The 109,764-nt window shown below is 40.8% G+C and overlaps 11 protein-coding genes, 1 non-coding gene and 1 pseudogene across 15 annotated transcripts; 4 read left to right on the top strand and 9 right to left on the bottom strand.

Moving 5' to 3' along the window:
* Positions 1 to 2,035: 2,035 nt before the first annotated feature.
* TRNAD-GUC lies at positions 2,036 to 2,107 on the top strand. Its single transcript has one exon. It is a non-coding gene; the product is annotated as a tRNA-Asp (tRNA).
* A 392-nt stretch (positions 2,108 to 2,499) lies between these two features.
* Positions 2,500 to 5,604, bottom strand: LOC102705735 (UDP-arabinopyranose mutase 3). Its single transcript, XM_006657870.2, has 4 exons — positions 5,250 to 5,604; positions 3,485 to 3,735; positions 3,235 to 3,403; positions 2,500 to 3,099 (listed from the first exon to the last, which is right to left on the bottom strand). The coding sequence occupies exons 1-4, from the start codon at positions 5,568 to 5,570 to the stop codon at positions 2,755 to 2,757; spliced, it is 1,086 nt and encodes a 361-aa protein (XP_006657933.1). The 5' UTR covers positions 5,571 to 5,604; the 3' UTR covers positions 2,500 to 2,754.
* A 3,978-nt stretch (positions 5,605 to 9,582) lies between these two features.
* LOC102700818 lies at positions 9,583 to 10,645 on the bottom strand. Its single transcript, XM_006658723.3, has 3 exons — positions 10,619 to 10,645; positions 10,358 to 10,446; positions 9,583 to 9,962 (listed from the first exon to the last, which is right to left on the bottom strand). Exons 1-3 carry the CDS (start codon positions 10,640 to 10,642, stop codon positions 9,773 to 9,775), a joined length of 303 nt encoding a protein of 100 aa, XP_006658786.1. The 5' UTR covers positions 10,643 to 10,645; the 3' UTR covers positions 9,583 to 9,772.
* A 1,620-nt stretch (positions 10,646 to 12,265) lies between these two features.
* LOC102705450 lies at positions 12,266 to 13,292 on the bottom strand. The gene is made up of 3 exons (XM_006657869.2): positions 13,268 to 13,292; positions 13,046 to 13,134; positions 12,266 to 12,703 (listed from the first exon to the last, which is right to left on the bottom strand). Exons 1-3 carry the CDS (start codon positions 13,289 to 13,291, stop codon positions 12,529 to 12,531), a joined length of 288 nt encoding a protein of 95 aa, XP_006657932.1. The 5' UTR covers position 13,292; the 3' UTR covers positions 12,266 to 12,528.
* Positions 13,293 to 17,115: 3,823 nt separating this feature from the next.
* LOC102700543 (mitochondrial import inner membrane translocase subunit TIM17-2-like) lies at positions 17,116 to 21,022 on the top strand. The gene is made up of 2 exons (XM_040526144.1): positions 17,116 to 17,893; positions 20,656 to 21,022. Exon 1 carries the CDS (start codon positions 17,206 to 17,208, stop codon positions 17,875 to 17,877), a length of 672 nt encoding a protein of 223 aa, XP_040382078.1. The 5' UTR covers positions 17,116 to 17,205; the 3' UTR covers positions 17,878 to 17,893; positions 20,656 to 21,022.
* LOC102700258 lies at positions 17,903 to 18,904 on the top strand (annotated as a pseudogene).
* A 2,369-nt stretch (positions 21,023 to 23,391) lies between the features above and the next one.
* LOC102705175 (COBRA-like protein 6) lies at positions 23,392 to 25,761 on the top strand. Its single transcript, XM_040525928.1, has 6 exons — positions 23,392 to 23,579; positions 23,677 to 23,756; positions 23,881 to 24,337; positions 24,423 to 24,567; positions 24,660 to 24,979; positions 25,074 to 25,761. The coding sequence occupies exons 1-6, from the start codon at positions 23,519 to 23,521 to the stop codon at positions 25,358 to 25,360; spliced, it is 1,350 nt and encodes a 449-aa protein (XP_040381862.1). The 5' UTR covers positions 23,392 to 23,518; the 3' UTR covers positions 25,361 to 25,761.
* Positions 25,762 to 25,795: 34 nt separating this feature from the next.
* Positions 25,796 to 29,606, bottom strand: LOC102699977 (COBRA-like protein 1). Of its 2 annotated transcripts, XM_006658720.3 has the most exons (6): positions 29,241 to 29,606; positions 28,411 to 28,490; positions 27,017 to 27,473; positions 26,738 to 26,891; positions 26,386 to 26,663; positions 25,796 to 26,303 (listed from the first exon to the last, which is right to left on the bottom strand). In XM_006658720.3, exons 1-6 carry the CDS (start codon positions 29,323 to 29,325, stop codon positions 26,011 to 26,013), a joined length of 1,347 nt encoding a protein of 448 aa, XP_006658783.1. In that variant the 5' UTR covers positions 29,326 to 29,606; the 3' UTR covers positions 25,796 to 26,010. The 2 variants fall into 2 exon arrangements, with proteins under 2 accessions (XP_006658783.1, XP_015695253.1); XM_015839767.2 differs by lacking the exon at positions 29,241 to 29,606 and having other exon boundaries at positions 27,017 to 27,722; positions 28,411 to 28,705.
* Positions 29,607 to 35,575: 5,969 nt separating this feature from the next.
* Positions 35,576 to 40,875, bottom strand: LOC102704717 (probable 6-phosphogluconolactonase 2). 3 transcript variants are annotated; one of them, XM_015839892.2, is made up of 4 exons: positions 40,718 to 40,875; positions 38,082 to 38,320; positions 37,839 to 37,974; positions 35,576 to 36,399 (listed from the first exon to the last, which is right to left on the bottom strand). In XM_015839892.2, the coding sequence occupies exons 2-4, from the start codon at positions 38,264 to 38,266 to the stop codon at positions 35,875 to 35,877; spliced, it is 846 nt and encodes a 281-aa protein (XP_015695378.1). In that variant the 5' UTR covers positions 38,267 to 38,320; positions 40,718 to 40,875; the 3' UTR covers positions 35,576 to 35,874. The 3 variants fall into 3 exon arrangements, with proteins under 3 accessions (XP_015695378.1, XP_006657929.1, XP_006657930.1); XM_006657866.3 differs by lacking the exon at positions 40,718 to 40,875 and adding an exon at positions 40,362 to 40,551; XM_006657867.3 differs by lacking the exon at positions 40,718 to 40,875 and adding an exon at positions 39,026 to 39,430.
* Positions 40,876 to 44,432: 3,557 nt separating this feature from the next.
* Positions 44,433 to 53,883, bottom strand: LOC102722975 (pentatricopeptide repeat-containing protein PNM1, mitochondrial). Its single transcript, XM_015839230.2, has 2 exons — positions 52,389 to 53,883; positions 44,433 to 45,695 (listed from the first exon to the last, which is right to left on the bottom strand). Exon 1 carries the CDS (start codon positions 53,858 to 53,860, stop codon positions 52,400 to 52,402), a length of 1,461 nt encoding a protein of 486 aa, XP_015694716.2. The 5' UTR covers positions 53,861 to 53,883; the 3' UTR covers positions 44,433 to 45,695; positions 52,389 to 52,399.
* Positions 53,884 to 54,518: 635 nt separating this feature from the next.
* Positions 54,519 to 58,470, bottom strand: LOC102722694 (protein NRT1/ PTR FAMILY 8.3-like). The gene is made up of 5 exons (XM_015838993.2): positions 58,203 to 58,470; positions 57,196 to 57,301; positions 56,624 to 56,841; positions 55,954 to 56,492; positions 54,519 to 55,623 (listed from the first exon to the last, which is right to left on the bottom strand). The coding sequence occupies exons 1-5, from the start codon at positions 58,257 to 58,259 to the stop codon at positions 54,813 to 54,815; spliced, it is 1,731 nt and encodes a 576-aa protein (XP_015694479.1). The 5' UTR covers positions 58,260 to 58,470; the 3' UTR covers positions 54,519 to 54,812.
* A 5,345-nt stretch (positions 58,471 to 63,815) lies between these two features.
* On the bottom strand, positions 63,816 to 65,590 carry LOC102722413 (cytochrome P450 78A5-like). The gene is made up of 2 exons (XM_040526245.1): positions 64,551 to 65,590; positions 63,816 to 64,445 (listed from the first exon to the last, which is right to left on the bottom strand). Exons 1-2 carry the CDS (start codon positions 65,499 to 65,501, stop codon positions 63,843 to 63,845), a joined length of 1,554 nt encoding a protein of 517 aa, XP_040382179.1. The 5' UTR covers positions 65,502 to 65,590; the 3' UTR covers positions 63,816 to 63,842.
* Positions 65,591 to 75,246: 9,656 nt separating this feature from the next.
* LOC102722137 (putative methylesterase 11, chloroplastic) lies at positions 75,247 to 80,060 on the bottom strand. Its single transcript, XM_006658715.3, has 5 exons — positions 79,593 to 80,060; positions 77,419 to 77,655; positions 76,454 to 76,597; positions 76,205 to 76,336; positions 75,247 to 76,109 (listed from the first exon to the last, which is right to left on the bottom strand). Exons 1-5 carry the CDS (start codon positions 79,938 to 79,940, stop codon positions 75,822 to 75,824), a joined length of 1,149 nt encoding a protein of 382 aa, XP_006658778.2. The 5' UTR covers positions 79,941 to 80,060; the 3' UTR covers positions 75,247 to 75,821.
* Between the last annotated feature and the right edge of the window lie 29,704 nt (positions 80,061 to 109,764).

Below are 109,764 nucleotides of genomic sequence, written 5' to 3'. Positions count from 1 at the left end.
TGACGATCTCTATTTTGCTGGATATGATGATCCAACTTGACTGTTGGTTGGATGTATGTATATTTGTTTGGTTGGATGGAAAAGGGTGATTGAAACAATAATTACTAATACATGTCAAAATGTATTAATTAATACTAATTAACAACAACATAGACCAATTATCCCTAACCAACGCTATCTTAACATGATAATCACTAAATAATATCAAAACACACTAATTATCCCTAACTATTTACTAATAATTATCGTTAGTAATGGTGGATGACAACCGAATTAATCAGATCGATACATCCAACATATAGCAGGAATATTCTCCAAAAGACCTCTATACCCATCTCTCTCCCATCAAACAAAGGCTGCAAACACCCTAGCGACCATCAAAGCAAACACACTCCTAAGGCTAGTCTCAATGCATTTTTTATAGGGGTAAACTTGACAAGATTATTAAATAAGGAAGTTTTATGAGATGAGAGAGGAGTTTCATCTCCATAAAACTCATCTGGCTCGGTTACCTAGCTTACCGTATTGGTAACTATGCTATAAAATTATGAATTGAGACTGGCCTAGTAATTCCACTTCCTACTCCTGTATCACTGGCAAAAGGTAATTCCACTTCCTACTCCTGTATCACTGGCAAAAAGGATGATTGGTTCTTTCTTTCTTCTTCTGGGTTACTCACTGTTCACCATAGGATTCTGCAGTACCCTGCACATGATTCTGTAGTATGTGCCCAAGCTGTCCCTGTAAACGTTGGATTGACATGCAGGTGGTGTTTAGATGGAGAATTTTTTGGAAGAAGTGTCACGTCAAATGTTTGATCGGATGGCGGAAGGGGTTCTCGGACACGAATGAAAAAATGAATTTCACGGCTAGCCTAGAAACCGCGAGACGAATCTTTTGAGCCTAATTAATCCGTCATTAGCATATGTTGGTTACTGTAGCACTTATGGCTAATCATGGGTTAATTAGGCTCAAAAGATTCGTCTTAAGATTTCTTTCATAACTGTGTAATTAGTTTTTTTTGTTCATCTATATTTAATAATTTATTTAGGTATTCAAAAATTCGATGTGATGTTTCTGGAGAAAAATTTTAGGAACTAAACAAGGCCTGATTCTCCGCCCCTACCAGCTTGCACTTTTGTTCATCCAATCAATAAATGGAACACCTTTCAGTGGGCTCCTCTATTACCCTTTCTCCGTCCCAAAATAAGTTTATTTTTTAATTTTTGGATAATAACTTTTCGTCTTATTTAAAAAAATTTTCGATTAATATTTTATTGTTGCTAGATGATAAAACATGAATAGTACTTCATGCTTGACTAATTTCTTAAAGTTTTCCTATAAATTTTTCAAATAAAACGGATGGTGAAACGTTTGACCCAGAAGTCAAAAAATAAAGTTATTTTGGGGACGGATTTAGTAGTAAAATTTTACTGCAAAAACTATTTGTGTTATTTGGTTAAAAGCACAACAATGATAAATAGCTTTATCAAAACTAAAAGTTTATTCCCATGTGTGTACTACTGCATATGAACACAACATATACCAGCATAAATATTGTATGTGTCAATGATTTATGGGCCTAAAATACAATAGCATGAATATTGCATATGTGTATGACATGTCTGTCCAAACATGTGAGATAAATATTTCTTTTTACCAAAACGCCTAACTAGTTGTAGTAGACCTACAGCTATGACAAAATGGTTGCAGTTATATGAAATATACTCATCGAAAAAAACAAAACGATCAAGATAATTCGTGAGCAAAATTTGTATGTTTATATTTTTATCATTTTTAAAAATTATACTGGAAATTGTAATACAGTGAAAAAAAATTCTAAAATTAACTCTAGAGCCAACTTTTATATTTTATTTTTTTGGTTGTGGCCATTTCGGTCAGCAAGCAGTCAACAAAGAGCCTTCCAAGTCAGTAAGTAGAAATTTGAAGGGTCCATCCAATCCTTTTATTTTACAAAGAAATCTAGACAATAACTTGCATATAAGTATAACTGTTTTGCAAATAGAAACAAGAAGTCGTTGTAGTATAGTGGTGAGTATTCCCGCCTGTCACGCGGGTGACCCGGGTTCGATCCCCGGCAACGGCGTAATTGTTTTTTTTGCATTTTTTAGTTTTGAATTAGCCGACAATTGTTTGAGTTTGAAATGTAGTTTTGAATTAGCAGAAAATTGTTCAGATATGTAGTCTGAACGTCTGATCGACCAACATCCACTGAAACTTCAGAAATGCAGTCGTAGCTGAATACAGTTATCTTTGGAAATAGGGACAAGCACGTAGTAAATCCTCTCATTTCTATGATTAGGTGCAATTTGAGAGACAAAAGTAAGGAAAAGACAATTTAAATTGACACCAAATTGTGCATCCAGGGATGGTTTATGGCTTTTAATACAGGTTTTATCGAGGCGTAGCAAAAGGTAGCATAATTGCACAACAGCAACAACACATCTGACGCTGTGTAATTCCAGGGCAAAGATCAAGAACATAACCAATAACTTTATTCTAATTTGAAGGTGATTCGGTTCTGACATTACAATTCTTCCATCACACACACAAACACAAAATTGTAAACACCCTAGAACAGCCAGGACGGTTGTGCAGGGAGGTGACAAATTTAAGGTTACAACGAAGTGATCTCAGCTGCATCAGCACTAACAAAACCAACAGTATTCAGTATTCAGTATTTCAGTATATGATGTAGTTCACATGAACAAACAAGGTTTATACTACCACATCTCACTTGCTCTTGGCAGGGCCATTTGTGGTGGCAACGGCGCCCTTCGGCGGGTTCAGCTCATCCCAGGCCTCAATCCATGTGACCATGGAGTCGGCGAGCTTGTTGAAGTAGCCGTCTACCTTGCCGAGCTTCGCCCTCACTTGCTTGGCCAGCTCAAGGTAACACTTCTGGACAGTGGTGGCCTCCTTTGGGAGGGCTGCAGACTGGAAGAAGGGGATCAGCTCCTCCTGCCAGAAGATGCCATTGTATTCCTTCTTAAGGTTCACAAACGGGTTGCTTGCTTTGCTGTGCCAGATGTAGGGCAGGCCAGTCTTCACACCCAGACCCAAGTGATCTGTGATCACCTGTTTTACCAAATAGAAGGTATTAGCATGGATTGGATTGGATTGGTGAGAATAATTTAGCTTGCACAGTGCAGAATGCACTTCTGAAGGAGAATGAAAAGAACAAAAACTTCTGAAGGAGAGTAAAGAACAAACCTTGGTGCACCATCCTGCCCACATATCATCGTAACGACCAATAGGCTGGCCATCACCCATAAGACCGAAGTACATCGCAGGACCAATGAGCTCACGGTCGAAAGCAAGGTTCATTCCACACATCGGGAACAAAGTGCCCTTTGGAATTGTAAGAACAGCATCCACATACCTGATATCAATAGACAGAACATCAATTTGGCAAGAAGAGATCGATAAAGGATGAAAAGTGGCAAAAATGTACCATCAATACCTAGAGTTTCTCTCAAGGGGCTTGACAAGCTGGGTAGGGGCATCATAGTCAGGAATGTTGAGCCAAAGGCCATGAGAAACAGCAGTTGGGGCACCCTCACGAAGGCTGAAGGGGTACCCACGGACAAAATCAGCACCATCACGGTAAGGGTCATACAAAGTGTTGAAAAAAAATGGAGTGGAAGGGCTCAGAAGGTTCTTGATATGCTGCTCAAGTGCATTGATGTCCTTTCCCGATGGATCCTTCGCAACCTGAATTTTGCAAGGGAATAGGTCAGCAATGAGCCATCAGCAGCATTACCCAAAAAGTAACAACTGAGGACTAAAATAATGGCATCATATTCCAAGGTACAAACTTTATTGTGCATGGCATGTTCATGTGCCTATGTCAACTGTAAAATAACCTATAAAACTCGTACAAATCATCATTGAATGCAAGTAAGAACATGAAAGAGAAGATGGCATAACATTCTTTTACTGCAAACAACAGAGCCCCATTCATATAGTTAAGGATTTTTCTACAGTATATCCATACATCATAAGCCAGCCTAATGAATCATACAAATAAAATTATTTAGCAACCAGGTGGGACCCTTATGCTCATGTGCCTCATGTGAATACACATGCTATCTGCTTCTGGAGAAGAAACTGCAAAACAACCACTGAATGTGTCCAACTATGAAAACTGCCATGTGCCTTTATGTTAATTCTTACAAGAGTTTTGTTCCTGCTGCCTCTCAACTGATGACTAATAGTGCTTAATGATTTCATAATCTAGATGGATGGTTGCTCCTAACTTAAGATTGGCTTCATCCTAACGTTTTATGTTAAAGGCATCATTCCTAATTAAAAAAAAAATCCAGAAAACGATGTGTAGCCAATAACAAAGATAGGATGGCCCCAAACCAAAGTGCATATACTACGCAGTCCAAAGACACTACAGTATATAAGTTTACTTTTTTTCTTTCTTGTTTCTAACAAGAAAACATTGCTGTATTCTGTAGAAAAGATCAACAGACTACTGATCACGACCTCAAAGCACAAATAGAGTAATAAACGTACATATGCATTAACGCAACCGACAAAGCACGGCGGCAAGGCGATATATAGAAACATACTAAAACCCAGTGGGGCACCACAGATACATATCCTATTCCAGCTCATATCCCCTTCCAACCGCAAGCAATACAGGGCCAAGGAAATGTAGCTAGATCCAATGCTTGCTGCTTCTCGGCAGTGGGCTAAGTCAAAAACGTTCATTCCAAAGACCCAAACAAGCACTGTCAGATCTGACAAGCGCGACTACTTGCATGACTCCAAGGATCAAGGAGTTAGCTTTCAGCTAGGCAGATCAATCGTTCATCCGCAACACGTGAGAGTAACATTCAACCTACCCAGATCACAGCAGCAATTGACGATTTTTGCACTCTACTAAACTAAACGATCCTAACAAAAAAAAGGCTTTTTAAAAGGAGTAACAACACCAAAGAAATGGACTTTATACATTCCAAATCCTAAATCTCGCAAAACCTGACGCAAAACAGACATCACTCAACTGGGCAATGCCGACGAAGAAACAACCCAGAACTACACTACAAGGGCCAGATCCGATCCCCACCAGAGCAAGATCCCAAAATTCCCGCCCAAATCGCGCCATGGAAGGAGATGGACCGGACCAAATTAGAGTAAGATCCAGCGCGCCCGCATCAAAGCAGATCAAGATCTCAGCTCGTAGCGGAGGAGGAGGAAGGGGGGTAGTAGCTCACGAAGCAGTCGTCGTCGATGGTGAAGATGTACTTCTTCTTGGAGACCATGTAGCCGAAGCAGCGGCAGGCGGAGTCCTTGAAGGAGATGCAGGAGGCCTTGGGCCCGAGGATGCGGTTGATGTCGTCGCGGTTGTAGAGCTCGTAGTCGAAGCCCTCGGGGACCCGGATCGTCTTCTTGGGGTCGCCGTCCTGCACGATGATGAGGTGGTACGGCTGGAGGAAGGGCCTCCACATCTCGAGGAAGTCCAGGTTGCGGATCGTCGGGATCACGATGTCCAGCTCGTCCTTCAGCAGCGGCGTCGTCGACGGCGCGGCTGCCATTGCGTCCGGCGATGGAGGAGGAGGTCGGGGGACGCGGGGAGAGGGAGGGGAGGGAGAGGGAAACGGCGGCGGGTATAAAAAGGAGGGAGACGACGAGGTGGTGGTGTGGTGGGCCGCCGGTGGGCCGCCTTTTTCGTGGGCTTTGCTTGTGCAGGAAGGGAGCTGTGGTGGTGGTCCTTTGCTTCACTGTTTGGCCTGGATGGATAGGGTCCTGCCGCCGTCATCTTTTTTTGTTATGTTTCCGTTTATGTTTATGAATTAAATTTAAAATTTTTAACCTTTAATTTAGAGTAAATTTTAGGATTATTTATTGCAGTTTATTTTTCAGTCTTGTCTTCTACATCGTCAAAAACCCATATATAAAAGTTTTATTTATAAGTTATTCTTAATTTACAAATATGTCATTTATCTTTTTTCTTGAATAAACCAAATAATCATCAACTTTGAGTCATGGACATGGTGCCTACCAACAACAACAATGTTTGGGATGGTTGGCCCAAGAGGAAAGTTAAGGTAACTGGTAATGAAAACACGAATTTAACATGGGGAGGTTAAACATGATGTGTTTTTCGTAACAGTAGATGTGTTCTCTCGAGAAATTAATGTATCTCACATGACTAAAATAGTAGGACAACTGAAAATAGTGGACGTTGGTACTCTATGCTAGGCGATAAATGCTAAGGAAAAAAGTGGCAAAGACAAGGGCGGGGGAAATTAGGGCACAAGCCCTATGCTTAAGCTCAAAATCCCGATAAAAAGATGTAAGACAAATTACGAGGAAAAATGTCTAGAACTATTGAATAAGCCCTAGGTGTAGTCAGTTTTTAGCTTTGGCCATGTCTAGTGATGCTAAAAGAATTCAAACGCCTAACTTGATCATGCATCGATCATTATCAATATTGATCCATCCTAGTTTAACTAAATAAATAAAAGAAATGTAGAAAAAAAAGGATAGTTCATGTCCTCAGACAAAAGGCTACCACAACAAAAGTTGTGACTAGTCTTCCTCTTTTTTTTTTTTTTTGCATTTCTTTGATCATCTCATTTGCATGGACAAACAGTTTTAATAGGTTAAGATTCTCATAGGTAACTTCTCTCTAATATAATGACAGATTTATAGACCCCACTATATCTACCATCTTTTGTATAACTGATCACATTACGAGCATGGACAAGTAGTTCTACGTGCTCATCTTTTCGCTTCTGCTTATCCTTATATGTTAAAATTTTAATTTTTAAACTTAAATTTGAAGTTGATTTAGGTTTTTTCACCGAAGTTTATTTTCTAGCCTTGGTTTTTAAATCCCTAATAATATGTATATAAAAGTTTTATTCATAAATTATTTTTATTTACAAATATGGCTCTTTTTGGCTCCACCATCGGAGACGTGCTATAGGGGAAAAAACTGTCAGAAAAAAAAAACGTCTTTGAGTGAGAGCTGCGATTGCTTGAAGATTACACACTCCAGAAGTCCAGATACGCCTTTCCCCATCGTACGCCATATGTGGAACTATACAGGCACGTACACACCAGACTACTATGCTGCTGGTGCCTAGCTACCTGCAATATATATATATATATATATATATATATATATGCACGGTGTGATCATCTGTCAAGCTCGTACAAAAGAAAGGGTCGTAGGTTTTTTTTTCGGCCCTACGGTGGAGATTATTTCTCAGATTTTATGCATGTGTTTTTTGACCTACTAAATGTACGTTTTTTTAATAAAAAGTTTATCCCCTCGCATTTTCTAACGTAGATTTTCAGCTTTCTAGTCTTGTCTAAATTCATCAATTTATATATATATATATATATATATATATATATCGATTCATTAGCATTCATATGAATCTAGGTAATGCTAAAAAGTTTTACGTTGTGAAACGGAGGGATTAGTACTTATTTCTATCACTTATACCATTGAATTTTTAATAAAAAATCAAATAATCTTACGCCATTTAGTTCTCATCCATAAAGGAATACTGCCGAAGTAGGTTTCAGATTATACACGGATGGTCTCTCTCTCTCTCTCTCCATGTGAGATCCAGGGAAAACAAAACCGATCGAGATCACCTGTCAATGGCTGCCAGAAAATGATGGCCGCTCGAACGTAGGCACCAGTAAAGCAATAGCATACCCTTTTCTTTTTCAGAAAAAGACTAATAATACAGGCAGAGTACGTACTTAGCTTGATCAGATCCGTAAGTTTTTCAGTAGTTTTATATGGAGGGTGAGAAATACTGTGCGTCTTTCATTTCCAGCAGTAGCTGCCATTTCTTCATCCCAAGGGAAGGGAGTGAAAAACGTATCGATCTGGAGATGTAGTGTACTGTACTCAAGAGACTCTCTTTGTATATATATTCAGAATACAGTAATGAGATGAGCCCTAGACTTTGTACTTCTGTACATCTTCCTCGAAATGGTCGCTCATGGATTTGTTCATATCTTTGCCTGCCTTGCACGTCGGCCGGTGATCGCCGGGGTGCTTCTTCAATTCGCTTGGTACTTACGTACTCCAGTCTGTGTTTATATCGCTCGAAGATGGATGATGAAAAAAGTTTTGATTATGAAGTTAAGAAACTAATTTATAAAGATGATGAACTTATATATAGAAACTATTTATAAAGATATATAGTTTACCGGCTGAGGAAACATGATTATAAAAGTGGAAAAAGAGCTAGGAAGAAGGAACACAGCCTATTGGTAATTGTTCCATTTTTGCACAAAAGCTTTGCACTTTGATGTTAAGAGATGACTTTAATTCAAGTAGCCACTGATGCAGGGACAGGGAAGAAGGAATCGGCACGGTTAACTTGTGGTGCGCACGGACTGACCGAACTGCTTAATTACACGAAGGACCTGTCTGGAGTAATGACAATCATCTACGAACATAAGCTATGTTCTTCTATAAATGAAAAATGAGATGAAATATTTTTTATTTTTTTAGATATTTAATGACATATATGATAAAATTAACCACTAAAAAGTTAAAAAATCAATTTTAAAATATGAGATGATGAATTTATATATCGATTTTTATTAGAAAAACACAACACTTCGAAATAACAGTGCATTGTTTCGATTTTTATTAGAAAAACGCAACACTTCGAATCTATTACTACTTTTCCGTGCCAGGTAATTTAACTTACCCACCCCCACCCCTTACCTGAATGCGTCCTAACTCACAAACGTAATATTTATAATAATTAAGAGTCCTTTTTTATCATCCTCTAGATAGGACATTAAGATATCATATATTTTGGTAAAAACTCATGTCTCAATGTAGTGGTTATCGCAAGTACTTTTTTAATATATATATATATATATATATTATATACTTTCTCGAAAATACCGTAAAATTTCTCTAATTAAAATGTCATGTCTCCCAATCAAGCTAAGAAGGCTGATTGCTTTGATTTATTGAATTAAGTTGAACAAAGGGGAATTAAATTGCTCAATATACAGAAACCAGAGAATTAAGCTGTAACGCAAGGGGGTGATTTTGGCCTTTTTCGGATAAAAAGCTAAATGATATATTTGCACATAGAAATAATTTATGAATTATATATATATATATATATATATATATATATATATATATATATATATATATATATACACACACACACACTTAGTGATTTAAAGGCCAAGACTGAAGAAAAAAAGCCTCAAAATTTACTTAAAATTTAAAGTTAAATATTTAAATTTTGATTTATAAATATAAGTATATAGAAAAAAAAGATAAGTATGCAAGTTTGCTGCTGTATAGTTGTCATATTTTGACCCATTCAACGATTCTTTACAGACTGGAACAGCCAGGATATGGCGATAACCGTTACACGCTTTATTTGGCAGTTATCGCACAACTCACAATGTTTTCAAGAGTAGCTTTGGAATATTGTATCCCTAGCTCTGAAACCTGAATTCTGTACACAGATAAATTAACCGCTTGATTTTAACCGATTGAGTCGATCCACTACGTACAGATGACATAATAAAAAACACCAACTTAATTTATTTATTAATTCTTCAGAATACGATTTCATTCAGACACGTCTCAGATCGAGCCGGAATATATTCACACGTACATCAATCCATTAACCCGTAGAACGTACTAATTAATTAACTTCTCATGCATTTGGCTAGTATAGAGACTAAAATACAGCGCAGCAATTGAGCAATTAAACGCAGGTAATGATCAGTCGTCGCGGTCACTCGTCGTCGCTGCCGCCGCCGCCGCCGTCGCCGGGCCGGCGAAGAAGCGGTTGATCGCCGGGAAGACCTCCGGCCGCTGCGTGCCGAGGAATCGCCGGAACGCGTGCTGGCTATACTTCTCCCCCTCCTCCGCGTTCTCCGGCACCGCGCTCTGCCGGTTGTTCTTGTTCACCCTGCACCATCCACGTCGTTAAAAGTTTCGCTTCTAGGGTCTTTTCGATTTGAAGGAGTTTCATGTGAATTTTAGAGAAATTAACTAAACAATTCTCTTTAAAAACTATGTAAAATACATATGTTCCGAAGATGCTATCGTTGTTTGTTTTGTTTTTTATTTTGTAAAAATAATCATTGTTTTTATTGTTTATAAAGAAGCATGTGTACAGGGGCGGTGAAGGTAGGCCCCTTTGTCGGGGTTAGTTCTATATAATTTATTAACAAAATACTGATCATCTCTAAACATGATTATATTGTTTAATGGAGTTGACCCCGACGAAGCTTTTAGCTAGCTTCGCCACTGATGTGAAGCTGGAGCAGTGAAGGAGTTTGGAGGGATGCATGGGTAATTAACCTGACGTCCGGGTTCATGAAGACGTTCCTCGTCAGCGAGAAGACGCACATCCCTCCGACGAGCGACATGGCGGCGATCAGCGGGTAAACCTGCATGCCATCATCACCAACGCAGAGAACACACACACACAGCCACCACCACAAAAAGATCAAATTAATAACTCTGAATCTCTCACGCTAATTAATCTGCATGCATCACAAATCAAAATCATCTTTTTTTTTTCAAGAGGACTAAAAAAACCATGCATCATCGAGCACGTACGTCTGGCTTCACCCAGCGGCCCATATCGATCGACCCGACCCTAGCTCGCTCTTCCTGACGACGCAGCTGCAGCTGCTGCTCTGAAGAATCTCTGCAAGACTGCAACGAAATCCCTGAAACTGAAACTGAAAACAAAAGAGAAGAACCCTCTTCCTCTCCTCTCGATCGATCGTGTTGATGCTGGCAGTTAGCTGCTGCACAACGCCATGCAGATCGATCTCTGCCTGCGTGATATATATACTTCCTAATCACTCGACCTCATGAACGTCAAGAACGACACACACATGATTTTCTGTGGGGTGGGCAGGGCAGCTGACACACGCCATGCTTATTCGCTAGCTCGAGCTGTTGGAGAGCTCCAAAACCATGAGCCGCCTGCTGTTTTTCGCGGCCTGCGTCGCTGTCAAAAACCCTAGCTGTGCAGGTCAGGTCAACCCGGCTTCGCTTCTGACCGTCAGGCTGGGCCCCCCGTCGTCAGGTCAACGAACATGTTCTTAATTTGCAGATAGTGTGCTTGGTTTTTTTTTTTCTAATCTTTCTTTCTTTCTTGTATTGATCGATTGACTGAGATAGATGGTAATTAATTAAGATGATTTTTCTGAATCTGTGGGTGGGGAGTCCGGTTTTGAACATTCTGAAGAAGGATATGGAATGATTAAGCAGGTGGCTCATCGTGCCGCAGCTCATCCCCAGCTGCGATACGTCATACATGACAATAACAGCGAGGACACGTGCACGTTGTTACTGCTGCCTCCATTTTATAATATAATACAAGTTTTTAGTTGATCATTCGTCTTATTTAAAAATTTAGTATAAATATAAAAAATAATAAATTATGTCTAAAGTTCTTTTGATAATAAAGTAAGTCACAAGCAAAATAAATGATATTTCCATAATTTTTAATATGACGAATTGTCAAATATTACAAGCAAAAAATTCAAACATATTCTTTTAAAGTGACAAAAAAAGAGAGAGAACTTGGACCACATACTTCATCAAAGAAAATGTTTGTTTTTTCTTGTTTGTAGCTGCCTGCTTTAATTCCATGCATGCAAATTTCATGTGCAGGAGTAAGACATTTTATTATATGATGAATAAAAATACCGTGCATGTACTTATAATACTTACAGATAAAGAAGATGGGATATGGATACAAGATGGACGTGAGTGAGCGACAGACAGGCACTTCCAATTCGCTGCTCCAGTGTCCAACAAATCAAACAATGAGCTTGAAATTGCTTCCGGTACTAATTTAACACACTTATGAATGTTTCCCTTTTTTAAACAGGATTTCGTAGCAGGTTTAAAGCGGAGGAACTAATGGATAAACCTGAACCAAACAGGGTCTTAGGCTGAAATTGGCAGCACCTGGTGTAATTAATGTGAAGGATTAGGAACCAAAGGGCAAAGGCCCAATTCTGAAATGCCAAAACCATCTCGTCCGGCCCACCATATATTCTGGGCTACGTCTTGCTCGGACAAACACACGGCAATTTTAAACATGGAGCCTTTTTGCTGTTTGAGAATGTATACCAAAATTTCAGTAACTCTACATAAATAATACTTTGAGATATTAAAGTTTTAAGCTAGAATATATAATAACTAAAGTATTTTTAAGTATTATAAATTGCTATTAAATGGGCCAATATTCGATATCCTTTTCATCAGCAACTTAAAATCAGAGAGACGTAAGTAAGAGGATCTGTTTTTTTACCCCGCATACGCAACACTGAAATTATAACTTCTCATTGTTCTCCCGCTTTTTTTTTTCCGATTACATGATACAAACGCGCACATATATCACATTACATGATTATACATGAGACAATTAATACGTACGTATACGTTCGATCAGCTTCGTCGTCGTCGCCGTGGCTGCGCTGCCGGCGGATGATCGGGTTTGAATCTGATCAGTCGCGAGGGTCGCTTTTGGCCACCGTCGCCGGGCCGGCGAAGAAGCGGTTGGCCGCCGGGAAGACCTCCGGCCGCTGCGTGGCGAGGAACCGCCGGAACGCGTGCTGGCTGTACCTCTCCCCCTCCGTCGCGTTCTCCAGCACCGCGCTCTGACGGTTGTTCTTGTTCACCCTGCAGTGCACACCATCGTCAAACTTTTATATCCGTATCTTATGTTTATAAATTAAAATTTATATTTTAAACATTAAATTTAGAGTTGATTTTGAAGTTTCTTTTACCATATCTTATTTTTCAGCCTTTGTATTTCTGTATCACTAAGTACACATATATAAAGATTTATTCGTAAATTATTTTTTTCCTTCGCAAATATGTCGTCGACTTTTTAAAAAAAACAAAAGAAGGCAGTCTTAAAGTTATTTTACTGGCTCAGAAAAACATTTATCAAATCATATACTTTATATATAGAGAGAGACACACACAGAGAGAAATCTGTGGACAGGTATAGGTGATCACCTGACGTCAGGGTTCATGAACACGTTCCTTGTCAGCTGGAAGGTGCACAGCCCCGTCACGAACGACATGGCGGCGATCAGCGGGTAAACCTGCAGAGAGAGCAACAGAGCCAACTTATACACAGACATTAACTAACTAATTAACTCACAAACTACACGATTAAGCATAATCCTGAAAGCTATCTAGCGTATTGATCGATCGATCACCGGCTCCTCTACTTACATCTGGCTTCAACCAACGGCCCATCTCGATCACGATCGATCGATCGTCTTTCCTGCGTGTTCTGCGAAATGATCAAATATAGATATATGGACAGATCGATCGAGCTTCTGCAACACTGGAACTGAAACTGAAACTGAAAACTTCAGTGTCTCTTTCACTCTCGCGTTGATCTCGAGTTGCTAGCTGCACAATGCCATGCAGATCAGCCTGCGTGCGATATATATATATGGTGCCAGATGGATCACTTCCTGTGGGCTGAAAGGGTTTCCCCATTGCAGCATATGCATGCTTGTGTGTTCGACCTCCAAAACCATGAGCTGCCTGCTGTTTTCGCAGCTTCCGTTCCATCGTATCGATCGTTGTCAAAGTCTAGTTTTAGTTTTCCAGGTCAACTCCGGTTCTCTATATCCGAATTTAATGGACACTGACCACCAGCCCAGCCGGGTCAACCCTTTTAACACACGTAGGGTGTATCGTTTGATTTATTTAGAAAAAGAAACAAACAGTATATTTATAAATAAAAAAATATGTATGTGTTCTTAGCGATTTAAAATCTAACGCCGAAAAATAAGCTGCGATGCAACACCTTAAAAACTACCATAAATTTAAGGTTCAAAACTAAAATTTTAGAAATTTTAGCTTGTAAGAAGCGAAAAGATAAGATTAGTATATACGATGGCATAACTAGGATACGATGCTTCCATTAGGAGCGTGTTCGTGGGTTCAGATGATGCACGCTGATGACGTTTGGATCGTCTCAGAATTGTTGTTTTTTTGGACGCTACTTGTTCCTTTGGTTCCAGAGGCTTGACTTTGAATTTTCTATTGTTTGTTTCCTGGAGGAGATGGCTGTGAAGGTTATAGGTTTCTGAATCTGTGGGAGTGAATCCGGATTTGAAAAATTCTGAAACGGAGTGAGAAACTTGATAAGCTTGCTGATCATCCGATCCAGCTCGCCGTGATGGAATGAATGATCGATCGTCCATACCTGCGATACGTGACGATAGCGAACAACAACGAACATGTGCAAGGAAAAGGAAAAAAAACATGAACTTCAGACCACACACGTGCTTATCAGAATTCAGGTAATTAGGGTACGTTTAGATAGGGCTAAATTTTTAGCCCATGTCACTCGGATGGACACTTATTATACATATTAAATATAGACTAATTATAAAACTAATTATAGAAATGAGAGCTAATTCGCGCGACAAATTTTTTTGAGTCTAATTAATCCATAATTAGCACATATTTGCTGTAGCATCACATAGGCTAATCATGGATTGATTAGACTCAATAGATTCGTCTCGCGAATTAGTCTAAGATGATGAATGAGTTTTATTAATAGTCTATATTTACTATTTATAAATAATAAGTGTCCAAACATCCAATGTGACAAGAGACTAAAGTTTAATCCCTGGAAACAAAGACCCACTTATTTTCCTTGTACTATGCATGCAAAAATTCGTGTGCGAGAGTCAGACATATAGTTATAGGGTTACTAATATGATATAAAATATATTTCATATTGCAAGAAGTTGTAACATTTTTTTAAGATTCATCTATAAATCATGTACTAGTTTATATTTATATACATGTCCAGATTCACCGTCCATCGTTTGTACGAAATAAAGAAGAGTTAAATATTTTATAAGCGTGAGATGGAAATAATATATTGATAGAACATTACAGCAAGACATCTTAGATGTACGCCAGTGACAGGGTACTTCCAACCCAGCTGCTAGGACAGCCATGTGCATGAGTTAATTGAGCATGGCGGCGTCCAGACAAATTATAAGTCCAACAAACACGTCGTCTTTAGAAAATCCCCCTTTTAATTCAGAAATGAGACTGGCTAGTTATCCAGTAAAAATCAGTTATGTTTTTGTTATGCTGTAAACTATGGGTTTGTTTGGATTGAGGTCAATTCTTGAGCTGCCAATCATTTGGTAGTTTTGAGGAGGATTTGGTTCTACTTCCTTCATATTATTTTAGATGACATCGTTGATCTTTTGTCATATATTTGAATTTATTATTAAAATTAATTATAACCTATATTTTTTTTCATGTTCACATAATTTTTATTAAAAATAAGTTGAGCGGTCAAATATGTATGAAAAAGTCAACGATGTTATCTATTAAAATATTAAAAAAATATTTAGATTAAGATCAATTCATGCCAATTTAGTAGTTTATAAACAACACAACTCTTCCAAAATTTTAGTAGTGCCCAAGGCTTGTCATTACGAATTTTTTGGTAGGGTTTCGAACTAAACGTGCCATCCATGCATTACATGATTAAAAAAGGGACTAGCTATATTTATGGCGCCATACCTTCCAATAAAAACAAAACAATCAAACTTTGTGACATTGTAAATTATATATATTTATGACATAATTACACTTCATTTTTCTAGTACACACTATTGAAGTGAATTAATTAATGTGGATTAAAACAATTGATTGTCCACTCAAAACTGGCCCTATTCTTTTTTTTGAATGAATGGAATAATGGACCAACGCGCATGTTTACAGAGCTCCTAAATGGTGTTTTTGTTCAAAAAAATTGTATGTACTGAGTTCTTAGAAAAGCGTTTTAAATCAGTTTAACTTACGGTATGGTTTATTCATTTGTATGTACACCTAAACGGTATAACTTACGGCTGGACAAAAGCTCGAAACTTATGGATCGGATCAGCTGGTATGAAGCTCTCCTCGGATCGGTTCGAACTCATAGTTTTAATGAGTTAAGTCAAGCTGGGCTTTAGTGAGCTGCTCGTTTAGCCCATTCGTATGAAAGATCACTATATTTTTTTTTATATATTTAGAACTTATTAACCAGTGCTTAGTCCTATAATCTTATCTAAACCATTATATTTAGTATGCCATTTATTAGTTAGTATATATTCTTATATTAATATATGATAATATGATAAATATATCAATTATAGAGATATTTTAAATGAGATATAGCTAGTTAACAAGTGAGCTTAACGAGGCAATTCATGAGTCGAGCCGAGCTAGACTTTGAGCTTGTTAACGTTAACGAGCCGAATCGAACTAATTCGATAAGATAACGAGTACAAACAAACCAAGCTGGCTTGTTATCCGCCCCTACTCAAAATTGTTGGTGCAAATCATTTAGTTATTCAACTAAAAAGAGCATGGCAAATAGGAGATAATGAGAGAGGGGAAGGGATGGAGGGAGAGAGAAGAGAGAGATTTTTCCAAGTCCAAAATATGGCACCATCAACTCCCTCTTATCACTGAAATTAAGTACAACTAAAAAGCCTTATTAACAATTAGTAAATAATTTGTGGGTAGAATTTATATATATATATATATATATATATATATATTCTTAGCAATCTAAAAACATGCTAAAAACTAAAGAACAAGATCGACTCTAAACTTAAGTTTAAAAATTTAAAATTTAGCCTATATGCGTAAGCATGGTGAAAAGATGGGAACTATATCTCGAGCAAAGCTGTTTTAGAGATTTCCAACAGGCTTCAGCGGCGACCTTGCACGGCCTAGCGGGCTCGGGTTAATTTAGAGAAATTTGGGCCGAAACTGACGCTCTCACTCTGATTCTGGGCCGAAACGAATCACGCTCTGAGTTTGGGCTGAAATAGACGACCCACTCCGAATTTGGGCCGAACTCTTCCTCCTCGTTCCCCGAACGCGTCGCTCGCCGGAAAATATCTCCACCGTCCGCACCGCACCGCCTCCAGCCTCGCCCCGTTCCCCGAGCGCAGTCAATGACAGTGGGCCCCACAGACAGCGGGGCCCACCTGCAGTGAGTGAGCGAAGCGGCTTCCTCTGACACGAACCGAATAAAGACACGAGCACCGGGTGGAGGGAGGAAGCCTCCCCCCATTTCTCTCTTCTCCCCCAAGCTAGGGTTTGCGCCGCCGCCGCCGCCGCCGAGGAATCACATGGGGACGCCGGAGACGTCGAGGGAGCCGTGCCCGGACCGCATCCTGGACGACGTGGGCGGGGCGTTCGGGATGGGGGCGGTGGGGGGATCCGTCTTCCACTTCCTCAAGGGCACGTACAACTCCCCCAACGGCGAGCGCCTCGTCGGCGGCGCGCAGGCGGTGCGGATGAACGCGCCGCGGGTCGGGGGGAGCTTCGCTGTGTGGGGCGGCCTCTTCTCCACCTTCGACTGCACCATGGTGTTCTTGCGCCAGAAGGAGGACCCCTGGAACTCCATCATCGCCGGGGCCGCCACCGGCGGCTTCCTCTCCATGCGCCAGGGCCCCGGCGCCGCCGGCCGCTCCGCGCTCGTGGGCGGGATGCTCCTCGCGCTCATCGAGGGCGCGGGGCTCATGCTCAACCGCGTCCTCGCCACGCCGCCGCCGCTCCCCGCCGATGACCCCAGCCTGGCCGCCGCCATGGCCGGCGGCGGGATCCCGGGGATACCTCAGGCGTCCGTGGCGCCGCCGCTGCCCGAGGCCGCGAGCTCCAGCGGCGGAGGGGGATGGCTCGGGGGCCTCTTCGGCAAGAAGGAGGAGGAGAAGAAGCCGAGCCCCAGCGCCGGCAAATCGGAGATCTTGGAGAGCTTCGACACGCCCAGCGCTCCGATCCCCTCGTTCGAGTACAAGTGAGAAAAGAAAAAAAAAAGGTGCGATTTTTATCTGGTTTCCTGTTCAATCTGTGCCTGCCGTGGACAAAGTACAATCGAAAGTTTCAATTTATCCTTGCGTTGCTGTATGTTTCCTGTATTTTGTTCGGTTTGGTCCAGATTTAATTCTAGGAGCTTGTGTTCGTGCCGTGGAACTGATTTATTATCATACAACCAGATTTTCGTTAGTACTTCGTAGTTTACACCATGTCCAGCAAGAAGGTTCATACTTTGCTATCCGAGTAAGCAATATGGTCGCGCTATATACTTTCTCTTCTAGTGTTTCGGCACGTAGATTGAGCCTGAGGGAGTTCTTGTTGGCTCGCGATCTCCATTGCTCCTCCGTCCACGAGTCAACGTCCAAGCATAGAATCCTATGAGGGATCTACCCTCGTTAACTACAATGGAGCAGCCTCGTCCTTTTATGGAAAAAGGGATCCATGCCCAGACCGCATCCTCGATGATGATGGTGGGGGTTTTGGCATAGGTGCATTCGGAGGTTCCGCCTTTCACTTTGCCATGGGCTTCCGCAACTTGCCCAATGGTGCACGGATTGTTGGCGGCCTGCAGGCAGTCCGCATGAATGTGCCACGCATTGCTGGTGGCTGGGGTGTTTGGTGTACGCTCTTCTCAACCTGTGATTGTGCCATGGTGTTAGCATGTCAGAAGGAAGACCCCTATAATGCCATTATCGTTGGTGCGGCAACCAGTGGCATACTTGCCATTTGCCAGGGCCTTTGTTCGGTTCTTAGTGCATCCGTGCAAGGTGGAGTTCTCTTGGCCCTTGTTAGTGGCTTTGGGATCATGATGCACAAGTTACCTGAACGTGATATTGGATCAATGCCAGTTGACGATCCCACAGAAGAATCGCATGTTGGAGGATTGTTTGATGGATTATTGCAGGAGGAGGATGAACGGAAGAGCCACAACATCAGCAACTATACTGAAACTTTAGAGACTCTTGATATGCCAAGCATTCCTACCTCGTTTGAGTATAAGTAGAGATTTGTGAGGGGATCTCTCATCTGATGGGGTTTATTTTACTTCTTTTGATATTCCTCTGTTTAGGCGTATAACTTTTTTATTTATGTGCCTTTAGGCAATTGTTGTCGAATCTTGAAGTTAAGAACAAAGCTGCGCAGATGCAGACCAAACTGTCTATGTGGATGCTAGATGTTTGTTTGTGATCTACACAAGAATTAAGTGTCCACTTTTCACCTTTTCATATTTCTCCTGAGTTGTATGTACTTTTTAATGATGCATTCACTGTGATATTTGTTCAGGTCATTAGTTAATTGTTCCTTGCATTCTTTGTTTATATTTTTCATAGGCCTAGCTGCACAAGAACCATGAGGTCGAGTGAATTTAATGGCCCAAAGTTTTTGTTGAAACCTTGATAGTTATAAATGGAGCTTATGACTTGTGATTACACAAAAGCACAACTATTCATTTGCTTCTCTACGAATTTCTTTATCTTATGATTTTAAGGCGGACCCTTTTTCTGTCCTCAAAGGCTTCTAGCTATCACCGCTCTTTTGTCATCCCCGCAGCTCATCCTCTTGCTGTTTCTTCTCTGTCCCTCATTAGCTCCTCCGTTAGGCCATGTTGCCCTGCCGCTCCCAGTCATGGAGCTAAAGGCTGCAGTTGCCTCTCTATTGTCCTTTCTTTCTCCTGTTCTTGAAATGCTAGGTGGAAGGTGCCACCTTGCTTCCTCCCTAGCTTGTTAAATCCTATTCAAATATAGTGGTCAATCTATTTTCACATGAATGTGAAAGTACAAAGGTGTGATTGGTTTTCACTTTTCATCTGTTCCAAGTTTTACATTTACTTCATGTAATTAAGTATGAACTACAGATATGGCATACTGATTACCTGAATATTTTGGTTATTTTGGCCTAGTCGTTTTCAGTTCAGTAAGTATTCACTCTTCTTTATCCATGGTCCCTGTTTGTCAACTCTATATGTACCTTGGAAATATTCACCATAAAGAGTGAACCTGGTGCAAGTACAAGCCATAAATGGAGATACATAAATTTTAAACTTAGCTCTTTGCTATGCTTAGAAGCTATTCCCCTGTCCCAACATATAACTACTTTTGGATCTTGACATGGTTTTTGAGAGCTACTTTGACCTATGTTTATAAAATAAGTTATTTTAAATAAGAACAGTTCCATATTATGATAGTTTGTTTAATGGTAAATCTAGTAAGTAGTAACATCATTCTTACGCGATCGATCTTTTTAATTTTTTAGTTTTGATATAGCCAAAGTTTAAAATGTTTTGCTTTGCATTGTTATAAAAGTATTTATATTTTGGGATGGAGGTAGTAGGAATTTTGTTATGATCGTCCAATATACCAGCCGCCTAGACAATTATGGCAGAAATAACTGTTTGTTTGATTAATTACTGTTGCTGTTCTTCTCAGTGGGTGAGTCTATATTGCTTGTGAAGTCAAATGTGCCAGGCGTGACGTGAATTACAATCCGGTTGTAAAGCCTAGAATCTGAAATAGTCTGGCCAGCTTCTGTCTTAGATTTTGATAGCCACAAAGAGATGAATGACATCTCTATTTTGTATTGAGTGCTTTGTTAGACAAGATTGGACATATGGTTCATCTCTGTGCTGTCTGTCTGGTTATTGATGAAATCTTTTGCTTTTGGCCTCTTGCTGCAGTGATAATTCATACATTGTTCCTGTATGCTTCATCTTAAATTTCATACTTGCTATCCATTAGCCATGTGCTGATCTATGTCTGCTACACAGAATCACAGGTGGGTTGATGGCCACTGATGCTTAGGTGGACTGATCACTCGGGATGAGGTAGTCTGGAAAAACTAGCTATATTATCAGGGAGAGGTGGAATGCTTCTGGATGGAACTCATGCGAGCGCACAACTCGTTTCTAGGGCTAAGCCTCCCCACTCAGGAAGGTCTTGGGTGCTGGCTCTTATATGTATTAATAATAATGTTATAACGTATGTGAGGCTGTGAGCCGTTTTAACATGATGATGCTGTTGCTAGTAGTAGTAATACCTATACCATTTTTGTCGTGCAATGTAATGGGCGTTGAAAAAGCCTTCTTTAACTTGTGCCTTAGCCTGGCTTCTAAAGTTTTGACACTTTGAGTGAGGATGTTGCTATGCAACCTGTCTTCTCACTGATCCTATATTCTGGTGAGCTTCTAAAGATGTAGCAGGTGCAAAACAAGTGTTTCACGCAAGCTTATTGCTTGATTAAGATGCATTTCTGTTATCATTTGGTCTTGTTCGTGGTGTATACGAAGTTGTAGAGGTTTATCACTTATCAGGACATGAATATATTTTGTGTACCAGAGAGGCTTTTGTCAACAGCTAGCCTTGTAGCCGGTGTGTGCTGTCTGGTGCTGCTTACCGTCAGCTTTGTACAGGTGAGGTAGTCAGTTAGCTACGTAACATTGCAACTACTGGTTGATGTCTACATTTGTTAGTGGTCTTTCTGCTCAGATTATCAGTCGTGCCGTGTAAGCGAATGCTTGACTGCCCCAAAGTTTACAATGCAGCCTGATCAAGCTACAGCAAGTGTTCTAGAATATCTTAGCGGAATACGGAATGGCAGATTTGACATGACGACATAACAACAACAATACTAGGCTTTCTAGTAAGGGCGAAAACTCTTTCTGGAATTGAGAATATGAACCCAATTTAAGTAATTTTTTTAGGGAAAATTCGTTATTTATATAGCATAGGTAGGATCCTGAATTCAAAAATTGCCGTTCCATTCTATATCGCAGGTCACACCATTTTCTTTTATTTATGCCACAACCGTGAGCTGCTGTCATTTCTTCCGTCTAAGATAAGCAGGGCCAGCGACTTGATCTTGCAAAATGTCCACACTAGCCCGGCAAATAGCAGCAGATCTGATGCAACAACGACGAGCCTGTCGCCGCCGGTGATAGGAACACACATGGGATGGCTAGAATGATGGTGCTAATCACTGGGCGACAATGCAAGAGATCGACATCGTTGGAAAAGACGAGAAGCATGCTGATGGGTCCATGAGTAAGCAGCTGGATTAGATTTTCTCTCTGGTAATGATGCCGTAGCCAACAAGCTCTAGATGATGGATTGATGGCTTGAATAAATCAATAGCAAGGTAATTGAGTGCTCGGCTGTATGCACATGTGACCCAGATTTGTAGCAAGACAACGAGGATCAACGACTTCGTGAGTGGCGAGCTTGAGCTGACACGCAGCATGACGATTACTGAGAAGTCAGAACCTTGTGTAGCCTGATAAACTCATGAGACATGTATTTAGTGATTTTGGTCTGGTCGCGTTTGTAATTGGAAGATGAAGATCTGAAGGGTATTCTTGTCCAACGTAACACCGTGAGTAGGGAAAGTGATAGTTATGCTATAAACCAAACAAAAACACAACATACTGTGGTATAGGACAAAGTTAAAAATTTGTTGTGGTATGTTATGATTTTGAGCTTTAAGTCGTGCTATATATCAAATTTTCCTTTTTTTTAACCTGTTGTCAGAACTGAACCACGACACGTGCTGATCATACTGTGCATGTCTCACCCGATAAACCAAAGGTTTTTCTTAACCGAACGGGTACTAATTTATAAATATAACTTTTTATATATGCTACTTTTTAACCAAACGAATAATAATTTATAAATATAACTTTTATACCTTAGTGATACAGAAACTAAGATTTGAAAATAACCTGTGATGAAAAAAAAAATTCTAAAGTCAACCTGATATTGAAAATTTAAATTTTGGCCTACAATAAAAGGAGAAGAGATAGGGGATGGGGATGTGAAACAATTTTTAGCACACGGATATATGTACACCCGTCTGCTTGCATGCTATCTAAATAGTTATAAAAATATGAAAAAAAATTGACGAGATAGATTAATATAAATTATATCACTTCACAAATATGCAAGTTTAAATTTAACTTTTACAAGTTATACCAAAAAATAAATAAAATTGAAACTAAGTTGAATTTAAACTTACATGTTGGTAAATGATATAACTCATATTAAACTATCTTGTCAATTTTTTTATATTTTTTAATGACATATAAACAACGAGTACACTTACATCCGTGTGCTAAAAAACTGCTTTCGGATGGGGTTGCAAGATGAGAACCTGTGAATGAAACGACGAGTAAGAGGGTTTAAGTTCCAGATCAGGCTATCAGACTAACAAACAAACTCTTTACGTTTTTTGTGTGTAGTTCAAGAGAAGTTTTTTCATCTCAATTCTTTTCCCTCAAGACAGGGCAATCCAAGATTTACTTGCACAAATCGAAGCGGTGAAAGACACAGATCGACGGCGAGGCGTCCAGCCGTCGCGATCAGAGCCCAGCAACTCCCACTCACTCCCTCCCCAGGTGATCGCCACCAACTTAGCTTGCTTGAGCAGCGAGGAACTCTGCCGCAAGCAACACGCCGAGCCACGCGTACGTACATGTTGCGGTCGCGGCCGCCGTCGCCGGCACCGGTTGGTGAGGCTTTACCATCTCGACCGCCTCGCCGCCGGTGGCTGCCTGCAGATTAAAAAGCTCCGCGTCGCGAGTGAGTGCCTCCAGCTAGCTGCAGGTGTAGTTTCTAGCTTGGAAGCAAGAAGGCAGCAATGGCGGTGCACAGCTCCGTGCTGCCGCTCTTCCTCCTCGCCGCCACGCTCGCTGTCGCAGGTATCTTCTTCTTCCTCCTCCTCCCTCTTCCTTCTTCCAGCTCTTCATGCTGCCCACGTTCTTGATGATTCTGCTTGCGCGCGCATTGCCGCTGCAGTGGCTTACGATCCGCTCGATCCGAACGGCAACATCACCATCAAGTGGGACGTCATGTCGTGGACGCCTGACGGCTACGTCGTGAGTGAATTCGATCCTTCTCGCGATTCATTGACTGATTGATCATTTGATCATCGTCATCGTCGTCGCCGGCGGCGGCTGGCTAACTGGTGGGTCGATCGATCGATGCGCTGTGTGTGTGCAGGCGACGGTGACGATCAACAACTACCAGATGTACAGGCACATCATGGCGCCGGGGTGGACGGTGGGGTGGACGTGGGCGAGGCGGGAGGTGATCTGGTCCATGGTCGGGGCGCAGGCGACGGAGCAGGGCGACTGCTCGCGCTTCAAGGGGAACATCCCGCACTGCTGCAAGAGGACCCCCGCCGTCGTCGACCTCCTCCCCGGCGTCCCCTACAACCAGCAGATCGCCAACTGCTGCCGCGGCGGCGTCGTCCCCGCGTACGGCCAGGACCCCGCCGCCGCCGTCGCCGCCTTCCAGGTCAGCGTCGGCCAGGCCGGCACCACCAACCGCACCGTCAAGGTCCCCAAGAACTTCACCCTCCTCGGCCCCGGCCCAGGCTACACCTGCGGCCCCGCCAAGATCGTCCCCTCCACCGTCTTCCTCACCCCCGACCGCCGCCGCAAGACCCAAGCCCTCAGTAAGTAGAGACATACATCTTCTTCCTCCTCCTCGCCGGCTCACCGGCCGGCGGTGACGTGACGTGACCGTGGCCATGCATGCAGTGACGTGGAACGTGACGTGCACCTACTCGCAGCACCTGGCGTCCAAGTACCCGTCGTGCTGCGTCTCCTTCTCCTCCTTCTACAACGAGACCATCGTCCCCTGCGCCAAGTGCGCCTGCGGCTGCGAGCACAAGCCCTGCGTCCGGTACGTCCCCGTCACCACCCGTCGCCGTCGACGAGCACGACCACGACGACGGCGAACTCACTCGCTCACCGTGCACTTCTTTTTGCATGCAGGAGCGAGAGGGACACGAAGAGGCTGGCGGTGACGGGGAAGAAGCACGACGACCACGCGAACGGCCGAGCGCACGCCGGCGGCGCGTCGTCGTCGGCGGCGGCGCTGCTGCAGTGCACGACGCACATGTGCCCGGTGCGGGTGCACTGGCACGTGAAGCTCAACTACAAGGAGTACTGGCGCGCCAAGATCACCATCGCCAACTTCAACTACCGGATGAACTACACCGGCTGGACGCTCGTCGCCCAGCACCCCAACCTCGACAACATCACCGAGGTCTTCAGCTTCGACTACAAGCCCGTCGTCTCTTACGGCTCCATCAGTAAGCATCCATCCACATCTCTCTCCGTGCTCTCGCAGCTCGATGGCATCAATGGCGATCGATCGGATTGTGAACTCGGATCATATCAATGTAGATGACACGGCGATGTTCTACGGGCTCAAGTACTTCAACGACCAGCTGATGGAGGCCGGGCCGCACGGGAACGTGCAGTCGGAGGTGCTGATGAGGAAGGACGCGAGGACGTTCACCTTCAGCCAGGGGTGGGCGTTCCCGCGCAAGGTCTACTTCAACGGCGACGAGTGCCAGATGCCGCCACCGGACTCCTACCCCTACCTGCCCAACGCCGCCTCGCCGTCGCCGGCCGCCTCCGCGGCGGCGCTAGTCTCGTCGCTGGTGCTGTTCGTCATGGCTTGGGCATGATGACAAGGCTCGAGGGATCGATCGCCGTAGTGCTAGAACCTGCAGCAGATAGGATGTTTTGGTCTGAATGGTTGGGTTTGGTGTTCTGAACATACTGGAAAAAAATGTTTTTTTTTCTTCATAAAAAAATCTTTTTTTTTTTGTGGAAATGGGAAAAAGGTTTGTGTGAGTGGAGGGTATATGAGCATAATTTTGGGAAGCAAATCTGTACAACTTAATCAGGATGGAATGAAGCAGTAATGACGCTTTGCATATCACATTGACTGAAGTTATATCAGCAGCAACTTCTCTTGTTCGCTGAGTGCTGATGTTGCATCTGAAATCAGTTGCTAGTTTTTTTTTTTTTAATAAATATCCGATCATGGAACAAATCAAATGACTTCACTTGCATGGACATGCTTATCTGAAATCAATTGTGTGGAGATTCATATAAGCAGAGATGATAAAATTTTCTGAAGAAGTACAGTGTATGCATCTTTATCTTGTCTGAGATGAAATGTACAGGTAAGAGTATACAGAGATCAACGAAGGTTTGGTTAGATATCTGCACTGAATCTTCTATTCATGAAAAGATCATCTAAAACATTTCAGCAGGTAATGCACAACAAGGTCAAAACTTTGCCGAATACGTAACTAGCAATCTCCCTTCACTATGCATAAACCATCAGGAATGTCAATGCTGTCCAAACGGCAGTGAATGGAAGGAGAAGTGAAGACATGACTCTTGAGGAAGCATTTGGCAACCATGGATATGCATCCGGTGGTGGCATCACACAGTTGTCACCATTGAAGTATATGCGTCTTGGGAACGCCCACCCTTTCTGGAAGGTGAAAGTATTGGGGTCCTTCTTGAACAGAAGTTCAGACTGAACATTTCCATCAGGTCCTGCCGTCATGAGCAGGTCATTGTAGTACTTGATTCCCCACAACATGGCAGTATCATCTGAATAAAAAGGAAATGTAAACATCTGAAAAAATAAGTTAACAATAGGGTAGAGTTGTTTTCAGGGGATGAAAGTGCTTACTTATTACTCCATATGGGTTCAAAGATTTGTAGTTGAAGCTGAAAATAGTTGTCAGATTGTCAAAGCTGGGGTGCTGAGTCACCAGGTTCCACTGAGAGTAGTTCATTCTGTAATTGAAGTTTGTCACTGTGATCTTGACCCTCCAATACTCCCTGTAGTTAACTTTCACATGCCAATGAACTCTTATTGGGCACATATGAGAAGTACATTGGACTAGAGGTGCCAAACTATCCTTGTTATTGACATTCACAACAGAAGCCAAATAAGGAGAATTTCCCCTGTCAAATAGTACATACAACAGTCATGTTAATTGTACATAAAACTGATAATTTGTTATGTTAATGTAGCTTACTCTACGCAGCTTCCTGGTTTATTATCCTGGCAGCCACATGAGCATGTTGGGCAGTTAACTATGGTATCATTGTAGAACGACGAGAGCGAAACGCAGCATGTTGGAGATCTCTGTGCAACAATTTGGGAGTATGTGCATGTCACGTTCCATGTCACTGCACAAAGAAATCGAGCAGTCACCAATGCGCGAAAAGCAGTATAGCAACAAGAACATTTTGAATATATTGCAAGAGATTTGAAATTGTGCGACAAATACTAGATCATGGAGTCAAAATCTTACTGTGTGCCTGAGTTGTTCTCCTTCCATCCTGCGAAAAGAATTTAGTGGGTCTCACAAGCTTGGCACTCCCACAAGTGTACCCTGGACCTGGAGATTTCAGGGTGAAATTTCTCGGCACTCGCACCGTCTTGTTCGTAGTTCCTGCTTGACCAACACTAACTTGGAATGATGCCACAGCATTTGCAGGGTCCTGTGCCCATGAGTTGAGGACTCCTCCCTTGCAGCAGTTGGCAATCTGCATGTTGTAAGGAGTCCCAGGAAGCAGGTCCACAATCTCAGGGTTCTTCTTGCAGCAATGTGGGATGTTTGACTTAAATTTGGAGCAATCGCCTTGCTCAGTGGCTTGGCCACCGTTCATTGCCCAGATTATCTCCTTCTTTGCCCACACCCATCCGAGCTTCCAACCAGGTGATTGAATATGACGATACTGTTGATAGTTGTATAATGAAACAACGGCCTGGAGGAAAAGGATTTTTTTACATTATGTTAGCAATTGGCAGGTTTTGAATCCTGATAACTGGAAAATGATCTTTTGCGCAGGCTGTCATTTTCTGAATCGTGTAAATGGCATCAGTGGCAGCATAATAATTAGTGTAAATTAAAATTTTGCGTTGTACTTCGCCTCCCCAACTGGTGAACTGGGGGTCTATGTCTGATCTTGTCACCAAACCTTATTTTCTCTCTTATAATTGAAAAGGCAGACCTCCTGCGTATTCAAGAAAATACAATTTTACAGTCCTTAAGTAGGTACTGAGATGTACCAAAATTTTAGTATAATATTTGGTACATATTTGGTACCTTCCAGTACCTAGGTACCAAGAGGTACCAAAATTTTACACTGAAATTTTGGTACCTCCTGGTATCTTCTCAAATACCGTAAAATTACTCTCAAGAAAAAGATAGAGATAGTGCAAATATTTGGTCTTGAATACTAGTTTAAAATGCAGTAAAGAGAGTTGATGTAAGAATTGTGTAATGGCTTCTGAATATTGATGTTAATTCATACTTCAGAGCTATTAACATATAAAATAAAAAAAAATGCAAAGAAAGTTAGATTTGTGTTGTGTTGTGTTGTCATGTCCTTGAACACGCCAGTTGTATGTTTATCAAGAAAGTCAAAAAGATCAAGAAGTGGCAGGTATTGAAATATAGCTAAAGGCCACTAGACTTTCAGTGTTTCAGTTGCAAAAGAGTGACAGTGAAGTAACACTCTGCCAATAAGACTCAGTACCAATGTGCAAAGATTGGAGTAAACTAAACTTCTAGTAAAATGTTGTTTTTGCTTTTGTAAGATTGATGAAAGTAGATGTGGACTTATGTGACAATAGTGACATGCACAATGTAAGGATAATGGTCAGAAAGTAGTTACAAACACACGGTAATGGTTTACTCACAACATATCCATCTGGAGTCCATTGCAGCACATCCCACTTGATCGTTATGTTCCCATTTGGATCAAGCGGATCGTATGCCTCTGCATAATACCAAGAAAAAAAAAATCAGAAATCATGATATCTCCAAATTGAAGGTCGTTTTGGTAGGACACAAGTTTGATGGTGAAAATCATGCATGTGAAGATCAATATATCGAACTTCATCTTGTGCTTGCTCATGGTGACAGTCCAGATGATGAGATCACATACATGGAGCACAATATGACACTATGACTTGTGATTATATTTGGAACAAATTGAACTGAAACAACCAGCACTAGCCAGAAGTTTCAGCAATTACAATATTTGTGTAAACAACATACGTACCAAGAAAAGATCACGACTTTAGCATGATACTACACATAAGGCTGATTCTTCGCTCTGAACCAACTTTCTGCTAAGTTTGTTTTGACATGATTTGAAACAAACAAATATGAGCAAAACACACCACACATGACACATTAAAAGAAGAAAATCCGTATATCAAGCGCTAAATGGATGCCCCGTTTTGGGGAGTTCATAAATACCACCATAAACACCAAATTAAACCCCTTTTAATGACATAAATGAAGGTCATCAAAGAGGAAAATTTCTCGAAATTACACAAAATCCGTGCGTCCTGACAAAAATCCTACACCACACTCCAAAAGACGCAAACTTTTTTTTTTTGCGACGAATCAAAGAAAAACCCTCCTCGGATCGAAGAACCCGACCACGATAGTAATCGCAGGACCACCAAATCCTGCAAGAACCAATGGAGGAAATGCAGAGAGGGGCGAGGCAGGCACCGACCTGAAGAAGCCACCAGAGAGAAGGCGACGACGACGAGCAGCGCGAGCGCGTCGGGCAGCAGGAGCGGCGGCGGCCTCCTCGCCATGGCTCAGAAAAGCTCAGAGCTCGAGACACCGGCCCGCGGATCACTCCTCGCGCCGAGGAAGACGGCAGCAGCCAACAAGAACCCAGACAAGCGGCCAAAGAAAGAGGAGAAGAGATTTCTTGCGCGTTGTTTGGCAGCCCCGTGTGTGACCGGGGATACAGACATGCAGATGCACGCAGGCAGAGAGAGGTTTGAGCGATTCTTGTGGGAGAGGGAACACTGTATCCTTTTCTTTCCTTTCCAAGGGGGAGTGCAGAAACTGCAAGCCACCAACAAAAAAAGAGCTCCTAGATGATATCACTGGCAGTGCCAGCCGTGCACGCTGCACCGTTTTGTTTTAACTGCTTGTGCTGTTTCCGTTTCTCGTTTCTTTGCTCTCGGTTTCAGAATGTCATCTAGGAGTTTTCTCGCAAACGCCACTGAACAAAATCTCACCCCTGTGTGGCACTGCTTCATTAAGGCTGTCTTTTTGTGTTGATGATTGATAAAAATTAACTACCGCCAAGTTCAAAATCAACTAAAAATGGCGATAGAAAGATATGCACCGTCTAGTTAAATTTATCGTTTACAATATTAAGTCATTATTAAAATATTCAGATAATTCTTTATATTTCATCATTTATCTATAAAAAACACAGGGTTCATGACTAAAAGAACGCTATCCAAAGTTATGAAGACCAACTTCGCCGGCTTTATTAAATATATATCAAAAATGTTATGGTTCTGGCACGATGTTTAGTAACAGAAGTTTAACCATAATCTAAATGCCGATGCATTGATTATCCCCGATTCAACATAATTAAGGCATGTTGTTAGTGCCCATTATCGACTTTTATCACGTTAGCAACTAGAACCTATTTTATAATGATACGTACAAAGTTAGGTAGAGTCAATTATGATTTCTTCATTAATGCAATAACATATTATTTATTATGTTAGTTTTCTTTTTATCCATCCTTACGTAAGAAAGTTTTCTTTAATAAATGCTAAGAGTCAACTTTAAGTCATTATCATACATGGCAACGGTTGTTTTCCCTCGTTTTCTATCTTTCCTACATATCACCAAATTTACTTACATGTTAATTAAATTAACAGTCAGATAATAAACAACCATTAGACGTGCCAGGTAATATCAACTACCCTTTTAGCCGCAATGCCGCTAGTCAATTATTTCCTCTATGATGTACCACAAATCTGTTTCTTTCCTAAACACCTTTACAACTCTAAATCATATTTGTATCTAATTTTTTACATATATTTAATACAAACTCTAGCAATATTTATCATGAGTGGAGTGACAACAAGAAACACAAAAGAGGTGTAGCTTGAAACAAAGAGTAGTTTCGAGATGGCATATAAAGAAACTTGAGAAGTTTCGATGGTTATTAGTAGTCTAATCTTTTCGCTTCTGCTTATATTTATAAAACAAAATTTAAATTTTTAATTTTAAATTTAAAGTTAATTTTAGGGTTTTCATTGAAATTTATTTTTCAAACTTAACTTTTAGATCACAAATAATACATATATAATTTTTTGTTTATATTTATTTTTTATTTATAAATATGTGTAATCTGTTTCATAAAATAACCATGACTTTTATACGCCACTATCTGTTTGGTTGGTCCTCACTACACCGGTGCTCACACTCCACTACAAGCTACACTGTATCACCTCCCATACGATCGAACTAGTGGGTTTCTCTTTGCCTCTCGTCTAATGTTTACGTCTATAAATCAAAATCAAAATTTAAAACATAAATTTAGATTTAATTTTGTGGTTTTCATTCTAGTTTATTTCTTAATCTTTACTTTTAAATAAAACACACATATATATAATTTACCAATAAATAATCTTATAATTGTTAATGAACCGTTAAAAGGCAACAAGATGACCACCTCTGTTGACAACACAAGAGAAAAGAGCAAATAAAAGTGACCTTTTTGTGCTCGATGCGCGCAATCATTTAAAGAGAAAGAGGAAAGAAAATATCACTAGTGAACGGCCGTCACACGCGTCACTCGAATATTGTACGAACTGCGTTACTGTGTGGATGGATGCGCTTCTCGCCACACGACGGCAGAGCCATCTCTGAGCTGAGCAAGGTCTTTTCTGCAAAAAAAAACTTCCGGAGACGGCACGGGGCGTCGGGTTGTACTTGCCCACTGGACTAAAGAAGCCGATAATCTATGTGGATGGATGCGCTTGGAAGCAGTGCAGTGCAGTGTGTGTTTATCGCCGACGTGTCTCTGACGGCACGCGGTAGCTGGCCACTATGTACGGTGTGTAGAATACGTGGCGCGTACATACGAAGCTTTGCCTATTAGTATTACTGTGTAGAATGGGTATGCAGTGCATGTCCCATGGAAGAGGACAGCAAGGATCCAGCAGTAGAGGTCCAGTGGTGCTATCAATTCACGCGTACGTACGGGATAAAAGTGAGTTTTTCGCATCATTATTTTTATATTTTATAGTAGTTATTTTTAGCGACGTGAACAAATAAATTAAAAGTAAATTTCTCAAGACTAGTGTACCATACTATTCTGTCACATGCTATCCATTATCCCGAATGTTACCTAACATTTTGAAAACTTAATGGCAGAAGCATTGAAAATACGAAAATTCATTAGGGAAGTCGTGATTGTTTGAAATTTTTATATAAAAAATAAATGTTATATGTATAAATAAAAAATAATATATGAATAAATTTTATATATGTGTATTGGGCAAAGAAAAAGCCGCCACGGACAAAACGAACATCCGGTTGCTTCGTTAGAGAGGATCGATAAAAATCAAGCAGGCGCTTGTATATCTTGTGTGACGACCATAGAATGGTTTTGGACCGGCTGGCCGCATCGGCCACAAGCTGGCTGTTCACAGCTGGAAACTGGTGTGATGTGAGATGGAGTATGCCACGCGGTGACGCAACTATCTCCGCAACTCACACATCTCTTGCACACGGGGCGGAAACCGCGATGAGCCTGCCTAAGGGCTCAAATCAATTTTTTTATTTTTATTTTAACTGTTTATAAATTTAACTTTTTTCTAAAATTTATAGAGAATTTATATGAAGTTTGGATCTTAGTCAGAGTTCGAGCCCTCGCTACCTTAGGACTTAGGACTAGGCGCCGGGAGTATAAAAAAGAAAACCAAATTAAGCCGCTAGACTTCTTTGTTCATCAGCACCATTCCGAGTTGTTTCACACGAAGCATTAAGAGGATGATCGAAATATGCTTAAAAAAATCCGTTCCTAAAATTCTGTTTTGGAGATTCCTAATGAAATTACAAAGTGTAAATGAATTAAGATATTAAAAAATTAGCTCATAATAATCAAAAGTAGGTCTATCGCAGACTAGAAATAAAACGTAATGTCTCGTTTCTTCTCTGCACAATCTCTTCTGCGTGAAGACGAAAGCCTCATGTAGGTAGGGAGCAGATAGCCGTGCCCCTGACATAGAGTGAGAAATACGGAGGTAGGGATTCTAGTTTGTATAGGGAACTGTTAGAGCTGTTTTTTCAAGAAAAAACACTAAAAAATGTTTAACGAGTTTTATTTTGAGATTCTGTTAGTCATGTTGTACAATCAGTTTAGCAAGTTTTTCTTTTTTGCGTTTGTTCTTACACAAGTGTCAAAGAAATCTATATGTATTTTATCTGTTACGTGTCTTTGCTTTATAAGTCCTTATGAATGAACATCTTAAGTTTTACTGTGCAATTACATGGTTCCAACCTTTCATCGCACCCATGCAAAGAAAATAGTGGTCGAGGAGGAGAATGGATTGATGTAGGCCGTTGGATGAAAGGATGATAAAGGTAGATGGATGATACGTTGAAGTTTATGTTAAATATGACTACACAGCTAGTTAAAGTTTAGTACTTAAGGAGGTACAAGTAAGTGTATGGGTTAGAGTCTGACTCTATCTTAGGATTTCTATTAAATGAAAAGGCAGGCTTGTTATTACTGTATGCCTATTTAGAATGGATAACTTGATTTTAACCATGTAATTGTACAGTTCAAGACTCCCTTCACACCATGTAAGGAGAGAGGAGAAATAAAACCCAACACAACGAGGAAAAATTATAAAGATACCATTATTATTTTGCGAAATCGTAGATATGCCATTCTGGCCCATGTGTCATTGATTTATGTGGGTTCTATATGTCATTAAGATACCAATGACATATTTCTAACTTTTCAAAATTATAATAACACGGTTATAAATTTTCCCAACAATGGCTGAGAAGGGAAATTTATTGATGTAGGCTCTCGTTTTGAACAAAGAGAGGGTAAAGACCGATGGCTGTGTTGGAAACTGATGGTCACCAAAGCCAATTAGCCGCACGGAAAAGGATAAACATAATTAGCACATGATTAATTAAGTATTATTTATTAAAAATTTGAAAAATATTGATCTTTTGAAACAATTTTTATATAGAAAACTTTTGCACGATATACATAATTTAGTAGTTTGAAAAACGTGCTAACGAAAACCGAAGAAGAGTTTAGCCTAACAAGTTGAAATGAACGCAGCCGATGAATGATAAAATTGGTTATAGGGATGAACAGGGCTCGGAAAATTTCTCACTAATTCAGGAGTTAAGACCTTCACAACAACATCAACTTTTCTTTTTTTTTTTGCCACTAACACGATGCCAAGTTTATTGGATCCTCATCATGGAGATCCCCTTACGGTAGTAAAAGTGACGAAAAAGTGACGACACATCGATTAAGGATGAAGAAAGCTCATCCCTCTTTTCGATATATTGTCATTTAGGTTAGATGAAGTGAAAAAGTGCAGCAACATTCAGAATTAGATTCGCCGCAGTATTCAGACGCTACCTCCCGGCCATCACGCAGGCACTTGGCTTGGCATCTCTCCGTCGTGCACCTGTTCATCTCTGTGCACACCGTCTTGGCCTGATCATCTGTGTGACAAATTGGTTAAGTTGGTCAGGTTAATTTTGACGATAATTAAAACGAGAAGAAGAACACCTCGATGTGCAGGGTACCAGAAAAAATGGATTAATTACGTGCGTAGCAAACAGTTGGAGAGAGCAGGGTTGCAATCAGCACGAGAGTCACTAGGAACGAAGCCCTTGAAACATTGCACCTCAGAATTGCCATGGAAGTTGATTTCTATCGATGTTTCCTACTAGCTAAGTAAGTATGGTTGCAGTTATCGATCATCCTTTGCTTAAATAGAGGATGAGCATACAAACTGTTGAATAATAATTACATAGTTGTCCACATTAAATATATCAATTAATGAAGCGAATATATGTTTCTTTGAGCCATATAGTACACATTAGATATATCATCATACCGTGCATAAATTCTCAATTTGCTATGAGGCAAGCATTTATTTCCGAACCATATAGAACGCGTTACATTTAATTCTCAATATACTATGTGTTACAATATTTATGTCTTTTGAACCATATGGTACACATTAAATGCATTTTTGTGTGAGGAAGTTATATATCTTATGTGTTGAATAAATGCTCCATTTGCGATGAATCAAACATTTAATTTTTAAGCCTATATTAGACAAGGAAAACCAGAATTGTGTGTGCATATAAATTATACTCCCTCCTTTTTTACATCCAATGTCGTATATTTACACATGGAGAGTGAAATGCATTTGACTTACCCTTATATTTTTGCTTTCTATTTATACTTATAACTCAATTTGAATTTTCAACCTTAATTTTGGAGTTATTTTTAGAGTTTTTTTAACATACTTTATTTTTTATATTTACTTTTAGATCGCTAAAAACATGTATAAAAAATTTATTCATAAAACATTTTTCATTTATAAATATGCTGTTTAGGAAAATGTCAAACGTCATATTTGCAAATAAAAAACAATTTATGAATAAAACTTTATATGTGTTTTTAGCAATTTAAAAGTCAAGACTAAAAATGAAATACGATTAAAAACCCCTAAAATACACTCTAAATTTAAACTAAAATTTCACATTTTGGTTTCCAGGTGTAAGCAAAAGTGAAAAAAGAGTTTACCGATTTTGTGTAAATGAATACGAGTTGTTGGACCAAAAACTGACAGATTTGACCATACGTGTTCTGTCCAATTCCACTTAGCCACCCACATAAGCAGTGCCAAAAGATAAATTAAACTGGCATTTGGTAAGGCTTTGGTATCTCCAGGATTTGGTACAGCAAAAAGGGTGCTATGCATGATATGAAATAATACCGAATTTAATATAAACTTAATTTTGAACTAAATATAATGCAACAAATAATATCATACCACCACTAATCAAATTTGGTGTTTTCAGTTTAGGTTCTCAACACCAGACACACATCCTCTTCGCTCTAAAACCATCTCCAATTTGCCAAAAAGGAACAAAACACACCTCAATGCTCTCCCTGAACGAACCCTCCACAAAAACTAAATGCCACAAGCATTCTGCTAAACGGGAAGGCAAACACCATGAACTTCTTAATCATACCAAACCCAGCCTACTTACACACGCACACACCTTTCTTCATCCACAGGAAAAAAGGAATGCTCTTTCGATGATTGGTGTTAGTACTCACGATGATGCTGCCCAAAGGCATCATCGTTGCCAGCCTCCAGGGAAGACGCAGCTGCCTTGTCCAAGAACCACACCAGCTTGCCGTCTGTTGGCTGAACCATTCTTGCCGGCAGCGATGAGGGGGTGTCTGAAGCATCAGCATTGTCAGAGATGGCCAAGTGGACGGCCTCCGATCTGTCGTCGCCGGTAGCGACTATCACGATGTTCGAAGCCGAGTTTATCACCGGGAGAGTGAAGGTGATCCGCTCAGGTGGAGGCTGGGGAGAGTCAGTGATGTAGGTGACCCAGTCGTCTTTCAGCTCAAGGGCTGGGTGATTGGGGAACAGTGAGGCAACATGTCCATCAGAGCCCATGACAAGGAGAATCAGGTCGAACTTGGGGCAATCGTTGCTCTCTGAAACTCCAATCGTGCGGATCTTGACCAGCTGCCTGATGACGAATTCGTAATCAGTTGCTGCGTCCTCCACCGTGGCGTTGTCGTTTATAGAGTAGACATGGCCATTGAGAATAGGTACCTATAATAAAGAACCATGCAAATGAAACAAATCATTATCTTAGCAAAACAAGTGAATGAGTTATCTGAAGTCTGAACCATAATACAGTGATGTTAAAGAATTCTTTCAGCGTCCTCATGGACCAACCTATAACAAACAACAATTACCACATGCTATTTGCTTATATGGTGCAAGTTAAATCAAGCATGGAGATTTCGGTAGTATGAAATGGCAATGGCATATAGGCATACAGTACGACATATTCTATAACCAAAAGCACAAAGCAATAATATCATGCAACATTAATGCTAGCAGCAAGAGGAAATTTACTAACTTAAATAAAGCTTTTAGATGCTTCTAAAATCACCATCCTTTTGAAAACTAGCTGGATATCCAGAACTTTCCGTAAATTACTTGGGTTCTTAGCCAAGTTAATATAGAGCAATGGAAGAGAATGCTACATAAATCATGTAATTGCTTGATTGTGACCACTTAATAAAGGTGCCCCTCGTAGCCTATCATCCTGTTCCACTAAAGTCGCAGTTTGGATAAGTCATTTACTCTGACAAAATTAGCCAGGGGTGATCCTGACAAGATATGAAAAGGAGTGAATGGTGGGAGCTTCAAGAGTAGTTGGAACAATAAAAGCAGTAGTTAGGCAGCCTTAATCTGTTCCCGCAGTTGGCAAAGGATAATGCAGAGTCTGAACATAATGGTCAGCAACTCAGCATGCTGATCTATTTCAGAAAAAAGGTACTGCAAGAAGACAAATTAGCCTCCTTGATGCAGCACCTATCCAGATCGACAGTCAGTGCCTAAGGTGTAAAAGGCACCTCAAAGGTACATTCCAACTGACCCCATTTTTCTTTGAACAGGCCCATGACCCAGGATTGAAGAACTAGATCAAACGACTTGCTATCTTGTGTTAATATCAGAGGTATCAAGGAAAGTAAAATGGATAAGTCGCACTAAATAAAGATCTGAGTTTGGGTGTCAGCAATACAATTCTGAGCAAAGCCAAATTATATCCTAAATTCTCAACCTGACCTTGTAAAAGGGGTCATTGGTTAAAATTGAAACATGCTGGTTGGTCTGTTTAACTATCCTGAAATGAAACTATAATTCTTGAGGATCCTAGGCTTGAAATAAATCAAGCAAGGAAACAAGATGCGTGACAGAACAGTAACCGGATACGAGTCCATCCTACAAACAAGTACAGAATCCAAGGTTTTTAATTATCCTGAGATATGTACAGCTTGCAAAATCAAATCACTTCACCAAACAAATATTGATGAAAAAGCACAAAGATGCATAAGTACACCAGCATGGTGGATATCATGCAAGGTATATTTCCCATCTGATCAATACTCTCTACATTCAAATAATAAATAAACACATAAGTAAAATCAGTTTAATTTGAACAAAACAATACTTGCAATAAATTTCCTAAATTCACATACCTTGGACAGGAACCCTTCTTTTGTTAACTTATAATTACTTTCTGCATGATTCTTTGCTACAGCGCGCTCATCAGACCAGAAGATGTACCATTTAGACCAATCCAGGGTCTTGTTGTATGGCGCTTCACAAAGTTTCCTTTTTACAATTAAAAAGAGTAAAAGTTCAGATAAAAATGAGCACTGTATTGAACTTTTTGCAAAGAAAGCATGTTACATGGTTATACTATGAGGAAACAACATTACCCCAAAAGGCTGACAAGGGGACCTCCAGAGAGGGCAATAGCAAAGAATCCCCTTTCTTTGACAGAAATTTCTGAAACTTGCGAGATATACTCAGCCAGATCTGTTGACATCTCATCTGAACTCTCAAAAATCCTAATTTCATTGTTTCTTTTTGGTTCATATAAGGTAGAAATTTCCCTCTCCATTGTTTTCTTTGGCCCAGAACTCTATATTAAGTTTACTAATCCACCAAAATACTCCTGCACAGAAAAGAAGAGATACATTACCAAAGGCAGATTCAGAAGAAATGATACAATTCATCAGCAGGACATAAGAACTTCAAATTTTAAACATATATCCTACTCTAAGAAAAGAACATTTTTACTCTCTCTCTCTCTCTCTCTCTCTCTCTCTCTCTTGCTATGAATGCAATGAAATTTGGTAGAGCAGAAATAATCTATCCTGTGCACTGTATGATTACCTAATCTCATCCAACCTCTTATCTTATATTCCATGATTCCATCATAGGCGAGCTTTCCCATTATTGAGAAATAACTATTGCAAGTCACTAGAACTGGTTATTGCAGAGTCTTTTACTAATATTTTTTCTTGAATATTAAACATTTGAAAAACAGAACTATAACTCCAAAATAGCAAAGTTATCCTGAAGTAGAGTATTACAGAAAGGTGTTCCTTTCTAGAACGCAAGTGGTACTCAAGAAACTTGAAAGATGACATTCTTCTAGAAAACTGGTATGCTGTTTTTTTTATTATATATTTAATGTGATATCCAACTACAAGCTATTTTCAGACTTCCAGCTATTATTAGCATAACCAATTAAATGCTAACTTGATGGCAATCGCTATAAAAACAATGCCATTAAAATTTGACCAAAAGAAATGAAAATTGAAGAAACACATTTTCACTCAACATGAAAGAAATTAGGAATGAAGCGAACACATACTTCACGTTAATATGTGGACGCATAGACTGGTGTACAATACGATGTGACAGCAACCTAGTTGAATTTGATAATCCAGGAGGGAGGTTGGATCTATCATTGCTTTCATTAATTCTTGGTTTGACATCTAGTACGAATTTCAGGGAAAAGAATTCACCAGTTGCACGTTAATAGTTGGAAACCACTGATGGAAGAGCAAAACAGACTTCCCAAAGGACTAAAACAGACTACTTGACAAATCAGCTCATAAACATCTAAGAACACAATAGTGCAAAACAACTATCCTGACATTGAGATGCAAATAGCCACTTACGAACCATGGGAGACCCGACAGGGGCCAAGCTTCCAAAGGTGATTGCAAAAAACAGTGAACTCATGATTAATACTGCTTAAGTCCAAAGCAACAGAAATTTAAGCCTAATCTTCTCTTCTGAATCCAAATATCTTAAATTAAAGGTAAACAAGAAAGCATGGCAGAAAGAAAATGAACTCGGCATTACAAATAATTACAAACAGTTAACAAAATTATTTTTCCAGAGAGTTAACAAGACTAGCTGAAAGAACATGAAGGATCAAATAAAGAAAACAGACCGCCTTTCTTGTTTTTACTACTATGGACCAGAACTGGGGAACCAAAAATAAGGAAGAGGGCAGTTGTAACCGCAAGCTCTATCAACCATCATTTGAGGTGAGACCAGTTCAAAGATTCCAACCTTTTTTTTCGTTTTAGAATTCACAGATAAAAGCACTCAAAAAAAAACTATTTTACTGCCAATGGAAGGTAAACACAGCAGGAGACAATCCATTGCAGATGCTGAGAACTGAAAAGCTGCTAGCTTTGGCCCCATTCCTCGCACACCTTTTTTTTTCTCCCTAGAGGAAAGAAACTGAAAAGGAGCTCGGGTAAGGCGATGGCGGCCACGCCATGGCTCCCCAGATGGATCAAGAACGCGGTACCACACACAATCCCCACAATTCCGCCCCCCCCCCCCCCCCAAAAAAAAAAAAACGAATCTTTGATGCACGAACACATGCAACTGACCGCATTATCTCAAGAAGACTAAACCCCCACCTCCCATGGCGACAATCTCAGTTCGCCGCCACACAAATCAGCAAACCAATCTTCCGCATTAATCAACAACTCCAGGGCACGACTAATCTCCACGACGAGGAGGAGAATTGCAGCCCATGGCGGCGGTTTCCGCATAATCTCCTCATCTCCCCCAAACCAAACCAAACCAAACCAAGAACTGGGCCAAGATCGCATCGCAGGAGCACAGCCAAAAATCAAAGAAGATGCAGGCCGGCCGGCCGGCCGGCCGGGATCCGATGAACTCACCGGAGCGGCGCCGAGCATTTGCCCTCCTCCTCCTCTGTTGCCAAGCCGGAAGCGAACAAGGGAAGGGTATAAAAGAAGCCAGAAGACGCAGGAGGCTAAACACACACTGACACACCTATATACATACACGCACAGCACATGCTGCTACATGCATATGATTTTCTTTTTAAAAAAATTGCAACTGTACTTGTAAGTTTGTTATTAAATAAGGAAATTTTCCTTCTTTATCTCAACTGTACTTGAGAAATTTGTTTGTTAATTAAAGGAACTAAATTAAGAGGGGAATAATTAAAGAAGATGGTGGACTTCTGCATCTGAAAGACGAGGAGGGGTAACTGAGAAGGGAAAAAAAACACCTTGTTTTGATCTGAATTCTCCGTGGACTGAATATGCTGCTGCTGCTGTTTCTTCTTCTTTCTTTTATATTGCCTTTATTTATTCTGTTTTTCTTCAAGGTCTCTTAACTTAACTATCTTCTAATCCTCTTCAAATGCCTTTATTTTTTGTTTGTTGCGTCCGTTTGTCCAGAGCTGAAATGCACGTGAGGATGTCCTCGCCTCATCCTTATCGCAACTCCGGCTTCTCCTCCGCTCCCTCCGTCTTAAAACAAATCAACTTTTCAGTTTTTAAATAAAATGTTTAACTCTTCGTCTTATTAAAAAAATTTTACGATTAATAATTTTATTTTTATTAGATAATAAAACATAAATAGTATATATTTTTTTAAAAAAATTTAATTTTTTTTAAATAAGATGGATGGCCAAACGATTGATACAGAAACCAAAAAGTTGTTTTTTACGAAGAAAGTACCTTCCTCACCGCGAGACAAAGGGCTCGTTTAAATATAATCACGGTTGACTTTAAAATCCATCTCTTTTTCATCTTCCCAAACTATTAAATGATGTATTTTTTGCTAAAAAAGTTTATACTAAAGTTGTTTTAAAAAATCATATTAATCTATTTTTTAAGTTTATAATAACTAATACTTAATTAATCACATGCTAATGACTATTCTTGATTTGCGTACGCTGATTGGACTGTTTTGAACTCCTCCATGCTAATGACTATTCTTAATTAATCTCATCTCCTATTTATTTGCTTGTTTAATCTTAATCGAAATTTGAATTTTAAAACTTAATTTTAAAGTTGATACTAAGATTTTTCATTGTTGTCAATTTTTCAGCATTGTTCAAATACAAATTATATAGAATATGTTTTTTATGTATAAATTATTTTTGGTTGTTCGCCCACCTTTGACCTTACTAGAGTTTGATGTTTCTAAAAAAATGGTTATTCACATATTGATGAAACCAATGAAATATGTGACAGAAGGATGCCATCTAACTTAGTTGTGGCAAACGTGTAATTTTCTCGTCATATTCTCTTATTATGGTACTTTCTCCATCTAAAATAAGTTTATTTTTCAGTTTAGACTTTTCGTCTTATTTAATTTTTTTTATGATTAATTTTTTTTATTATTAGTAGTACTTTACACGTGATTATTTTTTAAAATTTTTTCTAGAATTTTTGTAAATAAGACAGATGGTTAAACGTTGGACATAGAAATCGAAAAATAAAGTTTTTTAGGGGCGGGATAGTATTATGGTTCAACTTTAAAATATAAGCATTTAAATAGTTATGCATTTTTTTACATATAGATGTTTACATGAATGATCATAAATGGCTTGTTTTTAGAACCCGTACTTCATACTCCGTATGCCATTTTGTTATGTTTTTTCCTTTGCTTTTAGAGCCGATTTTTAGTTTCTTTTCTTGGGGTGATTATTGTTTGGCTTTTAATGAAAAAAAGACAAACGGCATATTTATAAATAAAAAATAATTTATAAATAAAACTTTTATATATGTATTCTTAGCGATCTAAAAGTTAAGGTTGGTGCATAAACTTCGATGAAAAACACTAAATCAACTTCAAATTAAGATAAAAATTTAAATTTTAGCTTATTATTATAAGCATAAGCAAAAATGGGGCTTAAGATTTTGCTATGGCATCCGAAAGAGGTTGAAGAATTTTGTCAGCTGCCGTGTTGTTGCTGGTACAAGTTGCAAGGGCGCTTGCGGTCCTCCTCATCTTTTTTCAGAAAACGATGGAGCTCCTGTCTGCATTTGCAAACGACAGAGGGGATGCATGACAAGCAATTGTATTAAGCATGGAGGGTCCATGGTCCATGCTGTTGACACCCTAAAATCCATTTGTTTTTCTCCTCACCTTTTTTCCCATCCACAATTGGTGTAGCCTGTGTTATGTTGCTCAGTGTTCCTGATCACAAAAGTACAATTCCATGCATACCATTCTTATCCTGCTTCAGATTCTTTTGAAAATAATATGGAATACAAATCCTACTTATTTTACTAGCAAACAAGATGAATTATGAGGCATGAGCTACATGAGGATAGAGATGCATCTGTTGGACTACAGACAATTTTCATTTTGGCAACATATCAATTGAAAAACACAAATACAGAGAAATCATGAGACCTTTTCAGTTAGGCCATTAAATGAGCATGAATTTTTTTTCCAGAGCAACATGAAAAGTTATCAAGAAAACGTTTCTGATGCACTTCATTGCTTATTCGTGTACGATTCCCAAACCAGATTCCAATCTATTCTAATAGTATTATAGAAATGTTCCAAAATCAAATCTAATCTGTGAGGGACAAAGATGAAAATTTTAGTTCGTTAGTCCTATCTGAGAATCAAAACAAAATTGATTGTGCCACATTTGCATACCACAAAATAATGTCTTCTCATGAAGGTTGCCTGAGACTTTAACATTTGGTCAAACAAAATTCATGTTTCCAAGGTTCCTGAAACAAGCTATTATCCTGTCATTTCCAGTGTGATCAGTAGTCAATTCACGGAAAAGTTTGGTTCACTTGCACCAAATTTTCATCCAAATTTGCATAGTTTTTTTTTAAAAGGAACTAGACAAAACTGTAGGAATGTGCCCCCGAATAGAATTACAACTTCTTTTGCTTGCTTTGGTAAGTTTCACTCCTGCTTCAAATTACCTATTATTATAAATGTTGGTCCTACTATCTGACTAGATCTACTACTTGTTCATGCAAACAAACATTTTTTTTTAATTTCAGATGATAGTGGTATATGAAGCATGCCAATTGCCTGCAGTCTTGTATGTTTGCAGAGTTCTTTTCTTCCACGTTTCGTCACAATTTAATATTATGTGATTCTTATATTTTTCATCTAGGAAGCTTACCATGTCAAACAATCCATAAATGCTGAAACATTTTCTCAAAATTTTGATCACAGTTAAGCTGTTCTTACCTTGAAGCAGACATACTCAGCACTTCTCAACTCAAATATATCATACTAATTCTTCTAGACACAGAGATAATCCATTTCACCCTTCTTACCTGGATACAGACACGTACGTTTACAAGTTGGATTTGGTATACTTTGATAAATCATTTCATTAAGCCACTGGATAACTTGCTTAAATTTTCATGGATTCTTTTACATTTGCAGCCATACAAGCTTTGAGATGATGACATGGACAGACATGTCATTCTCAAGCTTACGTGCCTCCGCGGCTTAAGTTCAGAGATGGAATGATTGCTGCATCAAAATATAGGCAACTGAATCACATCCTCCTCCTCTCCAGCTGATTTGATTGGGGTAAATGCAGAGCTTCTTGAGAACCATTTGGTTGGCTTATTGGTAAGCACCATGGTAAGATGGCAATTTTCTAGCATGTCCCAGCAGCATTCAAGTGCCAAGAGGCCCCCAGTTTTGGAAGCTCAACAACCAAACATTTGCTGGGTGCATATAAAAATCCTTTTTTGATGAGAGAGACTGCTTTTTAGGGATGTGAGCTTTTGTTTCCTCAATTATTTAAGGGCCAAATCAATCCCTATCAACATACTGTTTGTCCTACTGTGCAGAAAAAATATGCTCATATTGGGATAGAGAAAGTGCCCTGGGGAAACAATGGGCAGGGTCCAAGGTTGGTGAGCTGTCAATCCATAAATTAGGACAAACCAAGAACTCATCATGCCTTCCCCAAGACTTGCGCATAAGTAAATAGGGTTCCCCACTTTATCATCTTTCTTTGCAGTAATGCAGTTGAACTAGTATACCACAAGGGTGAAAAGAAATTTACATGGATTAATTACTGCTGTAATTTGGTTGGAAATGCTAAAGCCCAGCCTCCGAAAGGCCATCATACATTCAGCAGGAAATCCCCCGTTTTTGAGAGGGAATAGTTCAATTTCCCTAAGACTTGGATAAAAAAATTTATAGGCTGCAAAAATGGTCTTAAAGTTGATGCTTGAACCACGTAAAGCAGACAACAATGAATTCTTACCTCAGATTACCCAGCAGAATTTATTTGTTTACTTAGAAGCTAACAATTCAGATCAAAACCCCTTTTTGATTTGCCTGTATTTTGCCTTCTTCTTTTCCAGTTGCCTCTCATCAAAGCACTTGTTGGTGCATCAAACTATGCCAATGAGGACAAAGGGAGCAACAGCAAGGGTCCCAGAAGCCCATTGTTTTTGCTATCTCCAAGCAAAGTGATAGTCCCTTGTATCATGATGTGGATGGTATCACTTGATCCAAGATTGGCCTGTGAGATTACAGCTTTTTCTCCAGCAGAAAAAGAAGAACCAGTGCACGCAAAACAAGTGCCCCAGCTCCTGGAACAAAAGCAAGCAGAGATGGATGAATGGCATTTGCCTGCCTGATGGAAATCTGAGAAAAGGAAGCCAAATGTGCACCGGTGATCTCCTCAACTGTTTCAGCTCATCCGGGCAGAACCCAATCGCCGAGACCTAAATTCTGACGTGACTCAGCATCAATCAATCAATCGGCAGCAGATAAGTAGAAGGTCCCACAGCAATATGCCATTTTCCAGCTGAGTGGAGTTGGAATTGTTGATCAGAGCTCATGCATTCAAGCTCTTCTGTGAGCACATTCTCACACAGGTGAAAGGATCGAGTTGGTAGTTTCGGCAGGATGATGTATAAAACATTGCTCAAACGATATCAACAACGGATCTGCAACAAGTTTGCCTCATCGTACCCTAGAGGTTTCCTCTCAACAATGTGGTGAACATAAATTTAAGTGAAATGATACATTCATTATTTGTGTTAATGAAACACAAGGCGTTGTGCAGAACATAACAAAGTGTCAGCAATTGAAGAGATAGAAACCACACGAGGCCTTCCGATCAGAAAAATGTTGTTTTCGGTTAGCCACTCATAATGGCGGCAAAAATGAAGGACGCCAAATTTCTGCTCTTCAAAATCATAAATGGCCTCTTTCTGGTTCTCCCTTTCCATGATCATCCGCTCCAACTGAACAGTTAGGTAATTAGAACAGTCATTAGTAATATATCAGAAAACTGTGCACCACGGTAAGAACTAATCTAATTTAACTACACCAAGCTTTATTGTTTTGTTTGAGTAATGAAATAAATTTGGAGTGGAAATATGCAGATGACAAGGTAGCAAGCATGCAAAATTGCATACAAGAAGAGAGTGATAACATAACAAATTCAGAAAACACCTAGATGGTCCCGTAGGAGCAACTGTACATCCAGTCATCCATGCTGCACTTGTGTGCAGAACTATTGCATAAAAAGCCAAAATAAGGTTTCAGGTACGAATGTTTATTCACTATCTTGCAGCATAAACACGGAAGGCAGATAGCAGTAGTGCAGGACACGTCAATTTTGACCACATGATTATAGCATTGCTCCTACACTGACTAACAACCTGATTAGGTAACAAAAGGGCAAGGAAGGGTCAATAGATTAAGACACATAAATTTTGTAGCAGCAATTTGGTCCATGGTACTACTGCCTCCATCGAGCATAGTCATACTACATAAGCTTTGAGCATTTGCAACTTAACAATGAGAATGGTGTTTGAAGTTAAATTCCCACAAAGTGTAGTCACTGTTAATTAAGGAATAATAATGACAGAACAAGTTTAAGAACAAGAAGCACTAGTTTGGACTGTGGGAAGCAAAGTTTGAAAGGGTAATCTCATGATACAACACAACACAGAACATAATGCTAGTGTTTTTTCCACTACATGTGTGCAATAGCTAGTAACTTTTCCTCGATACTTAGTAATATATGCTTGTAACCACTGTTTCAATGCACCGAAGAAATAACGGCTAGTGCTTCTATACTCTATTAATCTTTTGAAGCATATACTCTTTTGTTAGAAATGTAGTATTGTAAGTAGACAAGTAGTCGGTGGTTGCAAATCAGGCCATTAGTGATTCCATGTGCTTTAATTTTTATAGTTTCCACTGCAAGGATAGCATCAAAACCCCTCAGTGTCACGAGCTCCGGCGTAAGAACGAATAGGGTAACGATGGGAGATCGGGGGCCTCGGCCTTGGCAGCCCGGTTGGCTGCCGTCCCGTGGCTGACGACGTGAAGAAGATGAGAGAACAGAGAACAAGATGAGAGAAATAGAGATAAATTCGTCGCTGCTTTATTGTCTAATCTGTGCCCCTTTAAATAGGCTTACATCTTTACGTATCGCTAACAAACTCTGGATATTAATGGAAATTTAACTAAACTAACTTGTAATCTAATCCTAACAAACTCTGCTAATTCGAGTTGGACTCCACAAGGAGTCCGACCTGGACTCCCTCATGCGCCCTCAAGGAGTCTGATCTGGACTCCTCCTGTGCCTCCTCCTGCTATACGTGATGCCAACCATGACATCTCTCCCGTCCTTCCGAAATAGCTTGTCCTCGAGCTGGAGCTGGGGAAAGCAGCGTCGAATGTCTTCCTCTGACTCCCACGTGGCATCCGCTGGTGGTTTGCCGTCCCACTGAATAAGAACTTCGTGAATCCCACGCGCTAGTCGACCGTGAATGGCTTTTACCGGTATCGGCAAAACGCGACCATGTTCCAATGGCGGCAGAGCAGGTACCTGTTTTGGCGGCGAACCATGGTATGGTTTAAGAACCCCGACATGGAAGACGTCGTGAATGCGAGCCGACGCCGGGAGCTGCAGACGGTAGGCCACGTCTCCGATGCGTGCCGTGATCTTGTAGGGGCCGTAGAACCTTGGTGACAGTTTACCCCGGCTGAAGCCTGGGAGCGACGCAGCTTGCCGATGAAGTAGACGCACCCACACCCAGTCGTCGATGCCAAATGCCACATCGCGGTGGTTGTCGTCATAATACAGTTTGGCATAGTCTTGAGCCTGGAGTAGTCGTTCCCTGATCTCAATGAGGAATGCATCCCTGTCGCGCAGAGCTTGCTCCACAGCGGGAACACGCATAGATCCCCGGTCAAAGGCACGGAGTGCAGGGGGTGCACGACCATAAACCACTTCGAACGGCGTCGACTTGAGGGAGCTCTGGAAAGCCATGTTGAAGCAATATTCGGCCCAAGGGAGCCACCGCAGCCACTGTCACTCTGTTGGCGGCTTCCGACTGTCCATCACTTTGGGGGTGGAAAGCCGAACTTAGATTGAGCTTCACGCCGAATAATCGAAACAGCTCGGTCCAAAAGGCGCTGGTGAACACTGTGTCACGGTCACTGACAATAGAGCAAGGGATACCGTGGAGGCGCATGATGTCATTGAAGAACGCCTGAGCTACCGACGTTGCTGTGTATGGGTGCCCCAAGGGAATGAAATGGGCGTACTTGGACAGCCTGTCAATGACAGTGAGGATGACAGACTTGCCATGGACGCAGGGCAGGCCTTCGATGAAGTCCATGGAGATATCTTCCCACACGCGGACCGGCACAGGAAGGGGTTGGAGCAGGCCAGCTGGGTGCAAATGTTCCGTCTTGTTGCACTGACATACAGGGCATGTGCGGACAAATTCCTGCACCACTTGTTTTGCTCCGGGAACAGCAAAGTCGGCACGAAGTCGATGTAGAGTACGCTCCACCCCTTCGTGTCCAGTGTGGGCAACGTCGAGTAGTACCGGTAACGTGGGCGAGGTTGCTGACACGAACACCCTGTCCTTCTTGATGATGAGACCGTCCTTGAAGGACCATGATGGGCCGTGCTCGCTGGCCACCACCTTGTCACGAAGAGACGACAGCTCCGGTGTTGCCGCGATTTCGGCGCGTAGGTCATCGAACACCTTGAAGACGGGTCCCGTGATGGCGAGTAAGGCGGTTGGCGCGTCGTCCTCGCGACGCGAGAGTGCATCGGCCACCACATTGGTGCGGCCTGGTTGAAACTCGACGGTGAAGTCGAACCCCATGAGCTTGCTTACCCATCGATGTTGTGGGATGGTGGACAAGCGTTGGTCCAGCAAGAATTTCAAGCTATAGTGGTCCGTGCGCAAGAGGAACGGTCTGCCCCACAGGTATGCGCGCCAGTGCCGAATCACCTAGACCAAGCCGATGAGTTCACGCTCGTAGGCCGCGAGGCCGGCATGGCGTGGAGCGAGCGGTCGGCTGAAGAATGCTAGGGGGCCAGCGCCTTGGTGTAGAACAGTGCCGATACCAGACCCAGATGCGTCGCATTCCACCGTGAAGGGCTTGGTGAAGTCTGGCAGCTGGAGCACCAGTGCCGAGGATAGTGCTGTCTTGAGGGCGGCAAACGCCGCATCAGCCTCGAGCATCCACCGAAAAGCTTCGTGTTTGAGCAACGCCGTGAGCGGAGCAGCGATGGCACCATAGTTGCGGATGAACTTGCGGTAGTAGCCGGCCAGCCCGAGGAAGCCGCGTACTTGGCGAACCGAGCGGGTTGTCGGCCAATCCCACACTGTGTGTACCTTCTGTTCGTCCATCGCAATGCCGTTGGCGGAGACCACATGTCCCAAGTAGTGCACTTGGCGTTCGCCGAAGTGGCACTTGGAACGCTTGAGGACGAGATTGTTGGTTCGGATCGTGCTCAAGACGGCGCGGACATGCTGTAGGTGCTCAGACCATGTGCAACTGTAAATCAGGATGTCATCGAAAAAAACAAGCACGAAACGACGAAGAAATGGCGTGAGGATGGTGTTCATGAGTGCTTGGAACGTTGCCGGGGCATTGGTGAGACCAAACGGCATGACGAGGAACTCGAAGTGCCCTTGGTGTGTGCGGAATGCAGTCTTGTATATGTCATCTTTGTGCATCCGAACTTGATGGTAGCCGGATCGCAGGTCCAACTTGGAGAAGAAGCGTGCACCACGGAGTTCATCGAGGAGTTCGTCGACGATGGGGATCGGAAATTTATCCTTGGCTGTGGTTGTGTTGAGTGCCCGGCAATCGACGCAGAAGCGCCATGACCCGTCCTGTTTGCGCACCAGGAGTACCGATGACGAAAAAGGTGAAGTACTTGGCCGAATAATGCCTTGATGAATCATTGCGGCGCACTGTCGTTCCAGCTCGTCCTTCTGTAGCTGTGGGTATCGATATGGTCGAACAGCGATGGGTGCAATGTCCAGCTTGAGGTGTATGCGGTGGTCAATTGATCGAGCCGGGGGCAGGCCGCTAGGCTCGGTGAAAAGACCATCAAATTCCGCCAAGAGGTGTGTCATGAAGTCGTTGGTGTCGATCGCAGCGCATCGGGGTGCCCCACTGTTGGCGAGGCCATAGAACGTCACCTCGGGCGTGTCGCGCCAGATCACCATGTGCATGTTCTGGAAATCCCAGAGCACCGGTCCCAGCGACTGCAGCCACTCCGTGCCAAGGATGAGATCCACGGCGCACAGGTCGAGTGCGAAGCAGTTGATACGAAAGCTTTCACCATCAATCGATAAAGGCAGATTGCGGCAACTCCCTAGGCTGGCTATGCGGTCGCCATTTGCGACCACCTCGCGCACTGGTTCTATGGGAAGGTTCAAACGGTGCGCTAGCTCAGAGTGGATGAAGTTGTGGGTGGAGCCGGAATCAACCAGCGCGACGACGCGGATGCCATTAATGGTAACCGACAAGTGCATGGTACTACCGCCACCAACGCCTAAGAGTGCGTGAAGGGACACACATGGGTCGTCGTCGTTGGTGGTGTCGCCGACCGCGTCATCGTCAGATACCGAGTCATCATATTCGATGTAAAATAGGCGCGCGCACTTGTGGCCCCGTACGAACTTCTCGTCGCAATTGTAGCATAATCCTTGGCGACGACGTTCTGCCAATTCCGCAGGTGACAAGCGACGAAATTGACGCTGACCATTGTCGCTGGGCGGATCCGGTGTCGGAGTTGCTGTAGCTGGTGTAGACATGTTGGTTGTGCCGCCCCAGAAATACGCGCGGCCCGCCGCCTTGGTTGTGCCGCTAGTTCGAGCTGCTTTGCGCTCGTAGGTGCGAGCAAGGCTCATGGTTTCTTGTAAATCCTCTGGTTTGTTGAGCTCGACGTCGATCGCTAAGTCCTCACGTAAGCCGGCCGTGAAGAGCTGTACAAGCTGGTTCTCGGATAAAAGTTCTGTGGTGCGGCTGGTCAATGTGAGGAATTTAGCTTGATAGGCCACCACCGTTGACGTCTGTGTGAGTCGTTTAATTTCACCGAGGGGATTACTTCGGATGGGTGGAACAAACTGAATGTGGCATAATTCCTTAAAGCGTCCCAATCAGGGGCCCCTGATGTTTCTCATAGTGAAAATACCAATCATGAGCTTCGCCCGTGAGATGGTAAGTTGCCAGCCATACGCGATCGCCAGCATCAGTTTTCTGCCCTCTGAAGAACTGTTCACAGTGATTGAGCCAATTGAGGGGGTCCTCCTTGCCATCGAATTTAGGAAATTCGAGTTTGTAGAAACGGGGGATGCCTCCTCCTCCTGTTATCGGACCTGTGGAGTCATGCTATTGTCCAGCACCCTGCTGCCGAAGCGCAGCTATTGGCTGGGATCCCAGAATTCCGCTTCCGCCGAGGCGTGGAGCTGCGCCCGACGTTCCTGATGACGATGAGGCCAGCTGTTCGAGCGATGTAATGCGTGAGGTAGCCACCGCAACAGAGCGGCTGAGGTCTGCCAAGTCTGATTTGGATGCCAATCGCGAGATGCCATTGAGGACATCCGCCATGGTCTCCTGCAGCTTGGCGAGTGGATCGGTCGGCTCCAGGAGCGATTGAATATTTGCTGTGTTATCTGCCATGAGCTCTGATACCAAGTTGTCACGAGCTCCGGCGTAAGAACGAATAGGGTAACGATGGGAGATCGGGGGCCTCGGCCTTGGCAGCCCGGTTGGCTGCCGTCCCGTGGCTGACGACGTGAAGAAGATGAGAGAACAGAGAACAAGATGAGAGAAATAGAGATAAATTCGTCACTGCTTTATTGTCTAATCTGTGCCCCTTTAAATAGGCTTACATCTCTACGTATCGCTAACAAACTCTGGATATTAATGGAAATTTAACTAAACTAACTTGTAATCTAATCCTAACAAACTCTGCTAATTCGAGTTGGACTCCACAAGGAGTCCGACCTGGACTCCCTCATGCGCCCTCAAGGAGTCTGATCTGGACTCCTCCTGTGCCTCCTCCTGCTATACGTGATGCCAACCATGACACTCAGACAACAAAATAGCACAAAAGAAGAAAAACCATGATTTCCCAATATCTATCAGTGTGATTCCAAATCATTTATCAGCTGTGAGAATCCATGGTTAATATACTGAAGTACTGATTAATGGCATTACTAATTTTGGTTTGAAATGAGCAATACTACTCAGCTGTAATAACCTGCCTTGTTAGTTAGTCCTTACCAAAACTCCTCGTTCCAAAACTTCTTATACACCTAGATGAAAGTGCAATTTATCAACTTAAAGCCTAACAGCCTATTCAGCAATGTAATGTTCCTTACTACACTCCACCTCATTTTCTATACATTTGTGAGGACATTTAATGTTTAACACATCTTAAGTGGGATGGAATGGAGAACTCAGCTCTAAGCAAAGTCCTATCTCTGTGCATCAGCTCCCTTGAAACAAGTCAGTTTTCAGAATACTTCTGTCTGTTAAGACATTAAAACAAAATGACGGACTAATCTCCAGCAAAACCACAGGACCATCCCAGAGCAAATACTGAATCAAATAAAGTATTGTTTGAACCGGAAAGAAAAAGGAAAGAGTATGAAAATTACCCAAGGCCTGCTCAACCCCGGAGCATTCGACGCCTAGGCTTCTTAACAAAGCTCATTCTAAGCTTGTACAACCTCTTGCTCTTCAATCTCATCTTCTCTGGTAAAGTCGGCCTCTTCTTCAACTTCTTCTCCTTCTTTACCTTCACATATTTCTTATCAATCTTATAGACACCCGGGGTCACAGTCACACCCCGTGCCACTGCTTCCCTGAACAGTGCATTTGCACGATCTCCTAAGTTATGCCTAGCCAACTTCTCGATCAGCAAGCTATATGACTTTGTCCCAGGTGCATGCCCATATCCTTTCATCATCCTGAACACCTTGACAGCATGCTCAACCCTTTCAATCCCACATAAAATCTTGATAAACCCATAATATGCCTTTCTATCGAGCTTATCACCAAACCCTGCAGACCGCATCCATGTCATCATCTCATCACCTTCAGAAATCCGGGCAGCCTGGTACAAGCTTTTCACAAGCACCAAGTAGGTGTCGGCATCTGGTGAGCATCCCCACTCACCCATTCGCCGGAACAGATTCATTGCATCCTCAGTCTTGCGAATCTTGCAAAGATTGGTGATCAGCACCCGGAAGGTACCTGCATTGCGGGGAATGCCATTGGCCTCCATGTCAACTAAGAACTTCTCTGCCTCCGCAGGCATCCTCAATGGGTCCTTCTTGCGACAGAGCCGGCAGATACAATCAAGAACCGCATTGTAGGCATCCAGTCCTGGCTGAAACCCACCACGGCGAGTCTCACCAATCAACCTTAGAGCATGGTCAAGCTTCCCAGCATTGGCATAGCCGGATACCAAGAAAGTGCAGATATTGTCATCAGGGAAGATCTCATTAGCGACCTTCTTGACAGCACGCTCCGCATGCGAGGGCCAGCCCTCGGCCGAGAGGGCGGAGACGAGAGAAGTGAGCGCCTCGCGCGTGCGAAGCTGCTGGGGTAATTCGTCGAACACCTTGAGCGCATCCGTGGGGCGGCCGGCGCTGGCGAGGCGGAGGAGGTAGGCGTCGAGCGTGGCGGGCCCGAGCGCGGAGGGGAACTCCTGCACGAGCGACCGCACCGCGGGGAAGTCGTGGCGGCGGGCGAGGTGGCGGACGACGAGCGCGAGTGCCGAGTCGGAGGGGTGGAGCGAGCGGCGGAGGACGAGGAACCGGAAGAGGTCCGCGGCGGCCCGCGACGTGGCCGGCGGGGAGAGGGCGAGCGTCTCGGCGAGCAGCGCGTTGGTGGGGCGGACGTCGGAGAAGTGGAGGGTGAAGTAGGCGTCCGGGGATGTGGCCGGGGGCGGGGTGGAGGAGAGCGTGGCGAGCGCCCCCGCGAGGGAGGATGCGAGCGACGCCGTCGGGCTGGGGCCCGCGGCGGTGGATAGGCGGCGGATCACGGGCAAGGGGGAGGTAGTTGCGGCGGCGGCGGCGGTGGCCGGAGACGGCAGGAGGCGGCGGAGGAGGTGGCGGCGCCACATTTTGGAGCGGAGGGAGGAGATCGCGAGGGTTTTGGGCCTAGCGTGGTAGCAAGGCCTAAACGGCGAAGAGGGGCAGTTTCGATCGTCGGATTTAGATCGGACGGTCAGGATGGAGTAGTCAAGAGCTACGGTTCAGTGCAATCTCTCTCTCTCTCTTCCCTTCTTTCTGGTTTTTGAGATGAATTCATCCTATTTCAATGTACTTTTGTACCTCCCATGCTGCTAAAAACTCAATTGTTAAAGAAATACATGACCACATAAAAGCTCAGAATTCTATATAATTCAATGGTAGTGTGGCGATGAACCTTTCAACCACGTCTACTCCTATTATAGATTTTACATTTTACCTCTTGAACTTGTTATATAACAACTAAATCTAAAAATATAGCCCATCTAAAATTAATGTGATTTTTTCCTATAGCAAAAATGTGCCTATGTCAAAAAATGCTTTTATTTATTTTAGCAATATTATGCTTTATCTGCAACAAAGAACAGGCATTTAGCTAGTAACTGTAAGTGCAAGTTAATGGGAATGTCTATCAAACTTTTTTTAGATTTTTTGTTCAAAGAAGACATGTCAAATTGGTGATTTTCTAATCGACTATTGCAAGGCAGACCAGATTCATAATGCAATACAAATCTTCTAAACACGGCAGAGTTAAAAGAATAAATACGCAATATTTTCCATTTCAAACTCACTTCCATGCACGGATGCACCAGTACAACATCATTCTGAAATTACGGAGTAGAACATTACCGAGACAGAATTTTTTTTCCATAATGGAATCAAGTACATTGCCAATACGGATAGCATCCTCAGATCAACCTGATACTTTTTTTTGGAGAGAATGGTCCTTCTAAAACCTAAATTGAAGTTATTTGCATTGAATATACTATATATAATCTATACTCGTGCATAAACACTGCTTCATTGGTAGCTTTACAAAGAGCTTCAGACTTGGATGACAGCCTTCTTTAACCTGTATTTGCTGGCAAAATAGACGTAAACGATGAAATTTACAGATGAGATGACAGCAAGGCACCAGTAGTAGTAGTCAAGGTGCCCTTCATTCAGATCATCTGGTATCCATCCGGGGCCATGCCATGTCCTGGTCACCCTGGCAATGAAGGTGATGATGGCCGAGCTCAGGTAGTTGCCAAGGGCAGTGGTGAGCAATGCAAATGCTGTCAGCATGCTCTTCATGGAGTCCGGCGCCTGGCTGTGGAAGAACTCCAGCTGGGTGATGATGGTGAAGCACTCGGCCCCGGCTATGACAAAGTATTGTGGAAGCTGCCAGGCGATGCTCAGCGGCTCGCCCTCCTCCCGGACGCTCTCCAGCCTCTTCGTTTCCAGAAACGCAGCCATTGCCATGGCGAATATCATCAGGAATCGCCCGACGCCGATCCTCTGCAGCTGTGTCATTTCTGCACCATTTGCAAGGCATGTTCTGGTTGCTGGTATAATGGCTTTGTTCATGATAAAAACCCAAAGCGTCACACATATAACTTCGAACGAATACAGGGAAGCTGGTGGAATGGAAAGCGGGCCAATCGTGGTGTTCATCACAGTTCCCTGCTGAATTAAGGTGGTGTGCATTTGAGAGATTGCAGCACAGAAGAATATCCCAGTTGCCCATACTGGAAGTAAACGGATTAGTATTTTCAATTCCTCGACTTGAGTTATAGTACAGATCTTCCATGGACTTGTACAGCTGCCTTGGTCCAAGTTCAGATCAGACATTATGGCAGCCTTGTCTAAGAATCTGAGACAATGAACTGGGATTAGCAAGTTTTTTTATCTAAGCAGTTATACCTTATATGAAAGTAAAGGATGGAAAGGGAACACTCGTAAATTACATTCAATCATGAACAAATAATTACTATTGTATATTGTTTTTCAGGCTTTAAACATTTTATGTTTTTATCTTCATTTCATAAGCTGCATGAGCTACACAACCTGAGGATTGATCACCACTGAGTAATTAACAACTGAGCAAACATGGACATGATAAAATCAACTGACATGATTAAAAAAAAAGGGGGAAATGCCATATGTTTCTCAGAATCAACTATACATAAAGAAACAGAAGTACCTGAAATCATCAGTGTGAGCCAGTCTTGGTTCACTCTTGCTCCTGATCTCATAGAGAAGAGAGCTATCAGCAGGAAGCTCCAAGGATATGTTCCTAAAAGAGGCAACAATGACCTGGCAAACACTCTTTACTGGGGAGCCATGGGGCTCATTTCGCCGGAATAATGGTGTTCCCACCAAGAAGCCTATCAGAGCAAGAGCTATGCATGAAGTGGCAATACCATATCCTATCGCCCAGTTCACATTTTCTTGAATCCAAACCACGATGGTACCAGAAGTAATCACACCAAAGATGACACAAATGTAGAAAAAACTGAAGAAATTCCTTCTCTTTTGCATATCTAAACTGCTACCGCTGTTGAATTGATCTGCACCAAGTGGAAGCAATGCAGACCTTACTCCTCCACAACCAATGGCAGTGAGATACAGACCTGAGAAATATACCAGATGTTTAATCTCATTTGTTGACGAACATGATTCTGTGTTGCACAAGGCAGGAGCAGAGGGCATCAAAGATCCAACTGTAATAAGTATCGTACCCTGCAATATGCATAAGTATTTCACTATGACCTTTTTGAGTAGTTCTAATATTTGAAAATATTTTACTAACATAACAAAGAAGACCAAAATGTTAATAAGATTGAGGAGCTGTGAAGGCACCCTGATCTTACAAGTAAATACATGATAAAGGAGATTAAGACAGTCTTATAATTTCCCCAGTAGGTGTCTGCGATGGTTGCTCCAAGTATAGGCACAAAGAAACTAGTCCCGTACCAAAGGGAAGAAGTTGAAGCACTGGAAGCAATGCTACCATGGAGAACTGAGCGGATATACACAACTAGATTCGTGGCGATGCCGTTGAATGCCATGCTTTCCAAGCATTCAAGTCCTGCATGATTTGTTACTGTGTTAGTGCCATCGAACAGAGCTTCTACACGGGGACACGGCACTTGTTTACTATTTAAATAGAAATTATTACATAGCTATCTTGTTTATCTCCATAGCCAGTAGCCACACAACAAATAGGAATACGAGACTGTCACCTGGGAAGATAATTAGATAACATCGGAAAGATCAAACGGACTTGTGATATATAAAGAACGCATGAAGGCTTGAAAAGCCGTCTTTATACCAGGAGCCAGAAAGGAAAATTCAAAATTGAGTAGGAAGTTGCTTTGTTCTATAGAATAGTATATAAAAACAAAAAGGTGGATTGATGGTATGCTTATACAACAAGACTCACCCAGAATGATTGGCGGTGCTCTCCAGTCGGATTGTTTAGTTTTAAGCTGTGACTCCCGTGCTTCCAATAGACTTTGTGATTCATCGCCAGAGCATGATGCATCGTTCTGCTAGAAGGCCACATATCAGCATAAGCACCGCAATGTGAGTGTGACTGAGTAAATCCCAAGCTGCTTATTTGATGGCATTCCACAACAAATTACAATCATCTGAAACTCAATATTCTTTTAACAAATACGCCAGACGAATTAAACATGTGCTTAATACCTTCGGGGTTTTATAAAATTTATCAATATCAAGATCCATCTCGAAGTCATCATAGTTTTCAATTTCAGATCGGCCATTTGCTTATTGATGCTACTGATGGAACAAGTCGAATGCACTTTATGTCTTTACGTATTCCCTCCGTTCCACGTTATAAGACTTTCTAGCCTTGTCTAGATTTATTTGTGTGCTAATAAATGTAGACAAATATAAAAAACATATACATTAATACATAGATGAATCTAGACAATTCTAGAAAGTCTTATAATATGAAATGGGGGGAGTACAAAGAAAAGAAAAGGAAAGAATGAACATGACTACATCTCTAATCCTCTCCCAAAAATGTGCGTATATTTCATCCATTTCCACATTTCTAACACCATTACAACATTCAACTACAGTTCGTTACCAGCAAGCAATTGGAAATGCTGAGACTCTTGTACCTCAAGCTCGCTTACGACCCACGGGGTGGTAATGGGCCAAGACCATTGGTCCTTTCACAATCCTACTTTAACCTTAAAAAAAATGAACTAAAAAATATATAAAATTTTAGCTCACTCTTTTTAAGAACCAAATCCACTGCTGCCCCTAAATTCCAACCTCCTTGCACTAAAAAACCAAATCTTGATCGATAAAGCCGCAACATTTGCGCCCTACTTTGCTCCCCACAAGAGCCCCAGCAAAGACACATACACAAGAGAAGAGCTGATAATAGGTCAAGGGGAAACAGCATGTCTGCCGCACCTTGACGAGAAGGCTCGCATGGTGGCCGGCGGCGGCGGCGGCGCTGTCCTCGTCCATGGCCTCCCTCCCCTGGTCTGATCCGAGCCTCTGGTTCCTAGTTCCCTACCCAAAGAAGAGCAGAAAAAACAAAGAAGAAGGCCAGGTACGGAGATCCGGAGCTCACTGAAGGCAATCAAGCAATCGCGGTGGATGCTGGCTGTTTGATGAGGAGATAGCAACAGCAACCCGCGGTGCTTGGAGAGGTTGGTTGGGGAAGATCACTCTTGACGGGCCCACATGCCAGTGACCCAACTGTGCTGCATCTTTTTTTCTTTTCAGTTGGCGACGATGTGAAACTCTGAACTAAACTTGTCCAGATAAAATAAAATGTAAACGGGAGACCAGAAAAAACATACATCCGTCCCGAACTGAGATCATGTGCACTTAGAAGTTGGAACTATAACTACTGCAATCAATCCGTGTCATCCACGGTCCGTATGCACTGTCATAATACATTAAAAAAAATATCCTTTAAAGCTTCAGTAAAATGATGCTAAGTAGACCATCGACCTGAACCTTTGGTGCTAGTGCAACTACTTAAGTTACCCTATCAACTGCACCGAGATCCTGATCTGTTCGTTCCAATCTACTGCCTCCGTCCAATAATAATCTCATTTTTAGTTTTTCCATGTCCAACGTTTGACCATTCGTCTTATTTGAAAAAAATTTAAAGATTAATATTTTTATTGTTACTAGATGATAAAATATGAATAATATTTTATACGTAACTAATTTTTTTACGTTTTTTAAAAATTTTTCAAATAAGACGAATGGTCAAACGTTGGACACGGAAAAACGAGAAATAAGGTTATTATGGGATGGAGATAGCAAGTATACTTATGGATTTACGTGTCTAATAAAAATAGAGGCTGACTCCGATACATTTTACTTATAGTGGAATTTAATCCATATTGTTTATCTATTTTTATCGGATGACTGTGATTAAAATATAGTACCAATAATATTATGTGTATAATATTAGGTGCAGTAGGAATTTTACGGGGATAATATCGTCTTTCTTGTTGTTTCTTATTGTGATCCTAAATTACCTAATGGAATACCACGGCAGATTGAACGATGCAGAACTAATCCCGTACAATTAACGATGCAGATTGGACTATGTACAACTAATCTCATAACGATGTAGATTGGAAGAAGAAAAGAATATAAGCGATCAAATAATTAGCAAATACAAATCAAATAATTAACAAAGTAAAAAATATCATTTTTAATCAACGAACGAGATTAGTTTTATTGGTAGTATAATACTATCAGTAATGCACTGAAGCATTGCTCTAGGTAATATATCATTCATGTTTTATCATTTAGTAACAATAAAAATAATAATCATATTTTTCTAATAAGATGGACAATTAACATTGAAGATAAATAGTACAAAAGTACACTCTTTATAAGGTGGAGGTAATATTTTTTTTTTAGTTTGCGGTTAAAAAAAACATACTTGTGGCTGAATACAAAAAGATATGATTGAATGGCATGTGATGGCAGATCCTCTAGAAATGTGAAACACTGGGATTTGAATAATGATGTGTTAGGAATTAACATTGCAACGTGTGTATTTTAGATAGAGAAGAGATGTATTAGATTTCTCAAAGAAAAATAATGTGATTTAATCTCATGTCGTAAATTCCTACGGAATTGAGGCATAAGGATGCGATTCAAAGAATTCTTACATCCTATGTTCCAAACAGCCTATTGTAAAAAAAAAAAGCTTCTAAATAAACTACTGTAACTATTTGAACCCTTCAAATTTTCTATGAAAACTATTGAAGCCAATCAAGTCCTTGCGGTGTAAAAAAATATATTTCTAGAGCAGATTAAGATCCACTGATGTTAGTAGATCTTTATCAAATAGGAATCGATTGCAGTTTTAAGCACCTTTTATCACTGGAGTATGTGTTTGGACCATTCTTTAATTAATCAACATTTTCACTTTGCACCTAGTGATTTTATCTTTGGTCATCTAACTCTCTTGTATCCATCAAAATGTAGAGAGATAGCCGTGGTCCAAAGTATAACAAAATAAATTTACCTACTTCAGAGTAAAAACATCGGTCAAAGGATTTTCAAAGTAAAATTTTAGCAGTACAAAACAACCTAAACTACCATTTACGCATAATAATACGCTTTCATGTTAGAAACAGAAACATAGTTTAGGGTGGTATTTACACTTGGGTTAGTGTAGCTTGGGTTGCACTGATCACTTTCCAATCACCAAATGAATCCACTTGACAACTAGGGATAGTAGCATATATGACATGTTTATCCATCTCTAAAAAAGGAAAAAAATACAAAAATACAAGTTGCCAGGCATAGCGCTTGTGTTACACAGCACCAACCACTTGCTCCTCTTTTATTCAATCTCTGCAGTTGTGAGCTCCACTCATTTCATTCCAGCACCTAATTACACTCCACTGATGGTCACAATTAGAAGCTTCTGGAAGAACACGTGTAAGTCGTGCCATTGAAAACCAAATTTCATGTGGTAGTTGGGCTGGGCCCTGTCTGTTAGCCCCCACACGTTTGAGTCCAGGACAGATTGATATTACTACTTCGTACTTACGTCAGATCAATTAATACCATATATTTTTATTAAATATAGATAATTAATAAAAGTACGATAATATGTTAAATTGATAATTAATTCGATAATCAATATAACAGATGTTCATCCATAGTCAATCACATCGTTACAAATTAAGGGTCACAGGAGCGGCGCGGTGGCACGAGGCCAGGAAGCAGCGCAGCGGTGAGCCTGTGAGTCTGAGGAGTTAGGTTAGAGAGTTAACAGGTTGATGGGCCAACTGGGAGTTTATTTGTGTTTTTAAAATTTTTCTTATTAACTTGGGCTGGCTAGCAGATTCGTGGGCTTTCGGAATTTTTCCAACAATTTTCAGAAATTTCCGGCCTAATACAGAATTCCGACAGAATGATTAGAAAAAATACACTACCGCTTTCATGTCCGTTTCATACTGTTATCTACTAAAACGGTCAAAAAAGAACGAAAACGATGGCCAATTTTCCATAACGTTTTTAACCTTATCTCCCATGGATAACAACCCAATTCAGATCCTCTTCTTCCTCCACTTTTGTTTAAAGCTATGTTCTTACTTTTATAAACTAAATTTGAATTTTTAATTTTTAATTTAAAGTTGATTTTATGATTTTTTATCGTAGTTTATTTATCAGTCTTAACTTTTAGATTGCTTAGAACATATATATAAAAGTTTTATTTATAAATTATTTTAGATCGAGACGAAGAAGTGGTCGAGTGAATGATCGCCATGAGGAGAATTTGGAGATCTTTGGAAGTCGTCACTCTCGGTATCCCCTATTAAGTTTTTTTTTATCACCATTGAGAAGGCATGCACTTCCTCAAGAAGGATGAAAATTACTTACTTTTTATATGTCTGATATTTACTATAGAGAAATTAAGTTTATTTTCCATATACCGACATTTAATTATAGATGAATTATGCATAGTAATTGTGCAACAGTGAAGCATCTTTTGTGCATGGTTATCTTTTGGCTTTGGCTTTGGGTTATAACCTAAAATTTGAATTTTCAACCTTAAATTTGGAGTTTTTTTTATCAAAGTTTATTTTTTTATCTAGATCGCTATGAGCACGTATATAAAAATTTTATTCACGAGTTATTTTCCACTTATAAATATACCGTTTGATTTTTTCTTCTAAACACCCCAAAAATAACCCCTCATTAGGAATATCAATGCTGAGCATCATATCAGAGAATGGAGGCTTTTTTCCGTTGGGGAAAGGATACAAGATTCCTGTCTGGTCACAGTTCTATGCCAAAATTGGGTCTGAGAATATTTTCAAGAGAATGCTAATATTTTATTTTCAAAAACTTGTATTAGATTCATCTTAAAAAAATATTAGGCATAAAAGTTACTACTAGTAACACATGTTTTTAACCCAAATTTAGGATATAGGTGAGCTAATTTTAGGCATGTGTAAATATTAGAAATGTATTTGGTAACCTGTTAGAAATATATTTGCTAGCCTAATTTCCAAAATTCAGTTTTAGAGATTAATTTTTGACATCGCTTTGAGATGCTCCAAGAAAAAGAGGAAGAGAGGCATGTCACATGTGTGATGACCAAATGGGAACTAGATCCTCTGCAGTCGACCGCAGAGGATATCGTCGCTGACGTGTGGGTCTAGCGTCTTCCGGGCCGCAGAGGATATCGTCGCTGACGTGTGGGTCTAGCGTCTTCCGGGCCCACATATTAGTGACAGGTGCAGAGGGAAGTCGAGTGCAGAGGGATTCCAATCCGACCAAATGGGGGGGGGGGGTTTCATGCATGCACAAGATCACTTCTTCAGCCATTTTGGTGACTGGTGAGTGATTCACACCTTCTAGTAACAGCCATTTTGGTGTATCTTGACTGATGCCTGAAGCCTTAACACAGTCTTCAGATGTCTGGGTCTGTCTGTCAGTAACAGCCTGAAGACTGCACTCATTGCATACTCAGCAATTAATCATGAGTCCATGACTAGCATGAGCTAATGGCCATGAAAAATCTATGAAGATTAAGGTACAAATTAACCCTTGTGATAACAAAAAAGCGAGTTGCCGGTGATGATCAACGTGGATGCAACTCAGCACTCACAAATCGTTGTTGGCCACATTGATCAAGGATGGGTCGACGATACGAAATAAGGCAGCAATAGGGCAAATTTTGATGCTGACATGAACCTGATGCTCTAAGCACTACAATTAGGCACACATGTTAGAGCGATGCAATGGCTCTAGATCCAGAGATTTAGCCTAATGCAGATCAGCATCAAAATGCTGTTACCAAGGACATCAACTTGATTTCTTACTTTCAGAGAAGAAAAGGATGTACCAACTTGACAAACATATTGATGATAAGGCATCATTAGCATGTGTTTAGACTTCGACAGGTCTCAAAACTTTGCTAATATACATGCACACTGATCTCTGAAGATAAGCTAAGCCAATATACCCATATGCTAATTTCACAGCAAACTGATGAAGCAATTTGGAAGTTGACTCAGTTCCCATGAACGGCATGGCATAACAGCATAAGACGCTGACAGAACTGGCGAGCAACAGAAGAATATTGCATGGCTAATACATGAGCGAGAGAGTTCAGAATAGGAGAGATGCTCAAAAGTACAATCCGTTAAGCATACCAGAAAAAGGTTCAAACAAACAGAAATTCATCAAATTAATTTAAACAAGCTCTCACAAAAGTTTCCATAAATCATAAACAAAATGCCTCGATCGATCGATTACTGAGAGACTGACAAAAATTGAAACTTTAGACTGACAAAGCAATTTTTTTTTTGGGAAAGACAAAATTGGCTACACCCCTAAGAGCTAATTAATCAAAGATGCTGAGATGCGGTTGCGATAGCAGTAGTAGTAGCTTTCTTCATTGGCTAGACGATCGAGTCTCCTATGGAGTTTGGATGCGAGGAGGACGATGGTGCAAATGCAATAATGGGATAGGTAATAATGCAGGCAGTGACACGAGCTCAATAGCTAGGGCACGTAGATGGCGGCGGCGGCGGCGGCGGGTAGGGCTAGGGCTTAGAGCCTAGCGGTGGCCTTGCACACGAGCGGCGCCGCCATCTCCAGCGACATGCTGAGGCGCTCGGACAGGTCGACGGCTGCGGCGGAGGAGGGGGACCACTGGAAGGCATGGAGGAGCTGGGCGAGCCAGAGGTGGGCGGTGGCGAGCGCCAGCATCCTGCCGGGGCAGGCGCGGCGGCCGGCGCCGAAGGGGGCGAGGCGGAGGTCGCTGCCGAGCACGCTGACGTCCTCCTCCGCGAAGCGCTCCGGGCGGAACACCTCCGGCTCGGGCCAGACGGCGGCGTCGTGGGCGATCGCCCACATGTTCACCATCGCCGTGGTGCCCGCGGGGACGTGGTGGCCGCCGACGCGCGCGTCGTGCACGGCGAGCCGCGCCCACGACAGGAGCGGGCCCGGCGGGTGCATGCGGAGCGTCTCCTTCACAATGCTCTGGATGTAAGGGAGGCTGGCCACGTCGTCGTCGGTCACGGCGCGGCCGCCGCCAACGACGGCGTCCAGCTCCGCCTGCGCCTTCGCCTGTATCTCCGGGTGCATCACCATCCTCGCCATCACCCACTCCATCAGGATCGCAACCGTGTCCGTCCCTCTAAAGATCATCTCCTGCACACAAGAAACCAATCCAAAAAAAATGAATCTTGTATTCTTCTCCATCAAAACGCCATGAAAATTTTCTTTTCAAGCTATACATGCAACGACGAAACTTACCCAAAGAACAGCGATCATGTCGGAGTCTGACATCTTCTCCTCTCCCTGGAGGTCTAACAGAACGTCGACGAAGTCGCCCAAGGCGCCATCGGCGACGTCTCCGGCGGATCGCTTTGCCTTGTGCTCCTGTATGATATTGCCGACGAACACCTCCACCTTCTGGACTAACCTGTTGCACCGGCGGCGGACGCCATGGAGGTCGAGCCACCTGAGCAATGGCAGGTGGTCGGCCCAGTTGAACTTCCCGAGGAGGTCGTACCCTTCGCTCACCATCTCCTCCAGCAGCGCGCCGTCCTGGGGAGAGAGGTCGCCGTGACGCTTGCCGAAGACGGTAGCCATGACGTGGTCGAGCGACGCGGCGTGCAGCACGCGGCGCAGGCGGACCTCGCCGTGGTGGGCCATGAGGGAGGCGACGTCGCGGAGCATGCGCGCGCCGATGGCGGCGCGCTGGGGCGCGGAGCCCGCCACGCGGCGCGGGCCGAAGAGGTAGGCGGCGGAGGCGCGCCGGAGCCCGCGCCAGTGCTCGTCCCCGGACGGCGCGAACCCCATGGCCCGGTGGAACAGCAGGTGCCGCGCCGCGTCCTTCACGGGGCGGTCGCCGAAGGCCGGGCTGGCGAGGATCTCCCTCGCCGTGTCCGGACGGCTCGCCACGACGAGGCGGGTGACCCCGACGGAGAAGGACATGAGCGCCGCCCCTCCCTCGACGGTGCGGGACATCCCGGCGAGCACGCGGTGCGCGACGGGACTGGAGAGCACGGTGACCACGCCCGGCTGGCCGGGCGGCGGGCGACGGCACCGCGAGAGCGCCCATGCAGGCCCACCCGGTGATAGCCAGAGGAGGAAAGCGCCGAGGACGATCACGGAGAGGAGCGGCGGGAACACGGAGGTGGCGGATGGAAAGAGGAGGAGGAGGAGCGAGCTCTCTTGGGCAGTCTCCATGGAGAGAATCATGGCAAGTTTTGGCAGTGTGGGCTTGAGGACTGAGGCGTTCTGTGAGGAAGAAGACGTGTAGAGCTAAGTTTTTGGGTGCTTAAATAGGCATCGTACAAAATGGGAATATTTATGGTTGAACTTTGGTATAAATTAAACATCCTCTACTTTTATAACACCGACATTATAGTCACTGACATGTGAGACTGTATAAGGATGGAATCCGCGTTTTAGTGACCGTAACGAGAAGAGGATCTCGGTCCATTGATCAGGCATCACTGTGAAATTAGTATATAAAAAAATTGATAATACGATGTTGGAAATTGTATAATCGAGTAAAAAATTATGAAAAGAACAACCTTTCAATTCCTTGAAATGTTCACAAATTCTTACAATCGTCCGTCACCTCCTCGACCGTCCTCTAACCCTACCGTTCACAAACTCTTCCACTCCCCCTCGAACTCTCATCTTTCCTACATCTAAACCATACCGATAATCAGACCTAATTCAGCCACCTTGCTACCATTGTCAGAATGAACAACTTGCTATAAGGAGGTTACGTAGGTGGAGGTGGAACGACGTATAATAGCTCGTCGTTCGATTTAGAGATTTAAAAGCGACAGTCCGAGTAAGGCGGTTAGAGCAGGTACAATAGCAGACTATAAGCCAGCTATAAACATATTTTAAAAGATAAGATGGGAGGAGAAGAGAGGTTGGCTACTAATTTATAGTCAGCTGCACACGGACTCTAAGATAAAATATGTGTATGACATGGGACCATGTATTGATGTTTTGCAGGTAACTATTGTATAAGTTGACTATTAGATTGATTATAGATAAATTAGAGCTAATAGTTGGCTATACTATTACTTGCTCTTAAGAGCTGGTACAATAGCGGGATATAAGCTAGCTATAAGTATATTTTAAAGAGATAAAAGAGGAGAGATGAGGAAGGTGGACTACTAATTTGTAGCCAGCTGTATATGGGCTCCAAGACAAAATATGTGTATGACATGTGGGACCATGTATTGATGTTTTATAGGTAACTATTGTATAAATTGGCTATTAGATTGACTATAGATGAATTGGAGCTAGTAGTTGGCTATACTATTGAACTTGCTCTAATCGATAGTTTTTAAATCAATAGTATTACCATTAAATGAATAGGAAAAATGGCGCGAAAGTGAGGCTTAGTCATGCAACTCAATCTCCGTCGTTATATATGTAGTTAATTTAACGACCTTAATTAAAAGTATTAACCGCTTTGAACATGCAACATGTACGATAACATTACGAAGAAACGGAAGTCATGCATTTCCTCACGTGGAAGCTAAACATGAAGTACCTTGTAAGACACGAAACCACTCGTATATATAGTTTGCACGTAAGGTAGAAATAAATGCATGAGCAATAATAAGAGAGGACGTTAAGTTCGTTATATATTGTTGGACTCATGTGTGACCCGATGTTCGAGAGGAGGTCAATTTAAATACATATTTTTGGACTCACGTGCGACCCGATGTTCGAGATGAGGTCAATTTAAATACATATTTTTAGACTCACCTGTCGGTAAGTATTCAAGATAAAAAAGTTCATTCGAACCATATAATTAGTTAACTAGATCTACACATTGGTCACGATCCGCGTTGTTTGAAAGGAATTCTCCACAAATTAATTAATAAGCGATGAAATATAAATTATTTTCTGTAAAATAAAGAAAATACAAAGAATATGTTCCTCTATTCACCATAAATATTTTCCAATTATTCAACGGTGTCAAATAATTGTGTCGAATTAAGAAAGTATGCAATTTACACATATATGTCCACGATAGGCAGTGCGGTATACCTGGCAGACTTGACAGTTCATTCTTTGGTGTACCTAGTAAGTTAAAACCATATAACCGGGCCTTTTTTTCAGGTACCTGCTTTAGTTTTTTTTTTCCTTTTTCTGAAACTGAATTTATTTTCCTTCCGTTACCACTGACCACCACAGGCTATGCTTAACTGTATCCAGCTTTAGCTGCAGAAAAGAAACAAAATACGCGCTACAAAACTAAAAACAGTAACGCCACTATATAATTGCAGCACAAAATGAGCAGCTAATTCATAGCTAGTAGCACAGGCTGCATGTAACATGCATCATGCATGCACCTTGGAAGCAAGAAAGCCTCATAAATCATAACAATACAAAGCTAAATTAAAGCTGGAGTAAAACGGAAGCTTAATTAGCTGGGGCAGTATTAACTCTGCAAAATGATGGCCAGATTGCATCGGTTTCTCCTAGTTCTCAGGGCTTAATTCAGTCTAGCCAGCTAGCCTCGCGGTTAACCGGTGGTAGCCAGCCAGCCACAGCCAGAGCCAGCTGCATGCAGATGTGCGTTACTTAGCCTTCATTTCGGTGGGTAACGATCGATCGATCGAGCGAGCAATCTCTCTCGTTCGAGGACGTAACGGCAGATCGATCGATGCATGCAGCGGCGGACAGATCGAGGAGATCGATCGAAGGAACAGCTCGCCGGCGAAGAGGGGAGGAATTAACGCATTGATATGGATGCTGCCATTTCCATCGAGCTAGCTAGCTAGCTGTGACTTTAATTAACAGCTTTGATTTGGTTTGGTTTGGTTTGATTTCCCTCTTGCAAGGAAATTTCAGATGCAAGATCATCAAGAGGGTCGCTAATTATTCGTTAATCTGCTATTGTTTACTCACGGCCACGAAGGGTCATTAATTAGCTTTTGCAGGGCAAGACACGCATAAAATCACATTGTTTGTTTTTGCCATTAGATCGTATATTAGAGCAAAGATAACAGTAGTTGGTTCAAGAAGATAGTTATTATTACGATTCTAATTCAGCCATTGATTGGCCATCCTTTCACCTCCCTGCTCCTAGCTAGCAACATATAACACATATTGATGATGTGCCTAAATGAGCATAACATTAATTTTTATGCATAACCGCGTTCTTTGTACGTCTGTAACATTAATTCTTGAGTACTAACTCCAATTTAGTTTATTTATATTTTTCATAGCATTCCTAAGTTTATTTGCATTGGAGCGATGGATGTCAACCGTCTTCCTTTCTAATTAGCTGACTCAACCAAAATCAAGCCTAAAATTGCATCACTCAATCTATTAATTAATTACTGGACTTCTTATAATTTTTTTAAAAAACTTGCAAGATGTATTCAAATTATCGTAAATATCAACCGCATCTATATTGAAGTGATGTACAAATTTATAGTGTCCATGTATATATACACTCAATCAAATATATTTTGGACCTAATGTTTTCTATTTTACCATAGAAAGTTTTGAAGCAATGCACAAGTTCTCATTATTATATATTTAATTTTGTACCTTAAAACATTACCTTGATATCAATTATATTTGTTTGTTTCTCGTGAGTTTTTTTTAATTCACCTCGGAGTATATACAGCACAGTGTTTTTTCTCTCTACATGAACTCTTATGTCCCCGTTTTTTCGCTTATACTTATATTCCAAAATATAAATTTTTAATCTTAAATTTAGAGTTAATTTTAGATTTTTTTCCATCGTAGTTTATTTTTCAGCCATGGCTTTTAAATCACTAAGAATACGTATATAAAAATTTTGTTTATAAATTACTTTTTATTTGTAAATATATAGTTCGATTTTTCCCATGAAAAAACCAAATTACTTGCCATGTTATCACAAATATCATGCGACACTCACCATTATAGCCGTTGGAGTCACAGTTAAGTCCTTTCCTTGTAGATAATTAATGTTTCTTTTCACTGCATTAAAAATTGGTAAATCGCCAAAAAAAAAAGGGATCCGGCCTAGCTGGAATAGGGTGCATTTAGATACGGGACCGTATTACCCTTTCTTTTAAAAACACGTATCCAAGATTTGAATTTTTAAAAACTTTTTTAATAAATAATTTTATTAATAAACTTTCTAGATAAATATTTTCACCATCTGAATATTCTAGCCACGTCCGGCGTAGCAACACAATGTTGATTGTTGAGTAGCTGGTATAGCAGCGTTTCATGCCGCGTCATCTAGCTTACCATGACAACCCTTTTTATCATGTCAAAAGGGATGGTATAACCCCAAAAAAAAAGTTTAAATGGTGAAAATATTGCCTCAGAGGTTTAGTACTAAAATTATTTATTAAAATGTTTAAGAATAAAAAACCCCAAAATTTTGAATTTGCTAACAAAATTATACTATCAAGAACTGGGGAATCAAATGCATAATTTCTCAAAAAGAAAAGTTTAAACACTGAACATTCTTCTAGCCTACTTTTATCTGCGTACACGAGATATTTTATTCAAACACAAGATGTGTTGTATCCTGGTCTGCGTCCTAGGGTGTGCAATCAAAATATTTACTCTCTCCCTTAAAAAAATATAAACATTTCTAAGTTATAGAGATTAAAGTTAATAAAAAAAATACAAGCATTTCTAAGTTATAGAGATTAAAGTTAATAAAAATACTTTTGTGCCCTTAATAAATATAGAATGATTGAAAGTGAGAGGGTGGACGAGGGTAAGATGAAAAAAAAAGTATGTAGTACTACTATAAATAAGAAGACATTTTACGACGTTTGCATTTCTAAAATAGCATGGATCTGATAGCTCATGGCGAAAGTTACCTCATTTCTAAAATAAGTATGTAGTACTACTATAAATGGCATGGATCTAAGAGTTAAAAGGTAATTGATTATATGAGCAATTATGTCTAACAAAATATGGAGGTATGGAAGGTACAACATAAGTGGATTTAAAGGTGCGGCAAGGTACCACGTCAGTAGTTTTGAAAAGTACCGTAAAATATCATTTACGTGGTGGGACAAAAATTACATTCTTTTCTATATGGTTTTCAATCTTCGGTCATTCTATTTACGCCGGTTTCCAAACTTTGGTCCAATTTAAGTGGTAAAGATCATACATATCTGGCGAACACATGCAGTCTTGGACCCCTTCCTCTAGGTCTTCGTCCTCTACCGCCCCTCCCTCTGGCCCAACCTCCTCTAGCGCCCCTACCTCCATCCACGCGTCTACCGTTGGTCCTCGATTCTCCACCTTCCACTCCTCGTAACAGATCGAATAACACATAAACCCCTACGTACGAACAGAACGTATCTAAGAACAAAACAATGAAAATTACCTTCTCATACATTTTCATATGTATGGAAGACATATTTGTCATTCTAACACTATAATATTTACATCAATGTCATCTATTACAATAATTTCTTTGTGTACATTGCCTCTTGGAGATTAACGACTCACGTTGCCTCACCTCTTTGTACTCACAAACATTGTAAAATCTCATAAAGAATATTAGAAATGTTTATACTACGAAACAATATTTAAAATATATATATTTTGGGACTAGCAATAACAAACGCTCGCTTTCCTCCCCACTAAAATAACTAGAAAAGTCTACTCTTTAGCTTCCCGAGGGCATCGGGACTTTTAACTTTTTGCCACTATTGACATGTTCAGTTTAATCTCTCTCACAAACTTTGTGAGAGGGAAGTGACAGATCTATTGCCACTGCTATAGACCTTGGCAAAAAGTTAAATATTTCCCAAGGAGATCTTATGACCACAAATTTACTATTTTTCATCATGCACGCTGACAAGTTACTTTTATGCTAAACCATAATGATTCTGAAACACAAAAAGGAAGAAACACAATCCCATCAATTTCTTCCCATGTCAAACATTTGTCAAGGCCTTCTATCATTATGGGGCTCAAATGCCAAGGAGTTGCTTCATTTCTCCTCCAAAAGCTATATTTTTCAGCCAGGAGATCGATGAGATGAGATATGGGATTCCATAGATCGATCGTCCATGCTCTACACAATATCGATATCATATTCAATTCGTATAGCTAGCTGCACTAGCAAATACAGTATAAATTCTCACACGTGTGGGAATGATCCAGCGACGCGTATAATCTAATCTTAGCTATAGCTAGGACAGCCTCGTTATGAGCTGTGGCTCGAATGCTAGCTCTGCCTCTGCTCGATAATGCTAGGATGCAACCTACCTAGCAGCTCTGAGTTGGCCTAATTAAATAACTAATATGACATATTTAGAAGCTTAACTGGAGATTTGTAGTATATTAAGTAGAAGTAATATCCTGCTATATGTATTATGAATTATAGTACTCCCTCCATCGCAAATATAGCTACTTAAAAAATAAGATTTGACACATTGTTTATCGAGATTTTTAGTACCAGAATGAGACCCATTCTAAATAGCCAGCGCCGGAGCCACCACCCGAACAGGTCGGGTGACCACTTAAACTTCGTCACCGGTATTTCGAATGTATTTATATCACAATACATGTAAAAATTATATATCACTATTTTGGTCGCTCCGGGCTACGAGATATCACGGGCTCCGTCATTATAATTAGCTATATTTTGGGTGGAAGAAGACAAGAAGTAGAGATTGTTCGTATGGTTTTAGTACTTTATTGAGCAACTAAAAGTGAGCTTTTCAATCTTTCTCAACTGAATTTTTTTTACTACCCTTGATATTTTTTAATATAAAAATTTAGTACCTTTAGATACTATGTATGTTAACTGTTGAGTTATTAAAATTTCATACTAAAAATTTGCTACCTCAACATTTCCTCAAGTGCCGTAAAAAATCCTTAGCTTGTTGATGGAAGACCACCGAATACTGAGGAAAGAAAAACGACTCTAATGTCTAACTTTAAGGACTATTTTCTTAATTATGGTACTCACACCACATAATTGACACAAGAACTTAGATCACAGAGAGGAAAGAGACATCGAAAAATTCAGAGTTGAAACTGTGAATTAAACCACGAGCATGCTAAAACTAGGGAGTTTCAGAATTGAAATTGTAAATTAAAGTACACATCTAGTAAAAACTAATATGTTTGAGAAGTGTGGAAGGTATAAGCAGTCAAGAGGTAAAACAGTGAAGTTTTCCTCACCAAGGTTCTGAAACAAAGCTGTATTTGCACACCAGATTGGCAGATGATCCATCAGATTAAACCCCTGCTACTTACTGCTCGAGCTCTGCCCATTGCCAGTGTGCTTAACTGCTTATCAATTTAATTTGAATAGCCTATGTAATAAGCATAGACCTCCAAAAGATACAGAAACTAAGCCCTGCATGGCCAGATGGACAAGAAATGGAAGCATAGCTCAATGATCGTAGATTCATGGCATATGGCCAAACGTAGTCAGAAACTCAAAATACTGCACTATTCCCTCTGGTCACACTTGTTTTGGAGACACTTTCACTAAAAGGATTAGAGCCCCTTTCCAGTGCTCTGTATTGGCAGTAGAATGTAATCAACGCTGTTAATCAATTTTTATCAAATAGTTGTGATTAACCGTACATCAATTGTTTGATGGTAACAACAGATGGCAAAATTTTAGACAACAGACATATTTCTTCGGGCTTTTTTTTTTCTAGCAGTTAATTTCTCCACTTCAATCTGCATCTGAAGGATTAATATCTCTAAAACATTTTGACTGGATACATGAAAACCATATGACAAGCGAATCAAACGCTCTTCTCTTCTGTAACCGGGGCCAAAAGTTTCGATCCTGTTGCCAGTCACCATTCTTCCAGAGGCACTTGCAGGTCGCCAAACCAGGCACCAATCCAGCTTTTTGAGCATACCCAGGTTCTCTGTCAGAGGAGATCATCACCGGTGGTGGCAGAGGAGATCATCCCCGGCGGCAATGGCGACAGCGGCGGCGATGATGGGTGGGAGCCACCCGTCAATTCCAGTAGATAGATACTCTGCCTGTCTTTCTGTCAGCAGAGTTCCCCGCCATGGCATACTGTCTGCCATGGAAAGATGCTGCGGATGCTGCCAAATGTTGGGAGCTTCCAGCCAGAGAGAGTCCATTACATCCAGCTGTACATGTACATCTACATGAACACACAATAAAATTAAGGGGGTGTTTGGACTTTTTTTTAAAGTCTCTGTCACATCGAATGTTTGGACACTAGTTAAAGTATTAAATATATATTATTAATAAAACCCACCCCATACTTTAGACTATTTCGCGAGACGAATCTATTGAGCCTAATTAGTCCATGATTAATGAATGTGGTGCTACAGTAAATATTTGCTAATCATGAATTAATTAGGCTTAAAAAATTTATCTAATGAAATAGCCTTTATTTATGCTTAATTTTGTTATCAGTCTATATTTAATACTCATAATTAACATCCAAATATCCGAATAAGTCCTGGATCCAAACAGCCACTAACTACTCCCGCCGTCCCTTAAAGAGTATATCTTTTCACTGTTTATACTCAATGTTTGATTATCTGTTTTATTTAAAAACGTTTTATGATTATTATTTTCATTGTTATGAGATGATAAAACATGGATAATTGACTATTTTTAAAAAAATCACAAAATTTTCAAATAATATGAACGGTCAAACATGGAACACGGAAAACTACAAATTAAGTTAATTTGGGCTAAATATAGTACATGCTAATACAGAAGGCTCCAGCCAGATATGACACCGGACAAAATAAAACTTTATACGGATTATTAGTATTCTCGTTTGCTACCAGTTGATTTTGCTAACCGTTGGATGGAGCTTTAAGATCCGTGTGCTAGAAGCTTTTACGCGCCGTTGGGCCCGTTCGCTCGAAGCCCGTCTGCGCTGGCCCATTTTGGCCCATCCGCTCGGAGCCTGTCCACGCTGGCCCATGTTTTGATGCTTTGTCTGCGCTGCCCCATTTAGGGAAAAGTCTATTTCGCGCGCGGTCGCGCGGTGCGAGCGCGCGCGAACACGTCGGCCCAGAGATGGATGGAGGCGGCCCATTAGTGGAGTCGGAGAGAGACTCGACGGAGAGCGTTTTCTCCGGAAGCTTCACGTTGCCTTTTTTTTTTAACAGTCGCACCTGGTGTTTTTCTCTTTTTTCTCTCCGACGAGTTCGAGATTCCCTTCGCGATTTTGATTTCTCGATCTATCCTCTTGGCTGCGAAAACGAATTTGCAGCTGGTTCAACGTCCACTCGGACATTGCGGTGAGTTTTAATGCAATTTCTATATCGACTTTTCCTAGCTATTCTGATTTCTCAAGCTTCAAGTTGATATGTATTTATATACGTAAACTTTATACACATAAACTTTATACATGTAAACTTTACACACATAAATTTTATGCATATGCACACATACATATAAAAATTACATATACACAAAAATAATAGATATAAATTTAATATATAAAAATTTTTATACATATAAATTTATACATGTAAACTTTATACACATAAAGTAAAAAAAATTTACACATTGATGGGCTATGTTTGATTCTAGAGTGGGCTGAGTGGCTTCTGAAATAAACATAAAACATTCATGGGTCGTAGTAGGCTGGTCTTCACATGCTCTGCTCAAAACGTGTTCGCCCGCATTCGCGTATTAGCCATCCCCCTATTTGGCCCGTTTTGATTGAAGCCTGTCTCCATCGAGGCTTTGTCTGTGCGGTTCATTTCCATGGTTATACCACCCATGGAACACAAAGAAAAACTTCTAAAAATGTTCATGTCATCCTGATGGATACTACCTCCGTTTCATAATATAAGATATTTGACTTTTTTATTGCAACATTTGACTATTCGTATTATTTAAAAATTTAGTACAAATATAAAAAAAAGATAAGTCATACTTAAAATTTTTTTGATAATAAAGTAAGTCACAAGAAAAAAAATGATATTTTCATAATTTTTGAATAAGATAAATGGTCAAATATTACATGAAAAAAATTAAACATCTTACATTATGAAACGGAGGGAGCAGTAATCTTTTACTAAACATGCAAAATGAAGGTACCAAGGAGGACCTCGGTATCAAACCACCAAGGTGAAAAGGTCACCCGAGTTAGGTTTAAGTAGATCCAAACTCTTGGGTGATGAAATGTATACTCCAACCTAACTGAATTTGGTATAGAACATGATTAGTCAGATCGGATACTTATGGTATAGCAGCACTGTATGTGTACATAAACTGTACATCAATTGTTTGATGTTAACAGCAGATGGCATAAGTTCAGACAACAGACGAATTTCTTCATCTTTTTTTCTAGCAATTAATTTCTCCACTTTCAATCTGCACCTGAAGGACATCATCGAGACCAGAGTAAAATTTCAGAGTTCCTACGCTGCTGCTATGCTGTGACAGCATCTTTCATAGTCGGCCTCCCCAATCACAACATTTTGGCTCAAGAATCACACAGTTTCTGGGACATATACATACAGAAGCCACTGGAGAATCATGGCAATAATCTGCCAGCCACCAGGCTGAAAAACCTAAAGGAAAGCCAGCTCTCATGATGTTTGGGCTGGTGGCATGGTTGCTATCTCTACCAGAGTCTTGTGCAGTGCCTGTGGCTTCGAGAAGAACGGCGCATGATCTGAGCCTTTCAACCGCAGAATCTTCTCAGGAGGGTTGGAATCACACATGCCCTGCTGAAGATGAAGTGGTATGGCATTGTCATCTGTGGTTTCGACGTAAAATCTGCGCACCGATCCATACTTCTCTTCTGTTAGGACCAGTTTCTCCAATACAGGAGCAAAGGGGATAGGTCTCATGGACACTGAAGCCAAAGATACATCCTTCAAGAATCAAGAACAGAAGGATGTACTGTCAGAACCCAATTCTGAAAACTAGGATTTGGTGATATGATTAAATATGGTTGAATGAAACCTACCTTGGTGGGGCTTTGGTTGAATAGCAAATCTCTTAGTAAAGACTTGTCGATGTTGATAGCAGTGGGAGGCTGGTCCTTGCCATTGGAATATACAAACTCCTGTGCCCTTTGGAGAGTGCCATTCGTATCCATCTGTGTTGCATGGGTGGAATGAACAGGTATCAGTGTGTTGTTATTGAAAGATATTAAAGATTCTGGCTTTGATACTTTTATCTTCAAAATTCTGTTGATGGTGTGATAGAAACCAACCTGTTGTTGAAACATATCAAGAGCACTATGCCCATTTTTCAGCATTGCTGCACAAAGGAAAACAGCCTTCGCAACTTTCGATGGAAACATCTCCATTGCGTAGGATATACAAGCACCACCAAAATCGTGTCCTACCAAAATCACCTGTATAATAACAAAAGCATCAAAATGCATATTATTACAGGGACTCTGATGTTTATTGAACTCTACATTACAAATCTCTTTGAAGACTAATCATATGCTGCTTATATCAGCATTGTGCCACCAAATATATTTCAAACAATTCCAAGTAAATATGAGGCTGATGCACACAATAGCACGAGGAATATTCTCAGCCATTAGGAATGATAAATGTCCATTCAAATTTGAGAAAGATGTTAAAGTTATAGTGAGGCAGTAGCCAGCTTCAAATGACTAACATTGGACCTTACTATGCTAAAGCTCTGAAGCATGACCATAAAACTAATTACATCAGTGTCAGAAAACATCTCCTGTTATAAATTATGATTCACAGAGAGTAGTATATACTATTACAGCCTGAAGGATGCTACAGAGACCTGTAGAAACACCCAAGGCCTTGGAAGTAGCTTGTTCAAACGTTGGTATATACATTATGAACTTCTGAAGAAATTAATATTTACCATTATGTTTAAAGTTCAAGAATACAAGAAATAAGCAACCATTTCAGTAGGGTTCTGAAGTTGTAGTGCATAACCCCACTTTGCATAATAAAAAAAATACTAATTATGACCCCACTTTGCATAATAAACTATCGAAGTTGTAGTGCAGTGTCAGAAATTTAAGATGCAAGGATTATTCACAACAGATAATGCAAAGTGGTAAGGGGGTAAACAGCTACTCCTACAAGATAGCAGCCTACTAAAATACTCCAACATGGAAGTTCTGAAGTTCACTTATTTCAATTGTGAAAACTCATCGTAATCAATACATGGAAGAGAGCAAACCTTTTCGGTGTCACCTAGGCTTTTAAGGTAAGATGTAAGTGGCTCAGCATACTGCGTAAGACTGCCAATCTTGTTTGTATCATATGAATGAATCCCAGAACCTGTTAAGTCAATAGCATTCACTCTGAACCCACTATCCTCAAGAAGTGCTATAGTCTTGTACCAACACCAAGCACCAAAACCACCTCCATGAACAAGAACTATTATGTTGGTTTCGAGATCTTTAGTGTTCAAATCCTGTTTCAGAAGCATTACTTTGATTAGTAACTTAGTATGGTAGTGGCTATATGGACACAACAACAAAAGTTAAATAAGTATTATGCAACAAGACAAACACAATTGAGGCATCAATATTACTCAAGCAGCAAGTGAGATTAAAAAGAAAAATATGGAGTTATGATAACAAAATTTAAATATACTTACTAACTCCATGAATAGTAGAATTATCTTAACACTAAAGTTCAAGACCTGACAAAACTCATGATAAGCACAGTGTAATTCTGGATTAGGTCACAGCCGCAAGTTTGATTCTTTTTTAATTATTTTTGCTCACAAGTATTAAAAACAATGAGATCAAGCAGCAGTCAAATATGGTGCTAATTCGTTGTTTGTACCATCATATGCCTTTATCAACTGACCAATGACACTGAAAATTTCAAACAAAACCTTTCCAGTCAACCGTGCTTTCTTAGCTGGATGGTATCTTCTTACTAGTCATACTACCAGTTGCTAGTCAAGATTGGCTTTGGAATTTAATTTTGTTATTATTCACTAATGCAGGTACATAACCCCTCCCTCTAAGTTAACTTACCATCCTTGTTTCCACGCGCACGCTTCCCGAACTGCTAAACGGTGTATTTTTTGCAAAAATTTTCTATAGAAAAGTTGTTTCAAAAAATCATATTAATCTATTTTATATTTTTTAATAATTAATAATTAATTAATCATGTACTAATCTAGTACTACGTTTTTCGCGCCGGGATAAATTAACTTATCTCCACTCAACCGAACACGGGCCATAGCTTGGTTTGGTACACCGGCTGCCATTTCCAGTAAATGACAAAGCTAACCCTGGTAACAACAGAGCTGAACAACACAAATGCATGGGGGCTGAAAACAACTTGAAGTAAACAAATTCAGGATCCCCAGACCATTGCACAGGTTGGGTGCTATGCTCACCCTTTGTCCACACTGTAGAAAAAACAAGCATAAATGACAAGAATATTTCCCTAGGAGCAATAAACAACCAGTTTCAACTTCAATCCATCCATGAAAGAGCTTCTCAAACAGACCCAGATATGCATCTCCCACATGACTGAAACATCCAACTTGCTCTAATCTTTTACCAAATCAATGCCCGGTCGTTATCAGAGACCTGTTCACATGACTAATGATGATTCACCAGGCCCCAGAGCTACTTAAAACACCTTTCGTCTAGATAGAAAATTATGATTTTACTTGTCTTGATCCACATGCACACTACGTTACACAAACACAAGAATTAGGCGATTGATTCTATAGATGGAACAGCAGGTCAGCACCAACCAGAGGATAGAACTGAAACTCTAGTCAAATAAAAGTAACTATCTGAATCATTTCACAATCTTGATCGAACGAATCATTTCACCGAAGTTGCAAGCTTTGACAACCCCAGCCCATGGCGCGTGGGGCCCATGTGTTGTGGCCCCACTTGACAGTGTCGCGAATGAATGAAAGATTGCTACTGTATTTCAGAGGACACCGAAGCGTAACTGCTTCTTGGCAGTTGGTACTCCGAATCGCCAATCGCCATGGACGCTGGACAGATCGAAGGACGCGACAGATTGGATTCACGTAGACGAGAACCGAATTGGAGGAATTCGTCGAGGAAGAAGCACACAATGAAACCGTTCGAAGCTTCGAGTTAGCTGGCCATGTCAGTACAACAGCAAACCGGAGAGAGGGTGAAGCGGGGAGGAGCAACCCAAAGGTCGCGCCTTTGTGCGACTTAGAACACGCAAACCACGAGAAAGAAGCAAAGATTTCCACCACGAAGCTCCCGTACGCCCGACGACGAGATTGTGGGGGGGAGAAGACGAGAGGTCAAAAGAGTACGGCGCCGAAAATTCTACGCAATGCGAGCTGGCCGGCGACGCAACCGAGGAGGAGGAGGAGGAGGGGGTGGGGGGTGATACCTTGGCGAGAAGCTGCTGCGGGTGGAGCTCGGGGTCGGCGAGCGAGCGCGGCCGCGTGCTGGAGCTCCTCGGCAGCGGCGGGCCCTGCCCCTGCTGCCGCTTCGCCGCGTACCGCACCGACGCCGACCGCTCGAACGCGCCGCCGCCGCCGAACGAGCTCCTCTGCCCCAAAACGAGCGCCGCGGCGGCCGCCAGCGCCTCCTCGTCGATGGTCACGGCCTTGGCGCCGCCGCCGCCGCCGCCACCCCGGCCACGGGACGACGCGGACGACCGCCGCTTCGCCACCAACGGCGGCGGCGGCGAGGCCGACGGGGCCGAGTCGGAGAGGCATGACAGCAGCGAACCCATCCAATCCAATCGCCCCCAGGCCTCGCGCTTCTGCTCACCGGAGATGGCGCCGGAGAAGGGGAAAGAAGCGGTGGCGCGGCAGAAAATGGCAGGAAAAGCATACGAAAATTTATACCTCTGGTACTAGCGCCACATTTGCAGAAAAGCCCTCACCTTTTCACAAAATTACACTTCCATTTCCTCGCGGTTGGTGTTGACCGTTGACAAAAATTCTTCCTTCCTGCGAAAACGTGGCACGTTGGTTGAGAAGAAGATCATCCAAAAGCAGCATTTTAAAAGAAAGCAAGATGGAGATAAATCCTTTTTATTTAGGGATGGATGAAAGCTTCACCTGATTTTATCAGATTTTCAGAAACATCACATGAAATAAAACATAAATGTGCTGGTTTTATTTTTTCTGAAGACGAAATGGTCAGCAAAAAACGATCCTCCATGCCGAGTACATAATGTTTTTCTCGATGGGTGATGGAATCTGACTGCGAAACCATCAGCAAATGCTGCACAGTGACGACGAAGAGCAGTGTCAGGAGGAAGTACCGGAGCACTGTTGCCACTGTAGTACAGTGCCTGCAAATAATACTTGTATTTAGTTATTATACTAGGAAAAAAAAAGATGCTTGCTCTGTTCTGGTACCATCTCTTTGTTTCAGGTTCATAAGTTAAATTTAAATTTTTGACTTTAAATTTAAATTTTTGACTTTAAATTTGATGTCTTCTAAACGAAGTTTTTTTAGGACTTTTAAATCGCTAAGGATATATATATATATATATACATATTATTTATAAATTATTTTTTGTTTGCGTATATGATGTTTAGCAAATCACCCCAGTCTTTCCAGTACAACAATATGCATGTCCATTTCTATTTTTTTTTCTTTTTGAGTGGTAGATGAATGAATTGTTTAGTATGTATATCTTGGGTTCTGAATGTGAAGTCAGATCAATGACGTCCGAATATGACCAAAACCCATATTTTACTCAAATGTTTATCTTTGCTCTTGGAAGAACAGCTCCCACAATTGACTGCAACTGCACGTCTAGGGAATATAGGAGCCGGCAGTGAGCGATTGAACGGAATACAGTTGTCAGCAGAAAGTAGTAAATGTTTGTGCAGTAGTAAGTGAGAGGAGTGATTGACCTGGATCTTTTTTACAATTTTGACCATTTTAAAACCATTTTATAAGTAAGACTCTCTGTTAAACTTGTTGTAAAAATGGAGCCAAATTGAATGTCTTGGCACAAAACAAGTTGGTATCAAAACCTGAACCACTGGCGCCTCTCGTGGCTAGAAACAATTTTCCTCACTCCTCCTAGTCATATCCAAATCCGATTGGTTTGTCATCACATCTTGGATAATTTGACAAATCAACGTATCAGGATTTTTTTCTACCAATTTTATATAAAACTTAATCAAGGATGAGGGTGTGTATCCCTTACTTCTCACCCCCCAGCCACCTCCTAAACCCTACTAGTATTGATTTGCTATATTTTAAAAAGAAAAATTTTGACAAACCAATGTACCATGATTCATTTTGCCTACTTCTTTTATTGGTAGCAAGACAGGGTATGGATCCCTCACTCCTTCACACCTTCTCTATTAATCATGTGTCAAATAATGTTGAAATTTTAACAAAGTATCATTTTTAATTTATTTCTGGTAACGTGTTTTTATTTCTAGGAGTAATACTTAAATCTAAGATAAAATTGTGCAAGGTTGGGTACTTGGGTGAAGGATAATTTGCGCTGAGATTATTAACCTCAGCACTAAGGACTCTCACATGGAGTTTTGGGTCCATGCTTATGTTCTTTTCTAACTAATGATAAAATATTATATCATATTTGTGATAGCTATTTAGTGGTGTAAACAATAAAATTAACTATTAAAAAGTTAAAAATTATATTTTAAAAAGATGATATGATAAACTTCTATACTAAAACTTTTTTAAAAAATATATTGTTTAGCAGTTTTGAAAACGTGCATACAAAAGCCGAAAAAAAATAAGAATATTCAGGAAAAAGAACATAACTCATGTCTATAATAAGTTTTTTATGAATATATATATGAAATAAGTTTTAGAAAGAACTAGAATATAAAAAAAAAATCCAGAGCGACCGACTAGAGAGAGCACACATGAATCAGAGCCCCGTAATTAGGCTTCGGCCGAACTCGTTAACAAATATCATGTGTTTCTGTGTCATTATCAGGCATGCCACAGTTGATCTATGGTTTATAAAACTAGGAATGTTAACCATTGTCCCGTCATGTTGGCAAACTATTATAACAAAATATTAAGCATACACAATTGTAGTTTTAAATTTTGTGAGGTCAGGATTTGTCGTCAGCCTCCACCTTATCGAACATGTGTGAGAGAGCATATTTGTGGGTGTATAAATGTTCTGTGCATGTATGTTGGTGTACTAGTATAAGTGTACATGTCTCCCGTATAAGGGCGCCAGTCCGCCAACCTATTTATAGGTCAATTAGACAGGTAGTCCACCGGGTTATCCACTTAATTGGTCTATAATCGGGTTCATAGGCCAACCAACTTACACCCCTACTCCCGTGTAATCGAAAAAAAGAAAGTTGCATGTTTCCATATCAATACAAAAAGTAGCAAATTCTCGTTGTTTTAACAGAGAGCATTTTTTCCATCTTTGAAAAGGTACCCATCCTTAAAAAAGTACCATAAGATACTATTGTTTTCTATGTAAAATTATAAAGAATAGTTATACCTTCTGATACCTTCTTAAAGAGAAGGACAGTAGAATTGCTCTTTAACAAACCAACAACTCGTAGTTTGAAAAAAAAATAACCCCATAGTTTTATTAGCTAGCTGCACATGACAGTTTGTGGGCAGCTAGCAAGCATCCCCATCTATCCATCATATATCTACAACCACTATACATTATGACCAAATTGATTTTGTAGTCGATACGGCTGTGATTCTGCCATCGTTGCTGCTCTTGGTCTCGTCCGGTTGTTGGGATCCCGATCTTGGAAAGGATCAGATAAATAAACTAGCTCGAAAAGTTCGCATTCAGGGGGCTCCACGAACTCGCATGCTCTCGCCTGCTTGTGTGTTTTAAGCTGATAAGTTCAGACTCCAAGGTAATCTTTGTCAAAATGCCCTTTGGCGCCGTACATGGCACGCACCAATGCAATGTTTACCAAACACAAAAACAAATGCATCGCAGAGATCATGAGTGTGTGTTCTGAAGATTATTCAGATCTCTCATCTCAAGAAAAAGAAAAGGAATATTCAGATCTCTGCTGAATTCTTTCTTGGCTTATGATTCTTTGGATAAACTAACTGTGGACGACTGGGATGGTATATGTGATTTAGTTTCTTTGTTTTCGTGATCTGAATCGATCCTGGTTTATGCCAAAATGAAGAGAAGTCGAATTGGTTTCATGGGATTAACACATTGTGAAGGTTAGGTTTTCTGAAGATGAGATAGAGAAGGATCAGCTTTGTGGTGTTGTAGGTGACTAGGGTGTACATGTGCATGCATGACTCACCCAAAATCATGGTGGTTGGATTGCTAATTGGAAATGCTGAGAATGATTGGTTCACATGTACATGGGATCAATGAACGGTTATGTTTAGTACTTTTGAGCTGCTTGTGCATACCGAACTGCGTCTGTGACAACTATAGTGTGGTCCAAAGGAGGAAAGACTAAGCAACAAAACATGTGATTAGCATATAAGCAACGGCTCATCAGAAGTATATTAACATTTGCAACTTATGAAAGACTGTCAGGCTTCAGCAATTCTGTCAAATGACTAGCTCATAATTATTCAAACTCCCATGATTGTAATTCTTGTCAGATTTTTCATTCACCCACTACTTATGCACATACGTTTTCTGCTCCTGTTTTCCAGCTCCTTTACTGCATAGACAGATTGTCAGAAAAGGAATTTTTAGATAAAAGAAGTTTTTATTGATCTCAGATGATTACATAAGATGATACAATCACTCAAAGACTACTTTCGGTCTCTGCATAACTAAGATGCACACTGCTAGTCAGAAAAGAAATGATAAAAGCTATCTTTTACTCGCATCTTTTGCTCTTCTATTCTTCAGTTCCACCCACAGTTACCAACTCTCATTTTGTTTCAACCTCTTCTTTTCCAGCTATGTTATACAGCAGCAGCAGCAGTAGTGCAGAAAAAGCAAAGATACATTCCATTTAATTACATTGATCAGTTTGATGATCTTCCCAACTAAAAGCTGCTCACATGTTCACCACCAGAAACCTGAACTGGAAGTTTCTTCAGGTCCATCCTTTTAGCAGAAGATTTTTTTTAAAAAAAAAATGGCCAGCAGAGAAGGGAGATGAGGAGCATCATTGCATCCATTCCATGGCACTGGGGGTACAATATCATGAGTCTCATATGAGACCTGATGTACTTGTAATATCTTCCTTTATCCCTCTTTCTTTTCCTTTTAATCTCAAAAGAAAATACGGATATTTGCGATGCTAATTATAGCTAATCATAGAAACAACATGTCAGCATCATCTGATCAGATGTTGGGATCTTCAGACAGCGTGAGGCGAGGATCGTTCGTCATCAACTTTAAGAGATTCTGCCGTGGTACATCGATCTCTCATTTTCAGACATAATTAAAAACGAAGCACTGATATTTGATTAGCGTTATAACGAAGGATCAAAAGATAGGTTAGTTAGCTGTCTGAAGAATTTCTTGCCTTGCTTGCCGGCCTTACATGAGTTTCAGAGTTCAGAACAGCTTATGTCTGAAGATGTCAAGATGACTGAAAGTCGTTGTACCTCAAGGTGATTAAATCAAGTTTATCGCTTGGATTGACGAATTCGTTGCTAATTGGCGAGTAGGGCGGCGTCAGCACGGCCGTTCATCCAGGACCACGAACAGTAGCTAGTAGTACGTGACATCGTCGATCCCCGCAGGAATCTCGCGATGCGTTGCAACTCATATCTTTTCGCTTCTGCTTATGATTACAACCTAAAATTTATATTCAACTATAAATTTGGAGTATATTTTGGAATTGGGAGGTTCTTCACCGTAATTCATTTTGCAGTCTTACCTTATAAATCGACAAGAACCCATATGTAAAATTTTTATTTATAAATTACTTTTCATTTACGAATACGCCGTTTGCTTCAAAAAGCCAAACAATCGCCCCTTTATAAAGGAATACCTGCTCATGTGAGCTGAATTGGCCGTACGTCCTTCTCCGATCGGTATAAATGAAGTAACTGATACGCATCTGGGTGCTGCTTTGTGCATCGCTTTGTGGTTTGATTAATTAAGAACGTGTAAAGGGAAAAAGAGGGAAGACGAAGGGCATGTATATGCTTATAGGCATGTGATGCTGCCAATTGGCAACTATACTAAACTTCACACTCCAGATATTATGATGCACATATATGTTGTGCATGTGGCCGGCCACCTGAAGCAAGCAAGATGCAGCTAGCTTGCGATCTGCAGCCAGCGCGCCGGCCGGCCGGACGATCGATGGAAAAAAATTTGGTGGACACGGTGCGCACCCGATTTAGATCGTCGACGCGTGCCCACGCAGCCCATCGGATGGAGCGCGCGTGACGGCTCGTCTGCGCGGCAAGGGATCGATCGCATCAGCCTTGGCTCGGCTCGCTCGCTCGTTTACGACTGCATCTCGTTCCCCTTCATCTTCATTGGCCATTGGTGCACAGGACGGCCAAGCAGTCGTTTTCTTCTCCTACCTCTAGGCCAAGGGCGGCCATCGGCCATCGGTGGCGGCAACCATCGGCGGGCAATGGAAACGGCGGCAACGGCCATGGCAGCGGCCTCTTCCCATCCAACTTGTTGCTGGCCATGGGAGCCGTGAGGGAGATCTTAGCCTTACCTCAATTGTGCGCTGATAGCTGATTGCTTGGAAATTGAATTTTTAGACTATACCATTAGTGCATTAGTAGTTCATTAGCAACCTTGGATGAGATAATCACGATTACATCTTTGTGTTTGTTTGCTATTAGTTGAACTATGCCGCTATTCAAACTTATAGATGAACTTGTATTGGACTTTTCATACTTAGTTTGCAGTTTGCAGATGGGAGTGGAAGTCAAGCAGGTTAATGGCATCTATCAAAATCAACTGACGCCTCCTTCCTTCTTGTGAAGATAACAAGATTAGAATCAAACAAGAGAACAGTAGAATACAATTCCCTTTAGTTTTCAAGATTTTTTTCTAATGCTATCTCATACTTCGCAAAACATTAGAGATGTTTTGTTGTTGGTTTTAGCTGCTGCTAGCTGGCCCTTGTGGCTTGTGAGAAATGATTTGGTGTTTAACAAAATAGTCTTGGAAAATCCTTTGTCAGCAATACGTGAGGGTGATCCGAAATTACAGCGTGCTGCCATGCAGATGGTGTGCGATCAAGCGAGCGAGCCGGGTGGCGAGCCGAGCCGAGGCTGATGCGATCGATCTCCTGCCGCACAGACGAGCCATCGCGCGCGCTCCGTCCGATGGGCTGCGTGGGCACGCGTCGACGATCTAAATCGGGTGCGCTCGGGTGCGTTGGTGCGGCACCGTGCCCACCAAATTTTTTTCCACGATGGAGTGGGCCATGCGTGCGACGCGACGGCGACGCTTGTGCTGTGAGCTAGCTGGGCGCGCGTGCATGTGCATGCGCATGTGGCGCGGGAAAGCTAGCTTAATTAGGCTCTCGCTTTCTGGGTTGTAAAACAATTAAACGCCTATATAGATCGATCGATCGATCGACCAACCTGCAGATGGGCGCTAATTAAGCTGGGGGCATGAGCACCACTGCAGCCGCTGGGTTTGTTGCCGACGCGTGGGCGTGGCGCTTTTTTTTTTGTGGTTGTTGTTTTTAATTATGGGCGATTGTTTGGCTTATTTAGTGAAAAAGACTAAGGGTGTATTTTTTATGAATAAAATTTTTTATATACGTGTTCATTATGATCTAAAAAACTAAAAAATAAACAACAATAAAAAAATCAAAAATATACTCTAAATTTATGACTGAAAATTTAAATTTTGGCTTATAAATATAAGAAAAAAACGAAAAGGTAGGGTTGTATATAGTATATAATTAGAGAGCAATATATTATAAGAGAGCTATAATTGTGTAAATTTCTCCCGCTTTATCAATATAAAACCTTGCAATCTTATACAGCGGTTGGGGGAGCTATACGTGAATGATGAATTTTACGAGTGACCCCGTTGTCGTCCAAATGGAGAGTGTTTGTTTTAGCTAGGGGCATACTACAAACCTGATATGGCTTGTAAATTGCAATATTGGCATGACACATCGTACCGTCTTCCTACTATAAAGTTATCCTAACGCTATTGTGTACCCTATCGAAGAAACACCCTTCGTGAGAGCTTTTACATATTAAATAGAAAATAAAAAAATTTCACCCAACGTGGCTCAACTAGTTTTATCATGCCATATGGATCAGTTAGTGGGCTTCACGCAATCACTTATAAGCCCAGAAAAGAAAACCATAACAATACACCACTCTGGCCGAACTAGAATGCAATGGTTAGTGAGCAGCATGGCTTGGCCCAATTGATGTGTCACAACCCACACTAATTAGGAGGCAGAGACAACACAGTTGAGTAATATTAAACATAAACCAAGTACTTTATTGCATGATTCTTATTCTAGACGGTCGCACACGATGGTATGCAAACATCTTATTGTTGCATTACATATGTAACCCAATTTTAATCTAACAGCAACCATAGCGAGAGAACTGGCAGTAACCAGGAGCCATGTTGCTGCACATGTTTGGAAGCTGCATGGCCATGGCCATCTTCATCATCATCTGGGGTTGCATGAGCCCTCCACAAATAGCTTGTTGCATGTTCATCATCATCTGGCAACTAGTGCCACATTGGCACTGTGGCACCATGCCCTGTAGTTGCATGCAACATTGTTGCTGTAGGAGAGTTGTTGGTTGTGACATAAACAACATGGTTGTGTAGCCACCCATGCCTAGAGTTTGCATCATATACTGCCTGCAAGGATCCATGGTGTTTGCTGCTACTGTTGGTGAAAAATATTGCATAGTGGTGATTGCTGTAGTGGTACTTGCAGAAAGAGCAAGCAAGGCAAAGAGGGCTAGGATCTTATATGTTGCCATTGTGAACTGGCACTACTACTGAAACAGTAACCCTAGATGAGTAGATGATATGTTTGTTGAGTGTGATGAAAATGATGGTTGCCAAGGGACCTATTTATACATGCTAGGAGTCGTGCAGGTGAAGCAAGATTTTTGTCATTTGCAAAACTAACTAGTAGAGGACAGATAATCTAGAAACCATTAGGTGTGAGGCTTATGTGGACATTTGTTCAACTAATATTTTGGAAGAACATATGATATGTGCTAATATGACATTATAGATATATTTAAAAGGCTGCTTTTTGCCAACGTTTTAAGGAATACGTGGAAAGTAGCTAAGATGACGAGGCTATAACATACTAGTTTGTCATTTTGTAAATCTTTATCTGTAGTATTTGTAATTTGTTGGAGTGGATAAAGAAACTTTTTAACAGAAATTGTTTAGACCTTATAGAACATGCTAGAACATGCTACTTATGTGACAACTCACTCATATCATCTTTAGTAGTATACAAACATATGTAGTAGTTGGCATATATTTGGAGTTTTGTTAACAAGAAACAGAAGTAAAGAAGATTGTTTGTAATGGAATAAGGAATATGATACCTTTTGCTCCATGCCAAATACTAAAGTAAATATGAGTTGTGAAATTTTGTTGTCCTTAGCTGTTCATTGTGTATACTTATGGTGTGTTTGAAGGTGAGTGAAAAAGAAGACGAAGAATATAATTATAAATATTAAATAAATCATTAGTAATTAATTAATTAAGTATTATTTATTGCAAACTTAAAAATAGATCAATAAGATTTTAAAAACAACTTTTATATAGATTTTTTTATAAGAAATGTGTTTCTAGCAGTTTGGGAAGAATACTCACGGCAAACGGGAAAAATTTTAACCCCTTCTGCCCTTCACTCGGTATTAAACACATAGATAGTCATTTACTCCACCCAATTCCATAATTCATGTCGTTTTAAACAATGTTGAGGTCAATCTTTTAAAACTTTAAAATATTTAGTTTATTTCTAGTGATACTTTATTTAGAATTGTGTGTAAAGAGATAATGACAAAATCTTTTCTTTTTTTTGTTTTTCAATTATGACAAAGCTAACCACATAAGGAAAATTTATAGTATCCTAACAATTTTTTAGGTACACAAAGAAACAACTGTAAGCTTAATTTGTTAGTTTTGAAAAACGTGATACGTAAGTCAAAACTAACATAACATTTAGCATAGGTGATCTGTCATATCTTTACTCATATAAAAATTACTAGTGGAGGTGCATGGCGGGTGACAGTGAATCTGCCACCACCACCACACTCGCTGGCATGTGGGCCATCATTGTCAGGACGTTCCCATTGACAGTGATTCCTAGAGTACTCCCAGGTGCTTTCTTTCACGCTGGCCGCCCCTTCACCACCACCGCTCCTTCCTTCGCACCGCTAGCGATTCCTCTACCACTGCTCCCACTGCACCGTTGTTGCCTCTCCTAACTGACGCTTCACCCATCACATCCCCAGCTAGTGTAGGCACCCCCGGTGACAGCCTCCTCTCACTCGCCCGTCGCACGCCCCAGTCACCTCCCACCCAGGCGCGCGTACCTCACATCTAGCGACAGCGCCGGGGATGGACTGTAGATTCGATGGCTGCCGCGGTGCTATACCACCCTCAAAACTGCTACTACCTCGTAGGGGTCGTCGGGGGAGGAGGAGCGCGTGGATCTCGATGCGTTCGTGTGCGGAGAGGAGGTGTCCTGCTGGTACGGCAATGTGCGGGTTGCCGTGGCGGGGGAGTAGGGACCGGTCTCGCGACGTGGGCTCCTTCCTCACGGCGTTGCGGCACTGCTTGTTGACGCAGGCCATGCGGACATGGTCGGCGCGGTAGGGGAGGCACGCCATGATACCGAGGAGGATGGTGTTGGCGAGGCCCCCCTGTCCTCCTCCTCCATGGCCTCCGCCGTAGTCAGAGGACGAGGAGCATCCTGCCGGCTGCTGCTACGCCACGCCGGCGCTATGTTGCTCCGGGAGTTTGATGGGTGGAGCTGCCTAGCTTACCAGACCAGAGCAAGCGAGAGGAATAAGAGGCCAGCCTACTACTTGAGGCCAGCTTCTTCTCTGATTTTTGTTTTGCGAATTTTGATTTGAGAAGATAGATAGTAACAAGGGAAAGTAGAAAACACTGGTATATATCTTAATGAGGTGAACGCAAACTTGATGACATTGTAAAATTATAATTCTAATTAGTCTATTAGTTAGTTAATCTACTTGGCACATAATTAATTAACGCTCTGTTTAGTTCCAAAAACTTTTCCAAAAAACATCGCATCGAATCTTTGGATACCTAAATAAAGCATTAAATATAGATGAACATTAAAACTAATTACACAAATATAGGAAAAATAGACGAATCTTTTGAGTCTAAGTGTACATGATCAGTCATAAGTACTACAGTAAAGAATATGTGCTAATGATGGATTAATTAGACTCAAAAGATTAGTCTTGTGGTTTCCAGGCGAAATCTGAAATTTGTTTTGTACCTTAAATGTGTGACTGTACGTGTCGATGTGACCCCTCTCCTAAAAATTTTTGGAACTAAACGGGGCCTAAGATTGATTGCATATTTGCATCTATGTGTACATATATGAATAGCTATTAGGAAATAGATAGTTAGTTAAGTAGAAGTGTTGGAATGCACAAGTAATATATTTTTTGTGTTTATTTAGTATATTGATTTGCATAAACTATGCTCTAAAAATTAATGTGCTCTACAAATTGATGCTCTTTTAGAGTTCAGTTTACAGTCTGAAAAATATGTTGTTATGTTTGTTGAACAGGTAAACATTTGTAGGCTGAAAAGTTAGCTATCAAGTATAATGCCGGTTTGGACACCTTCACCATCACTTTTCCACTATCATATTTCTTCTGGAATGTATAATTCGTTTATATGGTCTCATGCCTCAAGATCTACCCACTTGTGTGTTGCAACATGTTATAATAGTTTAAAATACATTGGATGAACCGGGTTTCAGGGTTCTTGAGAACTACATCAACACAAATTAGGCTGAAAAACACAAAGTATTTCAAAAGACATGTCCGAGGAAGACCAAGTAAACAACAATAATAAAGAGCGAACTGAACTGCACACGGATGTTATTCAGCATTTTGATATGGCAAAGACGAACTTTGTTTGCCACATCTACTGAGGCCCCGTTTAGTTCTCAATTTTTTTTCCCAAAAACATCACATCAAATATTTGGACATCTAAATAAACTATTAAACATAGATAGAGTCAAAAACTAATTGCACAGCTATGGAAGAAATTGTGAGACGAATCTTTTGAGCCTAATTAGTGTATAATTAGCCATAAGTGCTACAGTAACTCACATGTGTTAATGACATGTTAATTACTCTCAAAAGATTAGTCTCGCGGTTTTCAGGCTAGCCGTGAAATTTGTTTTTTTTATTCGTGTCCAAATACTTCTTCCGAGATCCGGTCAAACATTCGATGTGACCGCAAAAAAATTTGTTTTTGCAAACTAAACACGCTCTATAATTGAGTAATGATCGAAGAAACACCCTTCACGAGGGCTTTTTTTAAAATAAAACATCCTAGAGAGCATTGGGAGTACATATATGTAAATATATGAAATAAAAATTTATGTTTCCATATTAAACAGAAAATTAAAAAATTTTACTCAATGTGCCTCAACTAGTAATTGGGCTAGTTAGCTCGAGTTGTGTCGCATCCCATCGAGCTAAGTAAAATTATCTCATACCACGTGGATCAGTTAGCGGGCTTTGTGGATTCACTCATGAGCCCAAAAAATAACGTCGGGAACTCGTGGTAATATACCATTCTGACCCAGCTAACATGATATAGTTAGTTAGCAACGGGCTTGGCCCAATTGATGTGTCACAACTCATGCAGTGTCACACTAAGGAGTCAGTCAAAGACAACACAACTAAACACAAACTAAGTAATTTATTATTGCATGATACTTATTCTAGATGGTTGCACACGATGGTATGCAAATGTCTTATTGTTGCGGTACATATATAACCAAAGTTTAATCTAACAACAATCATAGGGAGAGAACTGGTAGTTAGGAGCCATGCTATTGCACATGTTTGGAAGTTGCATGGCCATCTTCATCTGGGGTTGCATAAGTCCACCACAAATAGCTTGCTGCATGTCCAACAGCATATGGCAACTAGTACCACATCGGCACTGTGGCACCATGCCCTGTAGCTGCATGCAACATTGTTGCTGTAGGAGAGCTGCTGGTTGTGACATGAACAACATGGTTGTGTAGCCACCCCTGCCTAGAGTTTGCATCATATACTGCCTGCAAGGATCCATGGTGTTTGCTGCTACTGTTGGTGAAAAATATTGCATAGTGGTGATTGCTGTAGTGGCACTTGCAGAAAGAGCAAGCAAGGCAAAGAGGGCTAGGATCTTGTATGTTGCCATTGTGTAAACCGATACTACTACTGTTGGAGTCAAACAAGAACCCTAGATGACTAGATGATATGTTTGTTGAGTGTGATGAAAATGGTGGTTGCGAAGGGACCTATTTATACATACTAGGAGCCGTGCAGGCGAAGCAAGATTTTTGTCATTTGCAAAACTACCTAGTAGAGGACAAACAAGCTAGGAATCATTAGGTGTGAGGCTTATGTGGACATTTGTTCAACTAATATTTTGGAAGAACATAGGATATGTGCTCATATGACATTGTAGATATATTCAAAAGGTTGCTTTTTTTGCCAATGTTTTAAGGAATACGTGGAAAGTAGCTAAGATGACGAGGCTACAATATACATGTTTGTCATTTTGTAATTCTTTATCTGTAGTATTTGTAATTTGTTGAGGTAGATAAAGAAACTTTTTAACGGAAATTGTTTGGGCCTTATAGAACATGTTACTTATGTCACAATTCACTTATACCATCTTTAATAGCATACAAACACACGTAGCTGGCATCTATTTGGAGTTCTGTTAACAAGAAACAGAAGTAAACAAGATTGTTTGTAAAGGAAAAAAAAATAAGATACCTTTTGCTCCATGCTAAAAACTAAAGCAAATATGAGTTGTGAAATTTTGTTATCCTTACCTGTTCACTGTGTATATTTATGGTGTGTTTAAAGGTGAGTGAAAAAGAAGATCAAGAATATAACTATAAATATTAAATACATCCTTAGTAAATAAATAATTAAGTATTATTTATTGTGAACTTTAAAAATAGATTAATAATATTTTAAAACAACTTTTTATATAGAAAATTTTATTAAAAATAATTTTTAGCAATTTGGAAAGCGTGCTCATGGCAAACTGGAGCAGTTCTCACCCCTTCTGCCCTTCACTTGCTATTAAACACATAATTAGTCATTTACTCTACTTCGGATTCAGACAGCTTCGGTCGGATAGTTCTAGAAATTTTCGAATTTGGAATTAAATTTGTATTTTTTTCTTCATATACGAAAACAAATACGGTAAGGATGATATCCGTCAAAATTGGAAAACGATCGCATACTATCCGAATTTTTTCGGATATCCGGAGTAATACATCAACTATTCAATCCAATTAGCCCAACCCAAAGAAGTAAATCCCAACGGCCCAACCAATGTTAGTCCTAGTTGGTTATGTCTGACTGGCTTCAAACAGTCTAGCGTACATGGCCCCATGACCCTATAGCCACCGCGGATGTTTCTTCTTATGCTATTATTAATCACTTATATTTAAAAATATTGATAAATTATATCTTATATTAAAAAATAACAAGTTGTATTTTTTCGGTGATTTTTGAAGCTTAGTTTAAGAGGTTTTTATGTCCTATTAATATCCTTCATCGTATTCATTTTGATTCGTATTCGCTTCGTATTTGTATTCAATAATATTTGATTCCGCTTTCATATCCGAGTTTTCGATTTCAATTTCAATTTAGAAAAAAAATAAAAACAAATAAGACAGAGCTAGTTTTTTTGAACGTACTTGATTTGTTTTCATCCATACGGACGATTGATCAACCCGGTCCAGAATAGGCCATCATTAGAAACAGGTCCATACAAATATCTTTGTGGAATTGGTACAACAGTGGGTATGCCTAAATTAGTTACGCCTGGCCCAACTTGCTGGTGCTCCTTAACTCGTGTTAGGCGCGATAGCTATTTATAGCATGCCTTCTTCCCGGACATGATCTCCTCCTGATTCCTAAACTGTGTTCAAAGTTCACTTCTGTATTAGGATAAGGTAATGAGGTTCAGAAAAATACTTCTGTATCAGGGTCAGGTAATCACTGATAAGCCCAGCTAATGATGAAATGAAGATGAGAGTTTGATTTTGTCGGTTATAGAAAATACAAATCCTTCTCGCAGTTTAAATCTGTTTTGAAAGCAGGATCTTTTTTTTCAGTTCTGCTTTTTGTTTCCCTCTCTCTCTCTTTCTAGGAAATCAAAGATACTATACTGTAACACCACTTGAAAATCACTTTTTTTTTGTGCAAGCTATGAAAATACAACAAAACTGTTGTGTTCCTGATGGGTAACAACAAGCACTAACAACCAACGCGTTATTGAGACGGATCAATGCATGAACCTCACCAGGTCCTGGAGATATATACATCCTGCAAGCTGAAAACCACCGACTGCTTCGCATGTTTAGATTTCAGAAGTAAAGCTCTGACTGCTGATCCTTCAGAGAAGTCAGCTTCAGATCAACTTGCATTGTTGCAATAACAACTAAACAACATTCAGATTTTGCTTGCCCATGGCCTTGCAGCTTCACAGTATCTAAACCAAGCACCACATGCATGCATATGCATGACCCCATCCACTTAAGGGCCATTCAATTTCTTAGTAATTAAACTCCCAAGTCATTAACCACACACACTCAATAAAAAACCAAAAATATACTCTAAATTTAAGGTTGGAAATTAAAATTTTGGGTTATAAACATAAGAAAAACAAAAAGATAGGGTTGTATATAGTATATTATTAGAGAGCAGTATATTATGAGAGAACTATAGCTGTGTAAATTTCTCCCACTTTATCAATATAAACCCTTGCAATCTTATGCAGCGGTTGGGGGAGCTATATGTGAATGATGAATTTTACGGGAGACGCCTTTGTCACCCAAACAGAGAGTGTTTGTTTTAGCTAGGGGCATACTACAAACCTGATATGGCTTGGAAACACATGGTACCATCTTCCTACTATAAAGTTATCCTAACACAATTGTCTACCAGATCGAAGAAACACCCTTCGTGAGGGCTTTTGCATATTAAACATTCAGAAAATAAAAAAAATTCACTCGACATGGCTCAACTGGTTATCTCATGCCACATGGATCAGTTAGTGGGCTTCCCGCAATCACTCACGAGCCCAGAAAAGAAAACCATGACAATATACCGTTCTGGCCCAACTAGCATGCTATGGTTAGTTAGCAAAGTGGCTTGGTGTTGACGTCAAAAATATGCTTGCGGATGTGTCACACAAAGACATGGGAGTCACTTCCGAAAACGCTGCAGTGCAGGACCTAAATTCTCAGATTATGTGGGCATGCCAGTTAGTTTGATCTTGCAACTGACAAGATGAAGAATAAAACAAGTTGATCGGCTTTCGAGCCAATAGGTAACAAAAACATCCAGTCAATCGGATGTTGATGTAGTAGCATTTAGCCGATAGGCTAATCAATCGGCTGTTGAAGGCTTGGATCGGCTGTGACTCCGATACATAAACTCAAGTAGTTAAATAAACAATGAATCCTTTGCTACGATCGGCAAAAATCAATTAGCATATAATCCTCATAAGCAGATGCAACACAAAATAATTACCGATCTAAATAAATCAAGCCGATTGATATAAAAATAACACCGGAAGACAATCAGCTACTCTATTGATGTAAATATGATAAGCATGCAGATCGGCAAAGATCATCGGCTATAACTGACGGACAAGCGACCAAGATCTATAAAATATCTAGCCTAGATTGCTAAGAATAATCATAGAAGATCGGACCAAACCGAGACAGTTCAAGATTATGCCTAGCAATGTCAAGATAGATACAAAACAAATCTAGATTGCTCAAGCCAATGACTGATAACTTATCGACTGGTACTTGTTGACGTCAAAATGTGAATGTTGACGTGTCACAAACGAAGGTCTGGGAGTCAATCTTAGGGCCTGTTTGGGGGAGCTTTAGATTCTAAGAAGCAGCTGCTTGGTAGCCAGCTTATGAGAATTTGGAAAAGCTCCTAAACCCAGCTTCTCCAGATTCTAGATTCTTAGTTCATTTTCCAGAATTTGTAACTATAGATTCTCAGAAGTTGTGGACCATTTGGGGCAGCTTCTGGCAGAAACAGCTTCTGGGAAAAGCTGTAGCTGGGAGAAGCTCCCCCAAACAGGCCCTTAGACAGCTCCAGTGCAGGACCTAAATTCTTAGAAGGTGCGCGGGCGTGCTAGTCAGTTTGATCCTGCAACTGACAAGATAAACAGTAAAACAATCCGATCGGCTATCGAGCCGATAGATAACTAATAATCCGACCTATTGGATATTGATGTTGTAACGGTTAGCCGGTAGGATGAACGATCGGCTGTAAAAAGCTTGGATCAGCTAGAAACTCGATCGAAATAAACTTGAAATAAATATTAGACCAACATAACCTGCCAAGTCACTTATTAATCTTAGTCGATCAGAAGCCCCTGTAACCAGGTCGAACTAGACATACAGAGATTGGACTTAACCAAGACAGTATGCAGTCGAGCACGATATGATTATAGGAAACATGAAGATCGATAAGGCTAATAAATAAGCCGACAAATTACTTGGAATAAACAATGAATCATATGCTACGATCGACTAAAACCAGTTTGCATGTAGTTCTCATAAGCCGATGCAACACAAATAACTGCCGATCTAACTAAATCAACCCGATTGGTATAGAAATAATGCAGTAAGACAATCAATTACTATATTGATGTAGATATGATAAACATGTAGATCAGCAAAAATCATCGGCTATAGACGGCTGACCAACAACCAAGATCTATAAAATATCTGGCCTGGATTGCTCAGAATAATCATAGAAGATCGGACCCAACCGAGAGAGTTCAAGATTAAACCTAGCAATGTTAGGATAGATACTAAACAGATATAGATTGCTATCAAGCCAATGAGCCGATGACCGGTAACTTATTGGCTGGTACTCCGATAAAACAATGAGTAAAATACATCAATCTAATATAAACCTTCTGACAAACGCAATCTACTAGATCAGGCCTAACCGAAATAGTACTAGATTGAATATGTCAAATAGTGAATATCAAACCAACATAGATCGCCTAAAGTGGTCGACCAGATCAACTCAAAACACGAAAGTGATCTAAGTTGAAACTGATATGATAACAAGCAATCGTGCAACTAGATTAGAAGATCAGACTGAACCGAGACAATTCTAATCTAGCCGAACGATTACCGTGGCACAGCGAAACGTAGGACTTACTCCTCCGCCGGAGATCGCCGCGATGCAGCCCCGCGTCATGTGCCAAGTTCCGCCGGAATTGAAAACCTCGGACAAGAAGGTGGCAATGCACCGAAATTTAGTTGATATGATTGTAGATGATTTACAATGACCCGAGGCATACATATTTATACCCTCGGGTGGGGCTAGGCCGTGTTGGACACGACGTACAACTCCTAATAGATAAAAAGAAATAACAAACTCCTAGATAGATTCTATCTCTAACACACAAGTCCCGATCGGACTCTAATCTCTTAGAGATAACATCCTAACTAACTCTAATTAACAGATAAAATTAAATTACACGGACTCTGATTATTCCCGAATCTATCTGTAACAATCTAAGCCTAATTGGACTCTATTTCTTATCCGATCCGGACTCCATCGGCTGAATCCGAGTTGTATTCCGCCTGGTCTCTCATCCGATTGCCCTGTTTCCTATCCGATTCGTTCTTTAATCACAGTTTAATCTCCAACGGCAAATTAGCAAATACTGGCGTTAACAGTACTCCGATAAAACAATGAACAAGATACATCAATCTGACATAAACTATTTGATAACGCAATCTAATAGATCGGACTGAACCGAGACAGTACGAGATTGAAGATGTCAAATAGCAAATATCAAATCGACATAAATTACCCAAAGTGGTCGACCAGATCAACCCAAGATACAGAAGTAACTCAAGTTGAAACTGATACGATAACTAGCAATCACGCAACCAAATTAGAAGATCGGACTAAACTGAGACAGTTCTAATCTAGCCGATACACTTACCGTGGCTGGTGGAACATAGGACTTACCCCTCTCCGAAGATTGAGACGACACAGCCCCGCGTCAGGTGCCAAGTTCCGCCGATGTTGAAACCTCGGTGAAGAAGATGGCGATGCGCCAAGAGTAATTGTTGTATGTTATTGAGATGTAGATGATTTATAATGACCCTAGGCATACATATTTATACCCTCGGGTGGATAGTAGTCCATGTCAGACACAACACACGATTTCTAACAGATAAAAGAAAATAACAACTCCTATGTGGACTCTATCTCTAATTCCTACCAGATAAAAACACACAAGTCTCGATCGATTCTAACTCTCTTAGAGATAAAGGAAAAATTTAAACTAACTCTAACTACTAGATAAAATTAAATTACGCGAACTCTATCTATTCCTGAATCTATCTGCATGATTTTCAGGCCCAATCGGACTCCTTTTCCCATTTGAGTCAAACTCCATCGGCTGTATCCGAGTCGCATTTTAATTGCTTCCTATCTGATTGTCCTGTTTCCTATCTGATTCGGTCAATAATCTCGTTTTAGTCTCCAACGACAATTTTCCAAATTATGGCATTTGGCCCAATTGATTTGTCACAACTCACACCAAGGAGGCAAAGACAATACAGTTGAGTAATAAAAGTACAAGTATTCAACATAAACCAAGTACTTTATTGTATGATTCTTATTCTAGACGGTCACACACGATGGTATGCAAACGTCTTATTGTTGCATTACATATGTACCAAAGGTTAATCTAACAACAACCATAGGGAGAGAACTGGCAGTAATCAGGAGCCATGCTGCTGCACATGTTTGGAAGCTGCATGGCCATGGCCATCTTCATCATCATCTGGGGTTGCATGAGCCCTCCACAAATAGCTTGCTGCATATTCATCATCATCTGGCAACTAGTGCCACATTGGCACTGTGGCACCATGCCCTGTAGTTGCATGCAACATTGTTGCTGTAGGAGAGCTGTTGGTTGTGACATGAACAACATGGTTGTGTAGCCACCCATGCCTAGAGTTTGCATCATATATTGCCTGCAAGGATCCATGGTGTTTGCTACTACTGTTGGTGAAAAATATTGCATAGTGGTGATTGCTGTAGTGGCACTTGCAGAAAGAGCAAGCAAGGCAAAGAGGGCTAGGATCTTGTATGTTGCCATTGTGAACTAGCACTACTACTGAAACAAGAACTCTAGATGAGTAGATGATATGTTTGTTGAGTGTGATGAAAATGAGGGTTGCCAAGGGACCTATTTATACATGCTAAGAGTTGTGCAGGTGAAGCAAGATTTTTGTCATTTGCAAAACTAACTAGTAGAGGACAGATAATCTAGGAACCATTAGGTGTGAGGCTTATGTGGACATTTGTTCAACTAATGTTTTGGAAGAACATAGGAGATGTGCTAATATGATATTGTAGATATATTTAAAAGGCTGCCTTTTGCCAACGTTTTAAGGAATACGTGGAAAGTAGCTAAGATGACGAGACTGCAAATCTTTATCTGTAATATTTGTAATTTGTTGAGGTGGATAAAAAAACTTTTTAACAAAAAATGTTTGGGCCTTATAGAACATGTTACTTATGTGACAAGTCACTTATATCATCTTTAATAATAGTATACAAACATATGTAGTTGGCAACTATTTGGAGTTTTGTAAACAAGAAACAGAAGTAAAGTAGATTGTTTGTCGGAATAAGATACCTTTTGCTCCATGCTAAATACTAAAGCAAATATGATTTGTCAAATTTCGTTGTCCTTACCTGTTCATTGTGTATACTTATGGTGTGTTTGAAAGTGAGTGAAAAAGAAGATGAAGAATATAATTATAAATATTAAATACATCATTAATAAATGATTAAGTAAGTATTATTTATTGCAAACTTAAAAATAGATTAATAAGATTTTAAAACAACTATTATATAGATTTTTTATAAGGAATATGTTTTAGCAGTTCGGGAAAAATGCTCGTGGCAAATGGGAGCAGTGTTCACCCCTTTTGCCCTTCACTCAGTATCGGACACGTAATTAGTCATTTACTCCACTTCCGGTTCGGACAACTTCGGTCGGATAGTTACAAAAATTTTTGAATTTGAAATCAAATTTGGATTTATTTTTTCTTTGGATACAAAAACAAATACGGTTAGGGTAAAATCAGTCGGAACTGGAAAACGGTCGGATACTATTCGAATTTTTTAGATATCCGGAGTAATACATCAACCATTCAATCCAATCAGCCCAACCCAAAAAATTTCATCCCAACGACCCAACCAGTGTTAATCCTAATTGGTTCTGCCTGACTGTTCAAGCAGTCTAGCCGTCCATAGCCCCATGACCCCATAGCTGCTGTGAATATTTCTTATTATGGTATTATTAATCACTTATATTTAAAAATATTTATGAGTTATATACTTATATTAAAAAATAACAAGTTGTATTTTTTGGTGATTTTTGACGCTTAGTTTAAGAGGTTTTTATGATCCGATCAATATTCATTTTGATTCGTATTTACTCCGTATTTGTATTCGATAATATTCGATTCCATTTTTATATCCGGGTTTCTGATTCCAAGTTCAGTTTTAAAAAAATAAAAACAAATATAATATAGCTAATTTTTTATCCTATTCGACCGTTGTCATCCCTATCAGGATGAGTGATCAACCCGGTCCAGAGAAGGCCCATCATTGGAAACAAGCCCATTCAAATATCTCTGTGGAATTGGTATAGTAGCGGGTAGGCCCAAATTAGTTAAGCCTGGCCCAACTTGCTGGTGCTTCTTAAGTCGTGTTAGACCCGATAGCTATTTATAACATGGGCTTATGCTCAATAGTATCAAACAGGCCGACAACGGGCCTTCTCCCTTCTTCCCGTACATGATCTCCTCCTTATTCTTAAATTGTGTTCAGAGTTCACTTCTGTATCAGAGTCATGTAGTGAGGTTCAGAAAGATACTTCCGTATCAGGGTCAGGTAATGAGGTCTGCTTTCTGTTTTCCTCTCTCTCTAGGAATTAATCAAAGATACTATACTGTAACACCACTTGAAAATCACTTTTTTTTTGTGCAAGCTATGAAAATACAACGAAACTGCTGTGTTCCTGATGGGTAACAAGCAGCACTAACAACCAACGCGCCATTGACACGGATCAATGCATGAACCTGACCAGGGCCTGGAGATATATACATTCTGCAATTTGAAACCACCGACTTCCTCGCATGTTCAGGTTCCAGAAGCTAAGCTCTGACTACTGATCCTTCAGAGAAGTCAGCTTCAGATCAACTTGCATTACTGCAACAACATCTAAACAACATTCAGACTTTCAGATAATACTATCATATATACTTTGCTTGCACTGGCCTTGCAGCTTGACAGTACCTAAACCAAGCACCACATGCAATGCATATGCATGACCCCATCCACTTAAAGGCCATTCAATTGCATAGTGATTAAACTCCCAAATCATTAAACCACACACACTCAATACTCTCTCCTATATAAATAAATACCACTACTACTACTACCAGCATATATACATTATTATATACTTAATTAGTTAGCTTAGCACGCAAGATTATGTCAAATTGAGGCCGGCCGGCCGGCCGTGTGTGTCGATCTGTGCTTGCATTGCACACACATGCATCAGCATCAGCATCAGCATATGCATATGCATATGCATTGCACGGCCATGTACAGGCTACATAAGTCGTAGCACTGCCTGTACACCACATGACAGGCATGTGCCTTGCTCTCTTGCTGCCAATTTTTATATATGTAACCTGGTCAGTACAAACAGTACACTGAATGGGGGGATTAATTTGCTAGTTAATGGCCAATTTATGGTGGATCTCAATCCTCATCTCAGCTTGGTCTAACTCATCCATCCATCCATCCACCGAGATCTATCCATGGCATTATGATCAATGTCTCATTTGCCTCTGTGAAGCTTAACTTAGCTCACATTGTTAGATAATTGGATAGGATTCGATTGTTATAATAGGTTAGGATTAGTTTCATTCTCTTTAGAAATTATTATACACACTCGGATTTTTGAAGCAATTATTAAACAATAAACGCAGTATATCTCCTATGTACTCGCTTCATTGTTTGACACATCCACATGGTTTAATTGATTTGATTGGTAGTTTTGCAGTGGAACGTAATTAAGCTCGCTGTCACTTCATGCATATATTCATGTGAGTGTGCCAGTTGAGAATTAATTTGATGTGTTCACTCTATTAAAAGAATTGCTAGGGAAGAAGCCATTTTTTTCCTGGAGAAGTAGTAGTAGTAGATGAGAAGAATCATGTTCATCTTGACTCTGAATTTGGTTGCTTATCCCTAAAGCTGCCCTACATCTTCCAGATCTGCAACCAGGCCAGTTGATATACTAATTCAATGGACACTTATTAAGAACAAGTAACATGCTTGACTTTGAGTATTTATTTAACATTCTGATTAACCAACTCAAATGACTGAAATGCTCCAATTGATACAACTACGTTTTCACTGTCAAGATTACATGTTATTTGCAGAGGGTTTGATTAACTGCTGAATTGCAGAAAATTAAGAGTTACCATCATGAACCCATAGTAATTAGCTTTGTGAATCATCTGTTGCTGCAATGAACAGAGGCAACTCAATAATACTCCAGCTAGACCTAAGCTGATATCTCTGCTGGTTTGAGCACACTAAATTCATTGCCATGTACCCTCCCGGCAGGCTGGCCCACCCATGGCATGTGGGCCCACATTCCATCCACTCCAATCTTAGGGAGGGCCCACCTGTCTGTGACCCCACAGGGATGACATGGATCATCTCTCCTGTTCTGCATGCCTAGGAATGGAGGATGTTTTGGCCTCAGCTCTTCATCCATTGCTGTCCAATCTCTGAGATGATCTATGAATGTTTTGAGTCAGATGTTTCCCCACTGCCAAGATCTCCTTTGGAAAGGAAGAATCTTATGGATAACCTAGGAATTAACTGAAGTAATTCCCATGAAATTCCTGCATAATTCTACATTCTACATTTCAAGAAAGCCTTACGGTAGTACATGTCTGATGTGAAAGGAGATGATTGTTGATTGTTTTATAGAAAAATTAAAACAACATATTTGCTAATGAAAAATAATTTGTGAATAAACATGTTATATATGTATTCTTAGTGATCTAAAAGTCAAGACTGAAAAATAAACTTCTTAAAAAAACCACATAATCAACTCTAAATTTACGATTAAAAATTTAAATTTTGGCTTATAACCATAACTCCATAAGCATAAGCGAAAAGATGGGGGAGATATCACGAGATTTCTGCATCTACGTCCCTGATTGTTCATTTTTCTGTTTTCTTTCAACCTAGAATTGTAAATAACTCTTGTCCTACTTAATATAACACCAACAAAGTTTGGCTCAGTTTTAAAGAAAACCCTGACGACTGCTTGAAATACACCAAAGGTTTACATGCCTCTCTATAACTATAATTCATTGGCTAAAAAATGATTTGAAAAATACAGTAGTTGCAACGGTCAACAGTTTAATTAATTCAGGCTATAGGGGCACAGTAACAAAAGTGTAGATGGCGTAGCTAGAACAGTACCCATATCAGGTTGTAGTGTTGTTGTTGTACTACTCCCGTACTATGGGTTGTTGAGATAGGATTAAACTTTTTAGCCTCATGTCACATCGGATGTTTAGACACTAATTTAAAGTATTAAATATAAACTAATAAAAAAACTAATTTCATAAATGAGTGCTAATCCACGAGGCAAATTTTTTAAGCCTAATTAATCTATAATTAGAGTATGTTTACTCTAGCATCATATAGGCTAATCATGGATTAATTAGGCTCAATAGATTCGTCTCGTAAATTAGTCCAAGATTATGGATAAGTTTAATTAATAGTCTATGTTTACTATTTTTAATAAGGGTCCAAATATTCGATGGGACAAGGGGCTAAACTTTAGCCCCTGTCCCAAACAGCCCCTATGTTAGCAAGCACATGGACTTAAATTATTTTAGGTGGTGTTTAGATTGAGAAAATTTTTGGAAGAAGTATCACGTCAAATATTTGACTGGATATCAGAAGGGGTTTTCGGACACGAAGAAAAAACGAATTTCACGGCTAGCCTAGAAACCGCGAGACGAATTTTTTGAGCCTAATTAATCCGTCATTAGCACATGTTGCACTTATGGCTAATTATGGACTAATTAGGCTCAAAAGATTCGTCTCAAGATTTCTTACATAACTATGCAATTAGTTTTTTTGTTCATCTATATTTAATACTTTATTTAGATGTCCAAAAATTCGCTGTGATGTTTTTGGAAAAAAAATTTGGAACAAAACAATGCCTTCGCTAGCTCTTGTCAGCTCATCCACCTATCAGCAGCTCGCTATCTGCAATCGATCACAGTACGGTGAGAGCAGCCAACACAGAGAAGATGATCAATTAGGGCTGCTGCTAGTAATTCCCAGCTTCACCATCCCTTCAGTACTTCACTGACAGTCTGAGAGACACGTCGTGTTTCTGTCTGGTGTTCACGTATACCACAGTGTTTGTGCCATGCGTGACAACACGTAGTGGAGGAGTAGTAGCAAGTTGTTTGCTACAGAGAAGTGAATGAAAGCACCCACAGTGCACAACCACCAGGAAAGGCATGTGTACAACCGCCTGACCTCCGCAGCCAGATCTGCGCCGTCGTTGCCCTGAGCTCCTCCACCGTCCCTTGATCGGCGCCGCCGCCGTCGTGGAAGGAGGAAGGTGGCCGCCGTCGCTGTCGATAGAGTTTGGGGAAGGAGAGGAAAGGAGGTCGTGGAGACTAGAGAGAGGGTGCGATAGTTGGGGGAGAGAGAATGTAAAAGCTGGTACTATGGATCTCATCTAAGGATATGTGTACATGGTAAATCTAGGAATTTTTAGGAGAAATATTATTTTTTTATGGAAAATCGTGAAATTGGAGTCCGTCCGCGGGAAATGGTCAAACTAGTGGCCAGTCGAACATCCGTAGGTAGATAGGAGGCAAATCGAATGGCCGAACAGTGACTGGGTAACCGATCGAACAACTGCTTGATCGACAGGACCTGTCGAACAGAGAGAGTTCGACAGGTCCTGGTCGGGAGGACCTATCGAACAACCAACGTTCGACAGGTCGGTGCTATGGCTCAATCGATCGACAGGGCAGTGGGGGATGAGGAGCTATCGATGTCAGAGATCGATAGGCTGTTCTGAGCCAAGGTGGTGGGGCCCATCGCCCTTCCGTGGTTCGACAGGCGTCTATCGATCTAGGGCTGTTCGACAGGTCACTAGTTTACGATTTTCCGTGGACGTACTCCAATTTTGCTATTTTTATAAAAAGAATAATATTTTCTCAAAAAATTCGTAAATCTAGTGGTTTCAAAAGTGGTCATCCTAGTTGACCATACCAGACCACTGGTTAAGCACACGTGCACTATGAATGTTCTTAGGAAACTTTCTCTTAAATCCTTATAGAAAAAGGGTGAGAGGTAAGGGTACAAGAAGAGGGAAATGAAGATGGAGAAGGATAAAGGCAATAAGCCTCCCCTCTATGAGTAGGGGTTGAGGGATCGAAAAGAAAGAAGCCGTACTTCTTCTGATTGGATTTGCTTATGATCGTGTATGTGTCACATTATTTTTGTGATTGGTTTGTGAACCAAATTTGGCTACTTTTGAGATTGTGTCAACAAATCAAAGAGGTTGTGTGTGTTAGTTTAAGCTGACAATGCTTGAATAGATTGGTTGTATGTGTGGGGTTGGATGGGGAATCCTTTGTGAAAGCCTTGCATGGCCATTGTGCGGTTTGACAGCAACAACACCCTTGGAAACTTCTCGAAGGAGTTGCCCCCTCTCCCTTTCTCTTCCTCCACACCGATCACTAAGTAAAAATCTTGATCTGGTTTTTGGATGAGCACGACCACGTTTATGTTGTGCTTTTCGTGGGACTGCCAATCCGGAAAACCTTCCTCCATCTATGGCCATCGGTGGACTGCTCGAGGCCTTGACTTTCACACCTGAAGCTATTTAAGCCTAGGATTTTTTGTTCAATGCCTTCATCATCTAGACTCTGCTTTTTTTTTCTTGTGTTTTAGGCGACCATGTCCCTTCGTTGCTCTCTACTAGGTGGATCCAAAACTATTTCATTGTTGAAATTTTTTATTAAATAAACCTTTTTAGCAAGTAATTTTTATTACTAAACCACCGGATAAAATTTTTTCAAAACTGAACCTTTTAACCACGCCAGTTTTGGTGACGTGGCATGACAACGCTATCACGCAAGTGGCATGGCATGATAATGATGCCACGCTACTGATAATGGCGTGACAAGCCGTTTCGTCACGCTAATGTTGGTGGTGTGATCAAAAGGTTCATGCGGTAAAAATATTTTCCCTGCAGGTTTAATAGTAAAATTATTTGTTAAAAAGGTTTAAAAAATAAAAAAATTTCTTCATTGTTTTTTTTTAGAGAAAATTTCTTCATTGTTGGGGTGCAACGATAGTGCATTGATGTGTTGGGCCCTAGTCATGTGCATGAAGTGGCGTCTTGGAGGATTTGGTTGATGGTTGGAGTTGCCTATTGATCTACAGCCTTAGGGTAAGAGCAACAGTATAGACGATTGTTGTCTATTTGACATACACAGATAACTAAATAGACAACTTGTACAATGACTTGTCTAGTTGTTTTTCTGCAGAACATTTAATTTATCCTTTAACACATAAATCAAGGTAATGAATAGTAGTAGCGAATAGACTAAGCGTACAACAGTGCTAGCGGTGTCGGGTCGGTATTGGAGCATGCACCCCTGCCGTCTCTTTGCGAAGAGACGCTGCGGTCGTCTGTTAGATGGAGAGGGTTCTTTTTACAAATTTCGTACTATACAGACGGTTTAAAGACGGATATGGTATACGTCTGATGCCATGTGTAGAGCTTCGTACGTGTTAGTGTTATGTTGGTAGTGGGCTAGCATTAGATCTTGTCGTGTGCGCTGCTCGTTTGTACAGTCGGCCATGGTTTTTTTAGGTGCTGGCGAGGCTCTCCTCAGCGAGTTTGGCTTTTTCTTTCGCTGTTACATATTTGGGTTTTTACTTCTGCATATCAAAATATAATTAAGACTAATTAATCACCTCATATGAGTACATGACCGACCATGCTAGACACATCTTTGTCCCGGATCGCTTAACTGCATTATACGTGCAACTCAAACGATATGGGGGAGTGGATGGCGACACTGTGTATACATATCGCTCATATCTTTTTTTTCTTATGCTTATGCTTATAAGCCAAATTTTAAATTTTTAACCTTAAATTTAGAGTTGATTTTTGAGTTTTTCATCAAAGTTTTTTTCTAGCCATAGCTTTTTGGTCGCTAAGAATACATATATAAAATTTTATTCACAGATTATTTTGTTTGAAGTTTATTTTTCAGTCTTGCCAGAACAAAGCAGCGTGTGTCAGTACCACGCACTGAGCCGTCGCGATCAGAACGGCGAGTTCACGACGAGCCTAGCTAGCTAGTACTCCACCAAACGAACGTGTCCAGTGGCCGGCCGGCGGCCATGCATGGCCGGACACGCCGGCCGGGCCACAACCTGTCCCAGCTCTACTACTATACGCTCATCATGCATCGGCTGGCTTGCAGGCCATCGCTTGGCTTTGGTGTCTGTCCGGCCGCCAATGCAATGGCCGACCGGTTTCATGGGCACGGCAGGCATGCCATGTGCCACCCCTCTGATGATCACTTGTGCATGCATGAAGGATATATGTTTTTCTTGCTTTTCCCATTGTTCTCGTCTCCCCCCTTCCTGGATTTTCCTGTGGATGGCCGCAGAATCGAATACTCCATCCGTCCCATAAAAAAACATATGCGTGCAAATTTATCTGTAGAGATTGGTTTTTCGTGGGATGGGTAAAGTATATGGGTTTTACGATGAGATGCATTGTTGTTACGATTAGTTGGTGGTGTAAGATTATGATGACGTGAAGTGTTTGTATCTTTTTTTGTCGTGCTTTAGTCATCCATTTGTTGTGTTGGATCTACTAAAATATGTTTAATATAGCAGATTTGATTTCTTTCATTGTAAATATATATATATATATATATATATATATATATATTGTTGTGATGAGAACTCCTAGCAGTTATTCCCTCTATGAAAAAATAATTTATGAATAGGTACTCCTATGAATATAATTACAGTGTGACTATAGTATAACTATAATTGGGTTTGAGTAAATTTCATCAAACTATATATATGTACTTTGATCAAATTACCGTAAAATGATACATTGAGGTTATGTATCATAAAACTACAGATTTAGCATCAAATTACTATATATTTAAGGTCTTGCATCACAAAACTATAAATTTAGTGGAAAAGCTATAAAAGAAATAGGTTTTAGAGTTTAACAGTTGTTTTTTAAAGTTACAAAGTTATAGTTATACAATAAAATTAATGATAAATATGTAGTTTTACGATGCACTGCCTTAAAACCGTAGTTCGATGAACAAATAGTATTAAACCTGCAAATTTTTTTCGTACACATCGCTAAATATGTAATTTTGTAAAATTTACTCCTGGAGATTTTTTTTACGGCCCGTGTAAATACCAGTATATTTCGTGAAGATTAAACTCTTGACGAGGTGCCGCCGCTGCTGCTGCTGCTGCAGAGAATCTGTGATCTATCCAAGCTCTAGGGAATCGGCAATGGATATTTAGGTGGTGTTTTAGATTGAGATAATTTTTAGGAGAAGTGTCACGTCAAATGTTTGACTAGATGTTGGAAGGGGTTTTTGACACGAATGAAAAAACGAATTTCACAGCTAGCCTAGAAACCGCAGGACGAATCTTTTGAGCCTAATGAATCCGTCATTAGCACATGTTGATTACTTTAGCATTTATGACTAATCATAGGTTAATTAGGCTCAAAAGATTCGTCTCAAGATTTCTTTCATAAATGTATAATTAGTTTTTTAGTTCATCTATATTTAATGCTTTATTTAAGTGTCTAAAAATTTAATGTGATGTTTTTAGAAAAAAATAAAATTAGGAACTAAACAAGGCGAGCTTTTTTTCTCTCTCTTTTGTATTGATTATTGTGCGTGGCTGCGTGCCGGCAACTGCATGGCGCCATGGTGGCAGACACGCAGGCAGCACGTGGCACGCACGCGCCTGCAAGAGGCTGCGCACGTGGAACTGCTCCCCCAAGTCTTATCCTCCACCTTTCCCGGTGGCCCATCGCATCGCTCCATTCTCTGCAATTTTGCCGGGTTGCCTATATATACAGCCACGCTAGGCGCATGTACACGCACAATATTGGTTACTGCACCCAGCAAAAATGTTTTTTTATTTTCGCTTGTTTGTAAGTTAAATTTTAAAATTTTTTATTTTTGAATTTATGGTTG

The sequence above is a fragment of the Oryza brachyantha genome, chromosome 7 (genome assembly GCF_000231095.2).
Source record: "Oryza brachyantha chromosome 7, ObraRS2, whole genome shotgun sequence".
Taxonomy (NCBI): Eukaryota; Viridiplantae; Streptophyta; class Magnoliopsida; order Poales; family Poaceae; genus Oryza; species Oryza brachyantha.
This window is presented reverse-complemented; position numbering and strand designations above follow the sequence as displayed.

Coding starts and splice junctions, on each gene's coding strand:
- LOC102705735 (XM_006657870.2), bottom strand. CDS start 5,570: ATGGCAGCCGCGCCGTCGACGACGCCGCTGCTGAAGGACGAGCTGGAC. Junction 3,736..5,249: donor CCATCGACGACGACTGCTTC/GTGAGCTACTAC, acceptor TGCAAAATTCAG/GTTGCGAAGGATCCATCGGG. Junction 3,404..3,484: donor CCCCTTGAGAGAAACTCTAG/GTATTGATGGTA, acceptor TATTGATATCAG/GTATGTGGATGCTGTTCTTA.
- LOC102700818 (XM_006658723.3), bottom strand. CDS start 10,642: ATGGGCCGCTGGGTGAAGCCAGAC. Junction 10,447..10,618: donor GCCGCTGGGTGAAGCCAGAC/GTACGTGCTCGA, acceptor GATGGCATGCAG/GTTTACCCGCTGATCGCCGC. Junction 9,963..10,357: donor TTCATGAACCCGGACGTCAG/GTTAATTACCCA, acceptor TGGATGGTGCAG/GGTGAACAAGAACAACCGGC.
- LOC102705450 (XM_006657869.2), bottom strand. CDS start 13,291: ATGGGCCGTTGGTTGAAGCCAGAT. Junction 13,135..13,267: donor GCCGTTGGTTGAAGCCAGAT/GTAAGTAGAGGA, acceptor CTCTCTCTGCAG/GTTTACCCGCTGATCGCCGC. Junction 12,704..13,045: donor TTCATGAACCCTGACGTCAG/GTGATCACCTAT, acceptor TGTGCACTGCAG/GGTGAACAAGAACAACCGTC.
- LOC102700543 (XM_040526144.1), top strand. CDS start 17,206: ATGGGGACGCCGGAGACGTCGAGGGAGCCGTGCCCGGACCGCATCCTG.
- LOC102705175 (XM_040525928.1), top strand. CDS start 23,519: ATGGCGGTGCACAGCTCCGTGCTGCCGCTCTTCCTCCTCGCCGCCACG. Junction 24,338..24,422: donor CCGCAAGACCCAAGCCCTCA/GTAAGTAGAGAC, acceptor CCATGCATGCAG/TGACGTGGAACGTGACGTGC. Junction 24,980..25,073: donor CGTCTCTTACGGCTCCATCA/GTAAGCATCCAT, acceptor ATATCAATGTAG/ATGACACGGCGATGTTCTAC.
- LOC102699977 (XM_006658720.3), bottom strand. CDS start 29,325: ATGGCGAGGAGGCCGCCGCCGCTCCTGCTGCCCGACGCGCTCGCGCTG. Junction 26,664..26,737: donor AAACCAGGAAGCTGCGTAGA/GTAAGCTACATT, acceptor ACTATTTGACAG/GGGAAATTCTCCTTATTTGG. Junction 26,304..26,385: donor GAACCCATATGGAGTAATAA/GTAAGCACTTTC, acceptor CTTTTTATTCAG/ATGATACTGCCATGTTGTGG.
- LOC102704717 (XM_015839892.2), bottom strand. CDS start 38,266: ATGGAGAGGGAAATTTCTACCTTATATGAACCAAAAAGAAACAATGAA. Junction 37,975..38,081: donor CCCCTTGTCAGCCTTTTGGG/GTAATGTTGTTT, acceptor AATTGTAAAAAG/GAAACTTTGTGAAGCGCCAT. Junction 36,400..37,838: donor AAGAAGGGTTCCTGTCCAAG/GTATGTGAATTT, acceptor TCTTTATTATAG/GTACCTATTCTCAATGGCCA.
- LOC102722975 (XM_015839230.2), bottom strand. CDS start 53,860: ATGTGGCGCCGCCACCTCCTCCGCCGCCTCCTGCCGTCTCCGGCCACC.
- LOC102722694 (XM_015838993.2), bottom strand. CDS start 58,259: ATGGACGAGGACAGCGCCGCCGCCGCCGCCGGCCACCATGCGAGCCTT. Junction 56,842..57,195: donor AGCACCGCCAATCATTCTGG/GTGAGTCTTGTT, acceptor CAAATCATGCAG/GACTTGAATGCTTGGAAAGC. Junction 56,493..56,623: donor CCTTTATCATGTATTTACTT/GTAAGATCAGGG, acceptor TGCATATTGCAG/GGTACGATACTTATTACAGT.
- LOC102722413 (XM_040526245.1), bottom strand. CDS start 65,501: ATGATTCTCTCCATGGAGACTGCCCAAGAGAGCTCGCTCCTCCTCCTC. Junction 64,446..64,550: donor ACATGATCGCTGTTCTTTGG/GTAAGTTTCGTC, acceptor TCTTGTGTGCAG/GAGATGATCTTTAGAGGGAC.
- LOC102722137 (XM_006658715.3), bottom strand. CDS start 79,940: ATGGGTTCGCTGCTGTCATGCCTCTCCGACTCGGCCCCGTCGGCCTCG. Junction 76,598..77,418: donor GCCTAGGTGACACCGAAAAG/GTTTGCTCTCTT, acceptor GTTATTATACAG/GTGATTTTGGTAGGACACGA. Junction 76,110..76,204: donor TCAACCAAAGCCCCACCAAG/GTAGGTTTCATT, acceptor TGATTCTTGAAG/GATGTATCTTTGGCTTCAGT.